This window comes from Barbus barbus (assembly GCF_936440315.1).
Source record: "Barbus barbus genome assembly, chromosome: 10".
NCBI classification, from domain to species: domain Eukaryota; kingdom Metazoa; phylum Chordata; class Actinopteri; order Cypriniformes; family Cyprinidae; genus Barbus; species Barbus barbus.
The window spans coordinates 18,633,911-18,778,089 of record NC_136738.1 but is presented as its reverse complement, the minus strand read 5'-3'; the positions used below and the strand labels follow the sequence as shown (position 1 = coordinate 18,778,089).

The window sequence follows — 144,179 nt, the reverse complement described above, 5'->3', positions numbered from 1 at the left end:
TGAATAATGCTACATTTAAATCCCAAATGTCAGTTTTGTAATGTCAAAAAAATCATAATGATTAGTAATGAATTCCTACTCAGAAATATGACTTCAGGGAGAGGCCTAACCATGTCTAATACTTGTTATAGTGGGATGCACATATGGGATTTCCTTTTTGTTTATTATGGAAAATTAAGTGTGCATTCTTTCTTTTTTACATTCAGGATTGTCTAACACTTGCTTGGATTAATAATTTAATTATGCTGTTAATGGGATACTTCACCCAAAAAAGAATATTCTGTCATTTACTCGTCCTGATGTTTTCCAAACTTTTATGACTTACTTTCTTAAAAGAAGATATTTTGAACATTGTTTCAACTGCTTTTATCTATACAATGAAAATCAGTGGATTCAAAAACTGGATATCTGGCTTTCAAAAAATAAATAAATAAAACAAAACATCTTTTGAATTCCACATAAAATAATAATAATATGGAATAGGTATAGAGTAAATAATAACAGAATTTTTATTTTTGGGTGAACAATAACTAAATGAATCTATTTTTAAAAAGAATATCATTTTTTATAGTGTAAATTATAATGTAATCATGCCTAAATTGTCTTGTAACATTTGCAACTATTTTAGCTTTTATTGTTTTATTTTTAATTAAGAATTTAAATATCGACCATTTTTTGGCTATCACTGTCAGCTGTAACATAAAAAATAATTAGCAGTATATCAGCCTCGGACATAATTTTAATACACGTGCATCCCTAGTTACAATGATTTACCACAAAATATGACATTGAAGTTCTGTGCAAATAGCCTTCAAATCAAATCTTCTAAAGTTAGTTCTTTGTAGAGTTGTGTCCTGTTGTTGATATCTGCCTTCATAATCTCACATACTTTTAAAAAGTGCCCCCCTCTCAGTGGTAAAGTAAAGCCTGTTCTAATTAGTAAACTTTAACAAGAGTACACAACAACACAAACTACAAAACTGAGATAGCGTCAGTAGTTTTCTAAGCACTGCCTCAGAAGGTCCAGACCAATCCAGAGCTCAAAGTCATCAAGCCGGGTGCTTTGATAAATGTGGTGATATGCAGGAAGCGACGTGCATGCTCCTGTGAGCACAATATAATGAGAGTGACTCTGGGCCCCTTGGACAAGGGAAATGTTAGGGAGGAATATCCGGCCGTTCTGTTGGCAAGTGTTCTGTCTTATTAACGTGACCTTCCTTTCTCTCCTGAGAGTTTGGCATGACATTTAAAAAAACTGAATAAGGACTTACGTTCACTGCACCTTGTGAATATATGACGTTCACTGATCTACAAAATGTCTGAAACTCTTATCTGATGATGACGACATGTGACATTTACACTTTCTTAGTGCTTGCTTTATCAATCAATCTTTCTACAATTAAGTTTTCAAATATAAAGTAGTCAAAAATGCAGGTGTTCTTCATTCGCTCAAATATGTTTAAATGCACATACACACACAAAATCAGTAAAAAGCTACACGCCCTGAACCCACTAATCTCTGATTCCAGTTCCATGACTTGGAATGTTTGGAATGACAGGAAGTCTGCTTAGAGGGGGAGGAATACGGCGCTGATGCCCCAGAAGACCTGTTAATGGTCTGGCTCCAAACAGAGCAATGAGATAGCGGGAGTCTTGGATGGCTTCCCTCTTGTCAAAGATGCTACCTCTACAAACAAACAGGAAGGTATGTCTTTGACTTGTACATTAGGCAGTGCTAAAAGAATCGTGATCAGGATGACTTACTGTGCCACTTACTGTCTAGAGGAAAGTGAAAAAGACGTGTATTGTGTGTGAATGTATCACACTGTGTACACACTGATTGTGTGCATTAGCCAAAGAAAGATAAAGCCTTTCATGTGCACCTGTTTCCTGAGGTGTCTCACCCCTGTCACAGTCAGGAACTTATTAAGTAAACCCTACAGAGACACAGTAGTAAAAGAAAGCCAAACTAAATCTACACCCTGTCTGCTCAGACTTTTGACTATCAAAGAATCCTGAACCAACTGTTAATACCTCAAATGAAGTCAAGTGTGGCAAGCGGAACTATTAGCTTCAAGTTAATCTTTCAACGGGTGAGAAATTAGCAGCAATGTTTTTATTAATTGTAAATTTAATGAGAAAAGCAAATTATTAATTTAATGATGTTTTGATCATTTCATTATTTTACCGACAAATATGCCAAAGCTGGTTTCATTGTTTTGTTCTATTCATTGCTCCTTTAGACACCTCCAAAATGTCTGTAAGAATGCTGCATCAAATAACAAGACATCTGCACATCAAATCAAAAAATTGAAATAAATCATATCTGAGAAGAGGCTTTTTAATTGACGCCCATAATTATTTTTTACTAAAGTATGTTTGACAAAACATTGGCACGTTGGCACATGCAAAAAAAGAAAGCATGTGTAGATTTTTAATCAGTCAATCTAATTGACTAGTATTGTTAGCATCATGATCTACCAATCAGTTAATCAGTGCAGGAACTCTTTAAATTCATAAAACATAACTTGTGAATTAGTCATTCACTTGAACACTGTTGAGCTCACTAGACATAATCACAGCAAGATGCAGCTTACATTATTAAGACAGTAGGGCAGAAAACTAAATTATATGTTTCTTATTTTGAATTCCTCTTCTGATTTTATGATAGTACTTCTCCTTTATGACCTTCTCTCTTGCCTGCCTCTTGTGATTTCCTTTTATATAAGCTGACAATTCTGTTTTCTGTTTATAAACTATTGTCAGAAATCACTGACAGTTTATACAGGGCCGCTCTTCTGCTCTAACAATAGCTAAAGGAAATGGGAGGATACAGAGGAATCAAAAACTCAAAGAAAAAAAAAACCCTTCTCATGAAAGCATTACAGCTGGAACTTTTACTGATTAAAAATGGAATTACAAAGTTCTCTAATGCTGTTCAGTCATGATGTCAATTTGTAGGCCAGCCCAAAAGATTAATTCACCACGGATTCTTAAGGGAATTTCTAATGGGTTTCAATATTCACATTTGACGCGGTGTAATTTATTTTGTAGTACAAAACAGGAAGGTCTCTTCATGTAATGTTAACCACAGACCTAATTTTATTCATAAATCAAAAACCTCTTAGAAATTCCAGAGGGAACCCATTGCTCTAAAATGCTAATTCTTCTCTATGCAGAAAATGCAAGTACTTCATTTAGATGTGAAGAGAATTGCAGATGCATGTCTGTTAGCAATCTCCTGGCAATGGATTTGTAGGTGAGGGGGGTTTGTGTAATTTAGGGCGTCTCTTGTTCCACATTTGATGCTTCTGTGTAGATCATCATGATCAACATCTGCACAATTAAGATTTTCCTTAAACATGTTCATATCTTCTGGCATTTTCAAGTTTGAGACGGTCACAGATGACCCTTCCTAATTTTAGTTCATAGTCTAACACAAACGTATATACCTGACACTGACATGCATTTAGCCTGCTTCACTTCAATGATTATGTCAAGGGCATAGTCTACATGATGTATGTATATTTTCAATATCATAATTTCAATCACACTCTAATATGGTGTTTCAAGCATGTTATGTCAGCTCATTGTTATTTTAGTCTAGTGCCTGTATTACCTAAACTTGTGCATGTCTGCGCATGCTTCATATGGTCTGTGTTGCTGCATGTTGACAATGTTTTTCAAAATCCATCATTGTAATATAGACTAAATGAGAGAGATTAGGTTTTGTGTGAGAGATTGAATGTTTTTCAGTCAGTCTATTTAGCATATATTGTTGTTTTGATTCAGGATAGCATGTTAAAGTGGGTAGCTGGTGGTGTTCTGCAAATAAGTTGGCACTTTGGTCTTTGCTTTGAGTCTTAAGTGTTTGTGACAAATGCTTTGAGTAACGTTATGAAATATTTATTTGACACGTTCTGGTATCAACTAGAGAAATCATATATTATTCAGTTTAATTCATACAAATCTGTTCATTTGCAAAACTGAAAAGATTGGAGTAAATCCTCCAATCACACCAGCAAGGTCAAACTCTGTCTTACACCAAACATTTTAATTTAAATGTTAAAAACCTTTAATTTAAATTCATACTATTCATACTATACTATCTGGAAATTGCATGCAGTTTTATAAAATTTTTCTTTTTTCAGTAATGGCATTTTTTGTATTTTAAGTAGGATATATTTCTGTTGTTGACTTTCAGAATTTTAACTTGTTAACTTTCAAAAAGTCACTCTTCTCTCGTCTCTCTTTACAGTTGCAAGCCTTATAAATAATGAATTAGTGAATGTGTATGACCAAATATAAATAAGATACATTTTTAATTTATTTAAAAAATATATATATATATATATATTATAAATTTTTAAAACTGGCCATTTATCAGTTACTAGCCATTACATTAAAATGATTATCGGGTTGTCAGTTTTAAGAAAACCTCCAATAGCATTTTATATACCTTTTAAAAGTGGTTTCTATAAAGGTGCTCCCAGTACAGATCTACTTCCATGTCAGAGCTTACCTTCATGAGTTCCTTCTGAAAAGACTTCCTCTCCTTGCCCTCAGCTGCGTTGCAGTCTTCCTTGAGCTTCTCAAGAACAGAAGCCACTTTTTCAGGCTCACTTTCTGCCTCTGTCCGACAGAAATGTTCCAGAGGCAGATTGACGTAGCCCAAAGCGTCGGCAAACACTCTCCAACTTGCCACGTTTTCCATCAGTATTGTCCGCACAGATGCGTAGATGTACGTCAGGCACATGCAGGGCTTTAGGAGCTGCTCTAAAAGGATTATGGTTGTAAGATCAGGCCCTTTGAAATGAACAGGTTTCACTTTTCCCATGATTAGAATGTTTTTTGCATGCACCAACCCAATTCTTCCATGGTAGTATCCAATGTACCATTCTTTGGTCCATAGATGTCCTTTAAGTTTTATTTTTTCTTCACTCAAAAGGGCCACTACGTCAACTTTAAGATACTCTAGCAAATACAGGCTTTTGGACTGTCTTACAACAGTTTTCAGAAACTTAGCAAATTTTAGGTTTTTCACTAGTCTGTCCTGAAACACAGGGTACTTTGCAGTCGCTGCAAGAGGAGACAGTATGATTTTGTTCACTTCCTTTTTCTTGAGGAAGCGCCTTTGAACGGAGCTTCTTGTGCTTGTTTTTGGTGGTGGGGTTGGGGTCTGAGTGCAAAATTGGGCCAAGATACAGTCCTTATCATCCTTGACCTGAATACGCAAAGTAAAGTCTGAAATATCAGTTGAATCGCGTGCTGCGATCATGTAGATGAGGCGGGCCACTTTGCCAAGTTTGATCTGAAATCCCCTCATGGTTCTTGCCTGTTCATTGGCTCTCACTTCAAAATTGGACATGTTCGAATACACATCAACCTGAAGGTCTTGAGGTTTTGTTAGTACAAACTGGTGCTTTCCCCAGAGTTGGAGGATGACAGGTGGAGTTGACTGTGAGTGCTTTTTTGCGTCACTCACCAGCAACGTCTTTGGGGCACAGTCATGGCCAAAAATGGCCACCACTGCCTTGAAGGATGGATGGATGTGCTTTGGCCCGTATACCCCAAGAGTGACCTTTTTTACGACATGTTCCCAGACTGTGTTGTATGGGGCCATTGTTTGTGCTTGGGCAACTACAGAGACATACATGCAAGGCTCTAAATTGTCCAGAGTCACTTGAACTGTGTCTCCATACATGTATACATGTGGAATCGGGACATACGGACCTTCCTTGAAGTCGCTTCTCACACACACCACCTCTGTGGTTTTGCGGCTCTCTATCTTCACTACAACAGACACCTTCATCTCTAAAGCGACTGGGGTCTTGGTTTCCATGTTACTGAGTTTTACTTCTACCACTGGACTTACGGTTGTACATCTATCATTGTTAAGCTCCAACGGTGGGTCCAGAAGGGCCTTCATTGATATCTGTTGAGTCTCACCCGGTGCAACGTGACCCTCAGGAATATGTATACTGATACTGGTATTTGGCAGCTCCACGGCACCACCAGAACTGTCCAGGTTGCACACAATGTTGGCCTCTATTGGCTGGGTTTGGCCCCAACCTGGGTTTTGTCCAATGGAGTCCAGGTCATGGCAGGATCGTGTAAGTTTACGGTGATTTAGCCATGCTGTTTTGAAATCCTCTCTACTTTGATAATGCTCAGGTTTAGGTGACTTCATGCCACCAAAAAAACTCAAAGAACCTTGATTCCCATCAGACAGGGACTGTAGGACAGACAGTTCTGACATGCTGTAGCAGCGCTTGCTCCTAAAAAATGGATTGTCTCTGCGAAAATTTGGGCCAATTCCTGAGCCATGGCTAATACTTTTTGTGTCACACAGCCCACTTTCAAAACCATGAATATTAATAGTGCTGCTGGTGTTTGAGATTGGAGGTGACAGATTACCAAAACACAAAGCCTTTTCTGAATTCTGATTGCTGTTTTGGTCAAGGGTGCCTTGCAGTGTGCCATTTAGGAAAGGGTTAGTTGACATCCGTTTATTATCAAAAGGACTGTCATTTCTAGATTCTGTGGTTTTGGCGGACCCCGTCCACTCCCCAGAGATATCCATTTCTTTCACTCCCTCAGAAATGTCACTTTGGCTGTCAATCATGCCGCTATCACTGAACGTGGAATCTCGATAATTGATCGGCTGGACGTAAGCAGCTGGGATGTATCCCATCTCTTTGCTGTTGTGTGCATACCACCACTCTCCACCCGATGTGTCTATAACATAAAGACAGTCTCCCTTTGAGAACCTGAGTGTGGTAAAGCTGGACGGACAGTAATCCTTAATGGCAATCACTTCCCTGACAGCTCCAAATGAGGCAGTAGTATCCAGTCGCAAGGCACTAGGTGAAGGCACTGTTAAGAAAAAAAAGTGAATGAGGGTAAAACTAGAAGTTAACAGTATAGTGATTGTGAGGTGAAAATAAGAAAGGAAACCTTTAACATTTGTAAGGGTGGCCTCTGACACTCCTTCACTGAGATCGATGAGAGTACCCTCAGATCTGCAGCGAGGAAGCACAGCGTTGTTGTTCGATGATCGAATGCGATGGGCAGCCATGGCATGTATTGCTACTGATCTCCACGTCTTGTCTCAAGTTTTTCTTCCCATGTTTGCTTCAGTGTGAGAGATCTATGGCCTTCCATAATATCTGTCAAAAAGTAAAGGTGAAAGAACATAATAAGTTTGCTTTTTTAATTCCCGCTGAATTGATTCTTTAAGCAAATTTGGGTAACAGTTTAGTATAGGGACCAATTCTCACTATTAACTTGCTTGTTAGCATGCCTATTATTAACATAATGACTGTTTATTAGTAATTATAAAGCACATATTTGGCATGACCATATTCTACATCCCTAATCCAACCTAATACCTAAATTTAACAACTACCTTACTAACTATTAATAAGCAGCAAATTAAGTTTACTGAAGTAAAAAGTTGTAGTTAATGGTTTGTTAATAGTGAGAATTGGACCCAAGACATTTATAAGAATATTCGTAAGTGTAATTCTTCAAAAAAATCTTCAGTTCTCAAATATTTTCTAAAGAACATAATTTTTTTCTAATGTTAATTAACAGCTATTTAACAGTTCTTTTTTGATTAAGAACAAGCATTCGTAAACAAGGATTACACGCGGTTGACTGTGATAATTTTTTTCATTCAGTATTAATCAGTAATTTAATCCGCGTAAGATTAGCCATTGTAGACCAACTCGTACAACACTTTCCATATCGGTCTAAAATCAAGGCAAATTTCAGTTTTATGGCCTCATTCCACTTTTCCTAAACCTAAGAGATTCCACACTTTGTCACTACATGTCTTAAAGTAAGGCTAATAAGGGCAGAAATATTTGTTCTTGTCCAGACACGTCTACAGTATTCGTGACATTCTCTTGAACACTAACAGAGAACAAAAGGCCTTGGTCTCTATGAAGGTTTATACAATTAATCGCCTATATAGCCTGAGATCAAAGTTGCTACGTTTTTCTTTTTTAATGTTAATTATTACACTTCTATTGATTTCATTTTATTTTTCAGCAACAACTTATGTTATCCAATGATTGCTTCAAATATTGTACAAAGTGATTGAATTATTCATTTATGAACAGAAGTTCCATTTGAGCTGCTTTATGTGTGCAGCATGCAAGCTTAAGGATCAAACATTGCTTGCTTTTAGTAATAAAAAGTAGGATAGTGTTTGAGTGCAACTCAGCATCCTCTTAAGTCTGATCATGAACTATAAAGGCTCTCTGGCAATACACATCAGTGGTTTCCATGACTACCACCTTGGGGAAGAAAGCACACACAGTGAAGCGCCTTTAGAGAAAATGCCCAGCTGTAGCCTACTGAGAATGTCTCTCACACAACAGTCTGACATATTATGAAAATACTAATTATTGTAATCCAGCAGATTATCACTCCAACAAGGTAATACATGCTATGTGTTTGGACTCTTCAGTATGTTTAATGCCAGTAGATCTCTACAAAGTCTCACCGTTAATGAAAGCAAAGTCACTTAGGCCAAGTGTTATAGGACTGTTCACATTGTATAAGGAGCAAATATGGACTTAAATGACCAGCAAATGGGTAGCAGTCATGTTATGCTATGAAAATAATTATGAGAGATATTGAAAATTATCTGTGGAGTATTTCAGAGATTTGTTTCTTCAGAACTGAACAAAATGTGTCTGAAAATGGCATGTTAAAATTGCTGTTGTGTGTACAGCCTGACTTGAAACAGATTTCACTTTTATTTATTTGTTTTTGTGTGTGTGTGTGTGTGTGTGCATTTATAGGGCTTCAGGATCTGCTCTGTGAAAGACCGATTGTTCCACCTTTTGTTTCAGAAATAGAGAGGAAATGCCTGTGAAATAAGGATGTACTGAATTTCCCAAAACTTATATTGCATCATAGTATAGCAAACACCTTCAGGTTAGGACACACCAGTCTGCGGTGTCAAAAGAATCTCTGTGCATATTGTTAAAGTAATTGTTATAGACCTTTAGACATCAGCAGAGACGTTTTCAGGACTGAACTTGTCTTACAAGTTTTGAAGCAGGACAGCTGCTTTTTGGTGACATGGCTTTATACAATATTTAAACAAAATTAATTCATTAAATACTGCGGTAACGTTTAACACTGTACCAAATAAACGAATTGAACAAACAAACAAAACTTTTTTTTGTCAAGTAACGTTAGCCTATGTACCAGACAGAGTTCAAAACATTATCTGCACCATGTTTCATTGTAAAGTATTTTACCGTGTATCTCAAAATATGTATGTAGATGACTTATGAGGAGAAATGGGGGAAGAAAATCATGTTCAGGCTGTTTAATTAAACATTAATTCTGCGGAGCTAGTATATATTATTTAAGATGAGCTTCTTAGTAGTTTGACATGAGAGGTTTCCGGAAGGTTTGAGTCGTGATAGGCTACTAATAAAATCTGCATTACAGTAACATTGATCAGTCCAAAAAATAGCGCAAAAGAAATGTTCTGGCAGTTCTCTAGTTATCGTGCAGTTTTTAGGGCTAAATGCAAGTTTTAAACTGAGAAACAGTAGGTTCAGAGGATTCTTTATAAGATAAAAGACTGTCTTCTGTGGGAGGGTCAACCTCAGACAAGTTGAAACGGATTGTGAAATCCTGGGAAACAGATGAAGACATTCAGAAGACCTACGCACTCACACAGCTCAATTTCATGCCACTTTCAAGTGTCAAACACAGCGAGCCCATAAACTCAATCTGAAGTGTCAGAAACAGCAGTTGTGAGTTTGCTGAGTTCAACAAGAAAAGTGGCAACTCAGTGGAAGATAGCGACGAGGACAGCAATACACCACTAATCGATGAAAAGCCCGGTGAAAAAATTAACGCCATATAATATAAATTCTACTTACTTTTTTTTGAAGATGCAGTCAGTGTCCTGAGCGTGGACCGTTATGCGCGCGCCTCGCTCTCAAGTGCTTCACTTACATTAGGAGAAGCTGCGTGACGTCACCAGCCAGGAGGAGTCCCGCACGAAAAACAATCCCTAACTGCCATAATAATATATGCGCCAAGATGTATTGTGTTAATGTATATAATGATGTATATTTGTTTCACTGTTTTGAGGATGGCATATTGCATTAGATTAAATTGCGCTGAAAATCCAGCTCAAGTCTGATTTCATTTTAAGCCTCATGTAGCTTTCCAAATTTCGACCGCATTTTTGATATACTGGCAATCAGAAGACAAAACCTAATCAGTTTATCAAGTTCAACCCTTTTTTGGGACTATGACTAAATATAAATATCTGGCGGCACCTGGTGGGCATTTAACTTATAACCAAGCGGTTTCAGAATCAGATTCAGATTCAGAATGAGATGAGCTTTATTTAATTTATTTAGTATGAGCTTTATTGCTAGGTATGTTCACACATCCGAGGAATTTGTTTTCGTGACAGAAGCTCCACAGTGCAGCAGAATGACAGTGACAGGACAAAAACACAGGTAATAAAAGAATAAAAATAGAACAAGTAAATAAGGAATAACAAAATTGACAGTTGTATGTACAGGTATATTACAAAAAACAGTTTTGTATGTACAGGTATATTATGAGCAAATTTGAAATGTAGACTAAGTATGTGTGTTAGATAAATAAGTGTATAAATAGTGTTGTGTGTTCCACAATTATTGCCAAGTGTTCATGAGATGGATTGCTCGAGGGAAGAAACTGTTTCTGTGTCTGGCCGTTACCTCTGTAGCACCGACCAGACGGTAACAGTTCAAAGAGGGAGTGTGCTGGATGCGAGGAGTCTAGAGTGATTTTGCCAGCCCTTTTGCTCACTCTGGATAAGTACAGTTCTTGGAGAGTATAGGGAGGGTTGTACCAGTGATTCGCTCAGCAGTCCGGACCCTCCGTAGTCTTCTGAGGTCAGATTTGGTAGCTGAGCTGAACCAGACAGTTATTGAATTGCAGAGGACAGTTAATCCGATGATGGCGGAGTAGATCTGTTTCAACAGTTATAGGCTATCCATTTGACACACTGTAGGATACTTCTGTTCCTCACAAACTCATTTTCATTCCTGTCAAAAATTAAATATGGTGCAACCTTGACTAAGGTCTATGGTTTTGTAGTTTGTTATAAAGTAGCCTTTGAAACCTTTTAAAGTGAGTGCTTCATGTCAACAGCAATCATAACCAGTTTTTCTTCATTGCTTATAGGTTTGTCAGCTGAATGCTAATCTGAAGGATCTATTAGGCCTATTATTATTATTATTATTATTTCAAATTAAATCTAGTTTGTTTTAGAACAAAGTTTCATTGCATTCATATTAACATTCTATATAATATAATGTTCACATGTCCTCAATTGTTTCTTAACCAAATTATTGTCTAATGTAAGTGCATTTGTTTCATCCATATCAGTCATAATTGACAACATGCTTTTATGGTTTATGTAAATGACTGTTTCTAAATCTCATGCCAAATTTACACAGTAGTGTACAGCTGGCAGAGAGGCACTTCTGAAGTGCCACAGGTGTTTTTACGCAGACTGTTTAATGCTGCTCAGAGGTGGCATAATTACATTGCATGGGGCAGAAGTGGGTCTGAAAAGCCATAATATACACTAAATTTTGAGCAGGCAAAGAGCATTTTAACTTGGCTGTTGTATAAGACATCTTCAGACAAGGTTTTCTTTTATGGACATGTTCGTCTCAGTTATCAAGTTGCACAGCTAAAGGGTACGACCACAAGATGTCATCCAAAACCACCTAATAGGAAGTTTTTGCTTTTGTTGTTAAAGCTGCTTATAGTTGTGTGCAAAAAAATTAAATTATAGTTATTTTGTTGAACAGAATTTTATTTCATTGTAATTACTAGGGTACTATAATTAATGATATTAACATATGTGTGGAAATACGATCTTACAGAGCACATGAAATAGATAGCATGTATTTCCCACACCGGGCAGCTTTTTTCCTGTAATTAATTTCTTGTAGGCCAATTAAACTGAAATCTTGTGTCAAATGTTAATCATATTATGGGAAAGTGAAAAATATCTGTGTGAAAATGTTCAGTTTGTTATTTGATTTCAATGTAATTTCATTATTTTATTTTGTCATTTGTCATTTTTGACTGAAGTTGACCCAACATCTTCATCTGAAATAGTTTTTTTCCCTAATCATTTTCTGATCATTATCAGAAAACTGTATCATTATTATTATTATTATTATTGAAATTATTGTTACTGAATTCAATTAGTTTATACAAGCTTTAAATGAGAACAGTAAACAATATGTAATCAAACAATTGAATTAATATCAATTAATTTAACTGAATTATTTAATCAAATAATGCATATACTGGGAATTTAGCCAGTACCACCTGAAAAGTTTGGGACCTGAATGTGTCCTGAGCACTGACATCGCTCTTGAAACAGGCACACTCTTTCTTTTTTTTTTTTTTAAGAGATCAATTAATGAGCTCATTTATAATTAAAGAGCATTGATTTTGTGCAGCTGCTCTGATAATTTGAAACACACTTTGTGAAGCCTTTATTTCACATACTTACCTTGTCAAGCACTTGGTGTCACCCTGCAAGACCGACTAGAAGGAAACAGATCAATGCTCATTGAATATAAATTATGAAATTTCAAATCATTGCTATCTTAATCTTTCAAAAAGGGGTTTGAATGGAAAAGAAAAAAGCTTCACAGATGTGATAAACCACTGGGTCTAGCATGATAGCAACCCATATTTATTTCTCTCTCTAAAGTGGAAATATATTGATCTCAATGAGCGATCGTTGAAGCCATCAAAAGTCAAATGCAGGTTTGATTCTTAAACCCCCTGACGAGTGTCTTTAGAAGTGCTCTGTGAGAGACAGCCTTTTGATGAACAACAGCGATTGTGTGATTATTTGGAACTCTGAACCAGAATCTTGAAAAGCATATCAACGGTGACAGAAGAAAAAAAAATAAAAAATTGACATTCAGAGGAACAGAAACATTCATAACTTCAGAAAAATGTGCTCCCTTTCTGATAACATCTGTTGAAAGGAGAATTTTGTCAAAGTAATGAAAGAAAGACTTTAAATATGTACTGCCGAAATGCATTTGTGTGAGTAGTCAGATTGCCAGTAGGAAGACCAGAGACCTGCCTGGACATTTATCAGCAATTTACAGAGACAGTATTGAAATTACTAACAAGGTTTTTATTTATACCTAATATTACAAGGTTTTTATTTATAGGCTATTACATTATACTGTTGCCACTGGTTAGGTTTTAGTATTACTGTATGTCAGAGCATCCAGTGTCTTTGTTATCGAACTAGAGCCAAAAAGGAGTTGTCGGTTTGTTCTGTCCATGGTTTAATAATCATAGAGCTTATTAACTTGATGCATTAATGTATATCTGTCGGCAGTAATACTCACGGGATTAGACTGCATATGCCTCTCCTTTCCTCTCCTATGGGCTTAGAAAGGAAGTGATTTTCCTCACCAGCTGCTAGAAATGAATCTAATCCCACTTGTTCCAATGTTGTTCATCTCTGGGGCTCTATTGTCCTCAGATGTTTGCTGCAATCATAAACTGCACCATCTGATTCATCCTACTAGGACCAGTTAATTAGATAAATCAAGAGTCCTGCTCAGTTGGAACAAACACCTGTGGACCAACGGCTCTAGTGAAACCGTTCCGACAGGAACACATAGAGATTGATTATTACATGCTGCTTCTGTGAGCAGCTGGATGTATAAAGGCAACTTCAAAAGCGGAACATGCTTAGCGGCTGTCCTGCTTCACATTATACAGAGGGCATTTTCCCCTCTGTATAAAGGACATGCAAAGAAAATGCTTTACGTGTGCACTTCCTTCTTCTTTCACTTGGTGTCAGCAATGATTTGGCCAGTTCACTGTTAACATGAACACACTGTTAAAAATAAAGGTTCATGCTTTGCATAAACCTAAATGTCTCTCAGAGCCTACTTATGTATGATTATATAAGAACTGTTTGGTTTATGTGAATATTTTCTACAGTGTGAGAAATAATATTGCAAACTTAAAGAATTGTAATGATTTTAGTTCGGACTCCTCCTTTGAGAAAGAAATATTAATAAAAAGACAAATACAAATTCTATTTTATATTTTAAGAAATTATATTAACTGCCATTGACCAGAGTGCTTTCCAGCATAATGAATACAATATATGCAATTACATTCATCCACACAAACACAATTAAATCCTGTTCACTCCAATCAGATCTTCACAGATGGGGAAGATTTATTGTGCACTGGAAAAGGGTTCCATAAACCAGGAGCAATCACAGAAAAGGCCCTATCACCCTTTGATTTTAATCTAGTTTTGGGAATATGAAAAATCGTCTGGTTAGAAGATCTCGTATGCCTTGTGTTTTGATAAGATATGAAAAGGTCAACAATAGCCTATATTTCAGTGCAATGCCATGCAATGCTTTAAATACCAACAGGACTTTTATAATTTTGAAAATAAATCAGTTAAAATAATTATATTAAATAACATTATTGAACAAACCAACAATGTAACAATAGATATAATTAATTTATTTTTATAAAACAGCACTCATATTGTACAACTAGGCCAGGCGTATATTATCAGATGAAGGACCCAGGTTCCAAATGGGGATTTTCACAATAATGCAATAGAATACAAATGTTTGGTTCCCTAAGAAACCTTTAAGGGAACAGTTCCCAAAATAACCTTATAGTGTGAAAAACATTTTAATAATCTACTGAACCTTTTTCCACTATAAAGAACCTTTTGTGGAATTGAAAGGTTCCATGGATGTTAAAGGTTCTAAAATAAAGAACCTTCTTGTAAGTCTCACAATCTTTCAATAACAAAACAGTGGCTGCATGTGCTTGATTCACTTTTATAAGAGTCACTGGTTCAGGAATTGGACTACATTGTGATGTACCAAAATATGGTCTACAGCATGACCAAAGAACCATCTCAGAGGAGTCATTCATTGGGGAATCAGACTAAACTGTTGGGCATTTTTTTAGGCACTGCTGGTTCAGTAGGAATTCCACTGAATATTAGTTCAATAAAGTTTGACAGAGTATGTTAGTATGTTATTTGTCAGCATTCGCTGAATAATACATTTATAAAAACCTGTTCTTGTTTCTTTACCTCCGGAATACTAGAAGGCCTACATGTATCCTTTAACTTTCAGTGGTGTTGTTGCTGCTACTGTATCAACTACATACAAACGCTCCTGTCTGGTTGCTGTTGTAATTGCTTGCTTGTTTGCTTATCACTGTTGTACAGCTCCTAGATTTACATACTGATGCATGTTGAGTGATGTTACAGCTGCTGCTTATATCACCTGCTTCTAATGAAACCTTCAAATGTTTAATGGTATTCAGAGCTGACAGTGCATTATTTATTGTTTGCCTCACAGCTGCATAAAGCCCTATAATTTCTTCCCATATCCCAGTAATTTCTCCTCGGAACTGAACTCAACTGTAACTCAAGCCTGGCTTATTTTTAGACGTTGACCTCCGCTGTGTGAGGAGTCTGTAGCAAACAGAATGATTCCTGTCCCTGGGGGGGTCTGGGTAAATGTTGCTTCCTCTGAGCTTGAGATCTCAGCTTGATATTTAGCTCTCATCTGCAGCCTTCAGAAGCTGAGTAATAAAGCTCACCACCAGACCTGTTTTACACCATAACTCAGGTGCTGGAAGAATGAAGGGGCTGGAATCTTCATGAATTTTACACAAGGCACTGTAAAAACCACTTTCTTTAGCAGAAAATGCATGCAGGAAGCATTAGTAAGATCTGCACATGTAATGATATAAAGATATCCTTGTGGTTTCATAAGTGAGTTTTATGGCTAAACAGCTGAATGTAATATGACAATTCATGATTCCTGTTTCAGCTTGGCAATAAATCCTCCCACACAAGCACTGCAATCTACCCCTAATATCCTTTGATGAAAATTAAAATCTCCTTTTTGCACACTCTTTTTGCAGTGTTGATGTCTTTGGAGAGTGACGCTGCTTTTGTTGGTTTGGCTCTAAACTCCAGCAGAGTGGATTTGAAATCAATCAATGCTGCATTAACGATAAAGTACAGCCTGTCAAATTTACAAGGTATTTACTGCTACATACTGTGAGTGTGGAGGACTTGCAGTCAGAGGCCATGTCCTCCGACGCAGACAGACTGCGTATGAAGTAGCACTGAGGTGATCCAGGAGCAGCGCTAAAGGTGTGAAACTGTTCTGTCAGGAGAGTACAGGCCCAGTGAGATAAGTGGTGAAATATCACTTTTTCAAACAGGCTGCTGTGTCATTTTTATTTATTTATTTATCCATTGCTGTTTTAGTAAGTAATTTATGAGACTTCCTTCACATTCCTAGCTGATAGGGCTTCATATTTAGTAAAGTCGTAAAGTATTGTCAAGTATGGTGACCCATACTCAAAATTGGTGCTCTGCGTTTAACCCATCCAAGTGCGCGCACACACACACAGCAGTGAGTAGTGAACACACACACACACACACACACACACACAGCAGTGAGTAGTGAACGAACACACACACACACACACACACACACACACACACACACACACACACACACACACACACACACACACACACACACAGAGCAGTGGGCAGCCAGGGGTTCGGTGCCTTGCTCAAGGGCACCTCAGTCGTGGAGAGAGCGCTGTACATTCACTCCCCCCACCTACAATCCCTGCCGGCCGGGGACTCGAACCCGCAACCTTTCAATTACAAGTCCGACTCTCTAACCATTAGGCCACAACTTCCCCACAGGGATGACATCTTGGACATGATTAGGCAAAGATATATAAACTTAAATGTGATGTATTTTGGTGCGATGCAATGTTGTGAAGTTGTTAATTATTCCAATTAACAATAGAGATTTATTCATGAAATGTGGCTGAACAAATATTATCATCGTCATTGTACACTTTACTAAAATCTTTTACTGAAAGCAGAAAAATACAGTATATCAAAAATATTTGCATATGGTCCCTAGTGGAAAACAAAATACTAAAATGTATTTGAAATTCATTTATTTAGTGCTAAGTATACTACAGATACATTTACATATTTATGTGCTTAATAAAAATACCCTGCATTTGTGCTTTTGGTATACAATTGGTCTGCTGAACTGGCACAACTCATTTTGTGCCTTAATTGTGTGGAAGTAGTGCTGAAGTCCAACTAAAGTCATCCCTAAAATCATCCCCGGTTCCTGTGTTGCAAACACGCCAACAAATTTTTGTGAAATGCTTTTACTGGAACCATCAATGAAATAGAGTACCTTTATTTTTAAGAATATAACCTTGTTGTTTGGTATGAAAACAGCGCTGAAGTAATTTTTGTATTGACAGTTTTATTTTTTGTCCTTTTAAAGTTGTGAACATTTCCATAATTTGATTAACCTCTGGAATATTCAATGAGTTTCATCAATATACAGGCTAAAGTTTGCATATACTGCATTTATTGCTGTTTCTTGGCTTTTAAGACCAGTCTCTTATTATAGCAGAAACACATACCTGTATAAAAATATAAACTTCTTTATTGATTTAACAACAAATGGGTTACACTTTATAATGAGGTTCATTTAATTCATGAAAATTAAAGCATAAGGACTTTTATATATTTATTAATTCCTTAATGCTACTGTTCATTACTGTATATTAACTTTATTACCAGAACTTAGTGATCATTGACATGTCATGTTAATGCAAAGGTTAACTAACTTTAACATACATGATCTTATTGTAAACTAAAAAAACAAAAAACAAAACAAAAAACTAAACTAACCTAAAACAGTTTTTGACACACTCATATATCTATCAAAAGCAAGGATGCTGGAGCCTGCAGTTGAAAGAAAAAACAAACAAACAAACAAACAAAAACATGATTTGGCCCTTTGTAGCATCTGAGTCCAGGATGTTAATAAGAATGGATGTTAATGGAGGATGTCCAGTCAGTACTGCTGCCCTGATCATGATTCAGGATGTATTTGTACAGCCAGATGGGAAATGTTCTTTTGCAAGACAATCTGTTCCGTTAAGTATTATATTGACAAAATGAAACCTATTTGTAGCACAGGGCTTTGTTTGCTTCGTGAAGGGATGTTTTATTTCTTAATGGTCTTCTCATTATATGATGGTAATTCTCTCAAATCCAGGAAGACAGCAAATTAGTAACAGGCTGAATTCTGTGTACAATGCTCTCACCCCTGAGATTGTGCCTATTTTTCAGTCACACATTTCCTAACAATTAGTTAAAGCATTCTGACTCTCTAAGGAAGCGAGAATTCATTTAAAGCTCTGGCATGATCTCCTTGATTAATTGTTATGAGAGGCAGCAGATGCATGAAAATCCCATATTCATTCTACTGGGCAAATGGGGGGTTATTTTTAGACCAGACAGATGCCGGGACAAAATCAACCCCCCCCAAGTGTCAGTATTCACTGACAGAGAGCAACATCTCCTTCAAACTGATAGTTTACACCAAAAGCGTGACAACTGACACCATGTAGATCCGTGCTTATTAACTGACAGGATCTGTCACATCGCCCTTCTAGAATCCGATCCATGACTGAAATAAGATCTAATTGTCTCTTCTGTTTCAATCGTATGTATACGGCTGAATAAAACAGGTAGTAGGCCTATTCAGATGAATATGAATAGCCAGTTTGGCAGACCTTTTATAGTAGCAGCAACATGAATCTGTATTCTACATGCAATGACATTAATTTGATTCCTACAACATCATTTTGTAGAAAAACAATTATATTTTACAAAAATCGATTGTCTCAATGTGCTAATTGGAGATTATTCATGCATATCTTATAGCTGAAGGTGTTTTAATTTGTGACTAGTATACCTTAGATATACATAAAACTATTTAATTGTAGTCTTTTGTAACATTCATGTGTTCAAATTAACACATTTTAAAAGTTTAAAAGTTTTAATGAAACCCTAATTATGTGAAATTGTTGTCTGAAAGAAAATCATTATTTGAGGTTTAAGATTGTCCTCCTTTTCTAGAAATCCTGTGTGAATGTGTCTCGCAGGGAGATATGCAACAGAAAATACATGAATAAACAGAGATAGATGATATAATGTGTCTGCAAGAGTTAAGTCAGCTAAAATGGAGCTCGGAGGCAGCCATGTCTGACCTGTTGTCAGATGTATGGAGAGGACAGCCGAGTCATTCGGTCTATTCCCAGGGAAGTCATGACAGATTCAGATACCATTTCTAATCCATCTATTTTATCTCCATTGTATTGGCCCATGGGGTCAGTCAGTCTGCTTTAGCTCTATATCAGTTCAACACACACACAAAACAAAAAAACTGTCTAAAATGGATACATGAGATATATTGTAATGTCGGTTAAGTGCAGCTTTTGTTGTTTAAATGTTGTCAATAGATTAAAGAATAAAGTAGGCCTAATTAATTACAATGAGTCTCATGGTTTTCTTGCCAATAACATTAAAATGAACATTTGCTTTCAAAATGTAGTGCACTCCAGTTTCAATTTATTCTTGTAATTTGTTCTTGTTCAGTTTATTCACCATTCACATTTTCTCCATTTTGTTAATATTCAGTCATAAACTGTGCAAAAACAGTAAATAACATTATATGTCTCATATTTACATCTGAATAAGGACTTTCTATTCTATTCTATTCTATTCTATTCTATTCTATTCTATTCTATTCTATTCTATTCTATTCTCTTTTGACTGTAGCAGTTGTTAAAACATTCTTCAAGAAGGAAAGCTAGTGCTTAAAGAAACCTCAAAGGCACCTCTCACAGATGTCTAGTCACATTTAGTTCTGATTATTGTCTTTGCCAGACATACAGTATGACTTAATTTCTTGTATATGAAACGCCGCTTGAATTTATTATTAGTAATTAATGGGGGTATTAACAATTTGGAATATAAAAAAAACATATGTGACATCTGCTCTTGCACTACAGTCATATTCCCTATAGTTACCAAGCATATTGCATAAAAACAATCAAAACTAATACTAAAGAAATCTTATATAATTACATTTTGTAAATGGCATATTGGGTTTAGTAATAAACCAGAGCTGTTCTCAGTTAGTGAGTGTGTTATATTTAAGATCAGTGAAATAGGAATCAGCAGAAAGTCTGTCCAGTGAACACTACCACCTGGCAGATCTGTCATCCAAAGAAGTGCTGAGATGGAGGATACAGCCAAATAACCAAGGGACAGTGAGCAGCATACATAACCTTAGCATTTACAGATGGGTTATCTCTAATTTATTCTCACTACTGGGAATGTTTGCTTTAGAGCAGTGTTAGTGGATTAGCCATGATATTACAGAGCTGGAGCAGATGACCTTTCATAGATCATTCAAACTGATATACTTTTCAAGAGTGGGAGGCACAAATGTCAATGTCTTGGGCTATCAAATGTTAATAATGTTTGTTAATAATGTTAACGTGTGTGTGTGTGTATGTATATGTGTATATATACTGTATATATATGTGTGTGTGTATGTCTGTGTGTGTAATTCGAATTTTTAATTAATATAAATTTTTGGTGTTTTAAAATAGTTTTCAGATAAGGAACATGTGAGCTCTGTCCTTATGAACATTTCATGAGACCAACACAACTCAATGAAGCAGATCTTCCCCATACACTTTTTTTTTTGTAGTTACTTGACAAAAAATAATGGAAACACTCTTTAAATGATTTCCAGTTTGAGTTGGAGGACCATTAAAGTCATTTGCAGTGGGATTTAAAATAAAGCTATTACGACCTGGATTTGTTTAATTCAACCACAGATAATCGTTGGGTCCGTTCACATGGTCCACTGAGCAAATCCAATCATCCTGACACCATTCATTTGGGCTTCCTTTGTGGTCTTTGTCCATTCCAGGATGACAGTCTGAAAGAGATGTGAGATTAAGTGCTCTGGAAATAGTGTGTGAGGCTGAAGTAAAGGTATTTATGAGCCTTCACGTCAGTTCATAGAAGAACTTCTTTTACATCATGTCTACAGTGAACAATGTACGATAAAGACATCCATCACAACATGTTTAATTTAGAAAATTATATGCACCTTCCACTTAATGGTTACATTTTACCATAACAGTACATGAATAATCATGAATTCATGTGTGAAAACTTACCTCAAAGTGTTAATTAATACATTAACAAATATGTACATGCCTTAATCATTATTAGTTCATATTAAAGTAATATTGAATTTGTGTTTTACTACATGATAATGGTATTGTAAAATATTCACAACATTGTTGGTAACGATAATGCATGAAATGCATGATACATGTTTTTTTTGGAAGCTGTAAATTAATGTGACTGCAAAATGTTGTGAAATATCAAGAATTGTTACATTGGTGTATAGAGATTTGGCTAAAAACAGCTTGAACCTTACAAATAGATGACACTAATTGTTTGTATTATTATACACATATCACTGTCTTTGTGATTCTGCCAAAACTAAGCATGTTAACTTCGACGGTACATAAAGAACACACATGCATTTTACATTAGGTTTTGCTTCTATTTTACTTTTCTATTTCACTAAGGGTTTTGCCAAGATGCTGTGTATATTTAATTAATAGCATGAAGATGAATGTGAAACGCTTAGAAATTTAAATCTTGAGACTGCACACTTCAGATCCTTCCCGCTGTGATCTTTAGTTTCATTTTTCAGGTTCCCATGTAAAATCTTTAATCTCCAAAGAGACAGACAAAATTATCAACATTTTCAACATATCTTATTATCTCGTCTTTTAAAAAGCTCATTAAAGTGGTGCAGACTTCTTACTTTAACACATGTTTGTGTGATGTTAGCAATTAACTGTCATCCGAGTGCTATTTATTCAGCTTTTTATAAATATATGTGATAAAACTTGAAATGACATATGTATAGAGCGAGAGAGAGAGAGACATTAGTAGATAAAAGTACCTTTTTTCAAGGGTGACTCATTAACACTGACTACATTATATGGTGATTTGTGCGGAAACAAAACAAACTTGAAATGTTGCAGTTTATCACTTGATGACAATGGGAAGACAGGTTTTAACTTGTCATCTACATGTTTGGTGTTGGGTGAAGGTGAACATCAGAGGTATGAAATGCACTGAGAATAGAGTGCCTCTGGCGACTTTAAGGAACCAAACAGACCACATTAATGAATCAATAGAAATGGCATATCAGTAGTCCGGGCCAGTTCTGTCTCAACACATCAATGTGTTCCTGCTGCTGAACGCAGTTGTCATAACGTGATAGCCTTGTAATGTATTGGGCCACTTGTCTGACAACACTTCACCCAAAATAAACTAAGCCCAAGAGGCACAAATCCATCTCACTGAAATGGTGCAATGAATTATCTGTGTAATTTCACTCCAAACTAGCATGGTTTCTTCATGCTGTGATGACAGAGAGATGAGGTCATACATCATTTCCATCTGATCAGAATGTGTGTGTGTGTGTGTGTGTGTGTGTGTGTCTAAATGTGATAAGACCTTTGAGAAATGTATAGGTAAGTGATGAGACATGATATAGCCATAAGAAAAGTATGAAACGAAACACTGAAGTCTATTAGTATTTGTAGAAATTAACAATAAACAAAATTAACAGATGCCGTAAAAGTAGTTAATTGTTCATTATTGCATTAAAATGACAGCTCATTCAAAGATGATGTGTTATTCCAAATCTGTGAAACACATAAGAAGGTATTTCAAAAATGTCTCAAAATGGTTTTTGTCTGTTCAATGAAAGTCAAATAAAACATCATCTTTAATGTTTGGAATGGAATGAAAGTGAGTGAATTATGACAGAATGTTCATTTTTAGGTGAATTATTCCTTAATCGGATAACAGAATCTTGTTGTAAATTGACTTTCTTCATATATTGGCTAAATTCTTTCTTCACTTCTTTTCTGTTTCTCAGTCTAAATGAGTTTCTGCTCTCTTCTGACCACTTGAGATGTCTTCTTGTAGCTGTGATTTGTAATTAAAGAACAAATAATGGATGGTTGTCACTTTCTATTCTTGTGTGCGGAGTGTAATTGAACCAGGCAGCCAGAAAACAAACCATCATGGCCAGAGCTCAAATTAATATTCGTCACATACTTTGAAGCAGTTGTGCCAAGTGACCTTTCCGTTTAATGTTACCCCTTCCTGTTTTTCTGTCACTGATTGGTTTGTGGATTTGCGTTGCATTGTTCAACATCACACTAGTTTCAGTGATACATTTAGAAGATTATTGCTTTTAGATAAAGGTTGTAGTACTATATTTAGCACAATGTAACTTAATATTGATTGATTTCCTGTAGTAAATTAATTTATCACTGGATGCTATTTCTTTATATATCAGTCAGATATACAGCATACTGTATCTGCAGACAATGAAAACAATCATTTTTGGTCGTAGCCTAGTCTTGAACCTTTAGAAAAGTGCCTCAAGTGGTTTGCCTGACTTAAAGTGGTTCAGTGGTTTAGCCTCAAGCACAAAAATCTTTGGTTATACCCTTAAATTAATCTAAAACGGCCCTTGTCTGTCAAAATCCCGAGTGAAATAAGACAAAAACTGATTCACAAACTACAAGGCAACTTCTACAGGCCCCAAAGTGATTCTCTTACTGGGAGAGAGACGAGAGTTTCTTGGTTCAGGTGCCAGTGGGATTAATGATGCATGAGCAGCTGTCCTCTCTGGCACTTGGATCTTTCACAGCTGTGTTTGAACACCATTTATTGTTGCTTTTTCTCCATGCCACACATAGATCATCCCTGCATAGGACTAAACATGTTGATAGGGCAAACGGAAAGGACAGCACATGCACTGGAAGTGGGTTTTCACATCTTCCAGGTGATCTGATTCTACATTTTACACCTCTGCCACCTATAACTGACAAGGTCAGATATAGACATGCCCTACATTCACTGTATTCAATAGTCCATTGGGAAATATCGATGACACCACTAATGTAGATGAAGCTTTCAGAAAACATGCCTTCACCAGCAACGTTTGGCATTTTTCCTTCCTTATGGGCTCAGGGTCTGCCAAGCTCATGATTGGGTGTTTCTTGGCCGCCTCTCTCGCTGACATTTCCACACTTTGAGCATGACACTCACTCCTTTACATTTTAATGTTTTGTTTTGCTGAAAGTCATGGCGAATGGATACTAAGTGTTTTTTTAACATTTACCTTGAATATTGCCTCTATTTCCATCCATTAGCTGCAGACTCTCTCAGCCTGCCAAGACCACGAAGTCATGACCCGCTGAAGAGGTGCAGCGCATATTTAAAGAACTTCAAAATGCTGTCGGTTATTCATCTATTTCCAAGGCTCTGGAATGCAATTTACAACTGATTCTGCTTACAGTATCCTATTTGAGTGAAACAGAAGTACAGAAGAGCAGATGAGAAACTGACATGAGTCCAAATTGGTCACATAAGAAATTGGCAGTAAAGATGATGGTCTGTCTACACATTTTATAGGCATGAAGTTGCACAATATATCAGTGGATGGCCAGGAAAATCAAATTGTAATTAAATTACACTGGCGGCCAAAAGTTAGGAATAATTGTTATTGTTTTTTACAAATATTTTTGAAAGATGCTCGTGTGCTCACCAAGACAATCACACTGACTCTTGTCAAAAAGGCCCAGCAGAGTTTGTACTTCCTTCGCCAGCTGAGGAAGTTCAACCTGCCACAGGAGCTGCTGAAACAGTTCTACTCTGCTATCATTGAATCCATCCTCTGCACTTCAATAACTGTCTGGTTCAGCTCAGCTACCAAATCTGACCTCAAAAGACTACAGAGGGTAGTCCGGACTGCTGAGCGAATCATTGGTACAACCCTCCCCATTCTCCAAGAACTGTACTCATCCAGAGTGAGCAAAAGGGCTGGCAAAATCACTCTGGACCCCTCACATCCAGCACACTCCCTCTTTGAACTGTTACCGTCTGGTCGACGCCATAGAGCTCTGAGCACCAGAACGATCAGACACAGGAACAGTTTCTTCCCTCAGGCAATCCATCTCATGAACATAAAACGCGGAACACACAACTCTATTATACATTATTTATTCACCATACTTACTTATTTTTATTTTTTTTTTATTTCATTTCAAATTTGCACATATCAGACCTTTACACACATAATTGTATATATAATATATTGTTTTTGCTGTTTTGTACATTGCCTATTTGGATATTTGCATATTATTCTTTTATTATCTGTGTTCTGTCCTGTTTCTGTCTTTCTGTTGCACTGTGGAGCTTCTGTCACTACAAAAAATTCCTTGTATGTGTAAACATACTTGGCCAATAAAGCTCATTCTGATTCTGATTATAGTATTACGGTATTTGTATTATAGGGATTATACACAAATTGTACTTGGAGTTTGTTTTGGGATTTCGGAACAGCTTGCCAATGCAAACTTCCCTGAAAAATTTGCTCAGGCTGGTAAACACCATTGACCAACCACTGGGGCCACAAGCTGTAGTGATTGGATCTACATTTTCATTTACAGTATGATGATTGGTGTCGGTATAGCATTCATCAATTCATGCATTTTGAGCTCTAAATGGGGTTAAGTATTTTCTGTTTATTAGATTGCTTCGGATGAAACTTGTGTTAGCTACATGTTAACAGGGGAAAAATGTATTTATGCTTTACTATTGCGATTGTAGTCAGTAGTAGAAAAGAACTAATGATAAACATTAGCCTAATGGAAAGAATTTTGCAGGAAAAAATCATTTGGGCCAAACAAAACCATTCTAATCTTCTAATATCAAACATAAATGAGACATCTGAATGCAACACCTCACTGACCTCTCTATGAGGTCTGCATTATGAAGAATTAATTACTCTATATTACGTTATTTTGGGTAAACATTACTCACACCACAGCACACATCACAAATGCTCTTCTTGCATTTCTCTATGTGGATATGAGGTAACAGCCACACAAATTGATGAATTCATCTCCTAAAGGTCATTTTCCTCGATTTCCTTTTACACAGAACTAAATATGGTAATTAACCATAACATTAGTGCTATCTTTCCGATGGCACGCTTTCAAATGCTACATCTCATTATCCTGTGGATCTGAACAGACATTTGAGGTATTACTGTGCTGAGCAAATGAGCAGTAATAGCACTTGAGACCCTCTCATCTGCTAATGGACTATCTCATGTATCCTAATGCTGCTATTATCAGAGTGTTGTATGTGTACTGATGTTCATACTGTTGGCTGAATTAGTCTGATCTGTATGATGGCTTCCTTTGAAGTGTGATGATGTTCAAAGATGGCTTACTGCTATTGTAGTACTGAAAGTTTTTCATGCGTGAACTTGATAAATTAAGTTAATGATTGGTTTCTTGGCATGTTCTCCTGCTTGCGGCAATTTATAACAACATACTGTTTTCCACTGTCACAGATGTTTGGTGACCAACAACATCTGTACTTTACACCAGCATGTGAAAATAGCAAGGAAAAAAGGAAAGCCAGTCCACCGAACACGCTGTGAACTCACAAGAGACAGCTCAGTCTTTGTTTTGCCCAAACTTCTCCCTGTGTTCCCCATCATCAAGGCAGCAGGCAGATGTGTGCTGCAGCTGGGAGATGGTCCAAGGAGGATCACCACGTTCAGTGTTTCCATGGGCCATCCATAATCACAGCTGTTGTCATCCATTCGGAGCAGGGAACACAGCAGCACTCTCACCTCCCAGTGCTTAAATGGACACAAGAGAACAACCTGCAGTTTCTCCATTAGCAGTCTGCTGTATACAGCTACACACACTTACTTTGGCCTGGCAATAATCTAAGAACAGACAACTGTACTATTGGATTTCAATTTTGCTTAAGATAAATTAAATTCTAAAGATATCCGTTAGCAGTTTATTTCTAGATTATTCAGAAATCTACAAAAAATTAACATTCAAAGAAATAATAACTTGAGACCGTTTATTGCAGTTCTTTTTAATTATTTTTCTATGAAAGTACAAACTACAAGGACGTCTTTGACGGTGCTTTTTTCAGCACCTCACAACACCTTTTTAGGCTGCTGGCTGATTTTTGCTAAAAAGAAAGAATGGATTCTGAAGAATGGAAAATGGTCTTGCTTAATTACCTAATTTGGAAGGACTGGTGAATGTAGAATGCATCTCTGCATGTTTTGAAATGTCCTGTGATTTATTTTATTTATTCATTTTTTTTTTCTGCTGTGCAATTGACCCTCCTTTTTTTCAATTGAACCTCTGAGGTATAAATTTATATACATATTTAGGCCTATAGATATATACACAGTTGTGGTCAAAATTTTACATAAACTTTGCAATTCATTTTTGTAATAGTTGGAAAGGGTTCAAATATGCAAAAGATCCTGTAAAACCAAAGAATGTGTGGGACCTGAGGGATATTTCCAAAGAACAGCAGGCAGTATAAACAAGGGACTCATGAACAACTATCAAAAATAAAACTGTGGATAATCCAGGTGACAACACAGTATTGAGAATCAAGCATATATGTAACCTTTTGAATGGGGTCATTGTTTTAAATTCAACTATTATTTTGTCTTGTGGACTATCGTCTCAGGTTACGTATGTAACCATGGTTCCCTGAAGGGAACGAGACGCTGCGTCGAAAACGCATATGGGAACGCCTTCAGCGTGACCAGGCTCTGAATATGATGTGTAATCAGTCAAACAAGGGCGAGGCGTCACAGGCGGGGTGACGTCACGACCAGGAAGCATATAAGCACGTGCGGCGGAGCCGGCTTCAGCTTCAAGTCATGAAGCAAGCGCTGGCAGGGATGCCGGAAGTGTGGCAACGCGACGCAGCGTCTCGTTCCCTTCAGGGAACCATGGTTACATACGTAACCTGAGACGTTCCCTTCCAGGAACTTCGAGCTGCGTCGAAAACGCATATGGGAACGAGATACCAACGCCGCCAGACTGACAAGTCCCTGCCTGGTGTCAGGACGAAAGGACAGAGGAGCCGAGAGTGGCTCGGATGTCGAGGTCATAGAACCTAACGAAAGTCAGGGGCGTGGACCACCCAGCTGCGTTGCAGATGTCCTGCATGGAACACCTGCCCAGAAGGCCTCGGAGGCCGCCACACCTCGGGTTGAGTGCGCTCTGACTCCCACCGGCGGGGGGAGCTCAGAGGCCTCGTATGCCAAAGCCATGGCACCCACAATCCACCTACTAAGAGGAGGGCTTCGTAGCAGGAAGACCCCTCTTAGGCGGACCATAGCACACGGGCAGCTGGTCTGCTTTCTCCACAGGGAGGACCTGTGGATGTATGCGTCTAGTGCTCGCACTGGACACATACGGTTGTGCTTCTCCTGGTCTGGCTCCCCGAAGGGAGGAGGACAGAAGGCCTGCAGTACGACCGGCTGTGGAACGACCGATGGGACCTTAGGAACATACCCCACGTGGGGGTAGAGGAATACTTTCGCCGTACCGGGCGCAAAGTGAATAGAGGCTGTAGTCAGGGCCTGAAGGTCACTCACCCTCCTCAGAGAGGTGATAGCCAATAAGAAAACGGTCTTGATAGTGAGGAGTCTCTCAGTTATCTCCTGAATGGGCTCGAAAGGTGCATTGCACAGAGCCTCCAGAACCACAGCCAGATCCCACGTAGGGACGAGATCGTACCGGAGGCCTCAGCCTCAGCGCACCGCGGAGGAAACGTGTAACCAGGGGGTGTCTACCCACTGACTGGCCACCGGTAAGGGCGTGGTATGATGAAATAGCTGCCACGTACACCTTAACAGTGTAATGGGTTACCCCTGCGGAGAAACGGGCCTGCAGGAACTCCAGTACTGCACCAACGGGGCAGTTGACTGGGTCGAGCTGGCGGTCCCCGCACCAAGAAGTGAAGAGCCTCCACTTCAAGGCGTACAGTTTCCTCGTAGAGGGAGCTCTGGATTGGAGGATGGTCTCGACAACCTCGGTTGACAGACCGGAAGCTATGAGCTGTGCCCCCTCAGGGTGTCACACCAACAGCTTCCATCACTCCGGGCGAGGGTGCACCTCGGTGCCCCCGGCCTGTGAGAGGAGGTCCCTCCTGACGGGCACTTCCCACGGAGTGCCGTCGAGGAGAGATATCAGGTCCGAGAACCATACTCGGCCCGGCCAGAACGGTGCTACTAACAGTAGACTGACCTCGTCCCAGCGCACTCTCGCCAGAACTCCAGGGAGCAGAGCGATCGGGGGGAAGGCGTACAGACGGAGCCTCGGCCACGTCTGTACCATAGCGTCCAGTCCCGGAGGAGCTGGAGGAACCAGAGGGGACATTGCGCTGACTCTCGAGTGGCGAAGAGGTCCACCTGTGTCTGGCCAAAAACCTTCCACATCTGCTTCACCCCTCAGGGTGAAGATCCATACCCCGGGCCTCGGCCCCTGTCTCGACAGGACGCCTGCTCCCACATAAAGATGCCCAGGAATGTGCACAGCTCTCAGTGATAGGAGCTTGCCCTGGGACCACACAAGGATCTGGTGTGCCAGCTTATACAAGGGGCGCGACCGCAGACCTCCTTGGTGGTTGATGTAAGAGACCACTGCCGTGCTGTCGGTGCGCACCAGCACGTGGTGATCTCTCAGGTCTGGGAGGAAGTGCTTGAGTGCACGGAACACTGCTAACATCTCTAGCCGATTGATATGCCACGTCAGGTGGCAACCTCTCCACAGACCGCGGGCAGGGTGGCCACTCATGACCGCACCCCAACCGGTGAGGGAAGCGTCCGTCGCTAGCGAGACGCGGCGACAAGGAGCTCCCAACACCGGGCCCTGGGACAAGAACCAAGGATTCCTCCACATGTCGAAGGCACGGACACAACGGCGTGACACTTTGACAGCGCGGAGTGAGTTTCCCCTCAGGGAGACCCCCTTGGTCTTGAGCCACCACTGTAGGGGTCTCATGTACAGCAGGCCAGAAGGTATCACGCTGGACGCAGCTGCCATGAGCCCCAGCAGTCTCTGAAACTGCTTGACAGTGAGTGACTGGCCTTCTCGCACTCTCCTGACTGTAGTAAGGATCGACTCGATCCGAGCAGGGGACAATCGTGCCTGCATCGTGGTCGAATCCCACACCACGCCTAGATCAGTGATTCTCAGAACCGGAGAAAGCACACTTTTCTTGGCGTTCAGTCTCAACCCTAGTTCTTTCATGTGGGCGAGAACGACATCTCGATGCCGAACCGCCAACCGCTCTGATTGAGCGAGGATCAACCAATCGTCGATATAATTGAGTATGCGGATGCCCTGAAGCCGCAACGGGGCCAGTGCCGCATCCACACACTTGGTGAAAGTGCGGGGTGAAAGTGCTAGGCCGAAGGGAAGAACCCGATATTGGTACGCTTTCCCCCCAAAGGCGAACCTCAGGAACTTCCTGTGAGAAGGAAGGATGGAAACATGAAAATATGCGTCTTTGAGATCTATCGTGACAAACCAGTCCTCGGACCTGATTTGAGTCACGACCTGCTTGATAGTAAGCATCCTGAACTTCAGCTTTCTGACTGAGCGGTTCAGTAAACGCAGATCCAGTATGGGCCTCAGCCCTCCATCCTTCTTCGGAACAATGAAGTACCGGCTGTAGAAACCGGACTGGGTCTCGTGAGGAGGAACCAACTCGATGGCTTCCTTCCTCAGCAGAGTACCAACTTCCTGTTCCAAAACCAGAGCCTGCCCGGGGCGGACCGCAGTCATAACAACCCCGCAGAACGGCGGGGGTGGCCCGCCGAACTGAATACGATAGCCTTTCGCTATGGTCTGCAGGACCCAAGGAGACACATTCGGCAGCCGCTGCCAGGCTGTCAAATGCTCTACTAAGGGAATCAGTCTCTCGAGACTGACCTCTGGCGCAGCCAGACCGCTGTCTTGAAGCGGCGCACCGGCAGGAGACGCGTAATCTGGAGGCTGAGGCGAGTTTCTCGGCTCCGCGCTGCTGGGCGGACAAACCTGAGAAATATACTCGCTGGGACCGGCTGTGCCCTGGAACAGCGGCAGGGTCAGATGACAAGTCCCTGGAGGGCACCGAGGGGAGACGGTCACCGTGTGCTGCGGTGTAAGCCGCTCCACCCCAGTAGGGGTCGTCCTCCGTAGTCCTGGGGCTCACCCGTCAGGACCTCTGAACGAACCAGACCCTGCAAGGCAGGACCCAAAGAGACACATTCGGCAGCTCGCTGCCCAATGATCTTCTAAGGGAATCAGTCTCTCGAGACTGACCTCTGGGTTCAGAGAAGCGGCCAGACCGCTGTCTCGATGCGGCGCACCGCAATGAGACGCGTATTCTGGCGGCTGAGGCGAGTTTCTCGGCTCCGCGCTGCCGGGCGGACAAACCTGAGAAATATACTCGCTGGGACCGGCTGTGCCCTGGAACAGCGGCAGGGTCAGCAGACAAGTCCCTGGAGGGCACCGAGGTGAAGTGGTCACCGAGTGCGGCGGTGCAAGCCACTCCACCCCAGTAGGGGTCGCCCTCCGCGGTCCTGGGGCTCGCCCGTCAGGACCTTTTGCGCGAGGAGCTGGTATGCGGAGGAGGCTGCGCCCGCCCAGCAGCCACCTGAGTTTAGAGAGCGTGCATACCCTCTGCCCACCAAAGATGTTGTAAGCAGAGCAGGAGCCTTCAAAGGCGATGCCGTGGAGGGAGACAGATAGCTCGCAAGCGTCTGTTCAACCCGCGGCATCATCGCCGCATACCCGCGCTCATTCAGTTCCCGCGGGAACGACTGGCCGGGACGAAAAGATTTCACCCGCGATCTCGACACCTCGGTGAGGAGATCGGGGAAACGGAAGGCTCCTGTGTAGAAGTAGCTCTCTGGGGCGAGAGAGGCGGCGAAACCTCGTCAACGCTCGTCACATCAACCTCCTCGGAGGACGCAGCGTCAAGCCCTTTTTCTCTTTTTTTTTTTTTTTTTTTCTCTCCGCAAGCCTCGCGAGCGCAGCCGCCGCTCTGCCTTTTTTTCTGATTTAAAGGCAGAAGCGGGACCGGCTTTATTCATTTTATGCTTGTGCAAACACTGCAGCTTACAAAGCTTTCATAGTTATATCATATTGGGGTGACAGAGGCGGCGAAACCTCGTGAACGCTTGTCACATCAACCTCCTCAGAGGAAGAGAGACGAATTGAGCCCTCGTCTCGGGGGAAGAGACAGCTTCCACACCGAGAGACGGGGCGCCAGATCTGGCTGATACGGGAGGAGATAGGGACATGCCCGTCTCACACACGCCAGCCAGATCAGCCTGCGAGCCCCACGAGTGCAGCCGCCGCTCTGCCTCGGCAGCAGCGGGACCAGGCACCGCGTGGGGAGCTCGCGAAGGCTCCCTTCTCGAAGAGAGCCCTCCGGGTGCGGAGACCGATTTTGCGTGCTCCGCAGCCAGGCAGACCACGCGCAAATCGTGTGTGTCCTCGCTCATGATATAGCGAGGGCAAGGATGCACACACGACTCAAAACGTGGTCTGAAAGCTTCACCCCTGAGCTTGCCCTTGGCTTTGGCATGATACTGAATGCTTTCCACTTAAAACTAGGACAAACAACAGTAAATAAGACTGACACACACAGAGCGCTTCGCTGAATGACAAAAAGCTGAAGCCGGCTCCGCCGCACGTGCTTATATGCTTCCTGGTCGTGACGTCACCCCGCCCGTGACGCCTCGCCCTTGTTTGACTGATTACACATCATATTCAGAGCCTGGTCACGCTGAAGGCGTTCCCATATGCGTTTTCGACGCAGCTCGAAGTTCCTGGAAGGGAAATGTAAATGTCTTTTACGTGAAATATCTTACTCAGGTCTGTACTAAATAAACAATTGAATGCATTTGATACTGCAATCAGATACTGGAAAGTGTATGTAAAATTTTGACCACAACTGATATATTTTTCCAGCATAGTATAAAAACTAAGCTTCCAAGTAAAAATTAAACTGTAAATTCAGATTATAAATCTTACTGGTAATTCTGGTTTATTTTTTTAAATTAGTTTATGAATAAATAAAGAAGAAAATGTAAAAACAAGAATATGCCAGTGACAGAGAGACATCTGGAGATTTTACCCCCTCTTGGCTAACCTTTGCTTACACAAATTTCTTCCAGGGTGACTTCAAGCTTCAGGGCAGAAAAAAAGCATTTATATTCCATTCACAAGCACAGAGCAGCTTAACGGGCTGTTGTTTTGCCCAGGGGGGTGCATATGCCAAGACAAGATACTTCGAGCCCTTACAATATGTGTTGAGCACATACTGCTAAATTAATGGTGAAATTCGTGCACTGCATTGTATAGTCACTCTAAGCAGGGTGACCTCACAAAGCAAGACAAAGTTAATTACAGGACCTCAGAGTTCAACCACCTCTACATTGATGTAGGGGCACCTTTTTGAGTTTTAGTTCTTTCGTTGCTTTTCTAAAGTGATCAAGGTCAAGCTCTTTAAAATCTTTTCATCAAACTTGCTGAATCCTTTGTAACAAACTAAGCTTTTCAAATGAGAAACACTATATTATCAACAGAGAAATGACAATAAATGCATGACGAAAAACACAGGTTTTATTTGTCACTATTTAGTAAATTGAAAGTAAACATCATCATGAATGTATGGTAATTTATATATAATAGGAATAGACACCTCAGCTGAATGTCTACATATTTGATATGCCCTAGTAATGCTTGACATTTCCAGTATCAGCAGTTTTAGTGATGATAGACCTACCAGGCAGCACTTTGCCCCCTACGGTTACAGCCGTTTATACTCCCTTTACAGAAGGATCAAATGCACTCAATCTCTACCACACTTGCCCTCAGGAATATATAACACAGGACAGTATTTAGTGCAAGATCTCCTTTTAAAATTTAAGATGTTTCGCCTTCTTTCTACAGCCAAGCCAACACTGTATCACACAGTTAATCATGTGTACTTCTCTTAAGTGAACAGTGTCAATCAGCTACCTGTCAAACCTTCACAAAGTGTGTGGGAAGTTAATTAGGGTCAATTAATCTTATAAACGAACAGATGGGCTCAGACTGAATACCACAATTATCCAGTTTCTCATTTAATCTGTCTTTGGAACCTGTTGACAAAATGTCCATCATATCTCGCTCTGAGCTGCGGTAGGTCTGGAGCAAAGCCTGCAGTCACTGGCTTTATTAATGAGGCTCACTGAGGTAGGCTTTGAGACCAAGCTCAGCTCTCTGGAGTCAGGAAGAACAAGCACTGTGTGAAAATGCAAAGAATGGTGTGCAGTGAGTAACCGATTACACTTAAAATAGTTTGCCTAAAAATTCTGTCATCATTTATTCATCCTCTTTCTTCTTTAGGTAAAATAAGATATTGTGTATACAATGAAAATCAGTGGGTTCAGAAAAACACTACATCACACTTTCATTGTATGTACAAAAACACTGAGACATTTTTTCCCCAAAATATATTATTTTGTGTTCCACAGAAGAAAGGAAATTGTATAGGTTTGAAAACAAATTCAGAATGAGTAAATGATGACAGTATTTTCATTTTTGGGATGAACAATCTGTTTAAAATCAGCTTTTAAGACTGAAGGCAGTATTTATTTTGAACAACTGATGTTTACACACTAAAAAATATTAAGAGTTTGGAGTGTTTACTTAAAGGAATACTTCATTACAATATTACGCCAATGGATCCTCTGCAGTGAATGGGTGCCATCAGAATAACCTTTACTCCAGTAAAAAAATCTATCACTTGTTGTCCTCTCACATCAAAATCCACCAGCATAACTATATTGGACTAATTTAGCTTGTAAACAGTTTTTGGTCCACCAAAATTTTATTAGTCGATTAGTCACAGAAACTAAATGCAGTCCATAACAACAAAACGTTGCACTTTTGTAAAATAATGAAAGCAAACAGGATATGTTTTCAGTCTCTATGCAGCCCTATGAATTTGTTTATCACAAACACAAAGCTTTTTACTTCGCAGAATGTTACTTGGTGGACTGGAGTCGTGCGGATCAATTGTGAATTTTTGTGATGGTTTTATCAGCTGTCTGATCTCTGACGACACCCATTCACTGCAGAGGATCCATTGGTGAGCAAGTGATGTAATGCTAAATTTCTCTAAATCTTGTTCCAGGGAAAAAACTAACTCATTCACAACTTGGATGACTTGAGGGGGAGTACATTTTCATTTTTGGATGAACTATTCCTTTAACACTTTAGCTTTCAGTGAACCTCCAACACATGTGCAACTGATTTAGAATATTGTCTAAATTTGCAGAGTTCTGTGTTGAGTGTGCATATTTAGGAAAGGGCAAATCGAATGTAACATTTTCTTGAATTAATAAGCTCAAGCTAAATCACTCCACACACTGTTGGAGTATGTTTTGTTGCTTTAAAAGCATCTAGTGGGGCTGACAGCTCTGTTGACAAAGGTGTCTGTGACTTATTGATCCTTCTGTGGCCTCTCAAAGTCATTCAGAGTCACTCTGCTCCAGGCCTGACAAGCCAAGCGAAGCATCGTGAAATTCTCTGTTAATTGAACTCTGTGGTCGGAAACAGAAGAGTGAAAGTGTTGTGGGAAGGTGGTCAGGGCTTTTATTTAGGAGATGACACTTACTGAAGAAAAGGGCATGGTGTCCTTGGCAGCGGCAGTTGTTGACGATACTGGGTAGTGAACACTTATGTATAATGTGGTACGTTGATGAAAAACTGATGGTTTTGTATAGTTAAGACACATTACTGGGCAGAAATACTACAAGGTATTGGAATTTGATCGGGAATCGAAATTAAAATTGAAGTTAAACATAAATAATGTATAAAAAGGGAATTACTGTAGTCTCGACTTCCTTTGTGACTGTTCAGCTGGTCATTCTGGATCATGTGTATTATTGTTTAGGAAATATCTTAAAAGGGTTAGTTCACACAAAAATGAAAATTCTGTCAGTAATTACTCACCCTCATGTCATTCCAAACCCATAAAACCTCCATTCATCTTCGGAAACACCAATTAAGATATTTTTGATGAAATCAAAAAAATCCTTGCTGCCTATGGGAGGGTCAGCGAGCTCTCGGATTTCATCAAAAATATCTGAATTTGTGTTCAGAAGATAAACGGAAAGGGATTTCACTTGGCATTACATTATGGCAGACATCTCAAATATTGCTACAAGGTCACATTTTTAAATGTAAATGAGCTTTGTGAATATACACTTCTATCTAACAAGTAGGGGAAAAAACTGAATTGTAATTCTATTGTAAACTTCAGGTAATTCAAGGTTTCCCACAGGTATTTTGCCAGTACTGTTTTGCTCTAGGTATCATCTCATTCAATTTTAGCACAATGTTGTTTATGCCAAAAAATTGTTTTTGTAAAGGTTTTAAAAGTTCATATGCATTCTTGACTCACTGTGCCATTAGCACTGGAGAATAATAGAGAATAACATTCAATCATGGTCAATAACAAGTTGAAATCTAATTAGTATTATGTGTTAGGTTATTTCTGAGCACTTTTATTATCTAATGAATACTCACAACCCTGAACACACAACCAATGATTTACTTCACCTAAAACTCAGCTCTTTTTCAAGGCAGTTCAACAAAGGAAAATCTATTTTCTCTAATGAATGAGAATGATTTTAATGGCAGTTGGTTGAGGTATTGATCAGAAGCGGTGGTGATTACTGGAACACTGGGCATTATTTAATTTAATAAACCACCGATGCATCTAGTGAATAATTAATCCCCCTGCTTGGCCATGACTCACTGTGTATTCAGTCTTCTTCTGCCAAGGTACTTCTATACTTCTGACGCTCTGCACAGAATCTCTTTTTCATCATTTTCATCAGTGTAATTTAATCAGAAGTTTGCTGTCGCACTGTCGTGTTGCCAGTGTAGACAGAAACTATATTACATTTAATCACTAATGATTATAATTCAAATTTATTATTTAATAAATTTTTTCAACAATATTAATGATAATCATCCATCTGTGCTGGTGTTTAATTGAATATGATTTAAAAATGCTACATTTTATGCCAACAATTTCCACCATTATGCCATAATTCCACCATTTGAAATTATTCTAAAGTGTCTTAGAAGTATTTCTGGTATTGTGTTGTCTTTGAGTAAAACCTATAAAGTATGCCATACTGTTATATACCTGACATTTAGCAACTAGATCAGTGCAAACTTCTTTTAGATTATATGCAAGAAAATACATTGACATTCACATTACTGTAAATATATGCTCTAAGCAGTATATTTTTATCAAACTGCCTTGCATAAAATGTGCCTTTGCATCCTGAAGCAGTGCAAAGGGCAACAGAGTTCAGCTTGGATGAAAATAGATAATAAATGGTTTGAATAAAATTCTTTAGCCAGTTAAGAAGAGATATTTCTTTGAAAAGAAATGGCCTTTCGTAACAGTTTTCCTTTTAGCATGTTAATGACAATAAAACAGAAAATGATCTTTCTCTTCTGAAACACAAAAAGCTGAACCCCATGACAACAGTGGCAGATAAAATACATCTGAATTTCATTTATACTACCCATATTCATACTGTCAGTCACATTGAATTCTAGATGTATTTATTCAGATTCAAGGATGATGAACAAAAAACATCAAGCTGTGTAAAATCTGCCCATTAAACTGCTCTCATCTTAACGATTCTGCTCTTCTGGGAAGGAAGTGTCAGATTCTCCACTTGGCTAGTAAAGACCCAAACCTGCTTATGTCTGCACATTGTGCTCTAGACTGCGAGACATTAGCCGCTGCCTCTGATGTGGGAGCAGTCAGTGGATATTTAAGGTCTTTTGGCAGGCACTTACATGTTTATGAGCTGTCCTGGGCTCTCAGCATTTTTTATGCCATCATGCAATAATGTCACAACTTATTAATACAGAATACAGCTTTACTGATGCACAGATGTACCAGTGAACCACCAGTTCAACAGTTTTTAGGTATCAGAATTTAGGTCTAATTAAAAATAAATAGTCTGTTTTTATATTATAAAAATGTCACACATTACATTACTCTGAAATCATTAGTTTCACTTAAAAAGATAATTAGCATAAAGACAATGTTTTGTGCATAATATTAAATAATTATCCCTATTGTTTCACTGTTTTAAACATAATTATGAGCAGATTGATTATCAAGACAATTTGGATAGTCTCAGGCTTTTCTCTGAACTAGTCTTCCAGTTTAAACTGCTCATGAGTAATAAGACATTCAGTCGTGTATGGAAAACACCCCTTGTGAGGATCAGTTATGTTAATGAAGGGATGTTGTGTAAGATCAAGACAAAAGGCCGCCGACAAGATGGAAATAAATCCGGCTCTGGCTGGGTATTATGACAAATCTCCTGGTGAATGGGAGCCAACTGTGCAATACATCAGAGAAGAAGATTAGTGGAATGTTTCAAATCGGAATTCAATTGAAGATACCAAAACTCTGAATCTATTTCTCTTTTTCTTTTTGCTGTCCTTGAAACAGATGAGGTGCCAAACAGTTGCAATGAGACCATCAAAGAAGCACTTAGTTCTCTCTCATTGTCCTTGTGGGAAGGAAGGTGACCATCAGTGGCTTTTCATCAACCGTGAGGAATTCACATTTCAAATGTGCCTTTGTGTGTTTTATGTTCCTGCATACAGCGCATGGTATAGGCAGATTTTTATGTAATCCTGCCTACGTTTACTGTCCTCAGATTCTCTATGTAGGCAGACAGCAGCTGAGTGTCTGTAACAGCACTTAAGCAATAACAAGCTGCCTCTCATCCCGTCTTGTATATGTGACTGATGTCATTTATATATGGTGATTGGCATGTTGCCTTTTTAAAATTATAACGAAAAATCCAGTGACATTGGGCCAAATGTAGAATTTCATTTGTTAGATTAAAAATGTGTTCTTCTGTTAACGGCTGGTCATAGTACACTTTTCGTTCTATTAACTTCCATTCATATGCATGTGAATGCAGAAGACAGGAAATGCAAGGCCATGCAAATTGCCCTGCGTACCAAAGTTCATGTTTGGCAATCTCTGCCCTGTCAAATCATATCATGTGAAGACGTGTAGAAATTGATATGTTACAGTGTGAGCACTTAGCTGAATTGCAAGAATGCAAACTTTAAATCTGCAGGATTTCAGTGTTGCATTTAAATGGACTAGATTACATATTTTTACATTTTGGATATTGAATAAAAACACGTTGCTGAGTGTGACTTTATATTAGGACTGCTGCAATGTCTGTTTAATTTTTTTCATGCTCGAAGTCTAGTGTGATTATGACTTTAGCACCCAAAGCTACATGGTGAAAATGGTAAAAAGAATGATGAAGAAAATATAAAATCAATTTGAATTTCAGTGCTGTTTGCTATTGCTTGAGAAACTTTGTATTTGCTCAGAAAATTATTGCGTTCCTCCAAGGAACTTCACTTGTGAAACTTTTGCGTTCCCCTGAGAAACGTTGGGTTCACTTGCAAAAGTTTAGCGTTCCTCAGATAAACTTTACATTTGCTGACAAAGAAAAAAAAAAATACAGTTTTTGGTGGAACATTAATGAACACTCTTATCTTTAGTTCTGTTGTTTTTAAATAACATCTCTTTTCTTCTTTTAAGTTTCTGAATGCCAAATAGACTATACTAGCATGTAAATGTTGGCAATCATCTGGGCATGTGTTCAAATGTATTTATCTGTTTGCGGAAGTTGATGTTTTTTTTTCCCACTGGGAAGAAATGTCTGCAAGTTCTGAAAGTTACAATATGTTTTCATAATACACTCAACTCTTTTATCTCAACAGATCAACGAAGATTTGATTCCTCATGTTATGAGCCTTTAGGAAACAAAATCTGCCTGCATCATATTTGTTGCTCGTCATGTAGCATGACAGGTCATATTAGAGCTTTATTGACCATCTGTCAGCGTCGGCCTCAGATGTCACAGGCTGTGTCTGCATTTGACTGACAGCTCCTCTGTTGTGGTGTTTATGTGACAGCAGTCTGTCCTGACACCCATCTGTGATCTGAGAATTAAAAAAAAATCATGAACCCTCATTGATGTGCAGAGCTCAAACTACTAAGGCTGACACGGTTTTACGTAACAGTGCTGCAATACAGAAACCGGTCATCTGTCATTGTGAGTCAAACACTAAATCAGTACTGAGAACTGAATGACTTGAGATTCTGCTACTGTAATATTTTAATATGTAAAATGTGGGCATTGTGTATGGTGGTAGATTGCGGTGGGCATATGGATTTTAGGGACAAGGTTAGTTCACTGTGCTGGTCTTTCTTTTCAATGTAGCCTAAAAAGCACTAAAACTGACCATTTTTTTCCCCTTCAGTGAACAGTTTATATCTTCGATTAGATCATTGAGTCAGTTAAACTCAGAGCAGGTGAAAAATGTTTTGTGAACTCAGTCAATGGATTCATTGAAAAGTTTGGTCTCAAACGATTAGGCATTGACTAATTAAACATACAAAGTAACCTATACACCTGTTTTCAATGGTAAAATTTAAGCATTTTATGTCCCTTTATAGACTAAGGCATAAACAAGTTAAGGCCTTTTTATGCCTACCAGATTCACTCTTGATATACTATTTTATTATTATTATTATTTTTCATCATAGGTGATATTCTTCAAAATTACAGGGTAGTGTGGAGAAAGAATAAGCTGAACAAGCAGGAAGTTATAGTAAAAAAGTCATTTACTTTTTCTCAGTTAAAATTGTTCACTGGTAGTTACGTAGTGCTCAGGTTTACATTTTAGAGCCTCAAGATGTTGTCTTTAAACATAAATTGAATCATGAAATCAGTCAGAATGTAATCACAAAATGCTATTTAAAATGCATCTAGTCTAATTTTGAATAAGAGCTGGACCAATGAATGCTTATACTGTTTCTTTACAAGAACAGCTGTTGCATGCAACTTCGCTGTGTAGAGAAAAAGTGCATCTATATATTTGATTCATTTTAAACCCTTACAGTGTTAAACCCAATCTTTGCCCTTGGCATTATGATGTCTTTAATCAATCAGTGCGTTTCAGTAAAGATAAATCATCATTATTTAAAGCTAAAACTAGACACTTCCTAATTAAAAATGCCCTTGAGAGCCCCAGAATTAACTTACTGTTTGTAAACATATGTGCACAGTCATAATGTGGAAGTATATGATAACATTGCTAATTGTTTGAGGGCATTTGTTTGCTTTAGCATCACTAACAGCCTCACAGTTACAGCAATTAAAGATTACACGTGGCATGTCAGTAACAGCTTTCTCCCACTCGGCACTCATTTGAATAATATACTTGCGCAACAAGCCAATTAGAAATTCCACATTTGAAACATAGTCTTTATTACCCAAAATGTTACCTAATAATGTAATGTAAGTTATATAAAGTTAGGAAATTAATATATATATTGTATAATACTGAAAGCCAGAAATTGTTTTCTCAGGCAAAGATGAGAACAATTCTTCAATAAATATCCACATATAAACTTGACAAACTATTTCAAAGATGTGGAATGACCTCTTACAGAACTACCAAAAAACAAATTGATTAAAGCATGAAACATTAAATAGACCTTGGACTTTATGTTAAAAAAACAAAACACATTTAATATACTGTAAACACAGAGTAAGCCAGAGAGTGTGTGTGATTTTATACTGAGGTTATAAGGGGAATCGATTCTGTGCACAAGTTCAGGCTTTGGTGCTGCTACTGTAGCATTTTGAATCCCAGCTCTGTCATTGTGGACAGGAGCAATGAATATTAATTATATTTCCTGTGCCAATGATCTAGGGAGGTTTGAAGACTCCTTTAGACAGGACATTGCCTCAGGAGGCATTGGACAATGAGGTCTACTGACCTAAAGAGTGCATGTTCAATAGAAATTTAATAAGTGATGATATAAAAATCAAATTTGATGTGTGCGATGCTGAACTAAACTAAAAGTGGCTGATAAGTTGCCATTAACTCATTATGGCATTCTTGGAGAGATGATTTGGTTTACAAATGCTAATACTGGTAATTAAAGGCAGAATGCAGTCATTCCCTTTCACAATTCTGCATCTGGATGCACTTAAAAATCCACTCAGCAGACTTATCAAAGATATCAAGATGCTTAATGAAGTGGGTTCTCATCAGAGTTTTTAACGGGCAAATCTGTTGTAGTATTTATAGTGTGAACTGTAGCATATAGAACAAGTTGGGTGTTTCTTAAACTTCAGCTTTCTTCAAAACATGCTTAAAACACTTTATATATAATAGTTTATAAAACAAAATTCTATATTAACAATGTTCAACGGTGGATACAGTTCACAGAATTCAGTATAAATATCGCAAAATGATGATGGAAATTACAGAATAATAATTTGGTCACGATATAACTATTTAGTTATGTTTATTTTACTCTTTGTTTAATTCTAACGAATTAATGTAATGTTTTTATAATGGATTTTAATATTTTAAGATTGAAAGTCTGGGAGGTTCACAGTGATGCAATAGAAAAACCATGTTGTGTTTGATTAGATTAGATTAGATTAGATTAGATTCAACTTTGTCACTGTGCAGAGTACAAGTACAGAGCCAATGAAATGCAGTTAGCATCTAACCAGAAGTGCAAATAACAAAGTATATCAATAAATATAAAAATATGTGTATATACATTGTTTTATGACATATAGTGCAAGTTATGAGGTAGAGGGGGAGAGACTAGCTCAGTGCAAATGACTGTACATACAACTTAGGTTGCAAGGAAGTATAAACAGAAGGTGCTTTATAAAGTGAGGTATGTAAATAACATACGTTTATATATGGCCAATGACCTTAACGGCATCCGGAGGTAGAAATGTGCAAGGGAATATGCAAAATATCAGAGAAATGTGCAAAATAACAAAGGGAATAATAAGAACATTGGGGGTGAGGAGTGCAGACAGGTTATTGAACAGTGCAGTTTTTTTTTTTTTTTTAACCATTAGGTGGTCCATCTTGGATGTAGTGTCCAGCGCCTGAGATTGGAGTTCAGTAGGCTGACAGCTGAGGGAAAGAAACTGTTCCTGAGTCTGCTGTTGCGACATCGAAGACTCCTATAACGTCTCCCAGATGGGAGAGGAGTGAACAGTCTATGATTGGGGTGAGAGGATATGATTTTTTGATGATACTTCTCACTCTCCTTAGGCAGCGTTTGTGGGGAGTTCCCCCCCAAAAAACATTTCAGTGAACATTTTGTAAAAGAAACATTTTTAGTTGAAGAAAGTTTAGAACGTTTATTTTTAAGAGTGTACAAGACATCTATACGCACAACCTAAAGATATTAATCTCTGGATTGAATAAGTTAACGTCTGTAAAATGTGATTTATTACATTTTTTATTCCAAGGTTAAACTATAGAAATTGTTGATTTTGTGATTAAAGTATACATTTTGTTTTGTTTATTTATTGTTGTTAGTTTATGTAACAAATGCAGACAGAAGTAAGAATGAATAATAATGTTTGGTATGCAATGAGTTGGCACCGTTTAGCTTCATTAAACTGTTATTGAAGCACCGGTCAGTACCATTTAGTGACATGCAGTTAATGTATTTAACAAAGCTCAATAGTGCAGCAGGAACACCTACTGCTCTGATACACAACACTTTATACTCAACGCACAATCGGTACAGTCGAATAGCTGTCAGCAGCATGATTTATGTCTCTCATCAGGTCAAGATAAGAGTAATTTTACATCACACTCGCAACACTGACATTGTTCAGGTCTATAAAGTCTCACTTTTCCCTCCAGCCTTTACTTGTGTGGTTTCATTCCCAAAATGGCTGCAGGTACTTTATCCATTACAGTCGCCCACAACACACACCTGACTCAGCAAATGTCTCCTGACGAATCCAGCTAGCGGCATTTTACGCTTACCACATCCAGATTGGCTAATAGCGGCCTGAGAGGTGCTGTCAGGATATCAGCCTCTCAATGAAAGGCTAAATTGTTGCTCTCTTGGGGTTAAAAATAACTTTAAACTGGTATTTCTACCTTGTCTTTACAGCATCCTCTTACTTACCGTCCAGGGGAAAAACATGATTCCCACAGTGAGTGGTTAAATCAACATTATTCTCGGGGTCAGACCAAAACATGATTTATAGTGTTAAAGGCTATGTTAACAACAGTGGATGTTAATGGGACACTGTGCCGGAGTCACAAGCCCTGTCAGTAATCCTGCCCTGCTTTTTCTTCCCCAAGTGGAAATGAAGCCGAAGAATGAATGGTAATTTTTAAATGGTGTTTGTGAATATGGTTGTTGGTGGGCCTTGAAGCTAAAGACAAATTATGAAGTATGTAAAGGATCTTAATCAATTATTTTCTGGGCAAAATTGCGGCTAATGAGCAATGATTCTGATTAATGTACTGTATAATGATTATTTTGTTAATTGTAAACTGTAATTGCCTTGCATTTTCCATCACAAATCCATTTCACCCAATGAAGTCTGAGTAAAGAGTCATGCAGGATTCAGAGAAACACCACTTTTTGGTGTTGAAATCTGAATCATTTTTTCAATTTGTTTTTAGAAAGAATATGTTTTTTTTTTAATTATTATTCACTCTCTGCACTCTCAAGATAATCGTGGTAATTAGATAAGAAATCATTCGCACAAGACTTGTGAGATCCTGAGGGGGAAGTTCAATCATATTAATCATATTGCAGATCCTGATTAAGAGGCTGGTGAACTGTGGGTTGTGGGAAGCAAGATAATTTTATAATACAACCTCCAGGTCATACAAAACAACAATAAATTCTGCTGCTGCTGCTGCTGCTGTTTCGGATAATGACAATTTTTGTTTATTTGTTTTTCAATTAGCACTTAATAGTTTAATCATCTCAAAGACACATGGATGCAGTGCATCCAAGTGAAAGTGACTCAATCATGACTTTATAGTCACGTCTGACTGGAATTAATACAGAGTGACACCTGCAGCACCTTGCTGATCTTTCTCAGAAGAGAACGAAGTGTGAGAAGTCTAATGAAACACTGACATCCTGATGTTATGGTTGGCTTTTGCGCTGGTCTCTTCCTCAGCATGCATTTAAAACTGATCCAATAGATTTCTTCTCAGTTTTGCATATAAATAAAGCCATTTGTCACATTGCAGACACTGAGAGCCCTTCACGTTCAAAGGGGAGCCCTCTCTCTGAGGTGTTTAGATTTCCCATCTGGCTCTTCTGGGTGTTGGCTGTGTACTGCAGGAACAGCTGGCGGCCCACCTGTCCCCCCGCCCCCAACTCAACTTCTGTGAGAGATGAGAATAGAGAAATGAACAGTGCTTTGACTTATAAAATGTTGTCATATTTCAAAATGTTTACAAAGCAGCTTGAAGCCTTTCACAAATGTATATGAGCAGGTGGCTAAAAAAGATGGATGCTAGATTTGAGAACGACAGTTGTGGTTTGTTGAGTCAGAATATAAGCAATACAATTACATGTATTTAAATAATGCCCACATTTACAAGAAGCGCTCCAATTTTTCCAGGGTATTAGAAAAGAACAAAAACAGAACTGAATTAAAACCATTTTTGGCAGGTCTAGTGAACAGTCCTCTTTGGTTGAAACTATCTATATTATTATATTTCATATGAAGCAAATACTTTAGTCAAGCTACGAAAACAAACTTGGCCATTATATGGGCCATAAAAGCCTGGTGTATCAAATATATTCTTTTTAATATTTTGCATAAAGGTTAAACAAACTATTCCATTAAAAAAATACTATAGGCTACTATTTGTTCAGGCTTTACAGGGTCAAATTCTCACTTAAGTGAAAATGTTCAATAAGCTTTCTGCAGGTTACACCGTTACCCCATTAGGCAGAGACTGTCGTTTGTTTATTATGAAAGAATCATTGCACCGATCATTCAACCGATTCTTTCAAAAACACTGATTCATTCAGAGACCAAACAAACGGCATTGCTCGGAGTGTGTAACTACTGTTATTGTTCCTACAATATGTGTTTTATTGTTATTATATTGTAAAATGATTGTTTATAATAACTGAGCTGATATAAATAGCATAACATGTCATTAAAAAACACAATATTCCATATTGTAAGCTGTGGCTTTATGTGAAAAAATATACATTTTATGCCTTTGTTGCATGGTGTCCACATATGTGGACAGTTAAATAATTTTTAAATAAAACTGAATTTTGTAAAAAAAAAAAGAAAATCATATTATTCATATTAAAGTAATAAAAAAAATCATAAAAAATCTAGATAATCTTTTCCATAATTCATGCATGAAAGGGTTAAAAGTAAGTAGCAATATTAAGTCTAAAATGTACGTTACTCAATATTATACTACGGGGCCGTTGAATGCTTGAATCTGATTGGCTGACGAACGTTCTGAGGTGTGCAATTATTTTCAGGGAAACGCACGGCGAACGTAGTTCCAGGCAGCTTTCTTGACCGCATTACAGTTCCATATCACTTCGCATCGTTGTCAGCGCTGCCCTGACGATTTTATCAGTTAGCCTAGTGTAGCAACTTAAAGGCTACACATGACATTTCTCACTAGCGAGGTAATAACAGCGCTGCATCTTAAAGCAGACTTACAGTTTAGAGACGGTGCTTCAGAACACTGTTGAGGGACACACAGAGGTAGCCTAATTCATACAAGCTCTCTCTCTCTCTCTCTCTCTCTCTGTTTCTCTTTCTCTGTGTCTCTGTCTCTCTCGCTCTCTTTCTAATAACTTCATTATTAACTGCATTAGTCTGCTATCAACGGCTCAAGCCTCCATTGCCAGCTTTAAAATGACGTTTTGGAACTAGCAAAAGAGTCGTTGGATGAGATGCGGAAGAAATAATCCTACTCACAATAGCGATTTAAGTAGAAAAACCGGACGAATCCCTTGAAATATATAATCTGATCGATGTCTTGAGGTGTGGCAACCGTAGTATAAGCGGAATAATTGACTCCGGACCGTTGAATTATTAGAAAAATAATGCACACCCGAGGTGTAACGGCCACTCCGCTTCGCGTCGTGGCCGCATCACCACCTCGGGTGTGCATTATTTTTCTAATAATTCAACGGCCCGTCGTCAATTATTCCTTACTTAACTTCTTGGGTAACACTTGTTCCATCATTAATGAATAACTACACAAGAACACATGAGTAACACAATATCAGCATATGTTTCATACCTCCACAAGAGCTATTATAAGAACAGGTTCATAATTAATATGAATAATGCATAATGTATAATTAATTCTAAAGTGAAGGTCATGGTAACCCACTAGTAATGACTCAAGTATTACCAAATTCTTCAGAAGGGATTACTAATATTTAGATCACTATTCATATTCAGAAAATTCATACAGGTTTGGAACAGTATGAGGATGAGTAAAATTACAGTATTTTCAACACTGTGGAAAATATCATGGAATACATCATTTACTGAACTGTTTCATTTCATCCAGAAATGAAATATGGCTGCAATGTTGCTCAAGGTCTGTGATAGTTGATCTGAGATTTTTTGTAGATCAAAAATAGACAAAGTAACTGGCTATTTTGGTATCTATTTTGCCTGATTACTGGCCTCACTGTGGCTCAGTCACAGTCCTGATGATATTTGGGATAACAGCACTCTTTCTCATATTGTATTTGTGCTATTGCTCAATTACCATATCATTTACTTTCCTGCAGTGTAATGTGGATGTTTAATTTCATCTAAACTTTATGGTAGATTTGTCATTTAATGACAGCATTAGTCAGTGCAAATTAGCCAGGGTCATTCTTTTCTACAGATATAATTACATTAGAAAAGCAATAAGACAGTGATGATTGTGGATGCCAGGTTTCCATGGAGTCTTTCTTTTGATGGAGCAGACAAAGATTAGATATTTTCTTTAATATGAGGACAGCAGGAGGGAGAGCGACAACTCAAAGACATCTATTTTGTTATTTTATTCCAACTAATCACTTATTTCTGCAATGATATTAAATTGCACATGAAACTCTTTAAATAATGATTATGATTATAGATGACAGAAAATAATGACTCAGACATGAGAAAGGGACTTGTATAAACACTAAATTAATATTAGTATAATTATTACAAAAGCCAATCTGAATCTTGCTGTTGTTTTATAACCATAGCATTGATGATTCAGTGTTTTCTGTCACTTTATGTTGCAGAGGTCTGCAAAACTAATGTTTGTTGTTCATTTTTCAGGAGGGCAAAACATGGCAAAATACTCATTTTATTACAAAAACAGGACTGCAATACTTACTGTAAGTATCTAATATTCTGTGGTTAAAGGTGCTTTTGTTTTGCTAAAAACCTACATGTAAAGAAATAAACACCATGTTTAGAAGTAGCATTAATATAATGCACACTTAAATAAGATGAAGACTCCAGTCATATTAGTCTAGAAAAAAAAAAAAACAGTTTTATTCATGTGGTGGCATATGCTGTATGGAAATGACTTGAATGAGGGAAAAATCACTGTTAAAGGGGTCATCGGATGCCCATTTTCAAGTTGATATGATTCTTTAGGGTCTTAATGAAAAGTCTATAACATACTTTGGTTAAAAGTTCTCAATGGTAGTGTAAAAAACCTTTTTTACCCTGTCAAAATCAGCTCTGTTTATAGCAAGCCATTCTAATCCATGCTGCTTTAAATGCTAATGAGCTCTGCTGACCCCACCCCTCTCTTCTGTAGGGTGACGAGCAGTACTGTTTACTTTAGCCGCGAAACTGACTAACTAGCACATTATTAGGAAAGGTGATTTGCAAAGATTCATAAAAAACACTTATACTCACTTCTTCTGTAGATGAAGCTGGATCACGAATGATTCGCACGAACATAGACACATTTAGGCAGATCGGGGATCGCATTCCCTTCAAAGCAAAAGTAGCGTTAATCCTCTGCATCTTCAGATGTCGGGAGTTAATGACGACTGCTATACAAACAACAAAACAACAACAAAACACCTCAATCGCTTAGGCGACATTCTTGTCTACTCATGCTCCGGCGTTGAAACAATATCAGACTGTTGACAGCTCGCTCAGCTCACTCAGGGCAGGTCTAAAGTTAAGATGGCCTTGTCAATCAACTATCGTGTGAGAGGTCTGTGCAGAACGTCATTCTAACTGGAATCTCAGAACAGCCTGATTTGAGAAAGGGGGTTTTAAAATAGTGATTTAAAAAAAAAAACACTGTGTGGATTGTTAGCATTATAGGATGGATGTGTACACACACTTCCAACACACATTTATGTTCAAGCAACTTGGAAAGTGAATTTTGCATCCAATGACTCCTTTAAATAATATGACTACCAAAATGTTCCTGATAATTCACAAATTCAAGTGAATTTTCCATCCTCAGAGGCATCAGTGAGTATCTCTGAAAACCCTGAGAACGCCACAATCTCCAGCCTGACCATTTATAATATTTCGTGTCAGCCTGTAACAAATGTGTCTCCGCTCTGATATAACAAATGCATTTCAGCATTGTTTGAGCATTACTTCTTTCTCACCCTGACACCGGCCGTCTCGTGTGATGCTATCTGTCAGTAACTGCTATTACAGAAATGATGGGTGTCACTGGAGTTGCTATAAATCAAACTGATGGGTCCTTGCCTGAATTTTGCCAGTGAAAGTTTGATTTCTCTCCTCTTTTTTAACCTAGAGCCACAAGTGAAGAATGACTGGATTACGTTAGTCAACAAACTCATCCTCTCCTAATGGATTCAGTTTGTTTAGTGTATAGTGTGAATATGTGTCCATTAGTGCAACAAACACACAGTGCCAGATGGACTTCGATCTAGTGCACAAGAGCCTGCAGGTGACTTGTGATTAAAGTAATTGCAGCAAAAGATCTGTTGTTTTTTCATCATTCACATATGGAAATATGATTGCAATACTACATGAAATTCAACAACAACAATGATAATAATAATAATAACTTAAATTGAGAAATGGTTAAATGTTTAAATCAGTGATTTACTATTATTTCATATAGTATTTATTAATATTTTGAATTTGCTTTTATTTTCATTCTTTAAGCTTTCATTTTAGTTTGAGTAATTTTGTGATTTTGTGATTTTCAGTGTTTTTTTTTATATTTTAGCTTTATGTTTATTTTTATTTTTTATTTTACTTTTAGTTATCGTACGTTATTTATTTCACAACTTAAACTTATTTATTATTTTTTGTTGTTAATTAAGGTTATTTTTAAGTTTAAGTTTTTCTTTTAATATTAATATGCTAGAAATGTTTTATTCAGAATCAACACTGTGACTCATTTAAGCAGGAGAGGACGCTTTTTAAAGATGTGTGGGATGTTTCAGATCATGGTGCCCAAAATAAATGTATTTAACTTTAGGTTCCCTAATGGTGGAAATATAAAGATAGCAGGTTTGATTACAGATTTTGTGTAGTTTTTCTTAAGAACAAATTCTTTTACATGTAAATTTCTAAATAAACAAAACAGATTCTAAGACCTGAAACACTCCGTGTTTTGCACACTATTTAAAGGCAGATAGACACAGATAGCTGTCTCATGAAGGAAATGTTCTCTTTGGAATAATGTCTGTAGTTCAGAGGCTCACACATACCTGACTCGGTGCTGACATGGCCAGTGAAAGTGAAGACTCGTCTGGAGAGGTGTGAGTAATGAAGCAACTCGTGTCTGACATTGTGCCGAGAATGAAGGAGACCAGAGCAGACAAAATCTGTCCCTTGCAATGGTTACCAGAGATGATTTCAGGAGAATCTTTCCATTTCACTACAGATCTGCTTACAAGAACTTTGTAGTCTAGTGGTAACTCAACACCTCCGAGTTTGACTTTTTTTGACTTTGGCAAATAAAAGAGTATATGAATCAAATGTTGGTTTGACAATATCGCTAAGTGCTCTGGATGATCGGTAAATATAGTCAACACTGTACAATTTATTCAGTTTCGTGCAGAAACAGAAGCTTTTTTAATGCATAATTCTAAGCCATAGTACACCATTTGAATTACATCTATCAAACCAGAATCTCAACCTCTGAATTTTGTATTTACAGGAATAAAGACCATATGGAAAGTACCCAAGAGCTCAAGATCATTGGACCTCGGATAGGATTGGTATACAGCCTTAAGCAGTCATATTCTTCATTGTGGTGAGATTGTATCCGTTTCTGAGAGCGATATAAGAGATCTTGAAATATTTAACATCCTGCAACCTTTGAGACTTTACAATAAATAATACATTTTTCATGGTTCTCTATCTTTAGGAAGGCGATGTTTAACCGGAATTGGATTTGTATGGCTGAAAGAAAGTGTCAAAAATGGCCTTGTAATTTAATAGCGATTCAGTACAGACTCATAACTTGACATGCGACAAGAAAAAGCACAGGGTAAGACCTTAAGGGAGAGTCTATTGAGCTGCTAGATAAATGAGAACTGAATGCATTTATGCAGATGGTGAAAATAGTGCCGTCAGTAGAAGGCAGGGCACATGAATCTTTTTTTTTTTTCATATTATGCACATGAATAAATACCTTGAAGCATTACAACATCTTATACTTGCTAAAGTGGTTTTGCACATAGGTTATTTTTAATAAATATTAATTAAATAGTGTATAGTGATTCTGTAATTGGACAGTCTATCACACAATAACTTCAGCAATGCATTCTCTAGAGACTCTTGTCACACTAAAAATCTATTTCCATCACAACCACTGCAGAAGAGAACAGGAACTAGCATGCACAGTTGAAAAGTCCTCATATGGTGATCAGGTATAGAGTGTGTAATTCTAGCATCTTTGTGGCGGTGAGATCGTGAATCTTTTTTTCACTAATTAGACCACAAGCATATTTATTGCACACAATTGATGCTCGACAAAGCATTTAGTATTGATCCATGTAACATGAAGTAGTGCAAATATAGAAAAAACTGTTACAGCTTATGAATAAGATCAATTAATTGCAAATTGCAAGGAAAAAAAAACATGAGTGGTCATGCATTTGCTTAAACAAACCGCTTCATGAGCAATATGTTCTATTTGCATGATCTGATATCATCAAGCATAGTGTTTGGTTAATAAATAATTGATAAGGAGATATTGAAGTGCTGGTGACTTCACTTCTTCCTGAATGCTTCACAATGCAGATATTTCATGTTTTGACCCATGAGAAAATGGACATCTGAAGTGAGAGGGTCAAACTTTAAATATTAATGTCATTGTCACTGCATTCTGTCCCTTGTGAAGCCTGTTTATACTCTCTTATGCGATAACATGCTTATCACTCTTCCCAGTGGGAGATGAGTCCTGACCGCAACATTAAGCCATCTGACTGTTACACAAACACACTTAACATCCAACTGTCTACCACTAGCTTTGAACTTCCATTACAATGCCTTTGTGTTTTCATTGAGCTGTCCACATTTTTTTTTCTCATGAGTATGAGCTTGGGTAAATGAGGTGACACTGTATTGAACAAGAATCTTGCACACTTGTGGTGATTTACTCTGGGTCACTGGGTTAGTTTAAGGTTGTTTAACCCACCTGCTGTTGATCTGGCCAGTGATGCAGTTAGTATGATTTGAGCAGGTGGGACTAAATATGAAATAAAGATTAAAAAGTTGAGGTGGAAGTGATTTCACTTACATGTATGCATTTAGCAGACACCTATTTCCCCAAACCAATTTACAATGCATTTAAGGTATACAGTGGTGTGAAAAAGTTTTTGCCCCTTCCTGTTTTTTACTTTTATGCATATTTGTCACACTTGAAAGATTCAGATCATCAAACAAATTTTAATATTACACAAAGATAACCCGAGTAAATACAAAATGCAGTTTTGAAATAATGATTTCATTTATTAAGGGAAAAAAAGCTGTCCAAACTTGCCAGGCACTATGTGAAAAAGTAATTGCCCCCTAAATCTAATAACTGGTTGTGCCACCCTTTGCAGCAACAACTGCAATCAAGCGTTTGCGATAACTGGCAATGAGTCTTTTACATCACTGTGGAGGAATTTTGGCCCACTCCTCTTTGCAGAATTGTTTTAATTCAGCCACACTGGAGGGTTTTCGAGCATGAATGGACTGTTTAAGGTCATGCTACAGCATCTCAATTGGATTTAAGTCCGGACTTTGATTTGGAGTAATTTTGGTAGGCCGGCCACTCCTGGGATGGTTCACTACTGTTCCAAGTTGTTCGCTGGAGTCCCAAAGCCTTAGAAATGGCTTTATAACCCTTTCCAGACTGATACATGTCAACTATTGAATTTTTTTTAGATCGCGGCATGATGTGTTGCTCTTTAAGCACACTTCACTTTGTCAGACAGGTTCTATTTCTTGCTAGTGAAATTTAACTCAGCTTTCTAAAATAATGTGGTTAATCACAGTTCTTTCATGATTTAAAAGGAGGGGCAATTAATTTTTCACGTAGGGTCAGGTATGTTTGGACAGCTTTTTTCCCTTAATAAATGAAATCATTATTTCAAAACTGCATTTTGTATTTACTTACATTATCTTTGTGTAATATTTAAATTTGTTTGATGAGGATCTGAATCTTAAGCATCATAAAGCTTAAGTGTGACAAATATGCCAAAAAAATCCCCCCAAAAACAAAAAAACAGGAAGGGGGCAAAAAACCTTTTCACAGCACTGCATATTTAATCAGTTCATGCTTTCTCAGGGAATCAAACCCATTACTTTGTTGTTGCTAGCGCCATGCTTTACTCTTTGTGCTACAGCCATGGCTTCTTTAGGTTGCTGTGGTTAAACAAATGAGTTAACAAAGCTGGTTTTGTTCAAGGTTGGTACTTCAATATCAGGTACTAAACAAACGCTGTTATGTATTGATCCACAGAATTTGAACATAATTCATTGATTTTTACACCACTTCCTGTCGATTCTTTCCATGTGAATCATTTTGTCCTCACTAAGGGAAATGGAGCAGCACTTGACTGAGTCAGTGGGCAGGTGTTGTCATCCCATTTCAAGCCTATGGGTGTCACCAGCTGTCTAGTAAAGTAAGATGGATGAGACCCAAAAGTGTTTACAACCACCAGCCTAAGGAAATTTTTTTTTTATAAATAAATGGTCTGCATACACTAACTGAAGAGATAGGAGCACATGACAGCGAACACTTTGGAAAAAATGCAGAACATCCATCTTTATTCAGAGTTATGAGCGGTCAGTGACACTGATGGTCAACTTCATCACAGTTTAAGTTATAAAAGACTGTCCTTCCATACTGGAAATCAGGGGTTGTTATTGACTGATTGTTACATGACTATTCCTATAATTACACAAACAACTAAGGTTGTTAAATATTAACTGTATTTAAAACGTTAAAATATCCAGCACACAGTCTTTCCCGCCATGCTTTATAAACCACCTGGAAAAATGTCAACTGTAAAGTAATGGAACATTAACTAAGCTTACTTAACTTGCTGCTGTTTGGTTGTCTGTATCAAACAGAATTCATTAAGCTGGTAGCTTTGTGTAGGAACAAGGAATATGGTTTCTAGCTGGTCCAAGATAGATAGACCTTAAGTGGTCTTAGCTGCTCTTTTGTAGGTAATTGGATAAAACCATCTGCAAATGTGGATGTCTAGCCATGCCATTACCTGGTCCTTTATACCATCTCAACTAGCTGTTTAATATCAGCTTAAGATGGCACCAACTAATGACCAGCTTTGACCATCTTAGACCAGCTGGAAACCAGCTAGCATTTCTTAAACCTCTCCAACAGGCAGTGTCCTGGTGGATCTGTCCATGGTGCTGAAAGCGTGTCGGCTCACTATCCACTGATGAAATCACGATGCCCTGATGAATATGCCACATACAGTTTTCCACATCGTTCGCCTCTATTCCTCCAAAACAAATTTATATGTCATATGGGACTGGCTTCTGATGCATTTGGAGCTCAACCAGTGTTTGTTTTGGAAAATGATGGATGCGTGGTAAAGGAGGGAGCGCGGTGCGTAAGTGTGTGCGCGTTAGAGGGATGACGATGACGGCGTTTGGGGAGCTGTGGGTGTCTTTAAGAGCTTCTTTCTGTTGCTTACTGGTGTCAGGATAGAGAGGCACGAGCCACTGAAATACTCACGAGAACAGAGAGACGCGCGAATCGTATTGGAAATACATTAATTTTCATTCGCATTTAGGATATACTGCCATCGGGAAACCTGGACAGCATGCAGTTGCCAAAGTCACGGGCTTTTGCTGTCAGTTTGACACTGCTCTCCGTTCTCAGCTCGGCAATGTGCGCCAGTCACTGTAAGTACCTGCAGTGCCGTTCAACGTTGTAATAAAAGTTGACTTGTGTTTTGTTTAGATGCGTTTTCATTAGACCTATAGTTTTCATACAGATGCTAAACACTATGAAATCAATTCAATTATTGAAAGAGTGCAGGGGATTTAAAGACGATTCCTGCTCATGTGAACTTTTACTGGATCTGATGAACCCGTATCAATGTACAATGAATGACTGGTGCATATCGCGTATCACGATGCGACTTCTCTAAGCATCTGCCGAATGATAGTGGAGCAGATGTGAGAGATTTAACATTTCATATTCGATCGCTGTATCACGGAAATTGAGGCTTAATAAGCAGTTATTGAGACTAATATGCTTTCTCGACTAATGTGTAGAGGAGACAGGGCGATGTTGTAACATTTTGTTTCGACGTCTGATAACTCGTTTTTTTTTGTGTGTGTCTCTTTAAACTTTAATGTAATATTCGCACAAGTGTCTGATACAAAATAGTTTATAGATCTAGGCTACTTATCACTTAACTGTCTAAAATTAATAGCAGGTACAGAACGAGTTGTTAAAATCTATGCATATGAATGCTGTACTGGTTACCTGTTCAAATTATTGTTATTTCAATAATTCAAATATTAATAAAAGTTCAAATTATTAGTCATTCCCCATTATCAGCCTCATTTTATTGTAACCATTTTATAGGAAACATTTTAAATCACAAGAGCAAGTGAAATTGTAAACAAATATAGAACAATGTAAAACTTAGAAAAATAGTTCTAAATACATAAGTGTGTATGTGAGTGTGTTAATCACAAATCTTCATATACTGTCCCAGTTTGTTTTGATTTTTGTGCTTCAGGTAAAAGTACATCAAAAAGTGTTACGATCTACCCCATCTGCTCAGAAATATTTCTAATTATTTTAATGTGTGTCATTAAATGTAAAAAAAGAGAACCTGCTGATTCAAATTATACACTCCTGTCATTTAATATTCATTATGCAATGACATAATCTTACATTAAAATATATACCTGCCATGAAATAATTTTTTCTTACCTTAAAATTGTTTTGAAGAGAGTGGTGGTCTTATGATCTGTAGCACATTTCAGCTAAACTGATGGCGTTGCCCTCTTTCTGGTCTCCTCAATATTATTTTAATATTGTATCTCTAGTTATGTGTGCCAAAAAGTCTGGTTTAAGCTTTTAATATCTATTGTCATTCCAACAAACTACATTATCTTTGATTATCCATTGATTGTCATTTCTCTATTTGAAGCTTGTGCGTATAAAGCATTCTTAGTCAGTGCCTTCTCAGCTATTGTGTGAATCGGGGGAGCACAGTACATTTTCCCCTGCATTTTCTGTATTATTGAGATGAGAAACACTATGCACCGGGAAGTATCTGTAGGTTTCACTGGACATCTGTCATTTTTAAATCAAAAACTTCCATAGTCATGGATGGTTGTGCTCTGCATGAGATGTGCTTTGTGGATCGGGATCAGATGAAGTGAATCCTCACTGAGGACATGCAAAAAGATATTCTCATATTTACCACAGGGGTACCAGAATAAAGCTGGAGATCCATCATGCCCTTGTCATCTGTGTCAGGTAACAGAGATAATGGTTGCTGCTGTCTCTCTCAGGAGCCTCTGGCTCTGCTCTCAAAGAGGGATAACAAGGGGATGTCCTTTCAGATCTGGTGTCCCTGGAAGAACAACTACATCCCTTTTACTGTGACCACTGTGACAGTGGAGGGTCCCAACATGACACAAGATGAAAGCCTTGTTTCCACTGGCTAGGGCAAACAGTGAGTCAGGACCCAGGGGCTCAGTGTTTTCTGACATCGTCTGTGGACATGATTGTATTAAAAATGTCCAGCACTCTTTACTTTAAAAATAAATAAAAGTAGATATGAAGAAAGATTGATCCAAGTCATAGAGAACTGTTGATTTACACAGTCTGTAAAGCATGTTTCTGGAGAGACTTACGTGCATGTTTAAGAGATCTCGGCTTCTCTAGAACATACTGTGCAGAATTTCACACAAGCTGGACAGTTAGTGAGAATAATAGTCAAATAAACCCTTCAAGGACAGTGAACCCAGACATTGACATTGCAGCACTGGCTGCCACCTATTGGCTTTTACTCTCTTAAAAATAAGTGGACAATGAAGAATCTTTGATTGATGTCTTATAATAATTTCTTGGTTCCGCAAAGAACCTTTCCAGAAAGGGTCCATAAAAGATCTTAGTGTGGCAAACCTTTTTACAATCTTATAACCCTTTTCTGTTACAAAACAACTTATTTGTGGAGCCATAGATGTCAAGCGCCTGTATTTTTATGATTTTTAAGTTCTTCATGTATCCACACTATGCACCCTATCAAAGAATCTGTTTATTTTTAGAGGTCTATTCCGGGTTGAAATGTATTATTTATGTAGTGACAGATTTATTTTTCAGTATTTTGATTATCAAGTGAAATAGATGATTGAAAGAGAAAAAAATTAAGCTGGGGACTTGGTTCTATTCATCGGTTGTTGATTGGATGGAGGCAGAAGGGGTGGAGTTTAAAGAGACTCAGTGACTGGAATACATCACCATAAAGAAGATTGAGTTATGATATTTTGATTGCAGATTTAATTTCTTTTTTAAAAATACGCATAGATCAATTGTTTACAATTAGATTTTAGAAAATCGGGTGAATTTTCACTTGCTTGAAGTGTGTATGTTGTTGTTTTTGTAAGAGTGAATATAGACTGAATCATACTGCGTTGTCAATCAATCCATCTATAATTGCCTGAAGCTAAAAGTTCTTTCTAGATTTCTGTCTTTGAAGTTTAACTTCAAGTTTGAAGTGCAAAACGTGTGCATTGACCCAAACAGGACACCGATATTTATTCAGTTTGTACGCATGTCAGAGTGCTGTTGTGGTACAGGAGGACTGATTTAACATTCTAAATACAACTCCCCTCTCAGTGGGGGAGAGCAGAGCCTTGTCGGGCATTAGCATGATAGAGTCATTTATTTCAACTTTCTTATGAGGTCAAACGCGGGAGGCTTTTTAAGGGAGCTCTCCTGTGGAGCTGACCAGATTTCCTGTGGGCATCGAGGGGGAGGGAATCTTTAGACTTTTTTTTTCTTCCCCTGTTTGCAGTATAATAGTTTGGCACTAAAGTTACAGTAGATGAGACATGACCAATTCATATTTTCTTTCAAATATTAATGCACAACCAACTTGCTTCTGTTTTAATGTACATGAAAAATGAATAATTTGCACTGAAACACCTTGGAAAGTGATAAAAGGGAAAATGGAGAGAATGCCATTAAGACTATAGTGCATAATATAAATCACCTTGAAAGGCTAGAGGCGGTGAAGAGCATTGACAGTGTTGTCCATATTGTTAACTTGACTTCATCTCCATGCTGATTTATGCTGTGTGGGCGTCAGAGCATGAAAATATTGATTAATCAAGGCTTCATTCAGCCTAAATCACTGCCTCCTCTGCCTCACATCTGCAGAGGGAGATACACGGAACAGAATGAAACAGATTTAGCTGAATTTCTGATGCTGACAAACTAGGGTTGACAAATTTTTTGTACAGCAGATTAGTAAATAGTCAGCAGACATTTACTAATCTGATTCTGTGGATATTCTGTTTACAGTCTTATGAAGACACATTTTCAGTCGTGCCAGTCGTGGCCTAATGGTTAGAGAGTTGGACTCGTAATCCAAAGGTTGCGGGTTGGAGTCTTGGGCCGGCAGGGATTGTAGGTGGGGGGAGTGGGGGAGTGAATGCTCTCTCCACCCTCAATACCACGACTGAGGTGCCCTTGAGCAAGGCACCGAACCCCCAACTGCTCCCTGGGCGCCGCAGCATAATTGGCTGCCCACTGCTCCGGGTGTGTGTTCACGGTGTGTGTGTGTTCACTGCTGTGTGTGTGCACGTTGGATGGGTTAAATGCAGAGCACGAATTCTGAGTATGGCAGTATGTCACTTCACTTTCATTAAAGGTTTGTCCCGAAATGCTGACATTGACACACATGTGCTCTGTCTGCAATTATTGTCTGATTTTAGACAATAACAACAGCCTTATTGGTTCTCCTATGCCTAAACCATAGAGTATATTTTTGCAGACCCCCTTATTGTAGATCATGCATCTATTATCTATCACTGATCTGAGATAAGCTGTATCCGGTGGAGCTATGACCTCTTAGGCGGCTTGTAGTCAGCATATTGGATGTTCAGCCAGTTATATAAGAGTCATTGTAAAACGTATGCTGTCTCATTCACTCATTTGTTATGATTAGAAGAGCAACATTTTTGGATCATGAATCTTTTCAATACGCGTGGCTTTTTTGGTACAAGAATGAATTGCTCTTGCAGATATTACAATTCAGTTGCAGTTACTAGCACACATATGGCTCTACTTTTGTTCTCTGTGTAATAATCCATCATGCTGTTCCTCTACCTCTTCTTCCTTCAGTGTAAAACACATAAATATATAACAGATAGTTTCTCGGGAATTAGATCAGAGCCTGCTCTCTTGTTCTTTTTAAAGTATGGCTCATGAGAGACAAAATTATTCATTAGTTTTTTTTTTTTCCTCAAATGTTTACTGCATTAGTAAGTTAAACAATATGTTTAAATAAATTAAAATGCATGCCAGGAAAGAAAAAGTCATGTTATTTTATATTTTTGTTCTTAGATTTAATTATGTTGAATTAATTGAGGCCATGTAGTGCAAAGTCTTTCTTAAATGTAAAGTTTGAAATAGCTGCTTTATTATGATAGAAACACTTTTAGAGTGATACTTTGAAAATTGTGTGAATTGTCAGTTTGAGATGAGCACAAACAAGTAACTAGAACACGACTGTGGCCTTTCATTACTTGTTTGCTTTCATCTGATATCTTTTGATGATAGAATCTGGAAAATGATCAGTCCTAAATGAATGAGACTTTTGCACACAGGCTTTACTCGAGCTATTGGCAGGAGGACACTGTTGCTGGTCTAGTTTCATTTATTTGAAAATAATTTATGAGGAATGCACATTAAATGGTGGTTTGCATTGCTTTACATCTTGCGTTCTCTATTCTTTCATCCATTATTTGTCTCTAGCGAGCTCTCAGTATTAATTGTATCTCAAATCTTTATGCAGTCTCCACACTAGTAAATGTTCTTGGATTATATCAGCCATGATAATACATGCAATCAACCTTCCTTCATGTGCATTCAATATTCCTCTCCAATTAAAATGTGATTCATATGCAGATAAGACATGTAGACATTAAGATGTACTATAACTTGTCAGAGTAAAGTTATATAGTATTTCATTTGATTTTGTTTTTTATTATTTTTTTTTAATATAGTGCCTCTGCAGCACAGGAAGAATAGATACAACAGTGGCTCCATCTGAATGTTAATCCTGAAGCTTTCCTCTGAATATTTTAAACCCCAACCCCAAAAATAGGGTTGTTTTTTTCCAACCACATACCAGTTTTATTGTTGTTCTTTCTTGAAGCTTAAACTGGTGCTCCCATGTTCCTTTCCATTTCATTTTGTGATATAATTATATTTATGTGTTTATCCAAATTGGCTCACATTCAAGGTATGCACACCAACATTCACATGGAAGCACACCAACAGTACACATTTTTGATGTCTTTGATGTCTTGCTAAATATTTTATACACTACGGTTCATTTAATTTCTTTCTGTGATGGCAAAGCTGAATTATCAGCACTCATTACTCCAGTCTTAAGTATCACATGATCCTTCAGAAATGATTCTAAAATGCAGATTTGGTGCTTAAGAAACATTTCTTATGTTAAAAACAGTTGTGTTGCCATTTGTGTGTGTGTGGAAACCATAATACCTTTTTTCAGGATTCTTGGATAAATAGAAAGTTCAGCATTTGAAACATTTTTAATTTTAAATGCGTTTCATTGACACTTAATTAGATACATTTAAGACATCCTTGCAGAATAGAAGTATTCATAAAAAAAAAAAAACTTGCCTCAAATATTTTGAACAGCAGTGTATGCAATTAATTGTATATTATTACATTCCCTTTAAGTGATTGTTTTGAATTGTGATATAAATATGTGTTGTAACTCCACATGGTGTTGTGGGTGTTTGGAGAGAAAAATGCTGTTGTTTTAAACACTATGCTTATGCTTATCTAAAGTATTTAACATATGCCACTTCAGTGCTGCTCTCGCTTGATCTCTTTGCCCAGTGGGATGATTTTCAAAAGACTTTTTTTTTTTTTTGCCAGTTTCACTTCATGAACCTGATGAGGGTGTTAAAAAAAAAACATAGGGAGGTGAGTTTTATCCTCACCACATCAAAGAACATTCTCTTTAGTGTTAAGATTACCAAAGCATCCTTTGAAACTTTGGAACTTTTTGGAAAAAAAAGAGCATCCCGTGTCCCATTCCAAATAGTTTAACCTCTCTGTTAATACCTCAGTCCATGAAGTTCTTAACATTATCATATTATAGAGCATTATCACGTCCCTTGAAGGCTCTCACTGAAAGGCAGAGATTGAAAGCTAAGCATCAGCAAAAGTAAAAACATACTTTCCTGGATTTCTTATCCCATCGTGAACCAAATTCTGGCCAAACTTGTGACATTGCCATGAACCAGCTGGGGGGCAAAGCATGTGCCCCACCATCTGGGCTGATGGGATGGAAGTGGCCCGACTGTCATTGTCCTGTAACAGCAAACACGCTTCCCCTGATGTGATATTAACCAGAAGCTCACAGGACAATGACCTCAGGCATTTCCTCACTCTGTCCAACATAACAGGTTAACTATGGTCTAATCCTGGGACTGGTGTCACGATTCACTGTTTCAGATTAGAAAATTTAGGAATCAATGGCAGCTGTGCAATGAAGTCACTTAGCCATTGACCAACACTGTCTAAATCACAATCGACTAAATATAATATATAGGTCGATCAACCAATTCCTCAAAAATGGTCAGGTTGGCATTGTGTGCCATTGGCAACATTTTTACTACAGATTTTTACAATCATGATCTTTGGTCAGTGGTTCATGTCTCTTCTACATGCTGCTTTGTATCTTTTCTTTTCTTCCTTGAGCTATGATGCTTGATGTTGCCTTCTAGCTGTTATTTTCATTGCTAGATTTTCACGCTCAGTGTTTATTGAAGAAAAAGCTGATCTTGCCATCAAAAAAGGGTTCATGCTTCATAACAGAAGACCGTATTGAAATCTGCCATGTATCCTTGAGGTACTTGATCTTTCTGTGTTGCAAGACTCCTCATTCCATTCATTTCTCTTCAGAGCACCTTTAAAGCATGTCAGTATACTCATTTACTCTCATATGCCAAAACCATCAGCTCCATTTCAAAAATCCATCTTTTCAACATCCATTTCATTATGTTCTGCATTATAACAGAGTTATAATTTATGATCATCTTTTGTCTTAGATTCCAAACACAGCACACCTACCTGAGACATCTGATTTTGTTCGGGCACAGGTAGAGACGAGAAGCAGAAATCTTTTTTTGCTGGGAGACAGAAAGCAATTTGTTGGCATTATTGAGTCAGATATCTTTGTAGAGCACTGTTTGTTTTGGTGAAGTGCAGGCTGCCTAATTAGGGACCGAGTGATGCCAATCTCCCATACAGCTCCGTGCATGCAGAGGCCACAAAATAACATCTGTTCAAAAGGTATTAGGAGGAAATGCTGACCAATAATGCTGAAAAATGATAGCTGGCAGAGTAGCCAACACGAAACACGTTTAGTGGCCGAGGAAAGTGGGGAAAATGACAAGAGACATTCATCAAAATCTATTCAAGTTATAAAAATACCATGTTTTAATTTATTTAGCAATGTTGGACATTTGTTCATCAATGACAAAAACATATGGGCCATCTGACAAGCCGAGAAAGTCCAATCGAAGACATTTAATTTAGTAATTAATTATCCTGAGATTATCACACTAAGGCCAGGCATGGCCTATTCAAACTAATGCACCCTCACAGATTTTTGATCCAAATGGATTTCAAATGCAACTTCCAAAAGACAAAAAATAATTTTTTTTTACATTTGATAATTCAGTTCGACAATTATTGTAGGTGCAAAATTAATAGTGACCCAAAAATGTTGCCTTTTGGTGAATTTTGCAGTTTTGAAGCCACAAAATGTAATTTAGCTTATGTGATTCATGCAGACATTTTGTGTGTGGGTAGTTGGGGTTCCTAACATAACATAATCTGACAAGATAACTAAAATTTTTAGCATTTCAATATTGAAATATTCATTATATATCAATTTAAATGTCACACTCACACTTGGGAATCTTTGCTGCAGGTGAGGCACATTAAAGACTACAGAGAACGCTCTCTGATTTACAAAATGTGTTTCCAAATGTAGAGATAAGGTGCAGTTTAGCCTTGCGATGTCCAGTGCTAAGGGCTTTTCATTTGTTTTTGTAAGCTACTGAATATGTCAAAGACTGAACTGATGCAGGACTTATAATGTTCTTTATAGATCAGGAATAGCAGCAATAAAAATGTCAATGTATGTTCTTAATTCGGTTCATAATTCAAAAGTATATAATTGGATCTCAAGATGTTCCAGTAAGTATTACAGTAAAAGGTTAGGTTACCCATTATTTTAAGGTGTCATAGTTACAGTGTAATTATGCAAGTACTAAGTAATATTAATTAATTACATGTACTCACTATATGGTTAGGGTTAGGATTAGGGTAGTCTCGCGTAGCCAGACCTTCAGACTGACCTAACGTTCCGTGGGCGTGACGTCTGAGGCTAAGACTAGGATTATTGTTACTTGCATGTAATAATGCGTAATTTATTGTTATTATAATAGTAAGTGCGTTTGATGTGTAACAAGGACACAGTAAAGTGTTACCAAAAGTTAAAATAGTTATATTCATTTGGGGTTGGAAACACAAAAAGCCATCTTGCATCTATGCATTCCTAGATGAAAATGCAGGACTATCACTAGCAGTCAAGTTCAGTTCATTATAATATTGTATATTATATCAGGATTTGAATCCAGCCCCCATGCACACTTTAAAATTACAGTTCTAGACTATCATGACTCACAGTCTTAGGCAGAAGTGCCAGATCTGTCACTGAAGCCCCCTCAAAAAAAGTAGGTGCATGATGCCCCTGGGCATATTCCATAGAAAACAATTATTCATTGTCTTATGAAGTTCACTTTATATCCAATTGCAGATGAAAAATTGCACAAAAGATGTTAAAAAGCTTTTTTGTTATGTTTTTGTAATATATTGTATTGTACAGTACATGGGGGTTTGGGGAGCGTTCAACCTATCCATGTATGCAAAAAAATCCTCTCATGTGTAAAATACTGGGTCGGTCTGGCTGCCTTTAATTATGAGCAGTGGTGCACTCAGGGTGTAACATGCTGTTTTACATCCTTTGTCTCATCAACAGCTTGGGTGATGCTAAAAATTAACTTGGCTAGGTTTCCTGGTGGGTGACCTTCTCTCGATCAATTTAGCAGTTGTCTTGGCAATGGGGTCCCTATAGTTTTCTGGCAAATATGCACAGAATTAGCATGAGCCTCTTTTATTTTAAGTGGAGATGGCTGTATGACTGGCTACCGGGTTTTTTGACATAATATGCAGTGCATTGAGCTTTTTGGGCTGTGCTGTGTCAGTGTCTTGCTGATATGATTTTTTTCTCTGTTAGCTGTATATTAAAAGGATGATTAAAGGAAAAAGCTGAAGAGCATAATGGATAGCAGTTATCACTGACTTTGAATGAAGGGTTAATGTTTCAAAGGCCTGGGTACACTTTCTATTTAAAATCATTGGCGAGAATAACGTATCAAGGCATTGAGTGATGTTCCTATTAGGCTTCATGATGCATATCTGTTACAGAAAGAATTCCTTCCCAATCTGCATGAGAAGGTCAAGTTCTCATATGGTTTGTCTTTGGAACAGTATCCTCATGCTAAGCGCTGGGCCAGCAAATCCTGTGTGCATGCAGAGCTACTGCTTTAGGACATTACTCACGTTTTCAACGAGTGACCACACACACACACCACTAATGACATTCTCCACACTACTGCTGAAAACAAAAACATCTTAGAGCAGTTTTGGCCTGTTTTAGATGGGCGACACTGTTCTCTTTCTGGCACAAGCTTGCACAAGCTGTTACTGGAATAAGACAATGTCTATTACTGGCACTGGTTGGTTAGGCTGGCTATTGTTGCAGGTACAGTAGACCATCTTAAACTGCCAGATGACAAAACCAGCATGAAAGTGGCAAAAACATAAGGCTTTTTCACTTCTAGAATGAGAGAGACCGGTTTCATCCAATAAAAAAAATAGAACTAAATAAATAAATTAAATAAATCTGAATAACCAATGAGATTTTGGTCACATTTCCCAAGCCACTGTCACTGCATAATCCACCTCGTTGGTGGCAAGAAAGCTGTTTGCTGACACCAACAGTGGAGTCCTTCCCTGGTCACTTTGGAAAGTCTGCTAATAATATATGTGCATATATATGTGCATATAAAATTGATCTTTATAAAGATATTCCTGCAGTGGTGCTCTTTTACTCGTATAATGCACAAACACACACACACACACACAAATATGTTCCTCAAAATGCATATGTACTTTTCCCTGCATTTTGTGGACTATATTCCCAAGCTATTACAACATTCATTTTTAATTATCTTTTTAATATGCTGATATACTGTACCTCCTGTATTTTATATGATTCTACTTGGTGTTTTTTGCAATGTTCATTATTTATTTATATGACTATATAATGGGATCTCAGTTATATTTGACAATTCATTTTGACTACACTTGTAAAATGTACACTACTGTTCAAAAGTTTGGGTTGATAAGATTTTTTAAATGTTTTTGCAGGAAGTCTCTTATGCTTATTTTATGAAATATTATTATAATTTCAAATAATTGTTTTCTGTTTTAATATATTTAAAAATGTAATGTATTTCTGTGATGGAAAGCATCCATTACTCCAGTCTTCAGTGCCACATGATCCTTCAGAAATCATTCTAATATAGTGATTTGGTGGAAATCTCTTCTTATTGTTGTTAAAACATTGTGCGGCTTAATATTTTTGATGACTTTTTTCAGGATTCTTTTAATGAATATACAATTTAAAAGAACAGCATTTATTGAAATTAGACATCTTTCGTAACATTATAATTTACCTGTCACTTTTGTTAAATTTAATCCATACTCGCTAAAGGAAAATATTAATTTCTTAAAAATAAAGAAATAAATCTTACTGACCCCAAACCTTTGAACTGCAGTACTAGTAACCAGCAAACTGGTTTGTAATGTGGTTTTCTTTTTATCTGCTGTTTGATATAGTACAGGTAGATTTGGCTCATATAATCTCAGTGAGAGCTATGGCTGAGAGACCGTACTGGAGCTGATAGCTTTGTATTGTTCAACCTACATTTCAACCTGCTGAGACTGTAGAAAAAAAAAACACTGAGCTCAGATAGTCTGTCAGTATAGCTTCCTCTAATCAGCTCACCTGCCAGCAGTGTAAGTCTCAGTTGTAGGCTACCCTAGAACTAAAAAAGCATTCAGTATTATTGGGAACCGGATACTATCTTACATCGTTTTTTTAAAGCCTCAACAAATTAGCATTTTTAGCCTTAGCATTTTGCACTGACCTCTTGACTACACTAAAGGTCAAAAGACATTTAGATGCAGTCAGACACTTTATGGCATGCTGGCAACCACAAGTGTCCTCGTTAATCTGCTGACAATTGTGAAATATAATTAATGCAGCCAGCATCTGTTTGGGCTGCAGTCTGTGACAGTGGGAGTCAATGATGTTAAAGATGGATGGCTCGCTCTAGACCGATGCTGATAGAATCAGATATTGAGAGCTTTCATTTCCCAGCAAGTGTAGGAGTGAGAAAGCTATTTATGCTTATCATTGAGAGCACGATAATACAATTACATTAATACCAAATACATATTATCATCGAGGGCCTGTTTTTGACAATTAATCTTTTGCTAACACAACGACACAGACTGCAGAACAAAAACAAAAGCCACTTGATCTAAATGAAATTGGTTGTTCTATGAGAAGAGAAATGATGAGAAATGAGAGCAAAGTTCAGGAGAGACACTGAATTGCCAGCTAACATGTAAATCTAAGCAAAACTATACTTACTGAAAGAGCCTGATTTGAATTACAGAGTGTGCAATTCACATGTATCATGTTCACGTGATATTTGGAAGTCAATGTGTTTTTCTCTTGTTTTAACATAAACACACAAGCATTCAAGACATGCACACACTGAATAAACCATCAGAATGCTGTTAAAGAATAATGACATGTTGAGACATGTTGAGCAAAATATAATATGTAATATGTGTAATATGGAAAATTCTTGGAGTAAACCATGATTTGCATACAGATTTTGCCCATATTGCACTCAGCGTCTAAACACCTTTGCTACCGTTCTGGTGGTTTACAGAGATCTTTTCCAATAAAAATCTACGATGTAGCACTCACCTCAATGGTGATCTTTTCTCTCTGTCTCTCTCATATGTTAAGTTAGAAAGTCTGAGTCATTCTACTGAACCAGTACATTTGTACGGTTTGAGGAAATAAACAGATACACAAACTGATTCACTGATTTGACTCACTGTATAATTGTTTGGGTTTGGTTACATAAATTAGGGTGTTTTGTTTTATTTGGAAGCATGTAAAATTACCTTATTTGAATGCATGCTCAAACAAAGTGCGGTGGTGTAATATGAATTACATTTCTCACAGCTAATGAGACTTTTTAATTATGATGTAGATAGAAATGAGAGGAATAGAGATCATAGTCAGGAAGAATAAATGGGTTAAATCATAAAGGGCTTGAATGGTGCTGTTAGAGCGTGTGACAGTGTGATCAGCATAACCCCTGAGGAGCTCTGATGTATTACGGCTGATATGTAATAGACACGCCAGGAGAATAAGACACTCATATGCTTGATCCTCTTCATTTGGCTGTTAAATCAGTATCACAGGCATCTGTTCACATACATGATATGAGTGCAGTCAAGTCAGGTCTCGCAGAAGGTTTTTTGCAACAATATGGAATGATATCTAACCTCAACTGCACTCAACCCTTGTTTCTTCATTGAGCTGGAACCATTGTTCAGCTCCCTCCAGCCTGTCGTGGACACCGTTTGAAACCGAATGGATTCCCTGAATGAACACAGCTCTCGACTCGCAGATGGCGGGAATGCAGTGATTATTGTAATCGCTTGCCGGCCCGTTTTCACTGTGTCCTCGCTTGCTCTACAGCAGATTAGAGTTTCTTGCTGTGCACTGGCGTGGAGACGTGGAACAATGAGGAGAAAGTCTGAGTCCAAGCAGATCTGCTCCCCTGCCTTACCCGGATCAGCGGCCTGTGAGTGCTGACACGCTCAGATCACTGTACTCGTAATCTGCCACTCCACGCTGGAGGCACAGTAATCCTAAACGCAGCTCAACGAGCAGACAGGGAGAGCCGGCGCCGCCACAGGCTTTCTCTAAAAGGTCTCGTAAGTTTGTGCAGTTTTGATTCCTTTCCTCTCATCAATAATTTGCACTAAATTCAAGATCGACATGGATCAGCATGAGCATCTCTGAGATTTGACACTGATACTAGTGAGTTTTGGAGAGCGCTCTCAACACATTAATGAATTCCCTTACATGTCCAGTAAAAAAAAGAAACAACTTTGCCATTACTACGCAGTATTTTCTCTTTTTTGTCTCTGTCGGTCTTCTGGCTTCTAACCTTTGACTTCTTCGGTCGTACAGGAACTGATTATGTCATTGTCTCCGTATCTACTACTGTATCTACAAAGCTTATGGAAAAAGTAGGCCTATAATTAAAGGGATAGTCCACCCAAAAATAAAAACAGAGTGTCTATTTACACTAAGTGCAAATAGCCCATCTTGTTGGCAAAGGCTATTTACACTAACTCCGCCCACTAACATGTGATTGGGTTAGTCAACAATAAAAAAAGAAGCTAGCTCAACATCAGTTTCATTGGCGTAGATGGTAAGGCGCATGCTTTTTGACGCGATCGACCCGAGTTCGAGCCCACCTTTTGCCAAACATTTTTTTCTCCCTTTTCAAATCTCATATCGCATCAGAAAGGCATTTATTTTCAATAAAAATGAAGGAAATAATCAAAAAGTTGAAAATAAATTATCGGGTAGGGTTAGGGTAGGTGTAGGGAGGGCTTTATTGTCCCAATAAGGTGGCATCCATTTAATAAATTTGAATTAAAATTATAATTTACACTCAGTACGTTATTATTGCGTACTGTTTTATAATGTACTACAATACTGAGGTGCAGATAATTGCCACTATTTGCAATAAGTAGTATAAATAGCAGGAAATCTTGCTATTTTAACATAGTGTAAATAGAATCTATAGCTATTTGAAAAATATGCTATTTGCACTTGGTGTAAATAGCATCTAATTGCTATTTACACAGAGTGTAAATATCATCTATCGCTATTTACACTTAGTGCAAATAGCCGCTGCCAAATAAAAATTGTCATTAATTACTCACCCTCGTGTCGTTCCAAACCCGTAAGACCTTCAGAACACAAATTAAGTTAATTTTGATGAAATCTGAAAGCTTTCTGACCCTGCATAGACAGCAACACAACTACCACGTTCAAGGCCCAGAAATGTAGAAAGGACATCGTCAAAGGGATCATGAACTACCTTTGTTTTTATTTTGTATTCTTCTCTGTGGTCCACTTATAATGTTATCAGGATTTATACATCAAAACATCATAATTTAGAAATAATAGGCTATGTTCTGTCCTGTTTTTAACCCTCCTCATCAGAACGCTCTGTTTGAATAGGCGTGGCGGGAAGTAAATACCCAGTGCTATGATTGGCTAATAGTTGTGTATGTTTGACAGAGTACATTCCTCATAGATGGACGCTGCTGTGATTTAGGCTAAAAATGCATAAATAACTCAATGTATATTAAACGATCTGTAAGAAGAGACAATGCAATAGTGACCTCGTAATGAAAACATTACTGTTGGATTCAATGTAGTCGGCACAGCATCATCTTTTAGTTTCAATTGTTTTGAAAATCCCACGTCGAATTTTGCCTTGTTTGTAAAACCAATTGAACAAAGGACAGAGTTCTTACTGACACGATCTGGATCTTCATTAAAAATAAAGTTAATTCACTCTTTCCTAATGTTGGGATCAGAAGGAAGGCAATGTGAACACTGTTTTTCCACAACTTGGCACTACACAGCGTCTTGTTGTCTTTTGAGGCATCTTTAGTTTCTGCATAGACCTGTGCATGTGCCTCTCTCGTAAACACTACATGCATGAAATGGTGGGTGGGGCTAAACAGGCCGCGATGAAAAAGGAGGTGCTTATCCACACTATTATATTAAAGATTAAAACATTCCAAAAGCTATCATTTTGGCAGACTGCCTCTAAAATAAGTTGTTTTTACACTAACAAAAAAGATTTGAGCTCAGAAACGTACAGGATGTTTTTATAGTACAATGACAATGACCAACAATTCGACGTATGCATGTGTTGCTGCCGACGTAAAACACGTTGAACATGCTGCGCATTGTTTATGAGCAGAAGAATGCACACACATGCATCATGGTACTCTCATGAATGGTGGCGGAGGGTGATGTGGATGAGAAGAATTGTTGAATAAATAAAACATATTTTTGTTTTCTTTGCACGCAAAAAGTATTCTTGTAGCTTCATAAAATTATGGTTATGCCCAATGGACAAGTTTAGCAATGTCCTTACTATATTTCTGGGCCTTGGAACATTTCAGTTACGTTGCTGTCTATGCAGGATCAGAAAGCTCTCGGACTTCATCAACAACATCTTAATTTGTGTTTTGAAAATGAACGAAAGTCTTACGGGTTTGGAACGACATGAGGGTGAGTAATTAACGACAATTTCCATTTTGGGTCAACCCTTTAAGCATACTTTTAAAAAGAGTACATATTATAGAAATATACTTAAGTGCAATTAAGTAAAAACAAACTGTTAAAATTGTAACTAAGTACTTGATTACACGTGCTTCTATAAAGCATAACGAAAGATTCCTAATTACTTTAATCTAACTTAAGTTAAGTACATTTTAAGTAATTTGAAGTAAAACTTTTTATTTGACCTTTTAAATGATTATGGGAGTGGGTTAAGAAACAGTCGTGAAAGTTTATTCTCTTCAGGTACACTTAAGTGGCTGTTTATTTCATTAATATATTTATCTGCAAGCACAGTTACACTACAATTAAACATTCAATACAGTTAAGCACAATTCTTTTTCACAGGGTGAGGTGTGAGGATTTTCTCTGACGTTTAGTCAAACACAGCAGCTCACAGCATTTCAACATGGGGAAATATCTCGGTGACCGCACCGTACAGAATTAAAACCCTTCTTATAGAAAACTACTATGAGTAAAGTATTTCTTATGTGAGAGTACACCATTCCGATCACTCTTCACAGTAGAACAATTTGTTTCTTAATGTGTGAAACTTTTTCAATTAGCACCAAATCATAACTGAATGCACCTTTATTGCTTACTGTATACAGAAACTATATTTCTAATAAATGCCAAACACATTTTTTTTCCCCTGTTAAATGTCAGTGCCGTGCCATGATCATCTTTAAAAATTACTCAACACCCAAATTCCCATAAATGGATGAACATTCATTACTTTCATCTGAGGAATTCATGCAAATTCAGATTTGAAGGGTCTGCTTGAGTAAGAGCTTTTCATTTTCTAATTATTACCGTTTCATGGCAGCCTTCACTAAAGCGGTTTTGTTGTCTGCTTTTGTTGGTCTCATCACTGTGAATCTGCAAAGGTCAAGAGAGCTTGAACAAAAAAATATGATGAAAAGATTCAGACACTGCAGTGACTTCACATATGTATGAAGGTCAAAAGTGGTTAGCGCTTAGCAGGAGGCTAATAGCTGAACATATGTCATCTAAATTTAAAAGGAGGGGTTATCTGGAGCATGCCGCATTTGTCTGTGATGCTTTCTGTGATTGAAATACTTCATATCATTCATATATACGGAATGTATAGATTCCGGATGTATTCATTCAGATTTTAATTCATTGATTAAAAACATACGGGTGTCTTAAGTTCACAATGGCACATGTGGTGTTTAATAGTAGGTTTTAAATAATTATGCCCTGAAGCCATTGGAGGTCTTATTGAGGACACTTCATGTGGGACATTAGTTCTACAGCGACAAATTTCATTGACCTTGCAACAGAATGTTTATTTTATGGGTAAGATTTTTATTAAATGTTTTTGGAAATTTCTAGATTAACATGTTTTTGTGATGAATTTTGTAAGGCGGATTTTTTTTCACGTATAAATTATTATAAGTATAGTTATTTATTGTTTCATCAGTGAACTTTACATGATAATATAGTACATAACCTTTTCCATCAAACAGTAAAGTCAAGACCCCTACTGAGTTTTAACCCTAATTATAACACTTATATTTTGCTGTTACCATAGAGATAACCTTGCTTTCTTGACCCAGAAACCTGTTTTTCTCCCCATCTCATTTTTAAGCTTCTGACCATGAAGCCATTATTTTTTTGTATAATTACAAAGATTATACAACCTCTAAAACATGTAAAACCATGTCAGTGCCAAACCTTTTTGTGTGCATTTGTTTAATAATTGTTAAATAACTGCTAGACTTAATTTCAGCTGGGATCTGTACATTGATTGTCCTTCAAATCTACAGGTAATAGAATGTTGCAACTTCTGAATTTATTGAGAAAAAAGTTCACTCAGTTATTCAAATTCTCAAAATATTGCAGTTAGGTTTGATATGAACAAAAGGGGTGCATAAAGATGGACTTGCCACACTATCAGGATTATTTGAAGGTATCAGTAGTGAAGAGATCCATCTCACCTGTCTGATGGAAGATTATCTGAACAGAAAAAGGATTCGTATGAAGAAAATCTATAAGTATGTTGTAAGCTAATATGTGTCTGTTTTATATTTGTTGTGTTTTCCAGACAGCTGTGATGGATCTCTGGCATCTATTCTGCCTGTAACCTCCTTTCAGAGCTCTTCACATTTCTCAGACAGTCGGGCTGCGTACTTTGCCAAATTAAACAAAAAAGATGGTAAGTTTAAGTTCTCATTTGCATGTTAATTCACTCATAAGTGTCAGTTAAGAAGACAATGTAAATTACACTTGGGAAATTTAAGCCTTCTTAGTGTTAGCCTTTTATTTATGAACCCTTGAGTACAGCAACACTTCCTTGCCTGTAGTGTACATGCTGACTATTTATTCAAATATTTGGCCTTGTCATTCTTTGATATATAAATGCTGGTGAGAATAACAGACTTATTTAAAAATCATAAAACAACATTTTTAACAGTAGCGTACATGTTCATGTTTTAAGTTATTATATTAACTATTTATACAACTATTATACAATATTATATACAATTAAACTATATTTAATGTTTTATTCATTTTTGATCCACTATTTACAAGGTAATGTATCAAGAATATTTTCATAATAATGCATTATCATCAGTATAAACCCTGTGTCTAAACGTTTTGTTTAAAACCATATAAATAAATCATGGGGCAAAGAAAAACTTACAAGATGCAAATCATTAAATATTTACTGCATTCATGTGAATTTAATTCATGCCCAAAATGACAAGAAAGAAAACCATAACTCCAGAAAATTGCAGGTTTGAGACATTATTGAGCTTTCACTCTTGCCCTATCTGTGCATGTCCTCTGAGCTATTTATAGATGTGACCAACCTCTACCGCCTGCATCTGTAACAAACTAAATGATTCCTCTCTCTAGGGGGTCTGTGTAAACGCTGCTTCTTTCAAGTCAGAGGTCCCCAGTTTAAAATACTGCTCTGATCTGCTCCCTTGGTGTCCGCAGTGCTTGAGTAATGAACCTCTCTGCCTGAGTCAGACCAATTTCTCCATACAGTGAGCTTGAGGATTGTGGAGGCAGAAACGCATCTTTATATGGAGCACATGTGCCGGCAGCCCTCTCTGATCCAAAGTGAACGCTGTACATGTTAAGTGAGGTCAAGAGGTTGATGCTTCTTGGCTTGTTTTGGAGTGGAAGCTGTCTACTGATTGACAGCATCTCACCCCATGAATACAAAACCAACTGAAAGCCAAATTAAAATGCAGTTTTGATAGTTTCAGATGCTCGAATGAAAACTAGAGCCAATTTCTTCTCCCACACGTCTTGCTTTTCAGCAAGGACATCATATGACACTCAGAATCAAATAATGTTTTGATAAACATTGACAGAGGTCTTATGGGGTTCTCTAGGAGGAGGTGGGTGGAGCCCAGAGTCGACGGACAGGTCGCCCTGGCTGCAAGTTGACCTCCAGGACCGAATGGAGGTGACAGCGGTAGCCACGCAAGGCCGTCACGGAAGCACGGATTGGGTCAGCGCCTACATGCTCCTGTATAGTGACACCGGACGCGTGTGGAAGCAGTACATGTTGGAGGACAATGTTGGGGTAGGTGTGCGTGTTTTGGTACCATTTCACCCGGCTCATTTTGCAGAAGTAACTGTCTGTGCTTTAACCCACTTATTACATGGCTGCTTATCTTATAAATAAAGAAATGCAAATTAAATATTGATTTTAGTCTAAATTATTGTATTATGTGAGAGGAAATAGACTGTAGAGTGATATGAGATACAGCAAACTAGCACAGCGATAGGAAATCGACTGTCTGGGGCAATGGTAAATTATGCAGTTTAGTGGTCATTATGCAAAATTATTACCCGGTGCACTGGAATGCTCAATTCTGATTGGTCAATCACAGCATTTTGCAGTTGAATATTTTTGTGTAATGATCGTTAAACTGGATATTTCCCCATTGTTCCTGACAACCAATTTCCTGCAATGTGCTAGTTCAATGCTTCTGGTATCACTCTGCAGTCTCTTTCTTCTCACATAATTGGATCATTTCAGCTCAAATCAGTATTTCATGTCAATTTATTTATTTATTTGGTAAGTTATAAGTGGGATAATGTACATTCACCCGTCATTAGCGCAAAATAAACCCCTTTAGGGTGATACAAGAGCCTTTTGCTTTATGTCGGAGTTCTGATCGCCCTGTTTGGATTCAATTTCCAAAGAGCATATGAAAGTAAGCTCATTATCCTTTCCACAATCTTCTTTTGTGGCTGAATATTTACTGAATTGATTAGGCATCACCTATGCTGCTGCAGAGGAAAATGATTGTCTTGTTTTGAACATTTTAGTGCAGCTTATTTCCATGCGCTGAAAAGTTCTGATCCCATTAACCGAACTCTGAATTCAGTTACTAACTTACAAATTGCTGCTGGAAGTTTCTGAGATTCTTAGATCGTTCTAATGATTTTGAACCTGCCACAGCCTCTCAATCATCGCAGGTATTTGAAGAGAGCTCGATCCTGTGCCGCCAACGCATCTATTGTCTTTGTCCTCAGGCTTGGCCTCTACACTTATAATGTCTGTAAATGACGTAATTTTCATCGTCCCCTATCGCTGCTTTGTAATTATATTCAAATGATGAGACCGCCGCTTTATTAAAGATATAATGACATTTTCAAAGTGTGTTTAATGAAAGGAGAAGATTACAGTCGAGTAAGATGTAATTAGCTTTTAATGTGGTGGAAATGTAGAATAAAGTTGATCAGAAGTGTAAAGGTAGCACATTCAGCAGTGTGAAGGGAACCAGTAATAATCTCAGCCTGCTTCAGGTCTGATTTGCTTGGTTTAGTTGAACTAAAGACTAAAGAACTGTTATTTTTTTTAACATGAATAATGTCAGGAGTCTCTCTCTGTTTTGTTAATATTCCACCAGCACTTTTATTTGATATACAATAGGCTCATTATAAAGCTCTGGATGTTTGACATGATTTACAATAAGAAACGGTTTATATTCACTGTCATTCTAAGTCATGCTGTGCTGTCGTGCATAAAGGATTGATTTAGTAATCTATATATAAATGCTTCTGAGGTACCAGTCGATTGGATTTATTTATATTATGTTTACAAGAAAGTGTTATTCACCAGGTTTAGAAGATTGATCCTTGCCCTTTTACATAAGGATACATCGATTCATCATAGAAAAGAAATTCCCACAATATAATATAAATGTCATATATATTCTCATATGCTAGGTATTGGCAATATTTTCATCAATTGTTTAAGATTATGTACGTTTGGACATCCATGAAGTAGTGAGTTGCAACACCAGCATTTATGGCAACGCAATGATTAGGTTTAAATCTTATGTATTCCATAAATTCTACATATTTTCAAACCAAATTAAATAAATGCTGTTCTTTTGAACTTTCTGTTCATCAAAGAATCTTGGGGAAACAGTATCACAGTATCCACAAAAATATAAACATATTTCAACATTAATAATAGTAAGAAATGTTTCTTGAGCAGCTTATTAACATATTATGAATTCTGAAGAATCATGTGAAATGAAGGACTGGAGTAATGGCTGCTGAAAATTCAGCTTTGCTATTATTTCAAAATGTATAAACAGAAAACAGGTAATAATATTTCACAATATTATAGTATTACTGTATTTTTGATCAAACTTATGCAACTGGTGATCATTTTGAAAGAAGAAACTTCTTTTAAAACCATTAAAAAGACTCCAAACTTTTGAACAGTAATATACTTCAGCTGCCTCAGCTTAATTTTTTATCAAATGTGATGACATAATATTCCCATAGTTTTGGCATTATTGTGAAAACCCATTATGCAAAGATGGTACATTAAGCGGATATTTTTCCCAGCAGCAACATTTAAAGGTAGAGCGAACAAATGTTTCCAGTCATCAGATCCTCGGAGCTCCTCTATTATCATTCCTGAATACATATTTGAAATACAATGAAAACCACTTTGGATAAAATGTATAAATATAATGTAAATGTAAAACTTTATGTCTGAATTCTCTGCTTTTCATTTTCTTTCTCTGCTGACTAACTTCTCTTCAAGCTGTGATAAGCCAACAATAAAGAATAAAAGAGTATTAGATGGCCCCCTTCATAAGAGTGTTACGTTCACAGTGTTAAAGTGAAAAGGTTTTGAAAAGAAGGTGTCTTCTAAATGAAAAGAATGGCTTGTCAATAAAAAAGAATAAGAAGAAAAACACTCTTAAGTTGTTGTCAAGACTGTGCTGTGTTTTAATGAGTGTTGTACAGTACCTGTATCTGCTGAGGAAAGCTGCCAAATGTTTTGGCTGAAGAAGACGGCCCATCCGCAGAGCTTGTTTGCCTCCGCTGTATGTCAGAGAAGGTCTTCCTGTAAGAAGGTGTGAATGGGCTCCCCAAAGTGGCAGATAATTGCTCTCTCCAGTCTGCACTGCTGTTGCTGCTGAGTGTGTTGATGTGTAATAGTGTTTGCTGTGAGACAGAGGAAGAAACAAGCATGATTTGAAAAAGCATATATGTATTGTATCTTTAATCAATAACCAGTCAATAACAGTGAATTTTATGCTGTTGATTTTTGGTTAAACGTTTGAGATCCGACCAGCTCATGTCGTGTAACATCTTAATATTGTGGCCCTGGTGAATTGAAGACAGGCTAGCACTTCAAAAGCTGAAATAGCTGTTGACACGTATCTTGCTGGAGTTTCCCTGACACATTTCATTCTTTGTCTTCATCTTGTATTGCCGTCATCTCCTGGCGGGGAAACAGGATTCGCCTACGTTGATGGAAAATTGCTGACTGCAGAAGCTTTGTGGGGGCCTCACCACGGTCATTTCTTTCGTCTTATAGCCTGTGGGGCTTCGAGCTACTGAGCGGTGTTCATGCCGTCCTTTGTCATTTTCTTTTCACATACAGTCTGTGTGTGAGAGAAGTGTGCTAGTGTCTCTGGGATGTGAGAAGGTTAGCCAGATAATTTTTCTAACAGGGAGGATCTGCTCTCTGGAATGACAGGAATCAAACTGGAAAATGTTAACAACATGACAGATGTTAAAACTGACAGTTATGTAGTCATGACATCCAGCTTACCTCTCTATGACTGATCATTTTGCTATCCAGCAGCACTGTCTTTTCCCTTTTTCTTCTTTCTCTTTTTTTTTTTTCAAATTTTTTCTTTCTCCTTTTTCTCTTTGTTCCTTTTTCTTTTGTTATTTTTAATTTTTTTCCCTTTTTGTCTTACATAAGACAAAAAATGTATAATGAATGAATGTATAAATCCTGCTTCACACCACACACAAAGTTTTTATTTTGGTGGTCATATTAACAGGTTACAGTATTCAAACTGTGAGCATGAGTATGAATACTGTAACGTGTTAATATGGAGCCTAGCTGAAGTAGGTGTAAGTTGAATGTTAGCACTTGAGCCTATTTTTACCACACACATGCACTCTGGACAGTTGTGTTTTCCTCATTACCTCAAATTAAATTTCACAACAAGCAAATGTTATAATCATAGGGCCAGTTTTACTAAACTTTAGTGCAAGAGCGCAATTTCAAAACAGCGCAGATGAGTGTGGAAATTTCTGCGGGTGATTTACTGACACCGTGCACTTTAAAGAACACAGACACAACATCTAATTTACACATCGACCAAAACAATATAGCCTAACAAGCGCGGCGCAAATTAGCGTAGTCACAAATTAAGAATAAAGAAGTCACAGTATGCTGAAAATAACCGGAGGCCAAACAATGAAGGGCTGCAAGAAGTGTTGATAGACCTGATATTGCGTGACTCCTAGATGAGGGCTCCAAGTTGTCTTTTATTTCCTGAAGCAAATGAAAAATAACATGGCTTGGCAAACGATTGCATTCCGAATAAATGTATATGTGTGGGAAAAAAACCCTCTCCCTTCTACCTAGGCTCTCTGTTCTCTGTGGTGTCTCCTCCTAGCAACAACAATCGCAGCCATTTCAAGCACAAAAATAGTTTAAGACATGCTTTTATTGGGCGTTAAATAATAGCTCAAATACCAGTAATTTGATGTTAGTAAATCACGTGTGATTCATTTGAATGCTCTCCTCCTATAAATTTTGAATCTCGAAGGGGAAAATCCTACAAATGCATATTCATTTAGGTCAGGTGCAAAAATAACCTTGTCCATGCCTTTTCAGCACTAATTCTTCACTGCGTGTCTTTAGTAAATCTTGACAGTACCACAGTAAGCCAAAAGACGATTTGTGCTGGTGCAAGCTGTTAGTAAAACTGGCCCTTAATTTGCAACTTCTAGTTATTATTATTATTATTTTTAATGTATGTGAATTTTTAAACAGAATATGTAATAAAACATGCCTAGTAGTCCTTAATCAGGAGGGACACACAACCTTTTTTTAAACTAATAACACTGATAACACTTTTTATAAGGATGTACTCTGCTCAAGAGGGCAGATTTTGTGAAATCCTGGCAGTACTTTCAAGCAAATCATAGGATCAATACCACAAAGGTTTCACCTTACCACAGCAAAACTGTTGTTGTGCTTGAATAACTAGAGGGTTCAAAAGTGGGAGACTACGAAGTCTTTGAACTCATTAAGCTTTTATCATTGACACGAGTCTGTTTTTGAACTAGTTAGTTCCATTGCACTGAACTATCAAACGCCACATAAAACAAACTATTCTCTCTTTCAATTTCTTATATGCGGGTGCATTATATTTATAAAAAATGTCAGAAAAATTAGCATTTAAGCATTCCCCCATCCATGTGTAAATTCTATAATACAAACAATATACTTACTTTTATATACTTTACAATATAGTCACTTGTAATATTTGTGCAATGCTTTCGTATGCAGCACTAAAATAGTGTCTTATATTATCATAATTTCAGACCTTTCTCAGCAAAGATATGCTAATAATAGTGAATATTTGTTTAACTAATCATTACTTTATTTAATTACTTTGATTTTATTTTTAGTAGATTGATGAATGAATGAATGAATGAATGATGCATTTATATAGCACTTTGTGTATTGCTGTACACCCAAAGCGCTTTACAATCATGTGGGGGGGGGGGGGGGGGGGGGGGGTCTCTCCTCTACCACCACCAGTAGCCCTAAATAACAGTAATTTGTGCTTGTCAGTTCATCTTTATTTGGTTCTCAAGCACTAATCATGTGTCATTGATAATGGGTTGTTAAATCAACTCATTTCTTTCTATGTCCCTATTTCTCTGCCTCCATCTCTCATCCATACCTCTCAGGTCTCACATTACACGGAGGCTTGAGCAGCCCCATAGGCAATTGATAGGAGGGCCCAAGGTTTCATTAGATTAGCCCGCTTAAAGCATGAACCTGGCAGCCCATTTGGGTCCCATAAAGTATAATTGATGTAAACGTCTGTGACTCATTCAGCCATAGCAGTCCAAAATCAGAATCACAGAAGAAGTGTGCTAAAAATCACACTCTGCATGAGTTTCATGCTAGCGACACCCCTACAGCTCTCAGACAATGATGAAATGGTCACTTGCCATGCCTTCGGATGCATTTATATATTTTATCCTTTTTATGCTTCACTGAATGACTGTAAATAAAACATTTATGATGTTTCCTAGTGCAGGCAATGCACACTGGAGACCGAGAGAGAGGGAAGGAAGAGACTCCTTGTCTATTGTCTGGGGACAGTTTTGCTGTCTTAGCTCTCGTTTAAACATGGCCACAGAGGCCCTGAGGTGCTGTCTATTTCCTGACAATCACGGGCCCTCGCTTCTCTGGGGACAGAATGTAATTCATGCTTAGAGTAGGTCAGTAGAAGCTCTATTCGACACTTGGGCAGCTCAAAAACCACTTTTTGTTGATAAAAAGTTGTAAAAAATTCATCAAACATGTTTATTTTAAAATGATCATATATATAAATTCCTAAAATAGCAAAGTACAATTTCTAATTTTCATTTAGTTTGTTTTTCATCCAAAAATGTTTTTTTGATCATTTTAGTTTCAGTTAACAATACTGTGATAACCCTGGTTTGCTATTTGAATGAACTGTCTCCAGTCTTTTGTTAGAGACATAGCAAGCACCGACAAGCGTTTTTCTGTCAGATAACAAATACAAAACCCACCCCAGTTGAGCTCATCTTGTATTGGCTCTTCTTTCTGACGTGAATTCACACTGGTTTCATGGAAGTGAGGACTGGTGAATCACAGGAGGATGTAACAGTTGCAGACGTAACAGGGCTGATGAAACAGTCCATGGAGAGTCTGCGTTAACGCCAGCAGTGCATGGGGGCTTAATGAAGGAGGAGGAGGTCTAGCAGGAGTCGATATAGGAATAGAGTTAATGAAGTGTAGAGAGGAGCTGTTTACGTGGGCAGCCTGTAACCGGGGCATCTCCCCGGATCCGATGGGAGCTCCACTGTGCCCTTGGGCTGAGGTGAGCTGATAGGTAATTGGATGGATGTATTGTTGTTTTCTTTTTTTCCCTCTCAGAGGTGGAAAAAGAGAGAGGAAGAAGCAGTCAGGGACAGGATGTTGTCGTCACTGAGTGCTCAAATGAGAGTGTTGGTGATGTAATGACAAATGTGCTCATGTAGATATTGATGCGTTTAACAATGGGAAAAAATCTCTTTAGAAAAGGAGAAAAAATATCATAAAGTATAGAAATGTTTGATATGAAATAATGATTATCAGTGCCAAAACAGCTTTAAAATTCATAAATGAGATTAAAATAACTAAAAAAGGAAACAATTTCTTTTGAGTTCATCCCCCCCAAAATTTTGAAAAACATGCATTTTACAATGAAAGCAAATTCAAAATAGTTTAAATATTCTTCAAAATATATTTGTTTGCTCAAAAGAAAGTCATAAAGACTGTTCCTTTAAGAATGGAATTTTAAAATAGATCTTCCACAAACTCCAATGCACTGAGCTTGCTTATCCACAAATGTGCTATCCTTAATACTTTTGGCTAGCGCAGTATTTCTTCTTCCAAGTGTGTCTGCAAGCAAAATATAACAGAGCCTTGAAAGTCACTAATGTCAGATTGTTTTTTTTTTTTGCTGGCATCATAACAGCATTTGTGAGCTGCGAGTGGCTCACCAGGGGAGGTGATGATAATGTTGATGTTATTTATCTCAAAGGGACAAGGAAAAGTCTATCTTTGAAAAAAGCTGATGTTCTCTTTTTGTGATTCATCTGAAACCATGTGGTGTTTTGGTCATCACTTCTCATGTTCCATGCAAGTTTCAACTGTGAAGTGACTCAGACACAAATTACTGTCAAATTATGAGTGCTAGCAGATGTAAAAGAGTTGACATTTACATAAACTGTTGCGACCTTCAAAACAAATACGGCTCTTTGCATTCAACTGGGTTGGCGTAGTCAGAAATAGCATTTTGACTGCGGAAAATTTCTGATCAAGCAGCATGTTATAATATATTAAAAGGCACTTTCCAATACTATGGTATAAAATAGGACTTGAAAATGGGATTTTACTTTGTAGTTTTTGTTGTTTTAAACCCATGTTTTGTTTCTAGTAAGAATCAAAATGAAAAATAAATGGACTGATAATTAATACTGATAATTTTATTCAGTTAGTTTTAAAACGCATTATTTTTTAAACTAATTAGCACTATTACCTTTATTAATCACATCCTAAAATATCTAATACTTCTCACAACAAAACACAGATTTCTGTCTCTAATGCTTCAGAAAACTACTGGGACAACAAACTGTACCATATTGATGAAAATTAAAACAATTTTCTTTTTTTTTTGTCTGTTTACAGAGGATCATGGGCAACGTGAATCCAGACAGCGTAGTCCACCATAAACTCAGCCAGTCTATCAGAACCAGGTTCCTCCGCTTCGTTCCTCTGGAGTGGAGCCCCAGTGGTCGGGTGGGCCTCAGGGTGGCTGTGTATGGCTGTGCTTACCGTAAGTGAGAGTATTTCATGTTTAAAACAATATTACAAATGACTAGCAGGCATTTTACTTTCTGAGATCTTAACTTACCCAATACCTAAACTCAACAACTACCTTACTAACTGTTAATAAGCAGTAACTAGGAGTTTACTGAGGGAAAGGTTGTAGTTAAAATAAAGTTTGACCATCTTTGTTTTATTGATACCTTTGAAAATAATATTTACAGTGCAGATTTCCATATTATCCAGTTAATATCTTTTATCATTGCATGTAAAAAGAAAAGAAAAGAAAAGAAAAGAAAAGAAAAGAAAAGAAAAGAAAAGAAAAGAAAAGAAAAGAAAAGAAAAGAGTTGCATAAGAAGGATTACTGAAGCATCCTAGATCCGATAGCAGTTCACAAAGCACATTTCCACACTCTTGGGAACGGGACCATAAAACAGTTGTGACACAGTATATAACGTGATAACATTACCCATAATTCTTGCTGCAGATCTTCACATGCCCTCTGTCCTTTGTCGTTTTCTAGTCACACACTATTTTTTTCCCTGAATTAAGGTGACACAGATAATTCATTGCATGACAGCGGCAGTTTCACTCCGTTTTCCTCTAAATGAAGGTCGTTTGATGACTTTATTTGATGATACTTTTCCAAAACTGAACAAAGATGTCCAAATATCAGACACTTATTAGTCTGTGTTAGCTAGATAAATAAAAAATATCCCTTTAATGATACCGAGATCCTTAAAATGGATCAACTGTTGAATTACACAGGCATTTATAAAAAGGTCCCACAGTTAACGCCTTCATTATTCTGTGGCATGATCCATGTATTAAACTCGAATTAATGTGTGCTTTGCTGATAAATGCTGCATGAAGAACTCAGTTCAGCTGTTTGTGCTAATCAACCACAGACACTTAAAGAATTCACATGCAAATCCCATGACAAATCTGAACCATAGACGTCTGATATGATGAATCTATAAGCACTGGTCTGATTAATATACACTAGACCTTGAGTGCTGAATATAACCTTGAAAGAAGAGCATAAATGTGCTTTTAATTATACATGATTTGACGGATAGTGCTCACTGGTAGTGCGGTGATTGCACCTAATATCTCAGATTAACTTGAGCTGCATATCACATAATAGGCTAAATACTAATGCTAATCAGCCAACTGCTGTGACAGTTGTGAACTCAAGCTGAACCTGAGAATGGTGCAATGCTAGATAAGTGTCATTATCATGACTGCAGGTTTGCTATGACCAGACCATGTCCCTCATAGCTCACAGTATCCTTATTTGACCAAATGGAGCAGTTGTTTATTTATTTATTTATCTTATTATTTTCAAAAATAGGTCATTATATTCAATGCTGGAATATATGCAGGCTTTTCTGCTTTGCTTCACTAATCCAAAAAAGGAGCTGTTCATTTGCTATATTTTTTAAACTCATTCTTTCCTTCTTTTTTCTGTAGGCTGTAGGGTTTTACATTATTATGAGTGCCAATATACAGTAATGAACTGGAACACTGATAAAGAGATTTCTGCAAAACAGTTGTGCATACATGAATGAGATTTTATGTTTTGATCTCAAGAATATTTAGACTGATTTGATGGACAAAGAAAAATGGTTAAACTTTTTAGTGTCTTGGAACACTGGTTCACATTGGCTGCATTGCTCAAATGGGGAATTGGGATATAGTAGATGCTTTCTTTCAGGTCAAATGACAAATTTTGACCATCTACAGACAAACTTCATTAACTTGCTGAGTCTAGTATAAGGAGAAACGGGAATTCTTCTCTTTTACTTTAGGAAACTGAACCTCCAGAAAAGAGCTGGTGATTTTTATACTTTATATGGTAATACTTTAGAATAGAGACCAATTCTCGCTATTAGCTAGTTGCTTATTAGCATGCCTATTATTAACATATTGGCTGTTTATTAGTAATTATAAAGCACATATTCTGCATGACCGTATTCTACATCCTTAATTCTACCCAATACCTAAATTTAACAACCCTACTAACTATTATAAGCAGCAAATTAGGAGTTTACTGAGGCAGTCGTAGTTAATGGATTGTTAATAGTGAAAATTTTACCCTTTTTTTTTATTTCACTGAATAAGTCATGTGAAAATTACCAACACTTCTGTTTAGCTGTATCTAATACAGAATTGAGTTATGGGCAGCAGCTGATTTCGTGGATGTCATTCAGACACTAGATTTAAACATTAGTGAAACGCTTGATTCGCTGAGTTCATCGTTTGTGCTGTGAGCCGTTGAGCCCCATTAACTTGCTCGATTAAAACCTCAATAGAGAAAGGTTCTCCTGTAAGAACTCTACTAATATCTTCAGAAATGCTGTCATTTTATGATAGCCTCACATTATCTAAGTAGCTCAATTACAACTCCAGTTTAAAGCTGAAATATGCTTCACAACTTCCATATGGATTTTTGCACCAATTTGCAGTCTGGACAAGTCGAGACTAGTCGCTGAGAGCCTGCAGATTTTGGGAAGTTGACAGATTTCACAGGAAACTGCATAGTGTGGGATGGGAACAGATTTTTTGCTCTAGACTATGATTCTATCTATTGTATCAGACATGTATGATAATTTGAGCCAATTTTAGAACACATAATGTTCGTATTTTGGCATGCATCTCCTAGCAATGAGGCACATGTTTCTGTGTGAGTTTGTTGTACAAGTTTGTTTTATTGTATTTTTGTTGTCGTTAAAGTTTAGTGTTGGATCTTCGTGCATAGTTATGTTATTTACATTTTGATCATTTACATCATGTTCAGTGGGTGTTTCATACAAAATCTCATGTGTCAATAGGATCGTATGTGGCTGATTTTGATGGCAGAAGCTCTTTGCTCTACCGATTCAACCAGAAGTCTATGAGCACGGTGAAAGATGTTATATCGCTGCGATTTAAGAGTCGACAGGCAGAAGGTGTTTTACTGCATGGAGAAGGCCAGCGAGGAGATTATATCACTCTGGAGCTTCATCGTGGCAGGCTGGCCTTGCATTTAAACTTGGGTGAGTTACAGTAGCCTACTGGAGGAAGCTAGCAACTTCAAAGGGTTGAAGTGTTCAAGTATTCAATATTTAACCATGGTTACTTTGGAGTGGAGACTATTGACTGACTACAGACTATTGATGGAATTCATAAGAATGCATTATTAAAGAATATTTTAATGCATATGCTAAAGAATATATGCCATGTTAGTGGCACATGACTCATGAGAAACCTCTTGTAATTTGCAGATGACAGCAGGGTGAGATCTAGCAGTGCTCGTATGGTGGTCACTCTAGGAAGTCTCCTGGATGATCTGCACTGGCACTCTGTTCTGATCGAACGCTTTAACAAGCAGGTCAACTTCACTTTGGACAGACACACTCAACACTTCAGGACCAAGGGTGATGGAGACTCGCTAGAGGTCGACTATGAGGTTGGTCTCTGGGACCCTGTAATTTCCTCTTTTTTGAAATGACAAGCCTTTGATGCATGAAAGTTGGTGCTTTTAAATAGTCTGTAATAATAAAATAAAATAAAATCTTCCTTCAGAAATTCTGATATGCTGATTTAATGCTCATAATAATTTTTATTACATTTTTTTTTCATTTCTTACCATTTTTTATTTAAAACATTTACACTGTTTATTAATTTCATTATTTTCAGGAATCTTTGATGAATAAAACATTTATTTGAAATAGTAAAGAAATGTATCATGTTACGAAATATTTCTGTCACTTTTGCTAAATGTAATACATCCTTGCTGAATAAAAGTATTAATTTCTTTTGAAATAATCTTACTTACCCCAAACATTTGAATGTTTTTGTTTATCAAACACATTTATCTAATTTGAAATTGAATTGAATTAAATCCCACTGTCCAGTCATGATTAATTATTTGAACAATTAATTGAATAATTAATTGAAATAATTGGCTAAGCCATTTAAAGAGGGCAAAAAATATAAGATGCTCCATCCAACAGAAGAACATCAGGTGTTTGAGGTAATAATATAACTAATACAAACAAAAAGATTTTATGTATTACAGTATTCTTTTCATCACACTGTTTTGATTTTCAGGGGTGCCTAGGAAAAGGATTTTTAAATACCCATGACAGCTAGATTTCAAAACCACAAGAAAATGCATTATTGATCATTGAGGGGAGCATTGCCAGTTCATAAATCCACTGTGATGGTATATCTGCCTCCCCTTGTATCACAGATTCTCCAGCTCTCTAGTGGCTGTCCCAGAGCCAGACTTACAATAGAAGTCAAAGGCTAACTGGAGCGCAGCTGATGAGGTGCGCCTGAAGTTAATAGCACTATAAAGGCAGCAGTTCACCTCACCTATGAGAGACACCACTGTTCTATGTATGAGTAGTACAAGGTGTCCTCCAGATCCGGGAATGGCATGACATAGCTTGGCTGCCACTGAGATGATGACCGCCTGGCCACAGACTGACCTTTATTTCCCACAGCAGCAAGGACACTGCAGTTGCCTTGTCATGCTTCCTAATTACTTGATGGTCTTGTTCTTTTATATATTTATTTTTAAATGTAAGCCCCTATGATCCTACTGGCTTGGAATAGGAACTTACTAGTGCCTTCTGTAAAGGCACATCACGGGACTGGATGTTCCCAGTGTCTTTTTAAAGAAAGTATTGTGGACTGATATGCTGTGTAGAAAGAAATGGAACAGTTTTGCCAAATAAATAAATAAATGTTCCAACAAAGAAAAACCTTGTCTTAAACATTCAAAATAGTTTGAAACTGCCCTGCAGCTGAGCAGCACAGCAGTGTAACTGATGGAAAAATAAATTCTGGACTGTATCCATACATTTTTTACAACCATGTCAGATTCTCCATACGTGAGATGGCACTTAACAGAAAGAGGCTCAGACAGCATAACAATGATCTTTCACAGAATCTGCAACTAAATGGCTGAGTTTGTTTGGAAAAGCCAAGTCAGGTCCTGACATTAAACCTACTCAAATGTTGTGGCATGACCTGAAGCAAATCATGTAAGACAGCCCAAAATACCAAAGATTTCAGGCATTTTGTTTACCACAACAGTGTGCTAAGCTAGTCTCAAATTAATGGTTTATTCTATGGCAGCCTGTGAGGAATATATAACATTTCTCTTTATATATCACTTTTGTATATACATGCAATATATGTAGTGGCATTAATCCTTCTGTCCAATTTAGAATATAGAAGAAAGCACATTTGATATTTTATTCATGATTATATATGTTTTGAAATTAGATATGTGTTTTATTCATTCTCTAAAACAGCTAAGCTTTGGTGGGATCCCACTGCCAGGTAAACCAGGAACCTTCATTCGACGAAACTTTCACGGTTGCATGGAGAACCTCTACTACAATGGAGTGAACGTCATCGACTTGGCGAAACGGAGAAAACCTCAGATATACAGTGTGGTAAGCATTTGGTTCTGAACCAGTGATGTTGTGATGCTCTAATGCTTCAGTTGTGCTGTATGTATTATAACATGTCTAGAGTCCAGACATATTACTTCTGCCACATCAGTATCAGCAGGAATCTTTAAAGGTGTGCTCAAACTGTGCCGAGTTTCACACATTTGCTTTTTTCCAGCTTCTTTTCTCAGCAATTTCACAAATCATGTTTTCTGTCACAGTTCTCTCTTCGCGCTAAAAAGCTGCTTGTTAGAAATGATCACATCATATTCCTGTCTATTTCCCTAAATCAAAATGACAAGACAACCACAACTCCATCACTTCAGAAGAGGGATGACTGGTATTCGTCTAGCTCTGTAAAATAAACGCACGTGTTCACATTACACAGCTTAAGGCTGTCAGGTTGGAGAAGGTCTGCTGAGGCCTCAGTTCAGCAGTCTGGTGTCTGTACAGCCCTGTGGCACGGGGATCAATGAGGTGTTCACCTCACACTGCAGTAACCTTTTCACACCAACGTGAGCTTCTGTCCTGCGGATGTGCTCTCTGTGCTTCTGTTGCTCTCCGTGGAGCTGCGCTGGTGACATTTATCCAGACCGCCTGCTGCCTTTGTGGGTTTAGCCCGTCTGGCACTCAGCCTCTCCAATTCTCTTGTAACCCTTCAGCTTGTTTTCTCTTTTCCTTTTTTTTTCTTTGACATAATCTCTTGTGTTGCCAGCTTTCTCAGTTGCATCTAATTTTTCACATTTCAGCAATGACATGACTCTTATTTTTAGTAAGTTTTTCAACTGCATATACACAATGACTTAAATGCACATTTTCTATGATGAGCATGTTCTAATATCTGTTTTAAAATTATTTTTAAAGTGCATAGTTACAAAAAATGAAAATATTTAAAACTTGCTTTGCTGCTTATGAATATATGAATAGAAAAACTGCAGTGAAATAAACAGTGGAAGATATGGAAATGAAGGATATACAGTGATATTTATGAATGAATAATTCATGACATTTCATGAAAAAATACAAAAATGCAAATAATTTAGATGTGTACACTAAGACGTATTCAAGATGAAAATAAAAATGTTATTACTTTTTAATTGATAATTACACAATTTCATTTTTAGAGTCATTAAAATTAAACTTTTCTTAAAAATGGAATACATTTAATTAGAAGTGGTGAATTTCTAAAAATGTAGCATATGTTTTAAATGAGATTTCAATTTCTTTATTGTGAACAGTATTTTACTGTCTTTTAACTGCATGGTTTTGACCTCAGCAATGACATCTGACATTGGCATGAATTTACTGATTACTTTGTGTGTAATCAGCTACAGTAGATATAATTGCATCATTTTTACCGATGCTGCATTGCCATTTGGTCATTCTCTGCTTGCATGTAAACCAATGTTTGGCGTTCTCCCTTCTCTCACAGGGCAACGTGACCTTTTCCTGCTCAGAACCACAGCTGGTGGCCGCCACATTTCAGAGTTCCAGCAGCAGCTTTCTGTCGCTGCCAGCACCTGCACCGATCCTGGAGGGCTTTTCTGTGCGCCTGCAGTTTCGCACCTGGAACCCTGATGGCCTGCTGCTGTCCAGTCCACTGATCTCTAGTCAGGAGCCCCGTTATCTGATTTTGCAGATCAGCAGTGGGCGTCTCCATCTCACACACCAGACATCAGCGCTGAAGATGTCAGAAGTGTCAGCTGGTGAGGAGACCCTTTCTGATCTTCTGCAGCTTGACTTTAAATGCCGGTTCTCTCAAATATATAGCTCAAGTAGTTGCATTGGGGGTTCTTGGTGGACTAACACTGCTGAAAAGGCATTTTAAACCAGCTTAAGTTAGTTTGATGGTCTTAGTCAGTGTCCAAGATGGGGGTACATTTCCCAAAAGCATAGTTAGCCAACTATGGTAACAAGTCCTTCATAAGCAGCAATGTTTCAGTGTTTCCCATAGTTCCAACAAAGTTGTGTGGTTGAACTCATGAGTATAGTTTCTTGTTAGTATGACGTAGACTTAAATAGATTAGCAAGCTAACATACAGTGCAATATGTATATGTTGTTCCATTCTATATATTTACATTCTATATACAGTGGGGGCCAAAATTATTAGAACACCTGACAGATCTGAAAATATTGTTTGTATTGTTCGCAATAGTTCGTTTTATGGGTATTGTAATGACCAATTCAACAAAAACAGCTGAAACCTAGTGTTCTAATGTTCTAAAGCCAAGAGTTCTAATATTTTTTGCCACAATTTCTCCAACATTGCTACTATGGTAGTTATGCAAAGAGTAACGTTATTGCACAGGAAACGCATCTTTGGTCTGTTGGTTGGTTTTGAAGGGGTTTTCGCTTCAGAACAAGCAAAAAACCCCAGCTTGGTCAGGCTGGGAGACCAGTTTAAACTAGCTGAGACCAGAAAGCCCATTTTTTCCAGTAAGGCGAGTATAATTTTACCACTAGATATTTTTTCTTTAAATGCTAGCATATACATAACCTGAGTAAAACAGTAGTACTAGACAACAAACCCAGTCACTTTTGTTCGCTAAATCATGTAATTGATATAGCATAGTTTTTTTAACATTTGTTCTTTAGCTCAACAATTTAACATGCACCAGGCAAATTGTAAAAGGTATAATGCTTCAGCAAGTGACACGGAAATGCAACTGTGATCAAATGGTAGAGCTGTCACTTTTATCCAGGCATGACACACTCTAGCCACTGAAATTATTGCTTTGAAGGAGTCTAATTGGAAATGCTGCTCAGTTTCAGCAATTACGTGCGCATAGCGATCAAGAGTATAAATGTCTCTCTTTTTCAATTCAGCCAGACTGGTAATGCAAAGACTTCCTATTACTTACATAGCACAGAATTGCATGCTTTTTCTCTGTTCCTCTTCTCACCAATGAGATGTGTGAGCAAAACAAAAGCATTTGTATAAAAGTCACTACTTACAGCTTATCTCGTCACCCACAAAGGCAATAACGTAATTTTTATATTTTTGACCAGCATTCTGGACAATAGATGAAAGGAAACATACATGCTGGTCTAAACAAGATTAGTGTCTGAGACAGACAGTTGTGTGTTTCAGTCTAGCGAGGAAACCTGATGTTCGACAACAATCGACACGCAGTAGGGGGGAGGAGGGCGCTCTCCATCTGCTATGCAGGGGCAGTCTGTGTTAGAGCGGCTGTTTTATCCTACCTGAATCCAATTTTTTTGGTCTAACTCACGTCATAGAAGTGTTGGCTGAAATAGAGAGTGTTGTAATTACCGGAATAGAAGAAGTGAAGCGCTTGAGCTCAAACGACAAACAGATGGCTGGCACAGGGGAGACTGTAGACACACAGCGGCCGCACACAGCTTGGGCGCCCTTCACATGTAATGGCCAGAATTAATTAAATCAAACCTCAAAGATAATTTTTTCTTTGGGGACAGGGGTGGTAGGGGGGCAGTCTTTTGCCAGGAGATTTGTTTTTGGCACTTTAGTGTTATCGTATTGAATTTTCTGTTTCATTATGGCTTTGTTTTATTTGAGAGTTGATGGTTCACATATTGATTGCTGTCTTGGATGACTTTACAGTATGTGTGTGGTTTGTTTGACATTGTAATATGGTTTATGTATGACCATATAATGCTGAATGTTGCACTAAAAAGGCATATATGTTCATATATGGTCACTGTGTTTATTAAACAGTATATGGCATTTTCAATTTGACAGGTCAGAGGGTGAATGATGGTTTGTGGCATTCAGTCAGTCTCAATGCTCAAGGTCTGCAGATCATCATGACGCTGGACAGTGAGCCCGCATCCACCATCCAGCTGAAGAGCTACCTGGAACCAAAAGACAAACACTACTTTGGAGGTAAAATTGTGAACAAAAATTTTCAGAAAGGACAAAAAGTTTATTTCAGTTACAGTTGGGGTCAGATTAGGTATTTGCCTTCAAAACTATGCTAAGTATGTTACTTTGTTTTTCAGCTGCCACTATTTAAAAAATATTAAAGATTACAAAGGTAACATTTAAAATAAATTAAAATAAAAAATATAAAGCAGCATATAAGAGCTAGTATTGTTTTAGTACTGATATACAATCATAGTATATATTCATATTTTGAATTAGCTTTTATTTTTATACTTTCAGCTTTGGTTTTAATTTTGGTTTTAGTAAACTTGTTATGACCTTTTGTCTCTTATATTAGTTTTTGGCAGGTTTTTATATTTCTATTATATTCATTTTATTAAATTACATTTTTAATTTTATTTTATTTCAGTTTTAATTTTAATATATTTTTATATAAACTAGTTTTATTTCAGTTAGTTGCCAAGGCAGCATTTTTAATTCTCTGATATTTATATTTTATTTATTACATTTTTTATTTTGTTGATGTTGATTGACAGGTCAATGTCAGTCAAGCCATAGAACATGATGATGTGTGGAGGCCTTCAATGTAAAATAGGAAAAATATAAATTACTTTTTGGTGTGTGTGTGTTAGTTTCATTTTTGAAGCACTTTATTTTTTCATGGATTTATTGCTTCTAACATCCATACCTACAGTCAGGTGTATTTTCATCAATTCTTTCAGGATGTCCTGTATCCCAGAATGACTCCAGCTGCTTGAATCCCACAATGGCCTTTCAAGGCTGCGTCCGGCTCATCCTTGTCAACAACCAACCTGTTGATCTTCTGTCAGTCCAGCAAGGTTATCTAGGAAGCTACAATCAGCTACAGTTTGACTTATGTGGCATTCGTGACAGGTGCGGTTTTCGAACATATGCCTGATAAATATTTCTGTTGCTGTTTTACATTTGTCTGCCACAAAAATAACCACTGGTTTTCATTTTATTCATGACACCATGGAAACTTGAACACGTCAGAGCTGTTCTTTGTCATTAAGGCCCAGGTCGTGCTGGCTGAGCTGAACTATCGGCAGAGCCCTAATTAGAGCTGGGTGAAGTTCATTTGTACTTTCATCTAGGTTTGCAGCCAGCTAACAAGCTCAGTGCTGCGTTTTGCATTTCTTCTCATTACCGCATACGGGAATCAGAGACCTCATCGACCCAGAGCTGCATGACCCCTGCTGTCCCCCAGGTCTACAGTGGGCCTGCTTTAAGGAAGAGAGATTTCTACTCTTGTCTTCTAATTTACTTTCTTTTGAGTAAACAAGAAGAATGCCAACAATGGATAATGATATATTTGGTTATAGTTCCCTTCCAGGAACTCGAGCTGCGTCGAAGCGCTAGGGGAACGCCCACAGCGTGACCGCGCTCTGAACCAGAGTGTAACGTGTCCAATGGAAGGGCGAGACGTCATAGCGGGTGACGTCACTGACCGGAAAGCATATAAGCATCGTCTCTAAAGGCTCCGTCCTTGCCTTCTAAGCCGCTGCGTACAACTTCAGCATTGGTTGGCAAGGGGTACGCGGCTGCGGGTCAGGCTGGTGCGTGTCTGCACACTATGGCGGTGTTACAGGCGTACCAAGCCGACCTGCTAAAGGAGCTAGATGAGGGAGAGGGGTTCGGGCCTGAAGATATCTCTGAACTCCGAAAAACCGCTGATCTCTCCCTCCACGCCACCAAAGAGACCGCCCGCGCCATTGGCAGGTCTATGGCAGCTCTGGTGGCTGCGGAGAGGCATTTGTGGTTGACCTTGTCTGATTTACAAGATAAAGACAAGGTCCCCCTTATGGATGCCCCGCTTGCGCCTTCTGGTCTGTTCGGCGACTCCGTCAACTCGGTCATCGACAGGTACCAGGAGGCTCGTAGGCAAGCGGCGGCGTTTCAGCGGTTTCTCCCTCGCCGTTCTCTAGCTCAGGGGGCTGCTGGGCGGGTGCAGCCCTCGCCGCATACCAGCTCCTCGTACAGGGAGGCTCAGAAACAGAGCGTTGCTACCCGCACCCCACCGAGGCGGGGTCGTGGTGGCAAGCGCTCTGAGCCGGGGACCTCTAGAGCTAAGCCGGATCTGAGGACCGTTCTCAGGTCTAGGAGGTCCTCGACTAAGAAGCCCTGACGGGCATGGCCCGGGGCTGACGAGGGCACACCCCCCTGGGGCAGAGCGGGTGCCCGCTTTCCCCCAGTGCCCTCGGGAGACCCATTCGCTAACCCTGCCAGAGTTCCAGGGGGCAGCGGGCTCCAGCGAGCAGTACTCTCAGTTTCTTCCGCCCCGAAGTGTAGCGGAGCTGAGAAGCTCGCCACCCCTGCGGGGGTCTCTAGAGTTCCTGGTTCGGTTGTCTCCTGCCGGTCCTCCGCTTCAGGGCACCGAGCCAGTAGCTCTGGGTACATCAGAGGCCAGTCTCGAGAGACTGGTTCCCTTAGTAGATCATTGGGCAGCGTGGAAACTACTGCCAAATGTATCTCGATGGGTCCTGCGTACTGTAGAGGAAGGCTATCGTATTCAGTTCGGCGCTCCGCCACCGCCTTTCAACGGGGTGATGCCCACGTGCGTGGGCCCCAGCAGGCTCTGATCATGGAACAGGAAGTAAACACGCTCCTGAGGAAGGAGGCCATCGAGGTGGTCCCTCCTCACCAAAGAGAGTCCGGGTTCTACAGCCGGTACTTCATTGTTCCAAAGAGGGATGGAGGCTTGCGTCCCATTTTAGATCTGCGTCAGTTGAACCGCTCAGTCGGGCGACTGAAGTTCAGGATGCTCACGATCAATCAGGTTGTGTCTCAAATCAGGTCCGAGGACTGGTTTGTCACTATAGATCTAAAAGACGCATATTTCCACGTCTCCATTTTTCCTCCTCACAGGAAGTTCCTGAGGTTTGCTTTTGGAGGGAAAGCTTACCAATATCGGGTTCTTCCGTTTGGCCTGGCACTCTCGCCCCGCACCTTCACGAAGTGTGTGGATGCTGCCCTGGCTCCTCTGCGACTCCAGGGCATCCGCATACTCAACTATATCGACGATTGGTTGATTCTAGCTCACTCAGAGCAGGCGGCAGTTCGGCATCGAGATGTCGTTCTCACCCACATGAAGGTGCTGGGGTTGAGACTGAACGCCAAGAAGAGTGTACTTTGTCCAGTTCAGAGAATCACCTATCTAGGCGTGGTGTGGGATTCGACCAAGATGCAGGCACGTCTGTCTCCTGCTCGGATCGAGTCGGTCCTCACAGCAGTCAAGAGAGTGAAGGAGGGCCAGTCTCTCACTGTCAGGCAGTTTCAGAAACTGCTGGGGCTCATGGCAGCTGCGTCCAACGTGACTACTTTTGGCCTCCTGTACATGAGACCCCTACAGTGGTGGCTCAAGACCAAGGGGTTCTCCCCTAGGGGAAACCCGCTTCGCATGATCAAGGTCACGCGGCGATGCCTACGTGCCAAGCTTGGTTCTTGTCTCAGGGCCCGGTGCTGGGAGCCTCTTGTCGCCGCGTAACGCTAGCGACAGACACATCCCTCACCGGTTGGGGAGCGGTCATGAGTGGCCACCCTGCCCGCGGTCTATGGAGCGGTCGCCATCTAACGTGGCATATCAATTGTTTGGAAATGTTGGCCGTGTTTCGTGCACTCAAGCACTTTCTCCCAGACCTAAGAGATCACCATGTGTTGGTGCGCACCGATAGCACAGCGGTGGTCTCTTACATCAACCACCAGGGAGGTCTGCGTTCGCGCCCCTTGTACAAGCTGGCGCACCAGATCCTTGTGTGGTCCCAGGGCAAACTTCGCTCGCTCAGAGCCATCTATATCCCTGGGTATCTCAATGTGGGAGCAGACATCCTGTCGAGGCAGGGGCCGAGGCCCGGGGAATGGATGCTTCACCCCGAGGTGGTGAGGCAGATATGGAGAATTTTTGGCCAGGCTTAGGTGGACCTCTTTGCGACTCGAGAGTCAGCACAATGTCCCCTCTGGTTCTCTCTAGCTCCTCCAGCTCCTCTGGGACTGGACGCTATGGTACAGGCTTGGCCGAGGCTTCGCCTGTACGCCTTTCCCCTGCTCTCTCTGCTCCCGGGAGTTCTGGCGAGCTTCCGGTCTCTCAACCGAGGTTGTTGAGACCATCCTCCAATCCAGAGCTCCCTCCACGAGGAAACTGTATGCCTTGAGGTGGAGATTTTTCACTTCTTGGTGCGGAGCCCGCCACCTTGACCCAGTTAACTGCCCGATTGGTACAGTACTGGAGTTCCTGCAGGCCCGTTTCTAGGTAGGGGTAGCCCACTCCACCCTGAAGGTGTACGTGGCGGTTTTATCGGCCTACCACGCCCTTCTCGTGGTTCTAGACCTCCAGTACGTTCCCGCGTCCCTACGTGGGACCTGGCCGTGGTGCTAGAAGCTCTCTGTAATCCGCCATTCGAGCCTCTCAAAGAGATCTCCGATCGCCTTCTCTCGATGAAAACTACCTTTCTGTTGGCTATCTCTTCCCTAAAGAGAGTTGGGGACTTGCAGGCCCTTTCCGTGGCCCCTTCTTATCTTGACTTTGCCCCTGGTTTGGCAAAAGCTTTTCTGTACCCTCGAGCGGGTTATATTCCTAAGGTCCCCTCCTCTACTCCACGGCCGGTCGCGCTGCAGGCCTTCAGTCCTCCTCCCTTTCAGGAGCCTGACCAGAGAAAGCATAACTGTGTGTGTCCAGTGCGAGCACTGGACGCATACGTCCACAGAGCTGCCCTGTGGAGAAGGACGGACCAATTGCTGGTTTGCTTCGGTCCTCCTAAGCGGGGTCTGCCTGCTTCCAAGCAGACCCTTAGCAGATGGATTGTGGATACTATTTCCTTGGCCTATGTATCTTCAGGCATCCCTTCGCCTCTGGGGCTTAAGGCCCATTCTACTAGAAGTATGGCGGCCTCCAAGGCCTTTCTGGCAGGGGTTCCCATGCAGGATATCTGCAATGCTGCGGGTTGGTCCACGCCCCTCACCTTTGTTCGGTTTTACGACCTTGATCTTAGGGCCACTCCCGGCTCTTCTGTTCTCTCGCCCTCGTTGTGCTCCCAGTTATACACACAGGGCAGGTATTTTGGAAGTCTGGAGGAGTGGGCATCTCGTTCCCCTAGCGCTTCGACGCAGCTCGAGTTCCTGGAAGGGAACGTCTCGGTTACGTATGTAACCCCGGTTCCCTGAAGGGAATGAGACGCTGCGTCTCGAAGCCATACTTCCTGTATCCCTGCGGGCGGTTGCTTCATTCCTGGAAGCAAACGCCGGCTCCACCGCACGTGCTTATATGCTTTCCGGTCAGTGACGTCACCCGCCTATGACGTCTCGCCCTTCCATTGGACACGTTATACTCTGGTTCAAAGCGCGGTTGCGCTGTGGGCGTTCCCCTAGCGCTTCGACGCAGCGTCTCGTTCCCTTCAGGGAACCGGGGTTACATACGTAACCGAGACGATCTGTTGGAGACTAAGACGTACACTGTTGTTCAAAAGGTTTTTTTTTGTTTTTTTTGCTCACCAAGTCTACATTTATTTCATAAAAAAACAGTCAAACTGTTAAATATTCTTACAATTTTAAATAATTTTAAAAATACCTTTCTACTATAACATACAGCATTTTTTAAATGTATAATTATCAGTGTTAATTATCAGTTATTTTTGGTGGAATTCTTTAGAAGAATAGAAAGTTAAAAGAACATAATTTATTCGATGTACAAGTATTTTGTAACGTATTTACATTTTTGTCACTTTTAATCAGTTTTATGTGTCTTTGCTGAATAAAGGTATTAAATTCTTAAAAAATTCGTATAGCCAAACCTCTGAACTGTAGTGTCAAATAATATTGTTTTCTACAATATTCAACATAATTATCCTAAAAGATTCCATGGAAAACTTTATTTATTAACTTAAACCTTAGTTATTATTAAAATCAGATTGCTGATTAATGGAACCGTTCATCCAAAAATCTAAATGTGTACAACACATAACAGAACTTGAATTGGCCTGAAAGGATAAGGAATTTACTGAATTGCAGTCTAAAAGTTCTTCCACCTTGGGCACAATTTTTTTTTTATTTTTTTTTTTATTAAATATGATTAAATTAAATACAAATTTCCATAGGTGGTATTTAATTTTCATATACACGTCTTTGAATTTCAGTTCATTTAAATTCTACTTCCTTACATTCAAATTGCAGTTCTTCATAGTGTTTTCTACCTCAGGTCAAATTCAGAAACAAGTCTGAAACTATCCTTTAAATCTGACATTATTCAGTTCTAACCTGGGAACAATATTTTCACCTTTAGTATATTTTTGCATTATTCAGAAGCACCCAAATTGCTCCACTTTAACTAGTCTCTCACTGTGTTTTTATTTGGCAGCAGGGACATGTCCCACTGGCTTGTCTGTACAGCGGGATTTTATTAATAGTGAACTTGTATGAACATGACAAGACCCCTCCATCAGTGGCAAGTCTAAATCATTCATGAGCAGCTGTCATAGTCTAAGGGCCTCCACTGTGAGCTATGTGACAGTTTTTGTGAGCCTGCCAGAGGGTGAATGCTCTCGGCTGTTAGACTGAACCTTTCCTCTGTCTCTGTCCCCTCTGTATGCAGCCTCAGACTGCGTCTCTGATAATCAAGTGCCAAAATAGCTGATCCCTGCAACGCTTTGCCCTCTTTTGGGTTTTGGATATTGTCAAAGAGAGCTTCTCCATGGAGACAAATTTGTTTTTTTGTCTAGCACCTACATTTTCAAACTTAATGAAGCCTCAGTGGAAGACATCCATTTCTTTATTTTAATGATGTAGTCCTTATTTTGTCTGAAGGTGGTGACATGGAAAACGGTTTCAGGTGAGGTATTGGCAAATGAGCTACATGAGCTTGTCAGAACTAGTTTGGCTTTCACATAAAAACAACGTAGAGGAATAACCCTAACCCTAACTTAAGTTGCAATGTTACAACTTATAATTCTTTTTCAGTTGTTAATAATATCAAAGTATGGTTGTATGCATTTATAAAGAAGTTTCCTCCCTCCCCCACATAATAACTCAGTGTATTGTCTTAGTAAAGTAGTTTATTTCAGGGGTTTTCACCTGAAATCATGGGAATTATTTTATTCTACTGACAGCGATTTTTAATCTCAGATACGCTGTCAAGTTTAATTAGTTTAATGATTATATACATACATACATGTGTGTGTGTGTATACATATATACAGTTGTGGTCAGAATTATTGGAACCCTTGGTAAATATGATCAAAGAAGACTGTGAAAATTAACCTGCTTTGTTAATCCTTTTGATCTTTTATTTAAAAAATTCACAAAAAGCTAACCTTTCATTGGATAATAAGAATTTAAAATGGGGGGAAATATCATTATGAAATAAATGTTTTTCTCAAACACACGTTGGACACAATTATTGGCACCCCTAGAAATTCTTAAGAGTAAAATATCTCTGAAGTATACTCCCATTCATATTCACAATTTTGAGCACTCTAGGGTGATTATGAACATGAAATTATCCAGCCATGGCTTCCTGTTTCACAGAAATATAAATAGGAGGGAAAACAAAGCCCAAATTCCCTTAATCATCCATCACAATGAGAAAAAACAAAGAATATATTTCTGATGTGCAGCAAAAGATAATTGAGCTTCACAAATTAGTGAAGTGGCTTTAAGAAAAGAGCTAGAGCAGTGAAAATCCCCATTTCCACCATCAGGGCAATAATTAAGAATTTCCAATCAACAGAAAATGTAATGAAACTGCCTGGAAGAGGACGTGTGTCTATATCGTCCTAATGCACGGTGAGAAGGAGAGTTTGAGTGGTTAAAGACTCTTCAAGGATCACAGCTGGAGAATTGCAGAAAATAGTTGAGTCTCGGGGTCAGAAAACCTTAAAAAAAAAATTGTCAAACAGCCCCTACATCACCACATGTTGTTTGGGAGGATTTCAAGAAAAATTCTCCTAGCTCATCCAAAAACAAACTCCAGCATATTCAGTTATCAGACAGGACTGGCACTTCAAATGGGACTGGCTTCTATGGTCAGATGAAACTAAAAAATGAGCTTTTTAGCAGCAAACACTCAAGATGGGTTTGGTGAACACAGGGATAAAAAGTACCCCATGTGTACAATGAAATATACTGCTGTATTTGTGATGTTGTGGGCCTATATTTCTGCTGGAGGTCCTGGACATCTTGTTCAGACACATGGCATCATGGATTCTATCAAATACCAACAGATAAAAAATCAATAAGTGACTGATTCTATTAGAAATCTTATAATGGGCCATGTTTGGATCTTCCAACCGTACAATAATCCAAACACAAACCTCAAAAACAACACAAAAATGGGTCACTGAGCACAAAACCAAGCTTCTGCTGGCCATTCCAGTCCTCTGACCTGAACCCTGTAGAAAATGAGTGAGGTGAACTGAAGAGAAGAAGCACCGTCATGGAGCTGTGAATCTAAAGGATCTGGAGTGATTCTGGATGAAGGAATGGTCTCTGATCTCTTGTCAGGTGTTCTCTAACCTCATCAGGCATTATAGGAGAAGATTTAGAGCTGTTAAACTGACAAATGGAGGTTTCAAAAAGTATTGAATAAAAAGGTGCCAATAATTGTGTCCAACGTGTGTTTGAGAAAAACATTTATTTCATAATGATATTTCCCCCCATTTTAAATTCTTATTATCCAATGAAAGGTTAGCTTTTTGTGATTTTTTTTAATAAAAGATCAAAAGGATTAACAAAGCAGGTTAATTTTCACAGTCTTCTTTGATCATATTTACCAAGGGTTCCAATAATTCTGACCACAACTGTACATATACAGAGCTTCTCCATCAATGGATGCTTTTAAATCTATCTTAAACACTTATTTTTACTCTTTAGCATTTGAGTGATGTTGTGTATCTACTTTGAATAGTTTAATTGGTGTTTTATGAAATTACATTTTAATTGTTTTTAATGCTTGTTTTATTTTTCTGTTGTCCTTCCTTTCTCTTTTAAATTCAGTTATTTTTGTAAAGCACTTTGGATCAACTACAGTTGTGTTAAACTTGTGCTCTATAAATAAAACTTGCCTTGCCTTGCTTTGCCTATATATATACATACACATACTGTATATATTAACCTCATTAAATTTGATAGCATATCTGAGATTAAAAACTGCTGTCAGTAGAATAAAATAATTCCCATGAAATATTAAGTAATATTTACACAGTCTAAATAGTATTCTATTCTTGTACTGATTTAGTACTGATATAGTAATACTTTTATGTATGAAAATACACTACCACTCAAAATTTGGGGTTGGTCAGAATGTATTTTTTTTTTTTTTGCTTTTTTGTCTGTTATGTTCACCAAGTCTGCATTTATTTGTAAATGATTACAATTTAAAGTAACGGTTTTCTATTTGAATATATTTTAAATGTAATTAATTCCTGTGATGGGAAAGCTACTTTTTTAGCACCCATTACTCAACTTTTCAGCTTCGCATGATCCTTCAGAAATCATCCTAATATGCCGATTAGCTGCTCAAGAAACATTTCTTATTGTTATCACAGTTGAAAACAATTGTGCTGCTTAATTTGTTTGTTGAAACCCTAAAACAAATTTAAAAGAATAGCCAAAATAATAATTAAAAAAACTTACCAAACTTTTGATGGCAAGTGTTATTGAATGGTAATATATAAATTTGACAAATTCAAGGGTATCATAATGTCTGGGCATCTGTTTAAAAACCCCAAAGTAACATTATTGCTGCGTGTCTTCTTGATGGCGAGGTTATTAATTTTCATGTCAGAATTATGTTATAATTCCCTTAAATTCTGATGTACAGTGCCCTCCATAAGTATTGGAACAGTAAAGACAAAATTGCTCTGTTGGCTGTGGAGTCAAGACATTTGCAAATATGATTGAAAGACGAATATGAGACAAAACTACAGAATGTCACATTTTATTATTGGATGATTCAACACATAGATGTTTTACCAGCTAAGAAGTTCAGCACTTTTAGAGTTTCATCCCACTCATTGATGTGAGCATCAGTATTTGAACATAAGGCAGATATAAAAGATTAAAAGCTATTATTTAGTTGCAGATCCCTTGCGCACAATCACAGCAGTGAGTCTGTGACCCATAGACATCACCAGACTCTTGGTCTCATCCTTTTAAATACTTTCCCCAGCCTTTAATGCAGCCAATTCCAAGTGTTGCTTGTTTTGGGGAATTTCTGCCTTTCCTCTCCTCTTCAGCTGGTGAAATTCATGTTCAATCGGATTTAAATCTGGAGATTGACTTGGGTAATCTAAGACTTTCCATTTCTTTGCCCTTATAAATTCCTTGACTGAACTGGCAGGGTGTTTTGGGTCATTGTCCTGATGCAATATGAAGCACTTCCCAATGAATCTGGTGGCATTTTCTTGAATTGGTAGGCAAGATGGTTTTGTACCCTTCCAAATTCATTCTGCAACTGTCATCATGCATTAAGTCATCAGTAAAGTTGAGAGGGCCTGTTCCAGAGGCAGCCATGCATGCCCATGTCATGACACCACCTCCACCATGCTTTACAGATGAGGCTGTATGCTTGGGATCATTTGCAGTTCCCTTTTTTTCTCCACATTTTTGCTTTCCCATCACTTAGATAAAGGTTCATCTTTGTCTCATCGGTCCATAAACACAGTTTCAAAACTCTTCTGGCTCACCTTTGTGCTTTTTTTGCAAACTCTAATCTTGCTTTTATATTTTTGGTGCTGTTCAGAGGTTTGCATCTTGCTGTGTAGCATCTGTAATTCTGTGCCAAAGTCTCCTGAGGACAGTAGATTGTCAGAGCATCACCCCAGCTTTCTGGAAGTTGTTGGTGATTTTACAGACACGTCTTTTAGGGTTCATTTTCACAGCTTTTATGATTTGTCTGTCATCAACTACTGTTGTTTTCTCAGCTGATCAGGCAGTTGTTGGTTGCTGGTGTCGCTGGTGGTTTCCAAACTCTTGATTTCTCCATGAGAAATCCTTTGTTTTTGCTATAGCTCTAATTGACTTCCTCTTTTCTTTTAGCATTCTTTTAGGGGTTGGTGATGGCGCAGTGGATAAGACACATGCCTTTGGTGTGAGAGACCCGGGTTCGAATCCACTGTGAGACACCAATGTGTCCCTGAGCAAGACACTTAACCCCCTAGTTGCTCCAGAGGCGTGCAACCTCTGACATATATAGCAATTGTAAGTCGCTTTGGATAAAAGCGTCAGCTAAATGAGTAAATGTAAATGTAATCCAAATTGCTTGCTTTTCTCTCAAAGTCAGCCCCCTCATCTTCATCCTGGTTTGTGTGTCATCATCAAATGCAAGATTCAGAATACAGAAATAATGGATTTAATTGATACGACACATTCCCTTCTTTTAATATCTGAAGAATTAATGCAACAGGACACAGCTGATCACTTAGAAAGACCTGTGAGGCAACTGTTCCAATACTTATGCTCACATCAGATAGAGGGATGAAACTATAAAAGTGCTGAACTTCTTAGCTGGTAAAACATCTATGTGTTGAATCACCCAATAATAAAATGTGACATTCTGTAGTTTTGTCTCATATTCATCTTTTAATCATATTTGTAAATGTCTTGACTCCACAGCCAACAGAGCAATTTTGACTTTACTGTTCCAATACTTTTGGAGGGCACTATATGTGTTAGTTCTCCTTTAATTTATGTCTCTATATTACAGTTCTGGCTTTATATTGCTAATAATATTAATGCTGTTCTAAATTTTTAATGTTACTGAATCATTAAAGTGACTGTTATGTGATTTAATGGGAATTATATGACCAGTTAAAATCACCAATGGAGATCGGATGTCCATCACTCACTGAAAACACACACACAGTGCGTCCTGTTTTTTCCACGTCACAAACCTTACAACAAATTTTCAGGTCATCGACTTTTACTCTTGACAATGTCCCCTTACCAGAAACCTCTATCAGTAAAATTTCACAAGGCGGTTTATTGCTGCAGAGCAGTTCTGCACATTAGTTGGCATAATTTTATGGTCCAGCAAAACCTTTTTCCAAGCATGACTAGAAATAGCACAGAGGTAATGAAATCATCACCTGAAACAGTGTCCAGCCTGCAGTTGACTCTGCCTGTAGTGGTTAATGGCTGTTTGAATGGCTGTATTGTACGTGGAGGCCTCGTAAAGTGGGCTCTTCGGGGACCAGGCGTGCAAACTGAGCTCTGTGAAATAATATATGCAGGTCTAAAAGGCTGGTAATTGTGAAAGTTAAGCAGACAAATGAATGCGCTATTCATCAACACGTCTCCAGCAAGCATATCAATTCTTGTATGTCTCTGTGTTAGTTTATCGACAGGGAAGACTTCCCTACACTGAAGGCTCATCTAGCACTGTTACCGAGGAAAACAAATGGATGAAATGAGCTGAAATTTGCTGAATCAAGTTCTAAATTCTAAACTTTGTTCATGTACATTCATGTATTCTATACAGGGTTAAAATTACATTTCATGATATCCAGGACTACACTGAATGCCTCCTTTGTGTAAGCTTTTAGCTTTAGTTTATTTTGTTCTTTCATTTGTAAAAGGTTCCCTTTGTTAGAGATTATGAACCATCATGACTTTGTGCTTTTCATAGAAAAGCAAATAAATTCTTGAAAAGGAAATTAATTTTCTGCAGGCAAGTGACAATCACATGAGCCCTGTCTCTGATACTTCCCTCACACAAATTCACATATTAATTTTCCCTTTTTAAATTAGATCCAGCTGCACTTGGTATAAAATATTCTGTCAAAAGCCCAACGATTCTCTTGATTTAACAGACTGTTTGATGCCGTCTGAGCAGTGAGGCCACATTGAGGTCTATTTCAATGCTGGCAACAGACAACTTAATTGTATGCTGACATGCTCATTCAGTCTCAGAAAATTGATTTTGACTTGAGATGGGCATGTAGTCGGTTCTCTGTCATCTGAGGACTTTCATTTAAAATGAGCCTGTTAAATGTAAATGTTGACTGCTTACATTCTGTTTCAAAGCGCATTGTAATTTCACACTTGGTTTATTCTCATTTTTTTTACTGTATACTTGAACTAAATGTTTACCTATCTCTTTGTATATGATAGGTGTCTGTATAATTTCTGTGAGCATGGCAGCCGGTGTTCCCAGACATGGTCATCTTTCTCCTGTGATTGCACTGGTACAGGATACAGTGGAGCTACGTGCCATAACTGTAGGTCTGCGCAATGGATTCCTACATTTCAAACACACTTACTGTTCATTTATTATGTATCATTCACTGTCAAAATTCTCTTGGGGTTATTTGAATTTGAGTTTACGCTTTGAAAACATACACACAATACAAAAACTAACATGACATGCAGTGTATGCATTATCAAATACTCAATCAAATTTTTAGGAAGCTTTGATCCTGTATTTGCAGATCTGTGTTTTTTTGTGTTTTTTTTTTTTTTGCTCAAAGTCTGTTTTTAACAGGAATAATCTCTATATAATGTTTGCTAGAAGTACAGACATCTAGAAAGCAGATCCAAATAATGTCCTTGATCTTGTTTGTGAAATGTTTCAGGTGCTTTGATGAAATCTTGTGTTCTCTGTTTGAATTCTTAGCCATCTATGAAGCATCATGTGAACACTACAGGCTTGCTGGAAGCACTTCTGGATATTTCTCGATAGATCCTGATGGAAGTGGCCCTCTTGATCCTATTCAGGTCTACTGTAATATTACAGGTTGGTTATTTATTTCCGCCCCCAGCTCAGATGTTAGATTTGATCAAACTGTTATATCTTTCCCATGTTTTTTACTCAGTTTAAATGTCATTATTAAAAGGGTCGGAAATTACAGCCGCCAAATGGGTAACACTTATCAATTCACTAGCCAAATTGGCTGGTCATGATTCATAAATTATGGCCTCCAACCAAGAGCCTTCAACATTAACAAAAAGTGTAGAGGATCACACACTGGACAATAATTTTTTTATCTTTAAAAATCAAATACATTGTTTTCTATGTGCTTACAAAGGCTCTGCATCTGCAGCTATGACTCCAGAGGCTGTTCAAAATCCAGCCACGCCATTCACATTGTTTTAAAATAAATTACTATAACAACATTGTGAACAAATATTTGTAGGAACTAACTTCACCCTAGGCTGAAAGATTGTGTATTGTACATTCTCAGTATTGTGGCTTGAATAAAGCATATGTTTCATATAGTATTATATAGACTGCCTTTTCTCTTTCCATTTTTGTTTTCGAACTGAGTGATGCCACTTTATTCATTCTTGAAGTGAATTTTTGCCTGTATACTAGTGATTAGATTCACTTCTTGACTGTCACCTTGAACTTGAGAACGCATGATGTGTCCTGTGTCCGAGCTGAATGTGTGTCAGTGGAGGAATAGACTTCAATATGCTGAATTCAGTATGCTGACTTTTGTGGGGAAACAGCTAAGCTCATTATGAATTGACAGTGTGTCTGCTAACTTTCAATGTGTGCCATTAAACATTCATTTTGGAGTGAGCTGTGGTTGGGAATTACAACAAACATGGTTTTATAAAAGAAGTCACCAATAATTGTGTTTTATTTCTATTTTATTTTATTTTTATGGTTTCCACAAAGAATGATTGACTGAAAGCCATTTAATGATTCAGAATCAAGTTAATTAATTAATATATTAAAATCTAAAGAGTGATTTTGAATAAGCAGCGAATCTGGTTCATTTCTGATATTTTTGTTTTAGGTAGTAGTAGTTCTGAATGGCCAGTAACTTAATTTATCAGGGAATAAAAAAAGTTTAAATAAATACATTTGCAATTTAACTGTGAAACTATATGCTTTGAGCTGCGGTAGATGCTTGAATAGACATTATAGACAGTCACTTTGGATGGCAGCGTTCTCTGGGGTAGCCCAGGGCACGGTGCTATCATCTCTTTGTCTTGCTCACTGAAAATTAATGTCTTGGTATCCAACTCCCTGTGTTTTATTTTACTCAATCTCTCTGTCCATATGTCTCATTACCTGTTAGAATCCAAATGTTATTTTATTTTCCCTTAATTTCTGATACTTGGAAATGTTACCTCACCGCATTTGTTGGAAAGACATTATATCTCCCATTTTTGAGATGCAAGACACTCTTTTGTGCCTTTTAAGTGTCCTGGAATGTTGGAATAATGCAGAGCATCAAATGTTTCAGGGAGCAAAGTGTGGACAGTGGTTCGTCACAACAGCTCGAATGCAGTCAGAGTACGAGGCTCTACACTGCAGAAGCCATATGTGGGATGGTTTAATTATAGCGCCTCATCTGAACAGCTGAAGGCCCTGGTGTCTCTATCAGAACACTGTGAGCAGAGAATCGCCTACCACTGCAGAAGGTCACGGCTGTTTAACCCCTGGGGTAAGTACTGGCCTTAGTCTCTCAGTGCTTCGGTATGCATCAATGCTGAAAGAACAATCCATGCTAGATTTACAAGACTGATTTTGCTGGGTACTAAATAATAGCAAAATGTTTCTTTCCTCTTTTTATTTCTTCTGAATTATGATGAACTATGAAATATGTGAAATCAGCGTAGATCAGACACTTTTGAAAATAATTTTACATGCAGTCATTTTGGTCTGTCAAAGCATCATGAAAATAAATGAAGACAGACAAATTTTATGAAGTGCGTTACTAGAAAATTTTGCCATGCAAAAAGATGCTACATTAGCATCTCACCAAATGTGTGTGAGAAAGGTCATAATGGTCATCCGGTGTCTGCAGGAAGGAAGAGAGAGAGATTTTGAAAAGCTGTTATTTCAGTTTTGGCAGCTTTTGGAGGGAGTCATGTGCAGTTTTCCTCAGTTTATGAAAAATTGATGTAGCTCCGTTCCCCTGAGGCAGATATCATGTCACTGCAGACTATAAACAAGATTATTATACCCTACCTATTGTATCATAAAGGGGTGGGGGGGGGTGGGGGGGGGGTTCTCTCTCTGCCTCTCTCTTCTGGTCCAGCTGGCTTCAAAGAATGGTATAATTATTTTTATTGCTTTTTGAAACACTGGTTTCTCTCTGTCCCTCTTCCTATTAAAAATGTGTTATCTTAGTTATAAGTCAGGTAATATAGGAAATTCTTCTTCTTCTTCTTCTTCTTCGTCGTCTAGTTTGTCAGAGTGCTTTCCTTTCAATTTAGAGGTGAGAGTGAGCAATTATCATGGCATCACATAAAGTGTAATGTCTCTCACTCACTCCTCACTCACTCACTCACTCACTCACTCACTCACTCACTCACTCACTCACTCACTCACTCACTCACAGTCAGAAGGCAAGTCTTTATAAACAATATAAATGATTTGATCAAATGCTGAAATTTACAAGAGAAATGCCAAATGTAGTTTTAATTTAAGTTGTAAACTTCTTGTAGTTCATCAGCTAGCAGAGAATAAAATAAGCATTTTTTTTTTTTCTTTTTTTCCAGTCTGGCAGTCATCCCAGTCTAAATCCATAATTACTGCCCAGATTAAATTCTACTTGGCGTTAATATGCATTGCAGATTTATTGGAAGTCATCATTAACACACCTTATCACAAGTGATTTGATTTAGTGTGCTAAATTAAGCTGTCGGTTTAAAGATCTGTCAGTTCTTCAAGGTCTATACTCATGCAAATTCTTCTCTTTCACATAAATCAAAAGTATCATATTTCCCAGGTAGTCTCTGTCATCACTGATCAAGTAATTACAGTCATGGAGAAGAGAAATGGATATTTCTTTTATATATATATATATAGATAGATGGATGGATGGATGGATAGATAGATATATCTGTCAGTGTGTGTCTCTCCTTACACTTAATGAATGTGTGTTCATTTGAAATTACTGAATTTTTTTTACACATTTCCCATGTAAAGACAATTTATAACATAATTAAATCTTGACGTTGTAAAAAGAAAAAAAATAATAATTGGAGTATATTTTTCAAGAAAATTCTATTTCAGTTTTTCTACTTCAAAATTTCATGTTTAATTCAATGTGTTACTTTTTAGTGTTTCTTTAACTGTTATTTAATTGTGAAATTTACTATTAATTACTGAGTGAAAATTGTATCAATTTTGTTCAGTGTAACAGTAATTAAAAAAATATATATGATGTCAATGTGTGGATAGTTAGTCAATTGCATATGAAATTATGATTCTATATTCCACATTATTTAACACTAAAAATGTTTTTGTTTTTTTAAATTTGTGTGTCTATGACCGACAATAGGTGTGAAACTCTATTTTGATATCTATTGTAAATGATTGATTTGTACAGGTCTTATATGGCATCAGTGTGTGCTTTGTGCATTAACATTAATAAGTCTGGTGTTGTTGCAGATGGCACCCCTTTGTCCTGGTGGGTGGACCGCAGAGGAGAGAAGAGGACCTACTGGGGAGGATTCCAGCCGGGGGTGCAGCAGTGCTCCTGCGGTCTGGAAGAGAACTGTGCCGACATGAACTACTTCTGCAACTGTGATGCAGACAGAGTGTCATGGTAACAAGGCAAATGTACCTCATGACGTCTATTAGATTACTGAGATAGACCTTATTTTTACTAACATTGGGTCTAATTCACTGATAATTGCACACAAGTTGCGCAATTATGTGTGCAGACAAGGCTCAAAACCAGATGAAACACAGTAAACACCTTTTATATAAGCCTAGCCTACTTTTAAGCATAATTTATATCTGATCCATATCACATAATTTTTTTTTTATAAAGACTTATTGGGTTACTACAGTCAGTAAAGTACATTTATAGTTTACAATATGTGATATGTATTTAAAATTGGGTCACACTTTATATTAGGTGGCCTTAACTACTATGTACTTACATCAAAAAATAAGTACAATGTACATATTGTGTTCATATTGTATTGTAAAACACTTTTGCTGCTATTGAGGTGGGATATGGGTATGGTTAGGGACAGGTTTGGTGGTATGGGTAGGTTTAAGGGTGGGTTAAGGTGTAAGGGATAGGTCAATGTAATTATAAAAATTAATTACAGATGTAACTACATATAGGTATTTTTACAATGTAAAAACATGTATGTACACAATAAGTGCATTGTATCAAATTATTCATTTAAATGTAAGCACATAGTAGTTAAGGCCACCTAATATAAAGTGGGACCCAAAATTGTATCTATTGTGTGTGTGTGTGTGTGTGTGTGTGTGTGTGTATATACAGTATATATATATATATATATATATATATATATATATATATATATATATAAGTCAGGAAATGTTTTTGTTTTTGAAGGGAAAAAAAGCCTTTTATGCTTACCAAAGCTGCATTTATTTAATTAAAATGACAGAAAATATTATTACAATTTAAAATAACTATTTTCAGTTTTAATATATTTTAAAATATAATTTATTCCTGTGATGGCAAAATTGAATGTGCAGTTATTACTCTAGTCTTCAGTGTCACTGGATGCTTTGCAAATCGTATGCTGATCTGGTGATCAAGAAATATTTCTTATTATTATTAATGTCGAATCGATTTTTCAAAAGAGCACCATTATTTGAACAATTTTTTTTTTGTTGTTGAAAAAAGTAAACCTTTACTGACACGTTTGATCAATTTAATGCATCATTGCTAAATAAAAGTAGTAAATTCTTTCAATGAATACATAATAAAATCTTACGGTTTCCAAATTTTTGAATGGTAGTGTATGTCTAATATATCCATTTTTGTTCAAATGCTGTGTCTTGTTTCCTTATACATCTGTTGTTTACAGGGAGAATGACACTGGCGTCCTCTCAAATAAGGAGCACTTGCCTGTGCGGGAGATTGTGGTTGGCGATACTTACAGACTGGGCTCTGAAGCTATGTATGTCGTGGGACCCCTGCAGTGCTCTGGTGACAGTATGGGAACTAATCTCTTCTGCTGTTGTCAAACGTGGCAGGGATGGATGTTCGAAAGAAACTAAGAGAGAGAGAGAGAGAAAAAAAAACAAGTAGACAGATAGCAGATAATTCATTGTATAAAAGGAATATGTAGACCGTCAAATATATGACATTTATCTTTCTTCCTCTCTGTTAGAGTTCTTGTGGAATGCTGTATCTTTTTACCAAGAGGTGTCATATCTGCAGTTCCCGGCTCTCCAGGTGGAGCTTTCCCTCGATGTCTCCTTCTACTTCAAGACTGCTCCCCCCTCCGGGGTCTTTGTGGAAAACATGGGCATTCAAGACTTTATCCGGGTTGAGCTGAGCTGTGAGTCCCGACACATCTATAAGAATGAGCCAGTGTTAGATTTCTAATTGAGCAGTATAACATAAAGTTAAAACAGAAGAAATCAAGATTAATAATACTTTTCCATTCATTTTTGTTTGGTGTAGGCCTGTAACTTGAGTAACACTTTAAAATAATTATCAATTTCTTAACAATTAGTTAATGCAATAGGTATAATGACTTAACAATGAAAAATGTTTTCAGCATGCATTTAGTTTAGTTAAATTTATAATTTAGATTTTTCAATATAATATTGTTCAAGTTTGTTCATAACACATAAAATAATTGTTCTTTTATACACTTGAAATGTTAAACATTTATTGATGTATTCACTACTCTTCAAAGGTGTGAGGCTGGTCTCTTATGCCCACCAAGGCTGTATTTATTTGATCAAAAAGACATTTGGAAATAACCGTTTTCTATCTTAATATACTTTAAAATGATATTTATTCCTGTGAAGGGAAAGCTGAATTTTCTGCAGTCATTACTCCAGTCTTTAGTGTCACATTATTCTTCAGAAATCTTTCTGATATGCTGATTTGCTGCTCCAGAAACATTTCTTATTAAAAAACTCATGCATTGAGTTGCTCAATATCTTTGTGGAAACCATGACAATTTTTAATTAGAATTTAAAAAAATTCAAAGAACATTTATTTGAAATAGTATCATTCTATATATTAGAAATGTCTTTACTGTCAACCTAATGCATCCTTGTTGAATAAAATAGCAATTTTCCTTTAAAAAAAAAAAAACCTTTAAAAAAAAAGCACAAACCTTTTGAATGGTGGTGTATGTATAATCTATACTTACCAAGATAATAAATGTTGTACAAATTATTGTTCATTGTTAGTTTATGTTTATGCTATTGCAACTAACGTTACATTTTCAAATGTAACAATATCTTGGATGAACAGGTATTGTTTATCTATCTAGCAATTTTAGAAGTGTTAGTTTTCATTTGTTCAGACTTCTTTCCTCATGTTCCTGTTCATCCAGCTCCCTCAGCTGTGACTTTCTCCTTTAATGTGGGTGACGGGCCAGTAGTCCTGACCGTCAAATCTCCTGTGCCACTGAACGACAGGCAGTGGCATTGGGTTCGAGCCGAGCGCAATGTGAAAGAAGCATGCCTGCAGGTCGACCAGCTGCCCCTGCGGATCATAGAAACCCCACTTGATGGACACCTTCGCCTTCAGCTCGGAAGCCAGCTGTTTGTTGGTAAAATAAACCTTTTGAAAGTGTACTGCTGAGAGAGAGGAGTTGTATTTGGTTGTTACTCTTTATTCAGTCCAACAGTATTCTGCCTCTGAGAAGTATTTCTGATTGCCCCACCCCCCATAATTTCCTCTCATATCTCTCAGGGGGCACAGCCACAAGACAAAGAGGATTTCTTGGATGCATTCGAGCATTTAACATAAATGGAGTGAATTTTGACTTGGAGGAGCGGGCCAAAGTGACACCAGGAGTGAGTTCAGGGTGTGCGGGTCACTGTAGCAGCTCAGCCGGGCTCTGCCAAAATCGGGGGAAATGCATTGAGAAAAGCAGCGGTTACATGTGCGACTGCACTAACTCTGCTTATGGGGGACCCTCTTGCACAGAAGGTAATATTCCAAATTTGTATCAATAAATTAAACCTTTTATAACAGTTAAATCAATAATACACAGAAAACGAATAATAGGAATAAAAGAACGCACTTAAAAAGACTATTCATAATAACTAATAAGATTTGAGCGAATCCATGTTTTGCTTTATTAGATAAATACCAAATAAACAGAATATAATAAATAAATAATTAGAATGTAAAATGCATATCCTTTTTAATAAACAGATGCAATCTAACAATTAAAATCCTGAATCTAAAATATAATTATTTTGCAGACAAATATTGAGCAATAATGAATGCTTCCAACAGCATCATCTTTGTCTCGGACCTGATGAAACTGCCATGTAATATGAGACATGAATTCATGGATGACTTAGTGACGTCTATATATTAGCATAATGTACCTTAAAAATAATTTAGCCATATGTCAGTGGGCAAGCGCTGCCAGTCTTTGAATAACTCTGCTCTATCAAAGGCTCTCTGATGCTGGATTGGAGAGCTTTGATGTTGCCTGTATGAGCACTGAAGGCACAGAAGTCTCGGAGGCGTATGTGTTGAGTGGGATTTTTGAACATCTTGATGTACAGAATCTGAAACAAAGCTACTTTTTACATAAGTTTCTTCAGTTTACAAAAGCTGCCCTTCCATTATGACAAAACAACAAAGTATTAATGACTTATCTTAACCTTGCTATGTTTGAATTTGCCACTTTCATTGTGTGGGTGGCTTGTTTTAGCATCTTGTTAATGAAAGTTATGCCATTTTGGCAGACATACTTGAAAACATGCCTCAATTTATTTTATTTTTTTTTCAGAAATATAGTGTTATATAATCTGTCTGTATACAAGAAGGGAAAATCTACACATTTGTATTCATGAAGACATCAGAAAGTCAGATGTGTGTTAAGCTGCCTTTCTTTAGTTTGATCTGATGAGCTGTGCTGATCAAAGGCACTGAGGATGAGATGAGAAAGTCTGACTGTTCTCTTGCCTCAGTCGGTCTGTCTGATAGTCTGTATCTAATAGATCCTGCCATTATGATGATGCACATTATTCAAATACAGAGACAAAAATGTAATTATAAATGCCAAAGTACTTGTTCTGATTCTTGCTGCAATAGTCATTGTCGTATTATGATATTTGTAATGTTTAATATCTAAATTTTTAATCATCTCTGTGTGTTCTTTGTCTGTCTTTCTGGCTGTCATCTCCATATATTCTCTGTCTATCTCTCTGTCTGTCTGTCTTTTTCCTGTTTCACTTGAAAATGTTTCACATTTGCAGAAAATGGCTTGTGTGATGTTTCTTGTTAACTTGTTGACCAGCCCGCAAACTTAAAGGATAAAACTTCTAAAGGGGAAGTGGTGTGTGGCCAAGTATGGTGACCCATACTCGGAATTTGTGCTCTGCATTTAACCCATCCCATTTAACCCCAAGTGTACACACAGTAGTGAACATACACCCAGAGCAGTGGGAAGCCATTGCTGTGGTGCCCAGGGAGCAGTTGGGGGTTCAGTGCCTTGCTCAAGGGTCTCACCTCAGTCATGGCATTGAGGGTGGAGAGAGTGTTGGTTATTCACTCCCCCACCTACAATCCCTGAGACTCAAACCCACAACCTTCGGGTTACCGGTCCAACTCTCTATCCATTAGGCCACGACGTTCCATTAACCTAAAAAGTTTAACATTAACACTCAGAATTTGTCTTCACAGATTTTTTTTTTCTTCTAATTATTTCCAATGTTTTTACAAGCACTAGGACACATTTCTCAATACTTAGGTCAGTTTTTCAAAACTCTTCGCACAGTTCTCCTAATCAACTTGCCACAGCAGTTCATCTCACATTCAAAATGCACTAAAACTACCAAAACACTTCATACATGTCTGCAATCAAATCATTCTCCCAACAAAAACACTTAACACTAACAACAGGTAGGGTTAATTTAAGGTCTAGTTTTTGCTTTTAACTATTAACAACGACTTTTGTCTCAATAAACTACTAATTTGCTGCTTATTAATAGTTAGTAAGGTGGTTATTTAGTTTAGGTATTGGGTAGGTTTAGGGATGTAGAATATGGTAATGCAGAACATGTGCTTTATAAGTACTAAAAACAGCCAATATGTAGCAGAATTAGTACAGTGCTTTCTTTTGTAAAATATCTTTACAAAACAAGAATGACAGCTCTCTACTATTCAGAATTCACTTCAGTATGTTTTACAAGGTTCATGTACAGTACAATTCATTTACAGTACAAATTGTTCTAATGTTTGTCCCTTTTGTACAGATGGGCATAAAATGGATAGACTAATACCTGTGCAGGTGTTCAGCTATATAATTTTATTTAGTTTTAGAATATATTTAAAAATGGTTTTACTGTAGAAATATAGCAAATTGCTGTCTTATTCAGTTCTGTATTACTTTAAGTTTTGAACTTTAAGTTTAACAGTTTGAAAAAAGCATTTAAACGTGCAAATTAGCCTGTAGATATATAGACTTTTGGTGGTGGTTGTGTCTGAGTGAGAAAATAATTTATGTACTTAGGGTTAGGGTTAGTCATTATACATATATTTTGCCAAAGCATTGGAAAATAATCCACATTTTAGCCCAGAAAGCCCACATAGTTGTGCTCCCTGTGTGAAGAGTTTTGAAAACATGACCAACGTGTTGAGAAATTGGTTGTAGAGATATTTATTGTTTACTAAATTATGCATGGCCGTTGCTTGTAGAATCAATTGATATAAATGTATGCACTATCAAGAGTCACATACCCCGCTTTCAAAGTGTTTAAACAAAACTCGAAGGAAATCAAGTGTACTCCGATTAGATTTATAGCCAGTGACAATATCCATCTAGTCTTTTTTATGTCCACAGAGGTGTCCATGTCCTTTGAAAGAGGAGCGTCGGTCACCTACATTTTTCAGGAGCCATTCTCTGTCATACAGAACCGGTCGGCCGCAGTGTTGTCTGTCCCTTCTCAGTACAGCAAAACCAGAGACAACATGGCACTGAGTTTCCAGACCACACAGAGTCCTGCCATGCTGCTCACAGTCAACACCCTCAGCCAGCAGTATGTGGCCATCATCTTAGCTCGGAACGGTGAGACAGCTGTGCAAATGTATATCATTCTCAATGCTGGATGTCATAAGTTTATGAAAGGTTTATATGTCTATAACAGGGATATTGCAGCACTAAATGAATTACCTACGTCCCCTATTATCTGGAATACTGTACTGTGAGATTAAATTTAAAGAAACATAAAATGTTATAGTTCTCTGATTGTGTTTTTCTCTAATTAGATTTAGGCCACAAGTCCATTGATTAATCCTGCTCATTTGGTTCTTAAACTGTCAGTTTTACAGCCTTGTAGATCACTAGACGTACTAGAATTGTAGTAAATCACAATTAACTAGCAAAACATTAGCAGCCCAAACTCGATAAGACATTGTTATATAACCAAAGCTGTTAATTTCATGCTGTTCTGCAGGCTTGCATTAAAACTCTTAAAAGAACAGTTCACTCAAAGATGAAAATTGTCATAATTTATTCATTCCCATGTCATTCCAAACCATTATGATATTGTGGAGTTGTTAGGGCAGTATACTTATCTTTTCTATACTTTGAAAATGACTTTTGACCAAAATGTGTCAAGCTCCACAATGACAAAAAACTAAAATGGTAAAAGTGAAATATACATTTAAAAATTAAAACTAAATATAAATATATACTGTACATATATATAATATATATATTTTAAAACTAAAATTTTAATCAAAACTGATTTTTTTTTCAGTTTTGATTTAAATATACATATATGCATATATATATATATATATATATATGTGTGTGTGTGTGTGTGTATTTATTTATTTATTTCTATATAAAAAAAAAACAGTTTTGATTTTAGTTTTATATGTATATATATATATATATATATATATATATATATATATATATATATATATATATACATACATACATCAGAATATAGTACAAAGAAACATATGGACTGCTGATACTTTTTGTAATTTTTAGTTACCATTTATTTTTATTGCACCAAAACGAGCAGCATGAACTTTGCACTGTACTAAGGTTTGTGTTCCATGGAAGAAAGACAATCTTCCATGTTTGAAACACAAGGCACACAAGGAGTAAAGAGCGGTGCTTTTAAGATCAATCATGCCTTCACCCAGCTTACCAGAATATGGATTTTTATTGTGCAACACTCATGTTCTTGTTGAGCTAAATCCAAACACACAATGCTTTTTAGAAACATTGACAAAAAGTGTTAAGTGCAGTAATCCTTGGCGTACAAAGAAAGTCAACAGATGTCTCAAATATAACTGTAACAACTTTGTGAGGGAATTTCAGCACAACCTACACCTTGACCCTTTATCTGCACTATATGTGTGTGGGAGGGACAAATAAATGTGTATTGACAAATTCAATACAGAGTAAAGGCTAGATGCTGCCAGGGAATTAATATTTATACATTTTTTAGAGCAGCTGCTAAGGTTCTACATAGTCTATATATAAACACGTTGTCTCATAGACTTGTGCAAGACTCTTCTTGGGAAGTCCATCTACTGAGTTCTGTAAGAACGCTACAGGATGACTCACAATTGTATTGGAAAATACATAATTCACCATGACTGGAGTTACATGCTTTTAATTTTTGCTTGACTAATCCACATGGATAATAAAATGGATTTTTACAATGATTTACAAAATGCTCCCAAAAAATCATTCATCCCTGACTACAGCTATAAGTAACTTTTGCCAAATGCGTTAATGCATCGATCTGTTCCTCTCAGGGAGTTTACAAATCTGGTACCAACTGCATAAAGAGAAGAGACCGGATGTGTTCATCCCCATCTTGAGCAGCCTGGCAGATGGACGGCTGCATAGAGTTCACATCCAGCGGGAGGGAAAGGACGTGTTTGTTCAGGTGTTATATTTCAATACATACATGAAACATGTGTGTTTACACTGCATTTGTTTGAAACATGAGGTCAATACACAGATAGTTCTGAAAAACAGCCTGTTTAGTACATTGATTATTGAATCAGTTACAGTAGCTTATTATAATTTCATCACAGTTTCTCATGTATTCATTCAATTGCTCTTGATTTTTCTTAGGTTGACCATGAAAATAAGAAGTACACGCTTTCATATGATGCTGCATTTAATTCTATGAAGTCACTGACCTTGGGAAAAGTCACAGGTAATGCATATTATTGTTCTTCTTTAAAAATACTTCTTTATCAAATCCTTCAAGAGGAGAAACGTGGCAAAGAAAGTGTTTTTTTTTCACATGATCTGTAATATGGATTCAAAATATCTACATTCATACTAATATTTATGTTGTTTTGCTCCTAAATTTTTCCCACTACATAGTGCCATGACTTTTCAGAACCTGTCATGATGCTTGATGGGTCTGAAATTTCCCCTTTCCTGACATTAGACAAGGCCGATTCAACAATGAAGGCTGACTGTTTGAAACCTTTTATCTTTTTTTCAGTCTCTCAAAGTGTCTAGCAGTCATGACGCACATGTATTAACGGTGAATGAGCAGGATTGTGCTTGTGTCTGAAATATTCAGGGGTTTGAAACTAGTGAAACTTTGTGGGTTCCTGCCTGTCTGTAATCGTAACTTTTGATATAAATGCTCACAATAGCTTTACACAGTGTTTTTGATGAGTAATTACTGTTAATATGTATGACACAACAATCTCTGATATACATGCGTTTCTTCTTCCAAACAGGAAGTGATGTCTTGGATGATGAGGTAGCTCATGCTGGGTCCAAAGGCTTCATTGGCTGCTTCTCATCTGTCCAGTACAACCACGTTGCTCCACTGAAAGCGGCGTTATTGAACCGAGGGAGCTCTCTAGTCAGCATACGAGGAAATTTATTGGAATCAAATTGCGGAACATTAGCTGACCTTTCAACCTCTGTATCTCGTTTAGGTAAGTTCTTGGAAATGAATACAAAAATAATTAAGCTGTTTGAGAATAGAAAGCTTTTTCCTTTGAGTGACTTATATGCATAGCATTTCACCGCTGTACAATTTAAGGAATATTTTTAGGATTGAATGTGGTCAGACTCAGACATATCATATTCATAATTTAAATATCAGTTTGAGAATAATGTATATGTGTTTGGTAGGAAACGTATCCCAGTTACCTTATAATTCACCACGGTAATTGTGATAACAGTGGGTCACAGGTCTGCTTTAATGAAATGACACATGTATTGCACTCACCTGGTGTGCTTTTTTGTGTTTTGAATGACTCATGTGGCTTTATAGTTATTGTAGGCATAATAAAGACGTCCTGTGGCTGGGTTAGTTATGAGAAAAATAGATGCAATTTATAAAACGAGCACTTAAGAAATATTTGCAGTGAGCATGGTCCAAGTTTTATTTCATATGAAAACTAATGTGATTTTATATGGGAACCAGAATAGTTTGTGTTTATTTTATCTGCCATTATTTATTTTTTTCATTGATTTCTTTAAAAATGTACTGAGTATTTATGCTATTTTTTGCAAACTGGTTTATAATATTTGTTTTAATATTATTGCTTTTAAAAAAACAAAATGCACAAGACATAATTGATTTAAGAAACATTTTTTTTTTTTACGAGAATGAGATCTATGCAGAATTTTACAAACATTTTACATAGAGTTTCCAAGCAACCATAGCACTAATCTACCTTGTAACAGAAATTAATAGATTTAGAAACAGAAATAACTTTTCACTTTTGAATGTTAGAGATATTTATAAAAGAAGAGTGAATGCAGTGAAAAGGAAGGATAATCAGCATTGTGAAACACAGAAGGGTTGGACCCTTAAAATGTAAAACAACTGCATCTTGCCCATATACAGTATCTCTTTACAGTTTAAACTGTGTTGTATTTCTGTGTGATGCATGTGTTACCTTTCTGTAGATCATGGAGAGGAGGTTGGAAAAGATAACGAGCATCAAGAAGACGACAGCCAGCCTGATTCAGCTGTAATCGGAGGTTTGTTTTACCACCTCATTCTGCTTCATTGTTTCATTCGTAACAGTCAGTGAAGTATGAAATGAGCTTTCACTATCACACATTTTGTTTATGTTCATCTTTCCTTTTTGCTCTCTTTATTTCAGAAATGGGTAATGACTTTGTATTGGTAATTTGTTGTACGCAGTAACTCATGGTAATAAAATCTCCTTTGAAACTGTCACAAGGGATTGTTCACTATTAGTTATTTGTTGGCAGCATAAATTTTCCATTAAATGAGAAATAGAGTTTGTAGAATGTGTGAGACTGAGACATTTTTTATTATTTTATCCTGTCAAGCTGAACTTGTATTGAACATAGGACTTTCAAACAAGATGCAACCCTTCTAATAATTTTCTAAATTGTAGTCTATGAAACCTGAATAATTTTGTTTTCCTTTTATCTCAACAAGAAGGTTTGGTTTGCTCCATTGTGCTTTTTATAAATGCAAGAACGCGTTCTTTGAGAACGGCCCTATTTCCAATTCAAAACACCTTATAAGTTGAGTGGTCCGTTCTGATTCATAGGTGTGGTGACAGCTGCGGTCTTCAGTACCCTCTGTGTGCTGGCAGTGATGATTCGTTTCCTTTACCAACATCGACAAGCTCAAAGAACTGCAAGACTCCAAGAAAAGGAACACCAACGTAGCCTTGAAGCTGCTTACAGGGCAGAGTTTCACCTTCACAACTCCATGATAGACAGCATGCAAGAGTACTACATCTGATGGACAGTCTTGTAGCTTTCAGTTCAGCTATCAGTTCCTCCTGTGGCTCCTTCAGCAAACGTGCCGTGAGGCCCTTTCTATCCGGTAAGGACAGTTAGTTGGAGATTTCCTCGCTTTGGGAACAGTGGAATCTTCTGATCTGTGTAAGTAGCTTGTAGTTTTCACAGTGCTTGCCCCAAGTGTTGGATTAATCAACATTAGGTTATTTATGGGATGTGAGTGGTGTGTTAGGAGGTGTTTGTATTCATTCAATAATATGCCCTCTGGATAGAAACTGAAATGGAGAGTGTCATCTTTAGTGCATGAATGCAGATGCAGATTCTGAAGTGTTAATCATACTGTTAACAAAACAAACTAAACACATATTTTAAGCCTGTGAATTTTTTTTAGGTTGCCAGAAACATCTTCAAAGTGGCAACATTGTGAGAGGAAGTCCTGGTACATTATTTAAATAATATAATGCTTCAGGTCGAGGACAGCAGCCTGCCTGAACTTGATTTATAATTTTACGTTAATTTTACGTTACTTACGTTATCGCCCTTTAGGAAATTATTTTAGTTTCACGAACAAGCTGCTAACAGAGACCAAACTCATTCAGTAAAGTGACTTGATTGAAAACATTTGCAGAAATATTGTAGAGTCTTTTCCATATCTGAGCTCATTATATGCAGTCACCTGTACGCAAACGCCCTCACCTAGATACAAAAAAAAAAATAAGAAGATTTTCATTCATCAAGATTCATCTAATTTTCATCATTTTTGAAATGATGAGGAATTTACATCACAAGAACAGCGTGATCTGACATGGCTTTATTCAGCAGACAAGATCATTTTTTGTCATTTATTCTTACCTACATTAGTTAACGTGTTATTTTTACATAAACCTGTACGGATTTTACTAGTTGGGCTTTTCCTGAACATCTTGCCAAACTGAAATGCATTGTTTAACTTTTAAGCTTTTTTGTTATCCAGATATTTTTGCAGAGTATTTCTATTTGTTAACCAAAGAAGGTTACATTTTTTATTAAAAAGTTTAAGTAGGCTATTACAGTTGTTTTAAAGCTAAAAGGCTAAACTATTCTATGCTTGACTCAAATTGAAAGAATAAAGAGTTTAATTTCTATTAAGGTTTATATGGATTTTAAGATGTAGCCTAATTAGCGATTTGAATAATTAAGTTACTTGTTGAGTAACTAAGTTACTTTTCAGTAACTAGTAAAGTAATTTAAATACAATATTAATTAAGTAATTAGTAACTGTAATTAATTACTTTTTGAAAGTAACTTACCCAACACTTCATAACAATACTGTTTTTGCTGTATTCAAATAAATGCAGCCTTGCTGAGCATAGAAGACCTTTCAAAAACTTTTTTTTTTTTTTTAATCTTACCAACTCCAAACTTTTGAACAGTAGTGTGAATGTTTAGATTGACTGAGCTGTTCTAGTTACCTGGATGTGTGTCTATTTTGACATGAGTTGTGAACTGATGAGGGAAATGTCCCAGTGTTTAACCTTGCTGTGTTACACTAACGGTGTGAATCACGATCGCAGATGTGAATTGGGGTGAAACTGGTGTCATAGGCAGTCCTCCCCTCCCTGAGACAATCTGACCCCATTTACATCTGCTATTATCATCTGTTTCTGGAGGCTCAACATTAGCATGCAGTGACACAGAAGTGCATGTGAAGTTTGACTAAAATACATTGCGCATTCTACTAGAAATCAGAGACCATTCCTTTGAAATCCAATCATCTTCGAGATCAGAGATCAGATCACCCGAGACAGATGATAATATCAGGTGTCTTTGTCGTCCCTGTTTAAAATCGTAAATGCCACTGAATCTCCACCATCAGTTCACAGCATCTAAATGACAAGAATAACACTAGACATCCTTCAATGAGCTGGATATCTTCACAGACAATTCTGAGTAGGTCATAACTGAAGCAGATAGTCCTTAATATTTGCCTGTAATACAAAATCAGTATTGACTCTGAACAAAAGACATGGTTGCACTCTATTTTACATTATGTGTACTTACATTGTACTTACCTAAGAAAGTACTGGGTAATAAAAGGTAACTACATGGATTAAGGTTAGGTTTAGGGCTAGGTTCAGGGTTAGTACCTACTGCAGTTATTACCCAGTTATTGTAATTACTATGCATGTACATGCGGAACAGGACTGTAAAATAAAGCGCTACCAAGGATTTTGTCATGCTTATACGTTTATACCTGTGGTTGTTAAAAAACAACCACTTCCTTGAAAGTCTATTGAATTAACACAACAAGTGTTAACGGTTCTTTACTCCAATACACAAGGTAATCTTCGTACAGTAAGTGGCATTGTATTATTTACTTTTTCCCAGCTAATACAGAGATAGTTGTATTATGTAGGACTGGACTGACAGATCTTTCTCTTTCTCTTTGGAAACTGAAGTGTCCTTTGATATATTTCTCTCTCAAACTATTTTGTACCTTTATTGATATTAATTATTTTAGGGGCTGTTTTGTATTAATGTAAATGTACAGCTATATTGTAAATATATGTTTAATAAAAAAGAGACTTTTTCATTATTGTGCCACATTTTTGAGTAAGTACTCATTACTAAAATTTCATTGAATTATTCAGATGGCTTTTGAAGATTTCTTGAATCTGTAGATTTTTCTCAATAGGTTACTGTACTGTAAATGTATAGTACATAAGTTCAAGAGCATTAAATGGGACAGTTGATGTGAAAATGACTGTGCACTTTATCTTTACAGCACAGTAATATGTCTTTAAAACCTCCAGCCTGTAATGTAGTTTACTCTCATTTCACATTTCACAGTTGCTGTCACAGTATAATTACTTTAATTGCTTTATTCATTCCATTGATTCACATAAGAAAAGATAATGTTTTTCTCTTTTTTCACAGAATAAACTAAAGTTGATCAAAAAGATTTGCAATTTTGTCCATGAGTAATTCAAATGATCTTTGATTTAACCCAATGCAATTGTCTTTTACATACTGTATGAAGATGACACTCAAAAACAATATGCAGCGCTAATATGGAGAGCTTTCAAGCTTTAAAAGACAAGATCGGTCTTGTAAATCACGATCTATTTAGATATCTACAGGTTCGTCAATATTATTTGAAAGAAATAAACAATGATGAGATTAATCAGATCGTGCAGGTTATTATACAGACATATAAGAAAGTCGAGGACTCATTCAATAGAATATATAAGATTAAAATGGGAAAAAGAGGCTGGCATTTCCTTGGTACCTGATCAATGGAATAAAATATGTACTATCCCACATACTTCAACGAGCTCAAGAATGTGGTGCGAGCTTTGTTGGAAAAATTTGACTAATTTCTTTATCACACCAAGAATTAAGGAATTACAAACGAGAAACTCCTACCCATGCTGGAGGAAATGTGGTGTAGAGCCCATCATACACCTATTTTTTGGCATTGTTCAAAAGTGTCTAGTTTTTGGGAGGTCGTACGGTCTACTATTAATAGTATTTTCACTCTACATATACCAAAATCATTTTATGTTCTTTACTTGGGAGATATCCCAGATGAGGTTGGGAAAGAGGGTAAATATTTATTTAAAATGTTACTGGCAACAAGTAAAAAGGCGATAACCCGGAAATGGTACAAGGAAAGACCCACCTACGAGAAAAGACTGGCTCCAAATAGTAACAGGTTAAAGAAATGGAAAGTGTCACATATGCACTTCGGCTGCAAATGCAAATCTTTGAGAACAAGCTCCTTGGTGGTCTAGATGTTTACATTTGTAAATGTATATAATTGTTTACTGATATAATGTATGGGTGAAATGGCTAAAGGGTTTTTTGTATCATGACAATCATTTGTTATTTCTGAAAGTTTTTGTGTAATGTGTGGCAACCTTCGTTAAACATGATTTATTTTCTTATTTGTTGAATTATTTAATTTTCCTTGGTTTTATGTAAACTGTTCTTTTGTTCTCAACCCAAAAAAAACTATAAAAAATAAGTATAAAAAAAATATATATATATGCAGCTTCATAACTAATGCAAATATCACATAATGGTTTGCATAATCTTGGTTAATGGTTAAATAAGCGTTTTGAGACAGGAGCCCAACTGCATCATCCATATGCAAAACTGAACAATGAGTAACATTGAACATTGTCTTAAGGTTTTACGCTGATGAACATTGTAATTTCCAAGGTATTTTCATTAAATTTTCTGAAAAACAAAATGAAGTGCGTACTTGTGCAGAACTCACCACTATGCTGCAGTATTGTGGGTGGCTTGGCTTCCAGTAAATACAGCTTGGGTCCCTTTTTCAATAAAGTCTAGGTTTTTGTTGTTGTCCACCAGGCAGAAATCTTTTACTGACCTAGTATTTCATACTTAGAGAGTGCAAATCGCTGATGGATTTGTTTATTACAAACATGCAACTTTTCACTTCACAGGATGTTAGTTGATTAATTGGAGTCATGTGGATTGCTTGTGGATTGTTGTCATACGTTTATGTAGGTTTGGACTGATGGCACCCATTCAGGATCCACTGGTGAGTGATCTAATGCCAATTTTTTTTTACAAATATGTTATGATAAAGAAACAACTCATCTACATCTTGGATGGCCTGAGGGGGAGTATATTTTCAGCAAATTTCCATTTTAGAGAGAACTATTCCTTTAAGAGTGGAGTCTTAAGAGAGTACAAATATAGAACAATACAATCTAAGTGTACTTAATAAATAAAACTGTTCATAAATAAAGTATTGTTTGAGAATATCATTCAAATAATGTTTGCAGTTGCATTGATTACGTAACACTTGAAGATGAGCATGTGGGTAGTTTTAAAGGTCCCATGGCATGAAAATTTCACTTTATGAGTTTTTTTAACATTAATATGAGTTCCCCTAGCCTGACTATGGTCCCCCAGTGGCTAGAAATGGCGATAGGTGTAAACCGAGCCCTGGGTATCCTGCTTCGCTCAGATGGCCCGATCTGGAATCTTCCCCTTATGTCGTCATACGGGGAAAGTTACCTCCCCTTTCTCTGCTTTGCCCGCCCATGAGAAAATGAGCTACGACCGTGCGAGCTGAGCAAAAATTAGTTTTTTCCTCGAGAGACATCATGGCTTGCAAACCAGCGAAGCACTGTTTTGCATCCGAGTAATAAACTGCGCATATTAACAGACAAATTATGTTCATATTTAAAAGTCCAAACAGTCAGTAAGCGACAAGTGCTTGTAAACGCTGTTTTGTAAATGATTTATTGATGAGTCTGCTGCTTTAACGCAAACTGAAAGCGTTGCTTCTCTGCCGCTTGCTGCTCAGAACAGACGCCGAGAGAGGCGACACTGCGCTGGGAGAGAGACCTCGCGCTCGCGGGGCAGTACTGGAGACATCTTCCAACTGAATGATAAGGTTTTTTTAAGTCGTTAGGTTTGTTAGTATGTACCCGTTATGGGAAAAAAGCCGCCTAAAGGGTATGAAAGTTACTAAATATTGTTCTAAAGTCGCGCTCGTGTGTGTGAGACGCGGGAGCTGATGGCAGCGGGCGGTGGATATTGTTGCGGTCCGCCCAGGTAAAGTCTATGTGTGGGAAACACTGTCAAGTTCTGTGTGTTTTCTGACTGACCACAGCTCTGCCCAAACTTGAAAACGGCTTAATCTCTGATGGACGCAAAGGACAACTCAAATCTGTTCACTTTTCTATGTTTTATTTTCTTAAAGATGGTTTGATAGATTGGGATGGAACAGAATAGGTTGATAACCTTTAAGATACACAAACAAAAGACATGAATTAGTTACAAATAAATGTCAATAACACTTTCTCAAAGTAATAAATAAATGTTACTGAATCCTCAAAACAAACAAAGTCATGTAGATTAACGTAGGATCTCTAATAGTTAATTAAAATACCAATCCCACAATCCTTATATAATAATTAACAATACACATGCTTAGAGTAACGTTACTTCCAAGTTTGACGTTTACGTAATAAAGTCTTAAACTATTTAACTTAAATTAAACATTACAGCCAAGCAAAAGTCATATAGAAGCATGACCTCAACACATTCAATCACATTCTGTCCTACCAGTTGCGTCTTTGGATGATCAGGAGCTGTGGTCATAGTATTTCTTCAGGAACGGGTGAGAGGGCCAACTGAGCTCTTACCAAACATTTCAATGCCATGCACTCCCTGTGGGTGTGCAGGTAAATATGGTCCCAAGAGCACTTCCTGAGAAGTTGGTCCCACCAACTCCGTTGGTTGCCCCCTGCAGGTTGGGAGTGCTCTGAGTGTCCTGGGTGAATCTAGGCTGGAGTGCTCAGTACAACTTATAACCATGAACTGACCGTATCCAGACACAATATTTTAAACTAACCATTCGGCGACATCCTGCTGTAGCCGCTGAGTTGCAACTTCTTCATCCGGTGCTTCTCCATCCGCATCAGATTCTGGGTCAAACTGAAAAGCTTGAAGGACTGCGTGCCTACGAGCCATTGCGATACATCCACTGTCAACATTAGAGCATGGTACCTTGGCCGCAAGCTGCAGGCCACACACCCACCCTCCACCTTGCCCCGCCTCTCTCCTCCTCATTAGCATTTAAAGCTACAGACATAGAAATGGCTCGTCCTAAGGAAAGCTCATTTTGGGACTGGCTCGTAGTGGCTGAAATTCTGCACCAAGGCTAAATTTCGGGAACGAGACTTCAGATACAGTACTAGGGACCACTTAGGCCTATATAAAAGCATCCAAAAAACAGCATGTCATGGGACCTTTAATCCATGTAAGAATGCATGCCATTTGTTTATGGTTGGCCGTCAAGCCACATTTCATTTACCAACCTATTTTACTTTGACCTTACATCATTTATTTGTTGTAATAAAAGCCGAGGTGTATCAGGAACAGACATCTGCAGGACTGTCTGCAACTTGATTCGAGGCGACAGTGAAGATGGAGCCATGGCTATATGCTTTTCTCTCCAGTCCCCTTTGCCTCACAGCAACCTTTTTCAACATTGTCTTCTCTTTTTGCCTAATGAGACCAGTCGCTGGAGTGACGCTTCGCAATCCACTGCGTTTCTTGTTAATTGTTGTGTTATTCAATTCAACATTTCAGCAACTGGTGATTGTGTTGACCATTGTTATGCTGCTTTTTGATGCACCTTTCTGGCTTCAAACGCTAACCAGAGCTTTGATTTATCAGTTTTTCTGTGCCAACTTTTCATGCAATGCGTGGATCAGCATTTTCTACTACATTTCAATTGTTCCGCAACAACATCCAATCTTTATCTGGATTAAGAGGAATATTAATCCCATATTATATATTGGCTTCGTTCTGAATCAAATGGTGCTTCTAATTTCTTTGTCTATGGGAACAGTAATGTATTTTTTGCTTGGGCTTGTCCCAAACAATTTCACTTCATCTGAACTAAACAAAACATCACCAGTAGAAAACTTAGAGTCAGACTTGTATTTATTTCATGTGGCTAATTTTACATATTTACTATATTGCACCTGTCCGCTGTTCACATTATTATTCTCTTGGGGTAAAACCTTTGTTTATCTGCGTGAACATATGAAAAAGATGGGACAGACCGGTGAATCTTTTTCCCAACCCCAGCAGAAGAGCCAGATGCGGGTCACAGTAACAGGCATGGTACAGGCAGCCCTGTTTCTGCCCAGCAGCCTATGGACTATAGCAGCTGCTTTCCTCTACTTAACAGACCTCTTCGAAATGGTTGATCCCAATAGATTTGTCACAATGACATTCTGCTCAATGTCCAGCTTGGGAAATCTACTGTGTTTTGGATTCTCCCAGTCTGTGTTTCGTCGTAGAATTGTAAGTTTTATTAACAAGCTAAAAATATGCAAATGAGATGAATGCCATGGATTCTTGCAATTAATTATGCATTTTCGTTATGTATCTGTTTTATATATTATATGTAAGCAAACTTATGTTTTGAACATGTAGGCTTCAAGCTATATATTCATATGTTAGTAAAATTGAAATAGGAAATGTATGGAAATTCAAGGGAAGACTGGGGAATGTTGTAACAGATTTAGTTTAAATGTCTGTAACACAGTGGTCTTTGTGCTATATGTGAAGTTTTGATATAATATTCCCATATACCTCTGCTTTGAATTAAAGTAGTTTAAAATTTTAAATGCATCTATAAGTGTAAATTAATCTCAAGAGTATGAGCTATCATTGCAACCCAAAGCTATTAGCACTAATAATTGTAACATTACATTGAAAAAAAAAAATTCACTCAGAAATTGCTAGTAAGTTTCACAAATATTTAAAAAGTCACCGATCGTATTAAACTTGGAATTTTGAATTAGAAAAACTAAAATAGTATTTTCTTGTAAAACACTCCAATCATCTTTGTTATATTTATAAATGTGAAAAATATTTATTTTTACAGTTTAGAAAAATTAGGTTGTTTTCAATTTTGTGCATGAATTTGTGGCAAGTGATTTTAATTTAATGAAATATGAAACATTTTTGCTGAATTGCAAGCCAAACTGTAAGCAAATATAGAATACAAATCCAGACAATGTATGTGACGTGTCCCACAATTGTGGCATACGCTACATTGTCCTATTTTGGCAAATACTGCTGTGCTTTGCTCTGATTGGTCAGGACTGTCAGTAAAGTGCAGACGCCCCTTTATTTGCATCTGCAAAATCTCCTTTATGGTACATTTACTGTGTAGCATGTCCTGCACATGACAGCCTCTGGATTCAATCTAACCATTCGATTTGATTGAAATGTATAGTCAAATCCATGTCTTTCCCTTCAAAGTGAGGATAATTTGCATTCACTACACCTGCTTTATGCCTCATTAACTGTGATGGGGGTGTGCATAGCACATGTTTGGCTGTGCAGCCTGTGATATGTCAGTCAGTCTGGAAAAATACAGTCAGCTGAATACCTCTCTTTGAAGACTGATGAAGACAATGTAGGGTTAAATTAACCATTATAAAGCTCTATAATACTGCATGTGTGTAAAGATGTTCCCAGTGTACTATAACATGACGAAATGTGGAAGTCCCTTGCTTCTCCATTGATTGTTTGATTGTAGCTGGTCCAAACAAGTCGTCGTGTGTAAAGATTTGTATTCAAAGGGATTTACAGTGGAACATTGTATGTTTTTCAGACCAGTACTGTACATATGACTCGTTATTAAGTATGTTTCACCAATTTCCCCAGGAGTTTGTCACAATATTGTGTAGCCACGACTTCATCTATACGTGAGAGTGCACTCACGCTGAGTATGTCTTTGTCTGGTTTTAGGTTTATGCAGTGTGTGATAGGCAGTTGTGACTGATATTACATAATACACAATATGTGATTATTTTACCACAGACCAGGCTGCTGGAGCAGATTTAAACATGCCATTGAATAAAAAATAAAAAATTGAACTTTCCATGTTCTTATTTGAAATGTATTCTTTGCACTTGACTGGGCACATTGTTTTCTGTTTTTATGGTTGACAGCTTCAGATTATTGAATCATTTCCCACTTGCTAATAGTCTTTCATCATTAAAAAAAGTAATTAAAAATCCAAATGCATTTCAGGATACTGATAAATCTCTGTGCTTTCATTTTTGTTTTATATTTCAAAGGAACACACAGTGAGTGGGCCCATTTTTGCAAATATAGGAAATGTACAGTACCTTCTCTAAAAATTGTGTAACATTTGAACTTCTCAGTTAAATTAGAGCCAGGGTGACCAACATTTCTCTCTATATTTGAAGCTAATTATGCAGTGATGGCTGATGAAGATGTCTCCATCTTATAAACCTGTGGTTATTTAATAAATACTGTAGCTTGAAGGACAATTTTGGCATTTTATCTCATTATCTGCCTTATCCCTTCCCAATGACAATCCAATACAACTCTGTAATTATTCCCTTTGGGTGCTAACACTCAGTAAATCATTTTAAATGATTCAAATATAACTTGAACAGGAAACACTGAAGTCTCTCATTCAGTCTGTGTGCTTTAGAGTGCTTGAAGATTTAAAGGAGTATGAAGGGCTCTTATAAGCTGCTTTTCACTATTGGTTATTGGTCCAGATAAAATTAAATATATAAAATTAAATAAAAGTCGTGTATATTTATATAAAATGTTGTTGAACAGTGAACTTGCTGAAATGGATAATGCTTTATGAAAAAAAATAAAATAAGGATTTGCATACCTGATATGAAACAGCTGAAGAGCACATTTGGCTTTATCATGATCTGTCCTTTGAGACCAATAATGCAGTGCAGCCAAGCATTCCACAATAAAACTGTCAGTGATCACAATGATTACTGTTCTCTCTCCTGAAGAATATCTTTATCTAATTTAACATGAGTCAGTGGCCACTAAGGAGTGAACAACCACAGCAGGTAATTAACTCTGAATGTAGATCAAAGGGAGATGTGGATAGTTTGTTAGGAATCTGCTTTTCATGAATTGGGCTCAATCCATGTCAGATCAGCAGTGTCTGGATTTGTTAAAATGTAGGCGATGATGGAATGATGGCTTGTTCACAATAAGATCTGCATTCAGAAAATAGATAGGGTAAATTTTATTTCATACAGATGGTCAGAAAGCACAGAAGTGTGTGAAAAAGCCTTTATGTCAGGTATTCATGAAGAAGTCACAGAGACAAAAGATTTTTTTGTATGGTATCATACAGTGAACAGAAATGTGAAGCCATTGCCAGCCAATATGATGGAAAACATAACAAATGATTCCACACTAAAACTGGTCAATTGTGAAATATGACGATACACTAAACTGAAAATTTGCGTCCCAGGTAAACGATCTCCTGAATAGCAATTCTAGTTTTGTGTCTCTCATATCACTGAGATATCCATTAATGTGTCAGATGGCGAAAGCTCAAAATTTTGTGAGCTTTCAGCTTATTATGAATCATTGAAAATAAATACAGACCCAAAACAAGCACCACACATTAGGGATTGTGCTTCAGATTGAATCCGCCCATAAATTTAGGTGTGCAGTGATCAAAACATCCACAGAACTCAATAAATGGATTAAGAGAGAGACTGGCAGAAAATGGCTCAGTGGTATGATGCATATGCTATCATTTGTTCCGCTATCTGGAGAGAAAAATGGTGGGGATAAATTGATTTCCCCCCACATTAGAAAATCGTTATTGCCATAATGATAAGCTGGTGAATATAGAAATGGCAGGCATTTTTCACATAATAGCAGAAGCAAAACGACAGTTTCATATGAAGCAGATACCCAATTATTTTATACATTCTCCATATGCAATTTAAACTGCAAGACTCTAGTCTAGATCTGAAAATTGATGGCAGAATTATAAGAATAATTACAAAAAAGAACATGTATCGTTAAAGTTTCATTTGCCTCATGTCGTGTAATTTCCAGCTGGCTTACTGCAAAGTGTTTCAGCAGTAGACAAATTACAAGAGGAACAACTCTTTCTTTGATTTTCTAGACTATAATGGCATAGCCTCATAAAAGTGTTGTCTGCAGCTGTGTGGTCTCACGTAACAAGAACTTTGGCCAAAAAACAGAAGGGTTGGTGGATACTGCAGCTTACTGTGACCCACTTAGACAGGAGAAGCAGTATGAATGTTATTTAAAGTAATCAATCACAATTTGTTTTGCTCATACATGCTGTTTAGGGATGGCGTTTTCTGAGTGATATATGCAATATAATTATTCATTTTACATTTGTTTAGTTAATATTATAATTCATTTTGTATATACACTACCATGCAAAAGTTCGTGGTTGGTATATTTTTAAAAGAAGTCTCCTTTGCCGACCAAAGCTGCATTTATTTGATTAAAAATACAATAAAAAATATATTTGGGAATATTACCATTTAAAATAATAAATTGTTATTTATTCCTGTGAAGAAAAGCTGACTCTGAAGACTACAGTCCTCAGTGTCACATGATAAATGTCTTTGCTATCACTTTTGATAAATTTAATGCATCCTTGCTGAATAAATGTATTAATTGCTTAAAAAGGAAATAAAACCTTACTGACCCAAACTTTTGAGTGGTATAGTGTATGTGTAATATTAATAGCACATTATAATTTAGCTATTAGAAATGATCATCAACATCATGATTGGATTATTATCTGCTGACTGTATATGTCAAATGCAAATGTTACACCAGTTTCTGAGGCACATACGTAGTGAATGTTGGCAAAAGTGTTTTAATTGTTACTGTGCATTAAGCCTTGTCATGATTGCATTATAAAATAAAGCCCTACTGCATCATCAAGTCAGAGGGATTTTAATACCTCTGCTCTCCGGAATTCACATGAGGGCTCCGTGCAAGCAAGTCTGTGAGTGACAGTCAATCTGTCTTTAATCAGTGATGGTCCACCGAGTGTCAAGGCTTTAAAATGACCACATTTTACCGAGGTTTATCAAGCGTGACTCTCACGCTGTAGTCCTAATGTCGCTCAGATCTCATGTAGAGAGATGTCCTCATTTGTCACTAAATCAGAGAGTGGCAGCGGCTCCACACACAGAATCCAGATGAAGAGGTTCAGTTATAACACAGAAAGCACAGTCGACATGGAAAATAATATACAATGGACATGTAAATAAATTATATATAAATATATATTTTGTCAAAGATATATAACTTCTAACTTTGTTTTCCGACAATCATCCTTCACCTGCTTTTCAGTCCATGTATGCTCATGTTGATGGTAACACTTTATAATAACGTCCAGTTATAAGTCATTTATAAGTGATTAGTTAATGATTAACTAATCGTTTACAAAACATTCATAAGCAATTAATAAGTGATATGCTAACAATTTGTGTATGTTTTGTTAATTCATTTAAAAGTCATTTACAAGTAATTAGCTAATGATGAACTAATAATTTACAAATCATGACTATGCATTCATAGATGATTAATAATTGATATGTTAATATTTTTATCTATGTTTTGTAGAATAAGTTTTGAATCATTTACAAGTGATTAGATGATGATTAACTAATCATTTACAAAACATAACTATACATTCACAAATGATTAAGTATATGCTAACAATTTATAAATCTGTCATAAGTTATCTTTAAATATAGCATCATGAAATAATCAAACAGATCCTTAATGGTTAATAGTTAATAGTTAATATATTATTAATCACTTATAAATCATTGAAATGTCAACATTGTACTATTATCTCAATAAACATTATAAATCATTTACAAAGCTTTCTGCGTCCCCTAATCTAAAGTGTAAACTACTCATCAGTTGTAAATGTTTTACAAACTTGATGGTTTCCAGTCGTGTGTGCGTAAATATATATATATATATTCACAAACAACCTGTAACCTGGAAGGTTTGTAAAACATTTACAACTGATGAGTAGTTTACACTTTAGATTAGGGGATGCAGAAAGCTTTGTAAATGATTTATAATGTTTATTGAGATAATAGTACAATGTTGACATTTCAATGATTTATAAGTGATTAATACTATATTAACTAGTAACTATTAACCATTAAGGATGTGTTTAATTATTTCATGATGCTATTTATAAAGATAACTTATGACAGATTTATAAATCGTTAGCATATTACTTAATCATTTGTGAATGTATAGTTATGTTTTGTAAATGATTAGTTAATCATTAACTAATCACTTATAAATGACTTATAACTGGACGTTATTATAAAGTGTTACCATCCAGAGGTATGCTTATATGGAAATTTGCTGACCCATATAATCAAACAACACACTCCAAGCAAAGTACATCCCAATGGTCAGCACTTACAGCGTTAAAGAACTTACTGTCAGCAAAAAATGAAGGAAAATAAAGGTGAAGAGAAAAAGGTTGTCTGTTTTTCAGCATGAACTTCCACCTGGGAGCCCATATAGAATGCACAAAAAGCCCCTTGCGTGCCTAAGTGTTTTGATGAGGAGCAGCTTACCGGCTATTATTAAGAATAAAAAGAAGGATATTGTAGCATTTGCTGTGGCCATCAGCTTCACATTGTGTTTTATGATTTTTCTCAGTTTCAGATATTTTTAAAGACATTTCAATGTAGCCAGATATTAATATTGATTTAAACTGCGGAATAATATTAGAAGGTTCGTACTGTGTAGGGACAGTCGTGGCCTAATGGATAGAGAGTTGGACTCGTAACCCAAAGGTTGTGGGTTCGCGTCTCGGATCTGACAGGGATTGTAGGTGGGGGAGTGAATAACCAACACTCTCTCCACCCTCAATACCACGACTGAGGTGAGACCCTTGAGCAAGGCACCGAAACCTCAACTGCTCCCTGGGTGCTGCAGCATTGGCTTCCCACTGCTCCAGGTGTATGTTCACTACTGTATGTATACTTGGATGGGTTAAACGCAGAGCACAAATTCCGAGTATGGGTCACCATACTTGGCCACACACCACTTGCCTTTCCGTTTCCCTTTAACATGTGAAGAAGAATAATAATAAATATTTGATAAATTATACCTTTTTTGTCTATTTCTTCAAGAATTTGCAACATTTCATACATTTTTCACTGAAATGCTTGCCCTATTCACACTGCACAATGAACATTAATTAGGCTTTTAGTCTAATATATACAGTGTGTCCATTACATGACTAAAAATGGAAATGAAGGCATAGGAATAGTCGATGTCTTTCATGTTCTGACATAGCTCTTTAATATTTATCACCCTAGCAGACTTACAAAGTATGTTCTCAGCAGAAGTGAACCAAACATTTCAGCAGCATTTTCGTCTGGGTCGACAGGCACAATTATGCAATGAAACAGCACACAGTGACTGAAGTCTCACAAAACTTCAATCATTCTCAAGGCTTCATACTGAGAGACAATTTATTGAGTATTTGGAGGAAATACTTAAGGGAAAACCCACCCAGTCCTTTTTCAGACTCAAGAGCTTACATGTAAACACTTTCTGATTGAGACAGTGATCTGCAGACATCCCTGCAGTACCAGTGAAAGGTAAGTGTGTACAGTTAAGAAGTTAAAACAACATGTTCCAAAACTTACCAAAGTGAGAGATGTTCTGAAAAATATAAAGTTCTGTTGTTGTGCGAGTTCTGAGAGATAATAGCACAGGGATGTAATAAGCCTCACTGATGTGCGCCTGAGCTTCACATCAGTGCAGCCAGAGGGACTGAGAGAATTCATCCCTATGATGTGCTGCAGTAACAGATTTCATAGAAGAGCAGGGGAATTGTTTGCTTACATTTAGTCTTTTTCAAAGGACTATAAGGACAGGGTTGATGCTTGAATTCATGAGGCTTAGAACGTCACTTTTTATGGACATTTCCTGAAACATAGCTCATATAAAGACATTTAGTGGGCATCAGCCCCATCCATCACAGACCCCGAGACAATGTTACATGAGTGTTAACATCACAGCAGCAGACTTTGATATCGTTGGAAGAAAATGACAGCTGTCTAATAGAGTTTCCATCTGTTGTTCCACTGCAAATAACTGAGGTTGGATAAATCTGATCCTAATATGAGCTGAAGAGTACAGGAAAATATCTTACCACAGCACTGATTTATCATTTTTAGCTAGGCATCTTTTAAGCTAGGCAAAATATTCAACATACAGTAAGCTTGCCTCTCTTTTTATTTATAGTTAATCCCAGAAAATGAGGGAAAGTAAACTATCTTCAAGGCATTTACAGTCAGTTAAACAGCTAGATGTACCTGAACACATAGCTGTGCTTGGATTAAACAAGCCCTAAAGTCATTAAATAATCACTTTGTGTTTACAACATAAGATCTGCAGCACTTTCTCTCTAGTGTTTTCCTCTGACTCATTCTCCAACTCATTTTAAACTGTCTGATGGGAGATACTGAAATAAATTATTTTTTAGAAGCTTGCTGCTTGCTTAATTTTTTTTTAAAAATGCCTACAACTTCTGTTGTAAACATCATTAGATTAAAATAATTGTAATTACATTTATAATATTTTTGCATTTAAAAGTAAACAATTGTTATAATGGCGATGTTTATTTTAAGGTGAATCATCTTACAGTATTAATGCAAAAAATATAGGCTCCTGTCCCTAGTTTAAAACATTACGGTCTAAAGGTACAGTCACGTTAACAAAATTTCAGCAACAAGAAAAAGGCCCATTGCTCTTGTCAATACCATTTATATAAAGATGTCACTTTCAAACCAAGCAGCTTTTCTGTTGTTCAGCGCTTCAAAATCATAAGACCAAGTCTCATGGGAAACTCCAGATCGTGCAAATTCATATTGGAATGACAATGTGAAATTATGAAGAGCAATGATAAATGTGACTGCACATTAAGGTACCTTAATTAAGGTGACCTTAATGGCCCTGAAGGTGCAGTCACATTTACCTTTGTATGGCAAAATTCCATGGCAAAATATAGTAATTTCAAAGAGAAAACATTTCTCTACTCAGATTTCCCATTCATTAAACTTTGAATGTCAATTTGTCATGTTTACAAATTTAAAGCAGACAATTTGTACCGTAAGTAACATCTGAGCAATCAGTGCTTCATATTGACAATGGACAATGGACCTTCTTTGGCCAGTAGCTTTTGCCTGTCTGACCTCACCTTTAGTTCTGTCCATGTGAGCAGAGAAAAATGATGCCACAAGAAGTGCACAAGAATATGTCCCACTACAACCCTCAAAGATTTTACTGGAGTCCACCACCTGACAGTTCTCAAATTACAGCCCACCTTCATCCCCTGTGGAGAAATATTACATTGCGATTATTAGAGTCCCCATGTGGCCAATAACAGGCCAGTGACCATTCAGGTTCCATCAAAAGGGTTGAGAATGCACTGATATGAGCATTCATTGGGGAAAATGGCCCACAGAGATAGAGAGCAAGAGATGGAGAGACTACAGGAAGCTTACTCAAAAAAGACAGTTGCCTACAATGGAGCCCAAACAAGCACAAAATGTTTTAAAGCTCCAAAAGCAAAACAGAAAGTGTTGCTTTTATTGCTCAAAAATTAAGGTTTAAGAAATGAAGAAATGAGAAATTGTTTCATTGTGAAGTTATTTCACTTCTTCAGCAATTTGTGTGGAATGCATCAATGTAAGGCATATTGCTCTCCATACAGTTTTTTTTTCAATCATTATAAAAACCATATTATGCTCCACAGGGAGCAGAAGTCATGACCATAAATGCATGACACTACACATTCTGTATTAAAAATGAACCAATCATCTGAACAGTATTTGCAACTATATCCCCACTACATTTTTTATTTTATTTTTTTAAACTAAAAGTAGTTTTATTACACTTTAATTAAATCATTTTCAGTATCAGTAGATATGAAATATGAACTGTACATACAAGAATATGAATATGAACTGTACATACAAGATATAACACTTTATTATATAGAACTAGACAGTAAATTGTAGTGGCACAGAAGTAATTTTTTGGAAGTCATTTTCAATCATATTAACATATGGTGTGTCTAATGCACTGTCCAATTTTATAATGCCGCATGGTTTAGCCAAAAAAGCATTCGATTTTTGGGCTGCAGTTTTGATACCGAGTGCTCATCTTACAGAACATCAGGTAATAATAAAAAAAGAGACTTTCTGAAAGGAAGCAGTGCATATCAGCCAATTTCATACACATTAGCAAGAGGAATACATTTTTACTTGCACTGCACTGGGAATTTTAAGCACCATTCTGGAAAATGCATTAGTAAGCTTCACAATAAACCACACAATTTTCTGAAATATCTGCATATTAAGTGTGGTCGGGGCTTAGTTGTGTTAGTTCTGGCATTCTGTTCTAACACAGACATTTGAAACCTTTTAAAGCAAAGCTGATTTGCTTCCTATTTCTAAAAGTCTTGTAAAGTATCTTTCTCCTTCCTTTTAACAAAGCCGTTGCAGAGATAATGTTTAACTGAGAGTGCAAGAGTGACTTCAGTGTCTGTAACAGTTATAACAGTTGTACAGTATCTGTTGACATTTGAGGTGAGAAATCAAAAGAAATCAGATTGGATCAGCTCCTTAAATCTGTTCAATGAAGTCACTGAAAGGTGACGTTTTAAGGTGTAATTATTCAAATACATTCCTGGACAGTTTTAAGTTTCTCTTGGCTGATGTTCTTAGGCATATACTCACTTTGTCTATGCAAAGTATTTAAAATGGAAATAAGAAATGGAGTTGAGATACACACATTTAAAATATATATATATAAAACAAATTACCTGAAGTATTCATTTTTATATATTGACATATACATTGCTCCTTATAGTTATGTTTTATAATTCCATAAACCAGGTACATCTAGACGCTGAACATATATGGCTCACTGTTGCAGCTGAGAAGATCACTCTTAGGTGAATTTATTCATTGGTAAATGGATTTCAAAGAAACTGCAAAGTGCTGAATATAATTTTGACCTAATTGGTAATCAATACCATGTGAAAGGTTGTTTATCCAGTCGCATATATTGTGCTTTTACACGCTATTCAATTAATTCCCAAACCAAAGTTCAGCTGAATAGTCAATATATTATGCTGGATGTCACATGTGGATTCAGTGTGCTCTAGTGCAGTGATTTTGCACTGCACCTCAAGAGGGAAATTACTTTGTCAGTGAAAGGAAGCTGAGGTCAGGATGTCACCCACGAAGTTAAACAGCTCCAGAGACCCCGTGCAGTACTAATGAAAGATTTCACCCTCCCTTCATTCTGCAGAACATGCTCAATATTATTTGTCCCTCTGAGTAAGCACAGAAAGGATTTTGTAACCCATATTGGGGGCAGTCTAGTGTGCAAAACAATCAGAACCTTAGTCTGGAAAAAAGATGGCATGTACAATAAGGAATAACTATGCATTTCTTCTGCACTGGTAACCCAAGCAGTTTGCATTTATAAGATTCAGTTCCAGCCACTGGGTGGTCTTTGGTGTCAACCGAAGAGAGCAGTTTGCCCCAGTTTTTACACACTGTTGGGAGGAAATTTCCATTTAAATGATTACTAAACCCTACAGATAGAAGCGAAGAACAGAGGGTATCTCAGCTATTCAACCGTGCCATGTCAGAGAGAACAAACACATGCATGTAATTGATTTGACTGCCTCCCGTGTGGCTAAACTGAAGCTCACAGGTTAAGATTTATAACCCAGTGTGTTTGTCAGTCACTGACTAATTGTGTTTGATAGTAAATGAACAGAAAGATTTGGACACGATAACACACGTGGTGAGTCAGAATAGTCACAAGGACACAAGACTGTGGCAACTAACAAGACTGTATTCCCCATAGAAACATTATTAATCAGGCAGAAGTTAATTAATGGGTCTAGATAAATGAAATGATGCAGTATATGGCAAATAAAAATGTAAATATTTTCTGACTATATGACTTATGACAGTAACTTCTCCCAAAAAAATATTTTTTTTGGGAAATGCCCGTAAAAAAGTACGTCACATCAGGTGTCGACAAGTATTTACCAGTGAGCCATTCATTCATTCACTCAACCGATTCGTTCAAAACACTGGTTTGCTATTCTTTTAAAGGGGTCATCGGAAGTTGATATGATTCTTTAGGGAAAAATCTACTTTGGTTAAAATTTCTCAATGGTACTGTAAAACAACACCCTTTTTACCTTGCCAAAAACAGCTCTGCACACAGCAACCCATTTTAGTGCATGTTTCTTTAAATGCTAATGAGCTCTGTTCAGCCTGCCCCTCTCTTCTGTGGAGTGACAAGCCTTTTAACTGCATTTAGCCGCACAGAACTTGCTAACTAGCACGTTATTAGGAAAGGCAAAACATTTATAAAAGAACCTTATATATTTCTCACTTCTTCTGTAGGTGAAGCTGGATCATGAATGATTTGCGCGAACATAGACGCATTTAGGTAAGCAGGAGGTGCATTCCCTTCAAAAACACAAGTAATCCACTGCTTCTTCAGCGGCTCAGTTATCAAGAGTAAATGATGACTGCTATGTTCATTATTACATCCAACAACTAAATACTTTAATCGCTTATAGGAGACAATCTTGTCTACCCCTGCTCTTGTCAGTCCTCTGTCGTGTGTGTCATGTGTTCCCGCCTCTTGTGTCCATATTTGGTTTGTTCCCTGTCCTTGTTTAATGTGATTATTAGTTTATTCTGTTCAGCTGTGTTTTAATCATTAACCCGTGTATTTAAGTTCCTGCCTGTGCAGTTTTGTGTCGTCTGGTCTACTCGTTACTCCCCGGTGTTCCTGTCTGTGTCAGCCTTGCCTTGTCTTGCCCTGCCTTGTTTGGATTTGATTAAAGACTGTTATTTGAGTTTACCTCCTCGTCTGTGTGTTCCTGTATCCTCCTCATGTGTGCACCGTGACAGAAGACCAGACCACAACAGTAAGCGGCGCCCCTTTTCACCGTTTTGTTTTCCATTTTTGAAAGTTTTTTGTCGTCCACGGCTCACCCAAGCCCACCGTTCGCGGGAGATTTACGCCACCGTCAACAGCTCTCCCAAGCCCGCCGTTTGCAGGAGATCGACGCTGCCGTCCACGGCTCTCCCAAGCCCGCCGGCTCACCGCTGACTCCAGTTCCCTAGTTCCGGCCAGGAGTGCCGTTTTAAGTCTTGTTGTGCTCACAGGAACAGTTTTAATCTAGTCTTGTCATGTCTTGTCTTGTCCGTGGAGACTCATCTTCCCAGCCACCTGCCTCTCCTTGTAGTTGAAGTGGAAGCGGTTGCTGAGGGACCCTGTGAGGGCCCCTGACTCCTTGTCATGCCCAGAAGAAGCCTCAGCTTCCAAGCTAGCCCATGAGGGCTTCCTGTTCCTGTGGGCTGTCCTGTCGTGTCTTGTTCCTGTTTGTTTAGCCCCGGAGGGCTCCTGATACCCCCTAGCAGCCCCATGGAAATTTTTTGGGGGGTAGAAGGGTTCCGGCTGGATTGGCCGGGCCGAGGCCACAAGGACCGCCTGCCATGGCCTCCAGAGCTCCCAGCTCTGCCATGGCCTCCATTACGTTTGTTCCGCTCTGGAGGTCCCCTTCCTGTGTTCCTGTCCATGTGCGTCCTGAGAGGCCTCCAGAGCGCCCACCCCCTCTACCCGGTGGAACTGTTATGGCGCGGGACACGCCTTCCGGGAGGGGGGAGTTATGTCAGTCCTCTGTCGTGTGTCTTGTGTTCCCGCCTCTTGTGTCCATATTTGGTTTGTTTCCTGTTCTTGTTTAATGTGATTATTAGTTTGATAGGAGTTTAAACTAATAATCCTCCTCATCTGCGTGTTCCTGTAGCCTTCTTGTGTGTGCACCGTGACAGTTCTGGCATCGAAACAATGGCAGACTGATAACAGTTCACTCAGGGCGGGTCTAAGGTAAAAGACTAGTGTCAATCAACAATTTTGGGAGAGGCCAGGGTCTGTGTGACGTCACACAGCCAAGAAGCTGAGAATGGCTTGATTTGAGAAAGGGAATATTATTTATAGGGATTAAAAAAGAACACTGGGTGGATTTTTATCATTATAAGGTGCATGTGTACACACATGGCCAACACACATTTATGTTCAGACAACACGTAAAAGTGAATTTTGCATTCGATGACCCCTTTAAAAACACAGATTCAGTCAGGAACAAAAACACCATGGTTACATTTTGCTCAAAGAGGTGCGATGGCTGAGTGTTATTGTGGTTTCTAAAATATAACCTATTCAATATTAAGGATAGAGTTGACAATTTTTTACAAAAACATTTTTGTTATACTGACTGAAAGCCGATTCACATTCACTGATTCACATTCTGATAGAAATAAATAAATAAAGCCATCTAAATATAAAAATATAAATGAAGTGACATACTGCCAAGTATGGTGACCCATACTCGGAATTCGTGCGGAGTAGTTGGGGGCTCGGTGCCTTGCTCAAGGGCACCTCAGTCGTGGTATTGAGGGTGGAGAGAGCGCTGGACATTCACTCCCCCCCACCTACAATCCCTGCCGGCCCGAGACTCGAACCCGCAACCTTTGGATTACAAGTCCGACTCTCTAACCATTAGGCCACGACTTCCCACAGGTAATACATTCTATCGTTGCATTTGAACCAAACTTGTAGTGGAATATGTCTTCTGTAAAAGTCTCAGAACCATAAAATGTTTCTCCACTACAAATTCGGTTCAAATGCAATGATAGAATGTATTACCTGCCTGTCTATCTATTTGCATACCTTTGTGCAGCCAATAGCGAGAATTCGGGGCGTGGTTACTGTAGGAGGCTGAGCCAAAGGGTGTTTAGCCGGTGGGGAAATAGAAATTTAGATCCTGTTACAGAAGTGAAAGCCAGAATTCATAGACTTGCCAAAATATGCACAGCCAACAGGGTAAAACAAGGGTAAACACTAGCAGTGTTTGTACAAGGTGGAGGAATTTGATGGAATGTTTGGGTTTCAATCGATGCCATGAACTTACGCAGTTTCCTCCTGACTTTTATAGAAAGTAGCCTACTTTTACCCTTTGAGACATGCCTTAACATTTATAAACCCATAAGAGCTATGTTTGTGATGTTTGAGTTGGGGGGAGGTGTGACATGTGGGCAGTTTGCAAAGGTTGCTTTATTTTTGTAGTTCCACTTGGCGACACCAGTAGCGCAGAAACTGTCTACACTACTTTCAACTATTTGTTGGTTTTTTTTATAAGCTATATGACACTTTTTTTTCATACTTGTTGGTCTGCATCATTACAATCTGCCTCATGATTTAATTTTTTTATTGAAGTTATTGGATGCATTGTAATAATAGTATCTGAGTAAATCTGTTTTCTGAAACTGTTATGGCTCGATTTTTACAACTGTCAGAACAGAAAATAGTGCACACAGCCTGTATATATGTATATTTTACAGAGACGTCTCTTCTGAATCTTTTCATTTTGTGGGGACACTTTCAGTTAATTGGGTTTCTACATTTTCCAGGATCATTTTAGTTTTAGTTTATAAACCACACTCACAGAGTCATACACAGCTCAGTTGCGGCCCTGGAACAGGCAGATTTAATTTTCATTCCAGCAGCCAGTGTCTGGAGTGTGTGCTGGCACTCATGTGTTGGCTGATGTTGTCCATCACTGAGCCAAAAAAAACATCATAGA

The 144,179-nt window shown here is 37.7% G+C and overlaps 3 protein-coding genes across 3 annotated transcripts in view; 2 read left to right on the top strand and 1 right to left on the bottom strand.

Moving 5' to 3' along the window:
• The window catches only part of sh3bp4 (SH3-domain binding protein 4), a 13,304-nt gene extending 3,311 nt beyond the window's left edge, over positions 1-9,993 (bottom strand). Inside the window, exons 1-3 of the mRNA XM_079426556.1 lie at positions 9,915-9,993; positions 6,958-7,169; positions 4,523-6,876 (exon numbers count right to left, since the gene is read on the bottom strand). Coding sequence (XP_079282682.1) covers positions 4,523-6,876; positions 6,958-7,078 — 2,475 coding nt within the window. The 5' untranslated portion in view covers positions 7,079-7,169; positions 9,915-9,993. The remainder of the gene's footprint in view (positions 1-4,522; positions 6,877-6,957; positions 7,170-9,914) is intronic.
• Positions 9,994-55,183: 45,190 nt separating this feature from the next.
• cntnap5a (contactin associated protein family member 5a) lies at positions 55,184-121,100 on the top strand (the record flags this gene model as incomplete). Its single annotated transcript, XM_079427600.1, has 24 exons — positions 55,184-55,265; positions 73,329-73,439; positions 74,632-74,825; positions 83,022-83,169; positions 85,995-86,198; positions 86,427-86,611; positions 88,470-88,613; positions 90,043-90,316; positions 92,333-92,476; positions 93,199-93,370; positions 105,593-105,699; positions 106,095-106,214; positions 107,677-107,877; positions 109,833-109,989; positions 111,242-111,369; positions 111,548-111,718; positions 112,733-112,951; positions 113,095-113,334; positions 116,207-116,431; positions 118,147-118,280; positions 118,472-118,556; positions 119,098-119,301; positions 120,284-120,358; positions 120,904-121,100. The coding sequence occupies 24 exons, from the start codon at positions 55,184-55,186 to the stop codon at positions 121,098-121,100; spliced, it is 3,921 nt and encodes a 1,306-aa protein (XP_079283726.1).
• A 6,950-nt stretch (positions 121,101-128,050) lies between these two features.
• tas2r203 (taste receptor, type 2, member 203) lies at positions 128,051-128,974 on the top strand (the record flags this gene model as incomplete). Its single annotated transcript, XM_079426309.1, has 1 exon — positions 128,051-128,974. One exon carries the CDS (start codon positions 128,051-128,053, stop codon positions 128,972-128,974), a length of 924 nt encoding a protein of 307 aa, XP_079282435.1.
• Between the last annotated feature and the right edge of the window lie 15,205 nt (positions 128,975-144,179).